The 144,179-nt window shown below is 39.9% G+C and overlaps 3 protein-coding genes across 3 annotated transcripts; 2 read left to right on the forward strand and 1 right to left on the reverse strand.

Moving 5' to 3' along the window:
* The first annotated feature begins 10,207 nt into the window (after positions 1–10,207).
* On the forward strand, positions 10,208–11,146 carry LOC127684130 (olfactory receptor 1J4-like). Its single transcript, XM_052181096.1, has one exon. It carries the CDS (start codon positions 10,208–10,210, stop codon positions 11,144–11,146), a length of 939 nt encoding a protein of 312 aa, XP_052037056.1.
* Positions 11,147–43,565: 32,419 nt separating this feature from the next.
* LOC127684133 (olfactory receptor 1J4-like) lies at positions 43,566–106,739 on the forward strand. Its single transcript, XM_052181098.1, has 2 exons — positions 43,566–44,062; positions 105,797–106,739. The coding sequence occupies exons 1-2, from the start codon at positions 43,566–43,568 to the stop codon at positions 106,737–106,739; spliced, it is 1,440 nt and encodes a 479-aa protein (XP_052037058.1).
* On the reverse strand, positions 72,110–73,057 carry LOC127684134 (olfactory receptor 50-like). Its single transcript, XM_052181099.1, has one exon. The coding sequence runs from the start codon at positions 73,055–73,057 to the stop codon at positions 72,110–72,112; it is 948 nt and encodes a 315-aa protein (XP_052037059.1).
* Positions 106,740–144,179: the final 37,440 nt, after the last annotated feature.

Here is a 144,179-nt window from a genome sequence, read left to right on the forward strand (position 1 = left end):
AGTGGTTGTACCAATTTGCAACCCCACCAGCAGTGGAGGAGTGTTCCTCTTTCTCCACATCCTAGCCAACATCTGCTGTCTCCTGAATTTTTAATCTTAGCCATTCTGACTGGTGTAAGGTGAAATCTCAGGGTTGTTTTGATTTGCATTTCCCTAATGACTAATGAAGTTGAGCATTTTTTAAGATGCTTCTCCACCATCCGAAGTTCTTCAGGTGAAAATTCTTTGTTTAACTCTGTACTCCATTTTTTCATAGGGTTATTTGGTTTTCTGGAGTCTAACTTCTTGAGTTCTTTATATACATTGAATATTAGCCCTCTATCTGATGTAGGGTTGGTGAAGATCTTTTCCCAATTTGTTGGTTGCCGATTTGCCCTTTTGATGGTGTCCTTTGCCTTACAGAAACTTTGTAATTTTACGAGGTCCCATTTGTCAATTCTTGATCTTAGAGCATAAGCTATTGGTGTTCTGTTCAGGAACTTTCCCCCTGTACCGATGTCCTCAAGGGTCTTCCCCAGTTTCTTTTCTATTAGCTTCAGAGTTTCTGGCTTTATGTGGAGGTCCTTGATCCATCTGGAGTAGAGCTTAGTACAAGGAGACAAGAATGGATCAATTGACATTCTTCTGCATGCTGACCTCCAGTTGAACCAACACCATTTGTTGCAAAGGCTATCTTTTTTCCATTGGATGTTTTCAGTCCCTTTGTTGAGGATCAAGTGGCCATAGGTGTGTGGGTTCATTTCTGGATCTTCAATCCTGTTCCATTGATCTGCCTGCCTGTCACTGTAACAATACCATGCACTTTTTAACACTATTGCTCTGTAGTATTGCTTGAGGTCAGGGATACTGATACCCCCAGAATTTCTTTTATTGTTGAGAATAGTTTTAGCTATCCTGGGTTTTTTGTTATTCCAGATGAATTTGAGGATTGCTCTTTCTAACTCTGTGAAGAATTGAGTTGGGATTTTGATGGGTATTGCGTTGAATTTGTATATTGCTTTTGGCAAAATGGCCATTTTAACTATATTGATTCTACCGATCCATGAGCATGGGAGCTTTTTCCATTTTTGAAGTCTTTTTCCATTTACTTCTTCATAGACTTGAAGTTCTTGTCATACAGATCTTTCACATGTTTGGTAAGAGTCACCCCAAGGTACTTTATACTGTTTGTGGCTATTGTGAAGGGTGTCATTTCCCTAATTTCTTTCTCAGCCTGCTTATCCTTTGAGTATAGAAAGGCTACTGATTTGCTTGAGTTGATTTTATAACCTGCCACTTTGCTGAAGTTGTTGTCTGTAGGCTTCTTGTATATTCATGGGCACCTGTTTCTTTAGGTTAGGGAAGTTTTCTTCTATAATTTTGTTGAAGACATTTACTGGCCCTTTAAGTTGGAAATCTTCACTTTCTTCTCTATGTATAATCCTTAGGTTTGGTCTTCTCATTTTGTCCTGGATTTCCTGAATGTTTTGTGTCAGGAGGTTTTTGCATTCTTCATTTTCTTTGACTGTTGTATTAATGCTTTCTATGGTATCTTCTGCATTTGAGATTCTCTTTTCTATCTCTTGTATTCCATTGTTGATGCTTGGATCCATGACTCCTAACTTCTTTCCTAGGTTTTCTATGTCCTGAGTTGTTTCCCTTTGTGATTTTATTATTGTTTTCCCCTCCATCTTTAGATCCTTGCTGGCTTTGTTCAATTCCTTCACCTGTTTTGTTGTGTTTTCTTTTAGTTCTTCAAGGGCTTCTCCCTGTTTACTTGTGTTCTCCTCTATTTCTTTTAGGGAGTTATTTATGTTCTTCTTGAAAGCCTCCATGAAGCATCATGACCTGTGATTTGAAATCCAAATCTAGCTTTCCTGGTGTGTTGGGGTATCCAGCACTGTTGTGGGAGAATTGGATTTGGATGGTGCCATATTGATTTGATTTCTGTTAGCAACTGTAGTGGCTATTCCTGGTTGTCAACTTGACTATATCTGGAGTGAACTACAGTCTAGAATTGGAAGGCTCACCTATGATCCTAATTTGGAGGCTCAGAGATATAAGTTTCTGACCTGGATCTTGGCATGGAGACCTTGAAGCATAGTGACTAAGACAAGGAGATCTCCGAGTTCAAGATCATTTGGGATTAAAGGCATGGATGCACACACCTTGAATCTGGGCCACACCCTCTGCTGGAGACCTATAGCCTTTAATCTGGGCTACACCCTCTGCTGGAGATATATAAGGGCATTGAAAGAGGGAAGATTCACTCTCACTCTTCCATGCCTGCTTGCCTTGTGGGACTGAGAAACTGCTAGATCCTTGGATCCTTGGACTTCCATCCACAGCTGCTACTGATCATTGTTGGGGAGTTGGACTATAGACTGTAAGTCATTGACAAATTCCCTAACTATATAAAGACTATCCATACGTTCTGTGACTCTAGAGAACCAAAACTAATACAGCAACGTTCTGTTTGCCTTTTGCCATCTCATTATCTCTGGTGTTAGTTGTTCATGCTGTCACTGGCTGGTGCTCGCCCCTCCTGTTTGCCTGCCAGCCGATCTCAGCAACCCTGGGTGACCTGCTTTTCCCTGACACAGATTCCTCTGGTGCTGCTGAGCTCCTGGGTGCAGGCAGAGTCCTGGCAGGGGTGTGTCCCAAGCGATCTTCTACTCTGGTGATCCCTGCCTAACATTCTGCCCCTCTACACTGTCACAGGAGCAAAGATGGTGGCACCTCACCTTCATGTGGGAGACTCCAACTGCCTCCCGGCAGAACAGACCACCTCCTGGCAGGGTAGGTGCCCAGTTGGCTGCCTGTGGATCTGCCGAGCTCCTGGCTGGGAGCAGGGGTGTTCTGGCAAGGCATATCCCAAGCAATCCTTCACTCTGGTGATTCCTGCCTACCAGTCTGCCCCTCCATACAGTCATAGGAGCAAAGATGGTGGCACCCCACCTCTAAGCGAGGGAGGATAGGTACTCAGACAACTATGAGGCTGCCCAGCTCCTAGGTGCAGGTGGAGTCCTGGTAGGCTGTGTCCTGAGTGATCTTTCACTCTGGTGTTCCCTGCGTACCTGTCTGACCTGTCTGCTTGGTCACAGGAACAAAGATGGTGGCAGCCTCACCTCTGAAAGCAGGACTCCCTCTAACCACGGGACTCCCTGCAGGTCATATGCTTCCTGGCAGGATAGGTACCCAGACAGCTGTGGGGCTGCCCAGCTCCCAGGTGCAGGTGGAGTCCTGGAAGTCTGTGTTCTGAGGGATCTTTCTCTTTGGTATTCCCTGCATACCTGGCTGACCTGTCTACTTGATCACAGGAGCAAAGATGGTCATGAATTTTTTTTTTTTTAAATGTGAACACTTATAGGTATAAACTTTCCTCTTAGTATTGTTTTATCTGTATCCTAGATGATCTAGCTAGTAGTCATGCAGGCATTTTTCATTTGTTTCTAGACATTAGATTCTATATTTGATTGAGATCTAGCTAAGACCCTTAGCTGGGTCTCACTCAAAGATTCATTTCAAAGGCTTGGTCCCAGGGTGGTAGTGCTGTAAGGTGAGGGAAACTTTAACAAGTGCAGCCTATAGCAAGGGTTTTTTGTGGCTTCCTGTTAATGATACAATTAGGCCTTTCTCTCTCATGCACTCCCACCACGTTGTGCTTCTTCATCACAGGTGGGAAACAGTGGAGACAACTGCTCACGGGCTAAAGCTCTAAAACTGGATAAAATAGTCTTGGACTTAACACGTTTATTGCATCAGGTATTTTGTGATAATGGTGAATTAATTACTAATATATTTTCTTTGATATGGAGGACACACATGATTAGGTGACTTTTGGGCAAGGAGTTCAGTGCCTGCTCAGCTACTTGTCCTCTGGCCAAGCTCCCTCCCCCTTGAAGGAGTGGCAAGAATCAAAGCTAATTATTCTGTATTGGAGCTAATTATTCTGTTTGGTGCTTTCCCTAGCTGGAGCTCTGGGACTCTGACCAATTTACTTTTTGTATCCTCCCACTTATTTATCTAGAATCTAAGGATAGATAGAGAAAGTCCAGAAGATTATTATTTTTTTCTTGATGGTCTTAATGAAATCCAAAGGCTCAGAGACGTGGGTTAGTTATCCAGTACCTGAATAAACCAAATGCTGATAGAGGTCAGAGGGAACTGGGAGTTTTTGGTGCTCAAGGTGTGTCTTTGTATCTATATATCTTTGCATATGGATTTTGTGTATATTTTCTCTTTCTGTATATATCTCTATATCTGTTTGTCTGTCTGTCTGTCTGCCTGCCTTTCTGTCTGTCTGTCTATCTGTCTGTCCTTACATATCTATATTTTATTGCTTGCAAAATGTGACATTTTATTGCTTGTAAAATGTTAATATATTTACTGTGTGAGATCTGCCCATGGTGTGTGTGTGTGTGTGTGTGTTATGTGACTGACTAGTTTTTCCATTTCTAGATTCATAACACACAAATCTGAATTCTTTCCATGAGTATTTGTCATTCATATGTGTTTTGGAGTCTCCAAATCAGTCCATTTGATCTAAATATTTGCCATTCTCTCATTTTCTTAACTCCTTCTTTTTTCTATGGACAGACACAGTCAAGTAGAGGATAGTGAAAGTCCTGAACAAAATATGTACTCAGCAGCCTGAAACTGTTTTCTGTATTTGCTTGTTTTTACACATGTCGGTATGTGTGCTTGCATTTTATCTGAATCATATATGGCATATAGTTGTATGTCATTGAGAGGTATGTGTGTGTGTGTGTTTCCATTTGGATTATTCAGATGTAATGTTTATGTGATATGCCTGTGAGTGAAAGTGGCTCAAAGAGTCACTGACTGAACACCTTCATGCATGTTAGGCACAGGCTAGTGGGGACCTGAATTGTGTGTATGTGTGTCTATATTCAGAGTATGATCTTATCCCTCTGAGATGTAATTGTTATGTATTATTGAATGTGTTGTGCTGCTTTTAAAGTGTCTACATGTCAGATTGAGGGTTAGTAATATGTTTTATGTTAAATATTACTTATTAGTTATAAATTTCTTGTTATGACTTTGTGAATGCCATCCCATGTTTAGGACAGCTGTAGCTGTTAAGAAGTCACAAATCAACAACTCAAGTGTTTGCATGTACATGTGCATGTACATTAAATGTCATTGTGTATTACATTTCATTGGTGTGATTTGAGGCTCTGATTGATCCCTGAAAAGTCAATTATCTCCTTGGTAGTCTTTCAACGGTTGTAATTCTGCATTGGGCAGACAGCTCATATTTATTTCATTGCCATGCAGCTGTTATCTAATGATAAGAGATCAGCATCAGTAAACCATAATTGTGTCTAATCACCAATGTGGATCCTGTACATTTTTATGGTAGTAGTTAGTTCTGTTTAGAAGTAAATCCCTCATCACTCAAGGACAGTGACTAGCCCAACATTACAGACGTATGTTGAAGAATAAATGAGCCAGCGTATAAAATAAATAATTCAATGCAATGCTTTCTGTCTGGCAGTCAGTAAAAAGAAATTAGTATTTCTTTCCCCAAATCTAATGTTTAGCTGGTGGAGACTCATTAGTTCACTATTATCTAGGGAAAGAACATATAGAAACCAGGGAATACTCGCCTTTCAGATTTGCTCTTGTACTTCACACTTTACAGTCATAGGCTGACTCCTTCCTGCAAGATCTTACCTACAGTAGCCTTTCAGGGTTTGTGAGTGCTTTCTTTTGGCTTCCGGAGGTCATACAGAATCTGTTAGTAAGCAGTCACTGCATTAGCATCTGATTTTCATTTTTATTGGGAGCCATGTCCTGTAACAACCTGTGTCCTAGTGAAGGTGCAAGTTCCTAGAGGATGACTCTCTGCATGCCCATCCAAGATATGTAACCTCACATAATATCTCTTTCCAAGGTCAAATTCAATTTATGTCTTCATTTGTGTTTCTTACCCAGGAACCCAATCTCTGTATGTGTGTGAATGCAGCCATGTCATAGAGTGGGTATGCACGTCAGGGGGCAACTTGAAGTTGGTTCTCTCATTCTACCACATTGTTCCAGGGATCAAAATCAGGCTATTATGTTTGGTGACAAATGGTTTTACCCACCAAACTACTGTACCCAATCTTCCTAATGCTGCAAGCCTTTAATACAGTGCCATATGTTGTAGTAATCCCTAATTACAAAACTATATATTTTTTGCTACTTTATAACTTTGCTTCTCTTATGATTCATAACGTGAATTTTTCGAGATAACAGTGTGCCAAAGTGGTTTTGACCCACAGGTTGAGAAAGAATATACCTTTTTTTCAGCACCTCATGGTACCTTCTCCAAAATCGACCATATAATTGGTCACAAGACAGACCTCAACAAATATAAAAAGATAGAACTAATCCCATGCCTCCTATCTGATCACTATGGAATAAAAGTGGTCTTCAATAGCAACAGAAACAACAGAAAACCCACAAACACGTGGAGATTGAACAATACTCTACTCAATGACACCTTGGTCAAGGAAGAAATAAAGAAAGAAATTAAAGACTTTTTAGAACACAATGAAAATGAAAACACAACATACCCAAATCTATGGGACACAATGAAAGCAGTGCTAAGAGGAAAACTCATAGCCCTGAGTGCCTCCAAAAAGAAAATGGAGAGAGCATACATTACCAACTTAATGACACACCTGAAAGCCCTAGAACAAAAAGAAGCTACTTCACCCAGGAGGAGTAGAAGGCAGGAAATCATCAAACTCAGGGCCGAAATCAATCAAGTAGAAACAAAGAGAACCATACAAAAAATCAACAAAACTAGGAGCTGGTTCTTTGAGAAAATCAACAAGATAGATAAACCCTTAGCCAGACTGACCAAAGGGCACAGAGAAAGTATCCAAATTAACAAACTTAGAAATGAAAAGGGAGACATAACAACGGAAACTGAGGAAATCCAAAAAATCATCAGATCCTACTACAAGAGCCTGTACTCAACACAACTGGAGAATCTGGAGGAAATGGACAATTTCCTTGACAGATACCAAATACCAAAATTAAATCAGGACCAACTAGACCATCTAAACAGTCCCATAAAGCCTAAAGAAATAGAAGGAGTCATAGAAAGTCTTCCAACCAAAAAAAGCACAGGACCAGATGGTTTCAGTACAGAATTCTACCAGACCTTCAAAGAAGAGTTAACACCAATACTCTTCAAACTATTCCACAAAATAGAAACAGAAGGAACATTGCAACCATCTTGCAGGTCTCAAATACATATTTATTGCTTTGAAAGAAATTAAAACTTTGAAATCTCTCATGAACTGCATGATGTATAAAATATGAGTGGCACCATTTGTAGGGCTTTTGAAAAAATGTCATGGGCATTGTATAGCACCTTTGGATCCTTCATTGAGTGAGGAATATGATTTTTGTTAGGATTGTCTAAGAGCAAAGCAGTCAAGCAGACATTGTGATTTGACTTGGTACACTTTCTTTTTTTTCTTTTCTTTCTTTCTTTTTTTTTTTTTTTTGGTTTTTTGAGACAGGGTTTCTCTGTGTAGCCCTGGCTGTCCTGGAACTCACTCTGTAGACCAGGCTGGCCTCGAACTGAGAAATCTGCCTGCCTCTGCCTCCCAGAGTGCTGGGATTACAGGCGTGCACCACCGCCCGGCTTGGTACACTTTCTTGCAGATGACTTAGATGCCATAACTTTATTTATTCACTGTTAAATGAATATATAATATTCATTTAACACATGACTGCTAGGACCATGGTGAGAATTGAATTGGAAAATGTAAATCACTGAGATCAGCATTTCATGCTAATTTATTCTTGTCTTGGAGAGAAGACCTGCACACTTTTGGTAAAATGTAATTTGGAAGGACTCAGAACAGTTGAGACTTTAATAAATTGTTTTTGGACCCAAAGTATTTTACATTATTAAAAAGTAATTAATAATTACCACATAATTCTTTTTTTAAACATTTTTCTTCATTTTTATTAGATATATTATTTATTTATATTTCAGGTGTGGTCCCCTTTCCTGGTTCCCACTCCACGGAAATCCCATCATCCATCTCCCTGCCCCCTGTTCTCCAATCAACCCTCTCCTGCTTCCCTGTCCTGGTATTTCCCTACACTGTGGCATTGAGCCTTCCCAGGACCAAGGGCCTCTTCTCCCTTTGATATCCAACAAGGCCATCCTCTTGCCTATGTGTCTGGAGCCATGGGTAACTCCATGTGTACTCTTTTGTTGATGGTTTTATCCCTGAGAGCTCTGGAAGTACTGGGTGGCTCATTTCATTGTTCCTCCTATGGCGCTGCAAACCCTTTCAGCTCCTTGGGTCCTTTCTCTAGATCCTCCAATGGGTACCCTGTGCTCAGTTCAATGGCTGGTTGAGAGTGTCCCCCTCTGTATTTGTCATGTACTAGCAGAACCTCCCAGGTGACAGCTATATCCAGATCCAGTCAGCATTTTTGGGCATCGATAATAGTGTCTGGGTTTTGTAACTGTATGTGGGATGTATCACTAGGTGGGGTACTCTCTGCATGGTCTTTCCCTCAGACTCTGCTCCATACTTTATCTCTGTATCTCCTTCTGTGGGTATTTTGTTCCCCCTTCTAAGAAGGTCGAGAGTATCCATACTTTGTTCTTCCTTCTTCTTGGGCATCATTTGATAGGTGAATTGTTTTGGGTATTCCAAGCTTCTGGGCTAATATCCACTTATCAGTGACTGCATACCATGTGTGTTCTTTTGTGATTGGGTTACCTCACTCAGGATGATATTTTCCAGTTCTATTCATTTGCCTAAGAATTTCATGAGTTCATTTTTTAATAGCTGAGTAGTATTCCATTTTGTAAATATACCAATTCTTTATAGTTGATTATATTAAAATTGCACATATGGGATTTTATAGTACTTTCTTATATTTTCCCAAGAAGAGCTAGGTTGTGTTGCAGAAAAGACAGTAAGTAATTCTTAATTCTTTGAATTATTGTCATAATTTTTCCTTTATTTTTTGTTGTTTTTAAATTTGTTTACATTTCAAATGTTATCCCCTTTTCATATTCCCCTCCACAACCCTCCTACATCCTCCACCCCGACTCTATGAGGGTGTTCCCCTACCTACTCACCCACTCCCACCTCAGTACTCTAGCATTCCCTTAGGCTGGGTCAATATCTTGGAAAAACAAACAAACAAGCAAACAAACAAACATCCCTATGTAAATGATGGATGCCTATTTCTTACTGTACATTTCCTATTTCAGAGTAAAATACTGAGACTCTCTTGATATAAAGACACAATTTCCTGCACGGAGACCTGGCTGTTTGTTCCATGTTATTGTTCATGTCCTTAAACATGAGTATGTGATGGGGTCCATACTCTAAGTAAATATGAGTTAAAACTAGTTCTGCTAATCTTAGTTTCTTTAGAAAGATGTTTCTTTAATGTAAAGGTGAGATGTACCATTGAAGTTAGAATAGGAAATGTTTATTTATTATTCATGCACTAAAAAAAATCAAGAGAAGCATTGCTGATATTAAGAATGGCTTTATGAAATCCAGCAGTAATATTTGCCAATAAGTACTTAGAAAAACAGGAATAAATTTCGGTTTCAAAACAAGCAAAAATACCCCCGAATGAATCATGGTATGCACTCACTAATAAGTGGATATTAACCTAGAAAACTGGAATACCAAAAACATAATCCACACATCAAATGAAGTACAAGAAGAACGGAGGAGTGACCCCTTGTTCTGGAAAGACTCAGTGATGCAGTATAGGGCAAAACCAGAACAGGGAAGTGGGAAGGGTTGGGTGGGAAAACAGGGGGAGGGAAGGGGGCTTATGGGACTTTCGGGGAGTGGGGCACTAGAAAAGGGGAAATCATTTGAAATGTAAATAAAAATATATCGAATAAAAATTTTAATTATAAAAAAATGAGCTATGATATGCTGTATAGACTATGAATGCCAGGATTCTTATTATTATAGTACAGTTAAGGAATTAACATTTGATATCAATTGTGAATTATGGAAAGAAGCTCCTTTTAAGTAGAAAGTAAATAGAAACTAAATTGTGAAAAATCCTTCAGTCTTCTATGCAGACTAATTACTTGCATCTAAATCAAAGAAGAATCATACAGAAAAGATGGTTGCAATAATGTCATAGTTATTTTCCTTGGTGTTTCATCATTTTTCTAATTCCCAGCAGAGACAAGAGAATCATGAGAATGGAGAACCAGAGCACTGTTTCCAACTTCCTCCTCCTGGGGCTTCCCATCAGACCAGAGCAGCAGAATGTGTTCTTCACCCTGTTCCTGGCCATGTACCTGACAACTGTGCTGGGGAACCTGCTCATCATCCTGCTCATCAGGCTGGACTCTCGCCTCCACACCCCCATGTACTTCTTCCTCAGCTACTTGGCCCTCACAGACATCTCTTTCTCATCAGTCACAGCTCCAAAGATGCTCATGAATATGCTAATGCACAGTCAGTCCATCTCATATACTGGGTGCATTTACCAGGCTTATTTTTTCCTATTTTTTGGGAGCACTGACTGCTTTCTTCTGACCTCCATGGCCTATGACAGGTATGTGGCCATCTGTCATCCACTGTACTATATCACGGTCATGAGTGAGAAGGTCTGTGTCTGCCTAGTCGCTGGGTCCTGGTTCATTGGTTGTATTCATGCTCTGCTTCACACCCTCCTCTTGATCCAACTGTCTTTCTGTGCCAGGAACTCTGTCCCCAACTTCTTCTGTGACCTCACTGCCCTCCTGAAGCTGAGCTGCTCAGACATCTCCCTCAATAAACTAGTCATCTTCACTGAGGGAGGATTGCTATTCATCCTGTCTCTGAGTATCATCATGGGCTCTTATATTCTCATAGGAAGCACTGCCCTGAAGTCCCCCTCCACAAAGAGACTGATTAAAACCTTTTCTACCTGTGGCTCCCATCTCCTTGTGGTGTCTTTGTACTTTGGGACACTTGCAGGTGAATACTTTTTCTCTTCATTCCAAAACTCCAGTGACAAAGACATAGTTGCTTCTGTAATTTACACAGTAGTCACACCCTTGCTGAACCCTTTCATCTACAGCCTGAGGAATAGAGATATAAAACAGGCTCTAGAAGTAGTTTTCACTCGGATCAACCGTTTTAAGTGAAAGACATTCACCCTACTTTTTATGAACACTTTTCTGGACATTTCCTAAAATTATGTAGTTGATATTTCTATTTGTTTAAGATCATAAAATATATTGTGTTGTGCAGGTTTTTCTGTATTTACTTGGCTGTTCGATGTGGTTCTGGGGTTGGCCTTAGGGACTCACTGATGGTAGGCTCTATCTTAAGTCCTGTACAGTGTTCTTTTTTTTTTATTCAATATATTTTTATTTACATTTCAAATGATTTCCCCTCTTCTGGCCCCCCCACTCTCCGAAAGTCCCATAAGCCCTCTTCCTTCCCACTGTTCTCCCATCCAACCCTTCCCACTTCCCTGTTCTGGTATTGCCCTATACTGCTACACTGAGTCTTTCCAGAACCAGGGGCCACTCCCCTGTTCTTTTTGTACATCATTTGATGTGTGGATTATGTTTTGGGTATTCCAGTTTTCCAGGCTAATATCCACTTATTAGTGAGTGCATACCATGATTGGTCTTTTGAGACTGAGTTACCTCACTTTAGTATGATGTTCTCCAGCTCCATCCATTTGCCTAAGAATTTCATGAATTCATTGTTTCTAATGGCTGAATAGCACTCCATTGTGTATATATACAACATTTTTTGCATCAGTTCTTCTGTTGAGGGATACCTGGGTTCTTTCCAGCTTCTGGCTATTATAAATAGGGCTGCTATGAACATAGTGGAGCATATATCCTTATTACATGCTGGGGAATCCTCTGGGTATATGCCCAGGAGTGGTATAGCAGGATCTTTCAGAAATGACATGCCCAGTTTTCTGAGGAACAGCCAGACTGATTTCCAGAGTGGTTGTACTAATTTGCAACCCCACCAGCAGTGGAGGAGTGTTCCTCTTTCTCCACATCCTCGCCAACACCTGCTGTCTCCCGAGTTTTTAATCTTAGCCATTCTGTCTGGTGTAAGGTGAAATCTCAGGGTTGTTTTGATTGGCATTTCCCTGATGACTAGTGAAGTTGAGCATTTTTTAAGATGTTTCTCCACCATCTGAAGTTCTTCAGGTGAGAATTCTTTGTTTAACTCTGTACCCCATTTTTTCATAGGGTTATTTGGTTTTCTGGGGTCTAACTTCTTGAGTTCTTTGTATATATTGGATATTAGCCCTCTATCTGATGTAGGGTTGGTGAAGATCTTTTCCCAATTTTCTGGTTGCCAATTTGTCCTTTTGATGGTGTCCTTTGCTTTACAGAAACTTTGTAATTTTATGAGGTCCAATTTCTCAATTCTTAATCTTAGAGCATAAGCTATTGGTGTTCTGTTCAGAAACTTTCTCCCTGTACCGACGTCCTCAAGGGTCTTCCCCAGTTTCTTTTCTATTAGCTTCAGAGTGTCTTGCTTTATGTGGAGGTCCTTGACCCATTTGGATTTGAGCTTAGTACAGGAGACAAGGATGGATCAATTCGCATTCTTCTGCATGCTGACCTCCAGTTGAACCAGCACCATTTGTTGAAAAGGCTATCTTTTTTCCATTGGATGTTTTCAGCCCCTTTGTCAAGGATCATGTGGCCATAGGTGTGTGGGTTTATTTCTGTATCTTCAATCCTGTTCCATTGATCTGCCTGCCTGTCACTGTACCAATACCATGGAGTTTTAAACACTATTTCTCGGTAATATTGCTTGAGGTCAGGGATACTGATTCCCCCAGAACCTCTTTTGTTGTTGAGAATAGTTTTTAGCTATCCTGGGTTTTTTGTTATTCCTGATGAATTTGGAATTGCTCTTTCTAACTCTATGAAGAATTGAGTTGAGATTTTGATGGGTATTGCATTGAATTTGTATATTGCTTTTGGCAAAATGGCCATTTTAACTATATTAATCCTGCCAATCCATGAGCATGGAAGATTTTTCCATTTTTTGAGGTCTTCCTCTATTTCCTTCTTCACAGTCTTGAAGTTCTTGTCATACAGATCTTTCACATGTTTGGTAAGAGTCACACCAAGGTACTTTATATTGTTTGTGGCTATTGTGAAGGGTGTCATTTCCCTAATTTCTTTCTCAGCCTGCTTATCCTTTGAGTATAGGAAGGCTACTGATTTGCTTGAGTTGATTTTGTAACCAGCCACTTTGGTGAAGTTGTTTATCACCTGTAGGAGTTCTCTGGTGGAGTTTTTTGGGTCACTTAGGTAGACTATCATATTATCTGCAAATAATGATAGTTTGACTTCTTCCTTTCCAATTTGTATTCCTTTGACCTCCTTATGTTGTCTAATTGCCCGAGCTAGTACCTCAAATACAATATTGAAAAGATAAGGAGAAAGGCGGCAGCCCTGTCTAGTCCCTGATTTTAGTGGGATTGCTTCAAGTTTCTCTCCATTTAGTTTGATGCTGGCTTCTGGTTTGCTGTATATTGCTTTTACTATGTTTAGGTATGGGCCTTGAATTCCTGTTCTTTCTAAGACTTTAAGCATGAAAGGATGCTGAATTTTGTCAAATGTTTTTTCAGCATCCAATGAAATGACCATGTGGTTTTTTTTCTTTGAGTTTGTTTATGTAGTGGATTGCATTGATGGATTTCCATATATTGAACCAACCCTGCATTCCTGGAATAAAGCCTACTTGATCATGGTGGATGATCATTTTTATGTGTTTTTGGATTTGGTTGGCAAGAATTTTTTTTTTATTCATTTATTTTTTGGTTGGCAAGAATTTTATTGAGTATTTTTGCATCGATGTTCATAAGGGAAATTGGTCTGAAGCTCTCTTTCTTTGTTGGATCTTTGTGTGGTTTTGGTATCAGCGGAATTGTGGCTTCATAGAAGGAACTGGGTAGTGTTCCTTCTGTTTCTATTTTGTGGAATAGTTTCAAGAGTATTGGTGTTAGGTCTTCTTTGAAGGTCTGATAGAATTCTGCACTGAAACCATCTGGTCCCGTCCTTTTTTTTTGGTTGGAAGGCTTTCTATGATCCCTTCTATTTCTTTAGGGGTTATGGGACTCTTTAGACGATCTATTTGGTCCTGGTTTAATTTTGGTATTTGATATTTATCTAGAAAATTGTCCATTTCCTCCAGATTTTCCAGTTGTGTTGAGTATAGGCTTTTTTGTAGGATTTGATGATTTTTTGAATTTCCTCAATTTCTGTTGTTATATCCCCCTTTTCATTGCTAATTTTGTTAATTTGGATACTTTCTCTGTGCCCTTTGGTCAGTCTGGCTAAAGGTTTATCTGTCTTGTTGATTTTCTCAAAGAACCAAGTCCTGGGTTTGTTGATTATTTGTATGGTTTTCTTTGTTTCCACTTGATTGATTTCAGTCCCAAGTTTGATGATTTGCTGTCTTCTTTTTCTCCTGGGTTAATTAGCTTCTTTTTGTTCCAGAGCTTTCACGTGTGCCATTAAGCTGCTAGTGTATGCTCTCTCCAGTTTCTTTTTGGAGGCACTCAGGGCTATGAGTTTTCTTCTTAGCACTGCTTTCATTGTGTCCCAAAGATTTGGGTATGTTGTGTCTTCGTTTTCATTAAATTCTAAAAAGTCTCTGATTTCTTTCTTTATTTCTTCTTTGGCCAAGGTGTCATTGAGTAGATTATTGTTCAGCCTCCATGTGTATGTGGGCATCCTGTTGTTGTTTTTTATTTTTACTTATTTATTTATTTATTTTTGCTATTGAAGACCACTCTTACTCCATAGTGATCTGATCGGAGGTCAATTTTTGAGAAGGAACCATGAGGTGCTGACAGAAAGGTATACTCTTTTGCTTTAGGGTGAAATGTTCTATAAATATCAGTTAAATCCACTTGGTCCAAAGTTTCAATTAGTTTTACTGTGTCCCTGTTTAGTTTCTGTTTTCCTGATTGGTCCATTGAGTAGAGTGGAGTGTTGAAGTCACCCACAATTATTGTGTTAGGTTCAGTGTGTGCTTTGAGCTTTAGTAAAGTTTCTTTTATAGGATGATGGTGCCCTTGCATTTGGCACATAGGTGTTCATAATTGAGAGTTCTTCTTGGTGGATTTTTCCTTTGACCAGCAAGAAGTGTCCTTCCATGTCTCTTTTGATGACTTTAGATTGAAAGTCAATTTTATCTGATATTAGAATGGCTACTCTGGCTTGTTTCCCGAGATCATTGGCTTGTAAAATTGTCTTTCAGCCTTTTACTCTAAGGTAGTTTTTGTCTTTGACACTGAGGTGTGTTTCCTGTATGCAGCAAAATGTAGGATCCTGTTTCCTTATCCAGTCTGTAGTCTATGTTTTTTTATTGGGGGAATTGAATCCATTGATGTTAAGAGAAACTAAGGAATAGTGATTGTTACTTCCTGTCATTTTTGATGTTATTTTTATATTTGAGTGGTTGTCTTCTTTTGGGTTTGATGAAAGAAGGTTGGTATCTTGCTTTTTCCAGGGTGTAGTTTCCCTCTTTGTATTGGAGTTTTCCTCCTATTATTCATTTTAGGGCTGGGTTTTGGAAAGATATTGTGTACATTTTGCTTTGTCATGGAATATCTTTGTTTCTCCATCTATGGTGATTGAAAGTTTTGCTGGGTTAATAGTCTTGGCTGATACTTGTGTTCTCTTAGAGTCTGCATGAAATCTGCCCATGATCTTCTAGCTTTCATGGTCTCTGGTGAGAAGTCTGGTGTAATTCTGGTAGGTCTTCTTTCATATGGTACTTGGCCTTTTTCTCTTATTGCCTTCCTTTTTTATTTATTTTTATTGATATATTTTTTATTTAAATTTCAAATGATTTCCCCTTTTCTGGGTCCCCACACCCTGCAAGTCCCATAAGCCCTCTTCCCTCTCCCTGTTCCTCCATCTACCCCTTCCCACTTCCCTGTTCTGGAATTCCCCTATACTCTTGCACTGAGTCTTTCCAGAACCAGGGGCCACTCCTCCATTCTTTTTGGACATCATTTAATTTGTGGATTATGTGTTGGGTATTCAAAGTTTCTAGGCTAATATCCACTTATCAGTGAGTGCATACCATGATTCATCTTTTGAGACTGGGTTACCTTACTTAGTATGATGTTCTCCAGCTCCATCCATTTGTCTAAGAATTTCATGAATTCATTGTTTCTAATGGCTGAATGGTACTCCATTGTGTAAATATACCACAGTTTTTGTATCCATTCCTCTGTTGAACGACACCTAGGTTCTTTCCAGCTTCTGGCTACTACAAATACGGCTGCTATGAACATAGTGGAGCAAGTGTCCTTATTGCATGCTGAAGAATCCTCTGGATATATGCCCAGGAGTGGTATAAAAGGGTCCTCAGGAAGTGTCATGCCCAGTTTTCTGAGGAACCACCAGACTGATTTCCAAAGTGGTTGCACCATCTTGCAATCCCTCCAGCAGTGGAGGAGTGTTCCTCTTTCTCCACATCCTTGCCAACACCTACTGTCTCCTGAGTTTTTGACCTTAGCCATTCTGACTGTTGTGAGGTGAAATCTCAGGGTTGTTTTGATTTGCATTTCCCTAATGATTAATGATATTGAACATTTCTTAAGGTGTTTCTCAGCTCTTCGAAGTTCTTCATGTTAAAATTCTTTGTTTAGCTCCGTACCCCACTTTTTAATGGGGTTATTTGGTTCTCTGGGTTATACTTTCTTGAGTTCTTTGTATATATTAGATATTAGCCCTCTGTCGGATTTAGGGTTGGTGAAGATCCTTTCCCAATCTGTTGGTTGACGTTTTGTCCTTTTGACAGTGTCCTTTGCCTTACAGAAACTTTGTAGTTTTATGAGGTCCCATTTGTCAATTCAAGATCTTGATCTTGATCTTGAAGCTCAGAGCATAAGCTATTGGTGTTCTATTCAGGAACTTTTCCCCTGTGCCCATGTCCTTAAGGATCTTACCCAGTTTCTTTTCTATTAGTTTCAGTGTGTCAGGTTTTATGTGGAAGTCCTTGATCCATTTGGAGTTGAGCTTAGTACAAGGAGTTAAGAATGGATTGCTTTGCATTCTTCTGCATGCTGACCTCCAATTGAACCAGCACCATTTGTTGAAAAGACTATCTTTTTTCCACTGGATAGTTTCAGCTCCTTTGTCGAAGATGAAGTGACCGACCATAGGTGTGTGAGTTCATTTCTGGGTCTTCAATCCTATTCCATTGATCCGCTTACCTGATGTTGTACCAGTACCACACAGTTTTTATCACTATTGCTCTGTAGTAAAGTTTAAAGTCTGGGATAATGAATCCCCCTGAAGTTCTTTTACTGTTGAGAATAGTTTTAGCTATCCTGTGTTTTTTGTTATTCCAGATGAATTTGAGGATTGCTCTTTCTAGCTCTATGAAGAACTGAGTTGGGATTTTTATGGGGATAGCATTGAATCTGTAGATTGCCTTTGGCAAGATGGCCATTTTAGTTATATTAATTCTGCCAATCCACGAGCATGGAAGATTTTTCCATTTTCTGAGATCTTCTTTGATTTCTTTCTTCAGAGATCTGAAGTTCTTGTCATATAGGTCTTTCACTTGTTTGATTAGAGTCATCCCAAGATACTTTATGCTGTTTGTAGCTATTGTGAAGGGAGTCATTTCCCTAATTTCTTTCTCAGTCTGCTTATCCTTCGAATATATAAAGGCTACTGATTTGCTTGAGTTGATTTTGTAGCCAGCCACATTGCTGAAGTTGTTTATCAGCTGTAGGAGTTCTCTACTAGTGTTTTTTGGGTCACTTAAGTATACGATCATATCATCTGCAAATAGTGATAGTTTGACTTCTTCCTTTCCAATTTGTATCTCTTTGACTTCCTTATGTTGCCTAATTGCTCTAGCTAGGACTTCAAGAACTATATTGAAAAGATATGAAGAGAGGGGGCAGCCTTGTCTAGTCCCTGATTTTAGTGGGATTGCTTCAAGTTTCTCTCCATTTAGTTTGATGTTGGCTACTGGTTTGCTGTATATTGCTTTTACTATGTTTAGATATGGGCCTTGAATTCCTGTCCTTTCCAAGACTTTTAGCATGAAAGGATGCTGAATTTTGTCAAATGCTTTTTCAGCATCTAATGAAGTGATCATGTGGTTTCTTTCTTTGAGTTTGTTTATGTAGTGGATAGCATTTATGGATTTCCTTATATTGAACCATTCCTGTATCCCTGGGATGAAGCCTACTTGATCATGGTGGATGATCATTTTTATGTTGTCTTAGATTCGGTGGGCAATAATTTTATTTAGTATTTTTGCATTGATATTCATAAGGGAAATTGGCCTGAAATTCTCTTTCTTTGTTGGATCTTTGTGTGGTTTTGGTATCAGCATAATAGTGGCTTCGAAGAAGGAGTTGGGTAGTGTTCCTTCAGTTTCTATTTGGTGGAAAAGTTTGAAGAGTATTGGTGTTAAGTCTTCTTTGAAGGTCTGATAGAATTCTGCACTGAAACCATCTGGTCCTGTGATTTTTTTTTGGTTGGAAGCCTATCTATGACCCCTTCTATTTCTTTAGGGGTTATGGGTCTGTTTAGATGGTCTATTTGATCCTGGTTTAATTTTGGTAATTGGTATCTGTCTAAGAAAATGTCCATTTCCTCCAGATTCTCCAGTTGTGTTGAGTACAGGTTTTTGTAGTAGGATCTGATGTTTTTTCGAATTTCCTCGGTTTCTGTTGTAATATCTCCCTTTTCATTTCTAATTTTGTTAATTTGGATACTTTCTCTGTGCCCTTTGGTTAGTCTGGCTAAGGGTTTATCTATCTTGTTGATTTTTTCAAAGAACCAGTTTTTGGTTTTGTTGATTCTTTGTATGGTTCTCTTGGTTTCTACTTGATTGATTTCAACCCTGAGTTTGATGATTTCCTGCCTTCTTCTCCTACTGGGTGAATTAGCTTCTTCTTGTTCCAGGGCTTTAAGTTGTTCCATTAATCTTCTAGTGTATGCTCTCTTGAATTTCTTTTTGGAGGCTCTCAAAGCTATGAGTTTTCCTCTTAGCACTGCTTTCATTGTGTCCCATAGATTTGTGTATGTTGTGCCTTCATTTTCATTAAATTCTAAGAAATCTTTGATTTCTTTCTTTATTTCTTCCTTGACCAAAGTATCATTGAGTAGAGTATTGTTCAGTTTCCATGTGTATGTGGGCTTTCTGTTGTTTTTACTGTTATTAAAGACCAGTTTTACTCCATAGTGATCTGATAGGAGGCATGGGATTATTTCAATCTTCTTATATTTGTTGAGGTCTGTCTTGTGACCAACTATATGATCGATTTTGGAGAAGCTACCATGAGCTGCTGAGAAAAAGGTATAATCTTTTCTTTGGGATGAAAAGTTCTCTCTCTCTATATGTTAAATCCAATTGGTCCAAAGCTTCAATTAGTTTCACTGTCTCCCTGTTTAGTTTCTGTTTTCCTGATTGGTCCATTGAGGAGAGTGGGGTGTTGAAGTCACCCACAATTATTGTGTTAGGTGCAATGTGTGCTTTGAGCTTTAGTAAAGTTTCTTTTATGAATGAGGGCATCCTTGCATTTGGAGCATAGATGTTCAGGATTGAGAGTTCTTCTTGTTGGATTTTTCCTTTGACCAGCAAGAAGTGACCTTCCATGTCTCTTTTGATGACATTAGGTTGAAAGTCAATTTTATCTGAAATTAGAATGGCAACTCTGGCTTGTTTCCTGGGACCGTTTCCTTGTAGAATTGTCTTCCAGCCTTTTACTCTATGGTTGTTTTTGTCTTTGACACTGAGGTGTGTTTCCTGTATGCAGCAAAATGTACAGTCCTGTTTATGTAACCAGTCTGTTAAGTTTATGTCTTTTTATTGGGGAATTGAGTCTATTAATGTTAAGAGATATCAAGGAGTAGTGGCTATTGCTTCCTATCATTTTTGATTTTAATTTTATACTTGTGTGGTTATCTTCTTTGGGTTTGATGAAAGAAGCTTAATATCATGCTTTTTCCAGGGTATAGTTTCCCCCGTTGTAATGGTGTTTTCCCCCTATTATCCTTTGTAGGGCTGGGTTTGTAGAAAGATATTGTGTAAATTTGGTTTTGTCATGGAATATCTTGGTTTCTCCATCTATAGTAATTGAGAGTTTCGCTGGGTTTAGTAGTCTCAGCTGGCATTTGTGTTCTCTTAGAGTCTGCATGAGCTCTGCCCAGGATCTTCTACCTTTCATGGTCTCTGGTGAGAAATCTGGTGTCATTCTGATAGGTCTTCCTTTATATGTCACTTGGCCTTTTTCTCTTACTGCCCTAAGTATTCTTTCTTTGTTTACTACATTTGGGGTTTTGATTATTATGTGATGGGAGGTAGTTCTGTTCTGGTCCAGTCTGTTTGGAGTTCTGTAGGCTTCTTGTATATTCATGGGCATCTCTCTCTTTAGGTTAGGGAAGTTTTCTTCCATAATTTTGTTGAAGATATTTGCTGGCCCTTTAAGTTGTAAATCTTCACTCTCATCAATGCCTATAATCCTTAGATTTGGCTTTCTCATTGTGTCCTGGATTTCCTGGATGTTTTGGGTTACAAGCTTTTTGAATTTTGCATTTTCTTTAACTGTTGAGTCCATGGTTCCTATGGTACCTTCGGCATCTGAGATTCTTTCTTCTATCTCTTGTATTCTGTTGTTGATACTTGCGTCTATGGTTCCTGATTTCTTCCCAAGGTTTTCTATCTCCAAAGTTGTCTCCCTTTGTGCTTTCTTAGTTGTTTCTATTTCTGTTTTTAGATCCTGGAAGTTTTTGCTCAGTTCTGTCACTTGCTTGTTTGTGTTTTCCTCTAATTCTTTAAGAGATTTTTGTGTTTCCTCTTTCATGAATTCTGCCTATTGATCAAAGTTCTCCTGTATTTCTTTAAGTGATTTTTGCGTTTCCTCCTTATTGGCTTTTGCATTCTCCTGAATTTCTTTCAATGATTTTTGTGTTTCCCTTGTAAGGGCTTCTAAGTTTTGATCCATTTTCTCCTGAATTTCTTTAAGTATGTCCTTCATGTGTTCCTGTACCAGCATCATGACCAGTGATTTTTAAATCCAAATCTTGTTTTTCTGGTGTGTTGGGGTATCCAGGACTTGCTTTGTTGGAGAATTGGGTTCAGATGCTGCCATAGTGCCTTGGTTTCTCTTTGTAACATTTCTACATTTGCCTTTAGCCATCTAGTTCTCCCAGGTGTTAGATGGTCTTATTGTCACTGGCTGGTGCTTCAACCTGCTGTGGATCTTTAAGGTTATCTCTGCAACACTGGATGACTGGGTTTCCTCTGGCACAGATTACTGATATATTGCCTTCCTCTTTTGTGCCTTTGGAGCCCTTCTCAGTCTTGCCTCAAGCAATGTTATACTTAGGTTGTCAAGGTCAACCAGGTGTTCTCTGTCTGCTCTATTATGGAGCGAAGATGTTGTGGTGGGGTCACTCCCTTTGTTGATCCTCACATAGGACACAGGTCCCGCGATGGACTGGCTTGCAGATGAACCGCCTATGTGCTTAGTTCCTGAGTGCAGGCAGACCCCTGGCGGTTTGTACCACCAGAAATCTAAAGCTTAGGGTTATACAGTAAGTAGTGACCCTTTTCTGTCACAGCAGCCAGCGAGTATGGCTGCGGGGCTTCTCTCCTTTCCGCAGCTCCCTGGGCAGGACAAGGGCCCTGAGTCCAGCGGGCTAGCAGACACACCGCCTATGTGCTCAGTTCCTGAGTGCAGGCAGAACCCTGGTGGTTTGCACCACCAGAGATCTAAAGCTCAGGGTGATACAGTACCTAGTGATCCTTTTCTGTCCTGGCAGGCAGCAAATATGGCCGCGGGGCTTCTCTCATCCCGCAGCTCCCTGGGCAGGACAGGGCCCCCGAGCCCGGTGGGCTGGCAGACAAACCACCTATGTGCTCATTTCCTGAGTGCAGGCAGACCCCTGGAGGTTTGCACCACCAGAGATCTAAAACTCAGGATGATACAGTACCTAGTGGCCCTTTTCTGTCCCGGCAGGCAGCAAGTATGGCCGTGGGGCTTCTCTCCTTCCTCAGCTCTCTGGGCAGGACCCTCTTATTGCCTTTCATATTGTTTCTTTGTTTAGTACATTTGTGGTTTTGATTAATATGTGACAGGTGGTATTTCTGTTCTGGTCCAGTCTGTTTGGAGTTCTACAGGCTTCTTGTATATTCATGGGCATCTCTCTCTTTAGGTTAGGAAACTTTTCTTCCATAATTTTGTTAAAGATATTTGCTGGCCTTTTCAGTTGTAAATCTTCACTCTCATCTATACCTATAATCCTTAAGTTTGGTCTTCTTATTGTGTCCTGGATTTCCTGGATGATATGGGATGCAAGCTTTTTGCATTTTGCATTTTCTTTGACTGTTGAATCAATGGTTTCTATGGTATCTTTGGCATCTGAGATTCTTTCTTCCATCTCTTCTATTCTGCTGTTGATATTTGCATCTATGGCCCCTGATTTCTTCCCAAGGTTTTCTATCTCCAAAGTTGTCTCCCTTTGTGATTTCTTAGTTGTTTCTACTTCTGTTTTTAGATCCAGGATGGTTTTGCTCAGATCCTTCATTTGTTTGTTTGTGTTTTCCTTTAATTCTTTAAGAGATTTTTGTGTTTCTTCTTTCATTACTTCTGCCATTTGATTCACTTTCTCCTGCATTTCTTTAAGGGTTTTTTTTTTTTGTGTGTTTCATTTTTATTGGCTTCTTTCTCTTGAGCCTTATCCTCCTGAATTTCTTTAAGTAATTTTTGTTTTTCCATTATGTGGGTTTCTAGCTTATTCATGTTCCCCTGTATTTCTTTAAGAGATTCATTTATGTCCTTTTTGTGCTCCTCTAGCAGCATCATGATCAGTGATTTTAAATCTAAATCTTGTTTTTTTTTGCAGTGTTGGTTATCCAGGACTTGCTGTTGGAGATTTTGGTTCAGATGCTGCCATATTGCCTAGATTTCTGTTAGTAGCATTCCTACATTTGCCTTTTGCCATCTTGTTGTCTCTGGCATTAGTTGTTCTTGTCTCTGGCTGGTGTTTGAGCCTCCTGTGAGGCTGTAAGGCTATTTCAGCACCTATGGATGACTGGGTTTCCCCTGGCACAGATTGCTGATGTGATGCTCCCCTCTTGGGTGCCCTTGGAGCCCTGGTGTGCCTTGCCACAGATTGTCTCTGTGAACCAGGTGATGCCCATTTGCTCCTTCAGGGATTGCAGATGGTGGATGCTGCGGGGATCTTTTCCAAGTGCTGATCACTCTGCCAGGCAGCCGATCCCCCAACCAGGTTGGTGCACACATGGCTAGCCTAGCTGCTCAGGCCTTGAGTCCAGGCAAAAGCCTGACAGGCTTAGGCCCGAGCATTGTTTGCCTCTGGCTATGTCTGCTAACTGGTTCTGTCAGGTAGCCAAGATGGCAGCACACATGGCCCCCTGCAAGTGCTGGGACAGAATGCCAGGCTAACAACCTCCTGGCCAGGTTGGCACACAGATGTCCCCACTGGACAGCCAAGGGCCTGGGTGCAGTCCAAAACCTGTTGGGCTTAGACCCCCACTATGTTAGCCTTGGGCTATGACTGTCAGCTGGCTTTGCCTGCCTAGAGCTCTCTGGCATCCCATAGCCAAAATGGCAGCACGTGCACCCCTTGCAAGTGCCACGACAGACTGCTTGGCAAACAACCTCCTGGCCGGGTTGGCATACAGGTGGCCCACTGAACAGCGCAGGGACTGGGTGCAGGCCAACACTTGTCGGGCTTAGACCCCCACGATAGCCTCAGACTATGTCTGCATACCTATGGCTGTCAGATCTCTCTGGTGTCCGAGAGCCAAGATGGCGGAGAGCCTCTTGTAACTGACTGGTGGGAGGCAGAGTTCTAATGTGGCTTCAGTGGTGAAAAGTGCTGTAACTTCACCACCTCTTGCAGCCCGCAGTGTCCAGTGGTAATGGGCGCAGGGCCTGCATGGACCCTGTGGCCTTGGTTCCACTAGTGGTGGCCCTTCTGCTGGATGAGCTGCTGCTGCCAGTGCCCCTGTACAGTGTTCTTAATATGTCAACTTGATCAAAATTAATCTTGAGTTGCTTCATGTCTGCCATTAGTCTTTGCTTTTTCATTATCCTACACAATTCAGCATTATGATCTATGCCTGGTGGGCTGAGTGGTGGTGACATGCCAGGAATCATCCTCACTTAGATCTCAATGCCAAGAGCTCTCCATACCAGGAGCCATCCCCACCTAGATCTCGATGCCAGGAGATCTCAGTACCAGGAGTCATTCTCACTTAGATCTTCATGCCAGGAGCCATTCTTATGTAGATCTCAAAACCCCCTCCTTTTGAAGTTCATCTGTGGATAGGTTACTATACCAACTCCTTTCTACTTCACCTCCTCATGACCCCCTTTTTATCATGCCAAAATTCCAGCAGCAATAACTAGCTTTCACCAGAAACTCTGATAAACTGTTTCTTAGAAATGATGCCAACCCCCTGAGATTGTTCCCCCGTTACTCCTTCCAAACCTTGTGAGCTTCCCTTTATATTGGCTTGTATAAAAAATGAAATTTGATAGCTTGATTGGAATACAGACTTACTGTCTGTCTCTCATGTCTCTTGTCTCTTGCCTTTCTGTAGGTAGTTCTGGGGACCCTGTTGACTGTCCTGTGGGTCGGGACACTCTGGCTCCCAACAGTGAGGCCCCTGTGGAACAATCAAGGGGAAGGAGGCGAGGCGGTAGGAAACAAGGAAGGGCCTTGCGCATGCAGCTCCTGGAGCGGATTAGTTTGAGGCATGGTTGACCCACTGGTGCTTGGCCAGGGGAAAATCTCCACGGCAACAAGGTCTGGGAAGGTGAGACCCCATGGGATAAGAATTTATTCAGCTTGTTTTAAGGCTCAAGGGATCTTTCAAGATGCAAGGGGCTGGGTTAATAAAAAGAGGTCTTAGGTACTTTTTTGAGAAGTACTTAGGGTCTTAAGTATTATGTCAGACAAATTTGTTCCCAGAGGAAGGAACCATAGATAAGAAAGCATGGGCTAGAGTAAGTAATTGTTTTAGAGATTATTATGCAACTTTTGGTCCAGGAAAAAAAGTTCCAGTTACGGTTACTGCCTTTAACTACTGGTCTCTGATTAATGACATTATTCAGAATTCCTCCTGCTTCCAGGATCTAGTACTCTGAAAAAGCGCTTGTCCAGACACTGTCTCTGTGCTCTCTTATCCCTCCTGCCTCTGATAGATATGGAGGAGGGACATTTAAAAAGATCTCTGTCTATGTCTGCTCTTTTCCCTAATTTCTCAAAAAGACCAAAGTTATCTTTCTCTACAAACTCTGAAATCTAGTCATAATTCAGGTGCTGACACTCTATCTCCCGGGGAGGAAGACAACTTCGAGGAGAAAGCTGCCAGCAGAAGAGTCACTGAAAAAATTTCTTCTCTCCATTAAATGATAACCACAAGGAGCAAGTAGCCCTCTTAAAGGTGCTATGAGATTTAGAGGGGCAGATGACTTTAACTTCAGGATTTATTTCAAAGACAAATACCTAGAAAAAGCCAGAACCAAAACAAGCCCCTTGACTTTAAAATTTTAGAAAAATTAAAGTCCACAGTCACAGCCTATGGGCAGACTGCTCCCTTCATTTTGGCACTTAGAATCTTCCACCGAGGGCTGGCTCACACCTGAGGAATTTATCCAGCTTGCCCAAGCTGAGCTCTCTGTGGAAGAATTTGTTCTTTGGAAGTCAGAGGCAGCTGAAGTGGCTGGAGAAATCGAAAGTAAAAACCGGTCATGGGCAGAATGTAAGTGCTGGACTGCAAAGAAACTCCTGGGCTCCCCTCCCCTCCCACCTCTCTCCACATGTTCATGGCCAGTCTCTACTTATCTACACACACACACTCTCTCTCTGCCTTTCTCTGTCTCCACTACCCCATTAACTTTCATCCTTCATCCTGAATAAACTCTATTCTATACCGTGTCTGTGTGTGTGTGTTCACCTAGGCAACCCCCTTCCCCATAGCACCATATATCACATTCTCTAAAACTTTTTCTCTGTTTCTGAATCCAAAAGATGTTAAAAAAGCAGGGCGCTGGGGAGTAACTATCAGTGGTTGCCACTGTGCCTCCCCTCTCTTCTCTGGCAGAATTCCCAGAAGAAAAAAGAAGATGAGTTAAATCTTAAACAAGAGAGCAAAAAAGCAGGTTTCAGAAAAGCAGTTTTTCCACGTGCAGGATGTGGTATCATAAAAAAAAGGTTAAAAGCTATTTCAAAACTCTCCTGGGGAGGAGAGGAAAGTGAGAGATGTCCTTTTTCCTCTCTGAATCCTACTGGAGATATCCTTAGTTCTGGTTAAGATATTTGGATCTCTTTGGGACATCAAATTCCCTCTCTGTCTGTTGTCTGTCTTTGGTGCACCAAAACCTGTCCATATGTGTGTCAATTTATGTGTTTCTGTTGTTTTGATTGGCTGAATGATTGTTCTTTTTATGTTTTCTGTTGAAAAGAAAAAAAAAAGGTAAAAAAATGTTATCTGCTGGCAGTCCTGCCAGTCGCAGTTTACACAGCAGAGGCTGATTTAAGGTGCCTCACATTCTTAACTAAGAGTCAAAGACAGCTAGAGAAAAAACTGCTTCTTAAAGGGCCAGCAGTTTGGGGGTAAATGGACTAACAGATATTTCTCCTAAAGTTTTTTTCTACAATAGTGAAGATTGGGTTCAAAATGCTTTTTTCTCTTGTAAAAAAATGTATTTGGTTTAAATTTATGAGAATCATGTAATCACTTCATTTTTACTTCTAATTGGTCTTAAAGGTATAAATGTTTTACATGCCCTGACTATAGAGTATTGGCTCATAAGTTATTGGACATGATTTAGAAAGTATAATGATGGCAACAAAAGGTAAGTTTAAAACTGATAATTCGATAGGCAGTTCATCTGCCAGACCTCCAGGCATGGGGCCTGTGTCCTGCCTGGAGACCAGCACGGGGAGAGAATCCCTGCGGCCATATTTGCTGCCAGCCAGGGCAGAAGAGCTTCACTAGGTACTGTATCACCCGAGCTTTAGATCTCTGGGGGTGCAAACCACCAGTGGTCTGCCTGGGCTCAGGAACTGAGCACATAGGAGGTTCATCTGCCAGACTTCCTGGTGTGGGGTCTGTGTCCTGCCTGGTGACCAGCACAGGGAGAGAATCCCCCAGCCATATTCGTTGCCTGCCAGAGCAGAAGAGCTTCATTAGGTACTGTATCACCCTGAGCTTTAGATATCTGGGGGTGCAAGCCACCAGGGGTCTGCCTGCACTCAGGAACTGAGCACATAGGTGGTTCATCTGCCAGTCCTCCGGGCATGGGGCCTGTGTCCTGCCTGGAGACCAGCAGAGGGAGAGAATCCCTGGAGGCCATATTCTCTGCCTGCTGGAGCAGAAGAGAGTCACTAGGTACTGTATCACCCCGAGCTTTAAATCTCTGGGGGTGCAAGCAGCCAGAGGTCTGCCTGTGCCCAGGACCTGAGCACACAGGTGGTTCATCTCCCAGCTGATAGGTCGTGGGGCCTGTATCCTTTGCAGAGAACAGCAGAGGGAGCTACTCCCTCTGAGAACATAGGCGGATTATCTGCATGCTGGTCGGTTGTGGGGCCTGTATCCTACATGAGAATCAACAGAGGGAGTGACTCCCCACTCACCATCTTTGCTCCATAACAGAGCAGTCTGAGAACACCTGGTTCACCTTGACAACCCAAGTATAACATTTCCTGAGGCAAGACTGAGCAGGGCTCCAAAGGCACAAAAGAGGAAGGCAGCATATCAGTAATCTGTGCCAGAGGAAACCCGGTTATCCAGTGTCTCGTAAATAGCCCTAAACGTCCACAATAGGTTGTGGCACCAGCCAGTGACAATAAGACCATCTAATACCAGTGAGAACTAGATGTCTAAAGGCAAGCGTAGGAACGTTGCTAACAGAAACCAAGGCATTATGGCAACATCTGAACCCAATTCTCCAACAATAGCAAGTCCAGGATACCTGACACACCAGAAAAACAAGAGTTGAATTTAAAAGCACTGGTAAGGATGCTGTTAGAGGAACACATGAAGGACATAAATAAATCTCTTAAAGAAATTCAGGAGAAAAAAGATCAAAAGCTAGAAGCCCTTACAAGGGAAACACAAAAATCACTTAAAGAAATTCAGGACAATATGGGTCAGAAGTTTGTGGCCAATAAGGAGGAAATGCAAGATTCACTTAAAAAAATATAGGAGAAGTTTGATCAGCAGGCAGAAGTCATGAAAGAGGAAACACAAAAATCTCTCAAAGTATTAGAGGAAAGCACAAACAAGCAAATGATGGAACAGAGCAAAAACTTCCAGGATCTGAAAACAGAAGAAGAAACAACTAAGAAAGCACAAAGGGAGACATCTTTGGAGATAGAAAACCTTGGGAAGAAATCAGGGACCATAGCTGCAAATATCAACAACAGAATACAAGAGATGGAAGAAAGAATCTCAGATGCCGAAGATACCATAGGAACCAACAGTCAAAGAAAATCCAAATGCAAAAAGCTTGTAACCCAAAACATCCAGGAAATCCAGGACACAATGAGAAAGCCAAATCTAAGGATTATAGGCATAGATGAGAGTGAAGATTTACAACTTAAAGGGCCAGCAAATATCTTCAACAAAATTATGGAAGAAAACTTCCCTAACCTAAAGAGAGAGATGCCCATGAATATACAAGAAGCCTACAGAACTCCAAACAGACTGGACCAGAACAGAACTACCTCCCATCACATAATAATCAAAACCCCAAATGTACTAAACAAAAAGAATACTTAGGGCAGTAAGAGAAAAAGGGCAAGTAACATATAAAGGAAGACCTTTCAGAATTACACCAGATTTTTCACCAGAGACCATGAAAGGTAGAAGATACTGGGCAGAGCTCATGCAGACTCTAAGAGAACACAAATGCCAGCCAAGACTACTATACCCAGCAAAACTCTCAATCACTGTAGATGGGGAAACCAAGATATTTCATGACAAAACCAAATTTACACAATATCTTTCCACAAACCCAGCCCTACAAAGGATAATAGGGGGAAAACACCATTACAACGAGGGAAACTATACCCTGGAAAAAGCAGGATATTAAGCTTCTTTCATCAAACCCAAAAGAAGATAACCACACAAGTGTAAAATTAACATCAGAAATGATGGGAAGCAATAAACACTACTCCTTAATATCTCTTAACATCAATGGACTCAATGCCCCAATAAAGAGACATAGAATAACAGACTGGTTACGTAAACAGGACCCTACATTTTGCTGCATACAGGAAACACACCTCAGTGTCAAAGAAAAAAACTACTTTAGAGTAAAAGGCTGGAAGACAATTCTACAAGCAAATGGTCTCAGGAAACAAGCCGGAGTTGCCATTCTAATTTCAGATAAGGAGGTCAAAGGGATACAAATTGGAAAGGAAGAAGTCAAACTATCATTATTTGCAGATGACATGATAGTCTACCTAAGTGACCCAAAAAACTACACTAGAGAACTCCTACAGCTGATAAACAACTTCAGCAAAGTGGCAGGTTATAAAATCAACTCAAGCAAATCAGTGGCCTTCCTATACTCAAAGGATAAGCAGGCTGAGAATAAAAAGACAAAGACTAACAGATGGGAAAATGACCTCCTTCACAATAGCCACAAACAGTATAAAGTATCTTAGGGTGACTCTTACCAAACATGTGAAAGATCTGTATGACAAGAACTTCAAGACTCTGAAGAAGGAAATGGAAGAAGACCTCAAAAAATGGGAAAACATCTCATGCTCATGGATCGGTAGAATCAATATAGTTAAAATGGCCATTTTGCCAAAAGCAATATACAGATTCAATGGAATACCCATCAAAATCCCAACTCAATTCTTCACAGAGTTAGAAAGAGCAATTATCAAATTCATCTGGAACAACAAAAAACCCAGGATAGCTAAAACTATTCTCAGCAACAAAAGAAAGTCTGGGAGAATCAGTATCCCTGACCTCAAGCAATACTACAGAGCAATAGTGTTAAAAACTGCATGGTATTGGTACAGTGACAGGCAGGAGGATCAATGGAACAGGATTGAAGATCCAGAAATGAACCCACACACCTATGGCCACTTGATCCTCGACAAAGAGTCTGTGGGTCTTTTTTGATGACTTTTGGTTGAAAGTCTATTTTATTGGCTATTAGAATGGCTACTCCAGCTTGTTTCTTGGGACCATTTGCTTGGAAAACTGTTTTTCAGCCTTTGACTCTTAGGTAGGTTTTGTCTTTGACACTGAGATGTGTTTCCTATATGCAGCAAAATGTTGAATCTTGTTTACACATCCCATCTGTTAGTCTATGTCTTTTTATTGGGGAATTGAGTCCATTGATGTTAAGAGATATTAAGGAATAGCGATTGTTGCTTCCTGCTATTTTTGATATAATTTTTATGTTTGCATGGTTATCTTCTTTTGGGTTTGTTGAAAGAAGATTAATTTCTTGCTTTTTCTAGTGTGTAGTTTCCCTCCTTTTGTTGGTGTTTTCCATTCATTATCCTTTGAAGGGCTGGACTTGTGGAAAGATACTGTGTAAATTTGTTTTTGTAATGAAATAACTCGGTTTTTCATCTATGGTAATTGAGAGATTTGCTGGATATAGCAGTCTCGGTTGGAATTTGTGTTCCCTTAGGGTCTGTATGATATCTGCCTAGGCTCTTCTGGCTTTCATAGTCTGTGTTGAGAAGTCCGGTGTAATTGTAATAGGTCTAACTTTATATGTTACTTGACCTTTTCCCTTACTGCTTTTAATATTTTTTTCTTTGTTTAGTAAGTTTGGTATTTTATTTATTATGTGATGAGAGGAATTTCTTTTCTGGTCCAATCTCTTTGGAGTTCTGTAAGCTTCTTGTATGTTCATGAGCATCTCTTTTTTTAGGTTAAGGAAATTTTCTTCTATAATTTTGTTGAAGACATTTACTGGCCCTTTAAGTTGGAAATCTTCACTCTCTTATATACGTATAATCCTAAGGTTTGGTCTTCTCATTTTGTCCTGGATTTCCTGTATGTTTTGGGTCAGGAGCTTTTTGCATTTTGCATTTTTTTGACTGTCATGTCAACCCTTTCTATGGTATCTTCCGCATCTGAGATTCTCTCTTCTATCTCTTGTATTCTGTTGATGGTGCTTCAATCAATGACTCCTGACTTCTTTTCTAGGTTTTCTATGTCCTGAGTTGTCTCCCTTTGCCATTTCATTATTGTTTCTCCCTCAATCTTTAGATCCTGGATGGCATTGTTTAATTCCTTCACCTGCTTTATTGTGTTTTCCTTTAGTTCTTTAAAGGCTAAACAAGTAAACACAAGTTGTTTACTTGTGTTCTCCTGTATTTCTTTAAGGGATTTATTTATGTCCTTCTCTAAGCCCTCTATCAGCATCATGAGATGTGATTTTTAAATCCAAATCTAGCTTTCCTGGTGTGTTGGGGTATCCAGGACTTGCTGTTGTGGGAGAATTGGGTTCAGATGGTGCCATATTGCCTTGATTTCTGTTAGCAGCATTCCTAGGTTTGCCTTTTGCTATCTGGTTATCTCTGTTGTTAGTTGTTCCTGCTGTCACTGGCTGGTGCTTGCCCCTTCTGTGTGCCTGCAGGCCTATCTCAGCACTCCTGGGTGACCTGCTTTCCCCTGGCACAGATTGATGTGGTGCTGCCAAGTTCCTGTGTGCATCTGTTGTCCTGGTAGGGTGTGTCCTAAATGATCCTTTACTCTGGTGATCCCTGCTTACCACTCTGCTATACAGTCACAGGTGCAAATATGGCAGCATCTTACCTTTGACCACGAGACTCCATCCAACTGCCTCTCTGCAGGGTACCCCGGTAGAGTAGGTGCCCAGTTCACTCTCTATGGCACTACAGGCCCTCCAATATTTCTTAGTCTAGCATCTTTGAGCCTTTGGAAGAAAGTGTGACATATAGATTACTCATTTCTTTTTTTTTTTTTGTGTGTGTGTGTGTGATTGGTTTTTTTTTAATTTTTTTATTCGATATAATTTATTTACATTTCAAATGATTTCCACTTTTCTAGCCCCCCCACTCCCCGAAAGTCCCGTAAGCCCCCTTCTCTTCCCCTGTCCTCCCACCCACCCCTTCCCACTTCCCCTTTCTGGTTTTGCTGAATACTGTTTCACTGAGTCTTTCCAGAACCAGGGGCCACTCCTCCTTTCTTCTTGTACCTCATTTGATGTGTGGATTATGTTTTGGGTATTCCAGTTTTCTAGGTTAATATCCACTTATTAGTGAGTGCATACCATGATTCACCTTTTGAGTCTGGGTTACCTCACTGAGTATGATATTCTCTAGCTCCATCCATTTGCCTAAGAATTTCATGAATTCGTTGTTTCTAATGGCTGAATAGTACTCCATTGTGTAGATATACCACATTTTTTTGCATCCACTCTTCTGTTGAGGGATACCTGGGTTCTTTCCAGCATCTGGCAATTATAAATAGGGCTGCTATGAACATAGTAGAACATGTATCCTTATTACATGGTGGGGAGTCTTCTGGGTATATGCTCAGGAGTGGTATAGCAGGATCTTCTGGAAGTGAGGTGCCCAGTTTTCGGAGGAACCGCCAGACTGATTTCCAGAGTGGTTGTACCAATTTGCAACCCCACCAGCAGTGGAGGAGTGTTCCTCTTTCTCCACACCCTCTCCAACACCTGCTGTCTCCTGAATTTTTAATCTTAGCCATTCTGACTGGTGTAAGATGAAATCTTAGGGTTGTTTTGATTTGCATTTCCCTAATGACTAATGAAGTTGAGCATTTTTTAAGATGCTTCTCCGCCATCCGAAGTTCTTCAGGTGAGAATTCTTTGTTTAACTCTGTACCCCATTTTTTAATAGGGTTGTTTGGTTTTCTGGAGTCTAACTTCTTGAGTTCTTTATATATATTGGATATTAGCCCTCTATCTGATGTAGGATTGGTGAAGATCTTTTCCCAATTTGTTGGTTGCCGATTTGTCCTCTTGATGGTGTCCTTTGCCTTACAGAAACTTTGTAATTTTATGAGGTCCCATTTGTCAATTCTTGCTCTTAGAGCATACGCTATTGGTGTTCTGTTCAGAAACTTTCTCCCTGTACCGATGTCCTCAAGGGTCTTCCCCAGTTTCTTTTCTATTAGCTTCAGAGTGTCTGGCTTCATGTGGAGGTCCTTGATCCATTTGGATTTGAGCTTAGTACAAGGAGACAAGGATGGATCAATTCGCATTCTTCTGCATGCTGACCTCCAGTTGAACCAGCACCATTTGTTGAAAAGGCTATCTTTTTTCCATTGGATGTTTTCAGCCTCTTTGTCGAGGATCAAGTGGCCATAGGTGTGTGGGTTCATTTCTGGATCTTCAATCCTGTTCCATTGATCCTCCCGTCTGTCACTGTACCAATACCATGCAGTTTTTAACACTATTGCTCTGTAGTATTGCTTGAGGTCAGGGATACTGATTACCCCAGATTTTCTTTTGTTGCTGAGAAGAGTTTTAGCTATCCTGGGTTTTTTGTTGTTCCAGATGAATTTGATAATTGCTCTTTCTAACTCTGTGAAGAATTGAGTTGGGATTTTGATGGGTATTGCATTGAATCTGTATAGTGCTTTAGGCAAAATGGCCATTTTAACTATATTGATTCTACCGATCCATGAGCATGGGAGGTTTTCCCATTTTTTGAGGTCTTCTTCCATTTCCTTCTTCAGAGTCTTGAAGTTCTTGTCATACAGATCTTTCACATGTTTGGTAAGAGTCACCCCAAGATACTTTATACTGTTTGAGGCTATTGTGAAGGGGGTCATTTCCCTAATTTCTTTCTCAGCCTGCTTATCCTTTGAGTATAGGAAGGCCACTGATTTGCTTGAGTTGATTTTATAACCTGCCACTTTGCTGAAGTTGTTTATCAGCTGTAGGAGCTCTCTAGTGGAGTTCTTTGGGTCACTTAGGTAGACGATCATGTCGTCTGCAAATAATGATAGTTTGACTTCTTCCTTTCCAATTTGTATCCCTTTGACCTCCTTATGTTGTCGAATTGCCCGAGCTAGTACCTCAAGCACAATATTGAAAAGATAAGGAGAAAGGGGGCAGCCTTGTCTGGTCCCTGATTTCAGTGGGATTGCTTCAAGTTTCTCTCCATTTAGTTTGATGCTGGCTACCGGTTTGCTGTATATTGCTTTTACTATGTTTAGGTATGGGCCTTGAATTCCTATTCTCTCCAAGACTTTAAGCATGAAGGGATGCTGAATTTTGTCAAATGCTTTTTCAGCATCCAATGAAATGACAATGTGGTTTTGTTCTTTGAGTTTGTTTATGTAGTGGATTGTATTGATGGATTTCCGTATATTGAACCAACCCTGCATTCCCGGGATAAAGCCTACTTGATCATGGTGGATGATCGTTTTGATGTGTTCTTGGATTCGGTTGGCAAGAATTTTATTGAGTATTTTTGCATCTATGTTCATAAGGGAAATTGGTCTGAAGTTCTCTTTCTTTGTTGGATCTTTTTGTGGCTTTGGTATCAGTGTAATTGTGGCTTCATAGAAGGAATTGGGTAGTGTTCCTTCTGTTTCTATTTTGTGGAATAGTTTGAAGAGTATTGGTGTTAACTCTTCTTTAAAGATCTGGTAGAATTCTGCACTGAAGCCATCTGGTCCTGTGCTTTTTTTGGTTGGAAGACTTTCTATGACTCCTTCTATTTCTTTAGGCATTATGGGACTGTTTAGATGGTCTAGTTGGTCCTGATTTAATTTTGGTATCTGGTATCTGTCAAGGAAATTGTCCATTTCCTCCAGATTCTCCAGTTGTGTTGAGTACAGGCTCTTGTAGTAGGATCTGATGATTTTTTGGATTTCCTCAGTTTCTGTTGTTATATCTCCCTTTTCATTTCTAAGTTTGTTAATTTGGATACTTTCTCTGTGCCCTTTGGTCATTTTGGCTAAGGGTTTATCTATCTTGTTGATTTTCTCAAAGAACCAGCTCCTGGTTTTGTTGATTTTTTGTATGGTTCTCTTTGTTTCTACTTGATTGATTTCGGCCCTGAGTTTGATGATTTCCTGCCTTCTACTCCTCCTGGGCGAAGTAGCTTCTTTTTGTTCTAGGGCTTTCAGGTGTGTCATTAAGCTGGTAATGTATGCTCTCTCCATTTTCTTTTTGGAGGCACTCAGGGCTATGAGTTTTCCTCTTAGCACTGCTTTCATTGTGTCCCATAGATTTGGGTATGTTGTGTTTTCATTTTCATTGTGTTCTAAAAAGTCTTTAATTTCTTTCTTTATTTCTTCCTTGACCAAGGTATCATTGAGTAGAGTATTGTTAAGTTTCCACGTGTATGTGGGTTTTCTGTTGTTTCTGTTGCTATTGAAGACCACTTTTACTCCATAGTGATCAGATAGGAGGCATGGGATTAGTTCTATCTTCTTATATTTGTTGAGGTCTGTCTTGTGACCAATTATATGGTCGATTTTGGAGAAGGTACCATGAGGTGCTGAGAAAAAGGTATATTCTTTTGTTTTAGGATAGAATGTTCTATATATATCTGTTAAATCTAATTGGTCCAAAGCTTCAATTAGTTTCATTGTGTCCCTGTTTAGTTTCTGTTTTCCTGATCGGTCCATTGAGGAAAGTGCAGTGTTGAAGTCACCCACAATTATTGTGTTAGGTGCAATGTGTGCTTTTAGTTTTAATAAAGTTTCTTTTATGAAAGAGGGTGCCCTTGCATTTGGGGCATAGATGTTCAGGATTGACAGTCCTTCTTTTTGTATTTTTCCTTTGACCAGCAAGAAGTGTCCCTCAGGGTCTCTTTTGATGACTTTGGGTTGAAAGTCAATTTTATCTGATATTAAAATGGCTACTCCAGCTTGTTTCCTGAGACCATTTGCTTGTAAAATTGGCTTCCAGCCTTTTACTCTAAGATAGTGTTTGTCTTTGACCCTGAGGTGTGTTTCCTGTAAGCAGCAAAATGTAGGGTCCTGTTTACGTATCCAGTCAGTTAGTCTGTGTCTTTTTATTGGGGCATTAAGTCCATTGATGTTAAGAGATATTAAGGAATAGTGATTGTTACTTCCTATCATTTTTGACGTTATTTTTTAAATTTGAATGCTTAACTTCTTTTGGGTTTGATGAAAGGTTACTATCTTGCTTTTTCCAGGGTGAAGTTTCCCTCCTTGTATTGGTGTTGTCCTCCTATTATCCTTTTTAGGGCCGGGTTTGTGGATAGATATTGGGTAATCTTGGTTTTGTCATGAAATATCTTAGTTTCTCCATCTATGGTGATTGAGAGTTTTGCTGGATATAGTAGTTTTGGTTGGCATTTGTGTTCTCTTAGAGTCTGCATGAGATCTGCCCAGGACCTTCTAGCCTTCATAGTCTCAGGTGAAAAGTCTGCTGTGATTCTGATAGGTCTTCCTTTATATGTTACTTGGCCTTTTTCTCTTACTGCCTTTAGTATTCTTTCTTTGTTTAGAACATTTGGTGTTTTGATTATTATGTGACGGGAAGTATTTCTGTTCTGGTCCAGTCTGTTTGGAGTTCTGTAGGCTTCTTGTATATTCATGGGCATCTCTCTCTTTAGGTTAGGGAAGTTTTCTTCCATAATTTTATTGAAGATATTTGCTGGCCCTTTAAGTTGTAAATCTTCACTCTCATCTATGCCTATAATCCTTAGGTTTGGTCTTCTCATTGTGTCCTGGATTTCCTGGATATTTTGGGTTACAAGCTTTTTGCATTTTGCATTTTCTTTAACTGTTGAGTCCATGGTTTCTATGGAATCTTCAGCATCTGAGATTCTTTCTTCTATCTCTTGTATTCTGTTGTTGATATTTGTATCTCTGTCCCCTGATTTCTTCCCAAGGCTTTCTATCTCCAAAGTTGTCTCCCTTTGAGTTTTCTTAGTTGTTTCTACTTCTGATTTTAGATCCTGGATGGTTTTGCTTAGCTCCTTCACTTGCATGTTTGTGTTTTCCTGTAATTCTTTAAGAGATTTTTGTGTTTCCTGTTTCATGAGTTCAGCCTGTTGACCAACGTTCTCCTGTATTTCTTTAAGAGATTTTTGTGTTTTGTCTTTTATGACCTCAGCCTGTTGAGCAACGTTCTCCTGTATTTCTTTAAGTGTTTTTTGCATTTCCTCCTTGTTGGCTTTTGTATTCTCTTGGATTTCTTTCAATGATTTTTGTGTTTCCCTTGCAAGGGCTTCTAACTTTTGATCCATTTTCTCCTGAATTTCTTTAAGTGTGTCCTTCATGTGTTCCTGTACCAGCATCATGACCAGTGATTTTAAATCCAAATCTTGTTTTACTTGTGTGTTGGGGTATCCAGGACATGTTGGTAGAGGAGAATTGGGTTCAGATGTTGCCATATTGCCTTGATTTCTGTTAGTGACGTTCCTGCGTTTGCCTTTTGCCATCTAGTTCTCACTGGTGTGTAGCTGCCAGCAGCCACATGTAAACCGGGTTACCTCCTGCGCTGCTTGTAGACAGGGTGCTGCTGCCCAGGCTGTTCAGATCCCAAAGCAGGCACCCGAAGGCTCCCACTGGGGCCCGCTGGATTCACTGGAGCACACTGAGATTACTCATTTCTATTTTTCATTCTGAAGTCTTTTATTTCCTGAATGCTGACCAATTATGGGTCTGCAAAAAAGAAGTGTCTCCAATGAGAATTGAGAGACATAGGGCTGGAGAGATGACTCAGCCATTAAAGACTAGGCTCACAGCCATAAAATATAAGAGAATTGAGAGATACATTTCCCCATCAATATAAATGTAAGTACCTAGTGGCAATTCAGTACTATGTTCATTTAGCAGAATAAGAGTAGTAGGGTCTCATCTCAGTATTATGAACTTCCTACTAGCAAGTTCTTATCCTTGTTAACATTGACTGTGATGTGGAAATTTTATCTTGTTGGAGTGGGTCTCAAATTCAAGCAGCAAGTGGTTAGTTACTCCCATATGTGTGCCACTATTGCACCTAGATGCCCTAAAAATAACTGAGCAACAAACCTCTGCCAGTTTCATTTTGTTTTTGAAAAAGTTTATTGTGTAATAAAATTACTCTTGTTTTCATTATTTGAGAGTTTCATGCATTCATGTAGTCTGGGCATATCTTGCCAGGTCAGTGATCATTGTAGTTTGCAGGGCTCATAGCTTGGTAAGACTGATGTTTTCCCCCCCATCTTTGGTAGTTTTCATAATGCCTTCAAATACTATGAAAGCTAGCCTGTAGGGATGTTTTTTTCCAACTGATTAGCAGCCGGATTTCTACATATTCTATGACTTTAAGTGTGTGGCATCTTCAGCAATAGGGTCTCATGGTTACTCTCCAGAACTTGATAGTGATGCCCTAATATTAGTAGTATTGGAACAAATATATAATTTAAAATGTGGCTGTGTCCATATCCTGACATTTTTTGTTGGATTATCCATGTATTGTTTGTTTAATTTCTATTTTATTAATTACTATTTTGATGAGTACTGTTTCTTGTTATATACTTAGCTTTAGTTTAGCTTTTTATTTTATGAGAGCATTGGTGTATATCATTATATATATTTTTTGGAATCTGTCTGAATTAAAACAATAACAATATTTTATTTAAGGAGTGTTTTGTCTGTGTGTATGCCTGTGCACTACTTATGTGCCTACTTGCCACAGAGTTCAGAAGAATGTATTGGATCCCCTGGAACCAAAGTTATAATGGTTTGTCAGCTTTTATGCAGAAGCTGAGATTTAAACCTAGATCGTTTGCATAAGCAGCAAGTGCTCTTAACCCACTGAGCCATCGCTCCAGCAAAATCTTTTAAATTATCTTTATCTCATTTATTCTGTCTCTGTCTGTCTGTCTGTCTGTCTGTCTGTCTGTCTGTCTGTCTGTCTCTGTATGTAGAGTAGGTTGGAGGATGATTTTGAGGAGTTAGTTATTTCTTTCTACCATGTAAGTTTAGAGATTTAGTTCAAGTCACCCCTGAGCCATCTCACTGGGCACTGTGATTTTTTTTTTTTAAATGTGAACACTTATAGGTATAAACTTTCCTGTTAGTACCGTCTTATCTGTATCTTAGATGATCTGTGCAGTCATGCTAGCACTTTTCATTTGTTTCTAGACATTGGATTCTATATTTGATTGAGATCTAGCTAAGACCCTTAACTTGGTCTCATTCAGAGTTTTATGTCAAAGGCTTGGTCCCAGGGTGGCAGTGTTGTAAGGTGAGGGAAACGTTAAGAAGTGGGGTCTACACTCCTGGGCATATACCCAGAGGATTCCCTAGCATGTAATAAGGATACATGCTCTACTATGTTCATAGCAGCCCTATTTATAATAGCCAGAAGCTGGAAAGAACCCAAGTATCCCTCAACAGAAGAATGGATGCAAAAAATGTGGTATATATACACAGTGGAGTACTATTCAGCCATTAGAAACAATGAATTCATGAAATTCCTAGGCAAATGGATGGAGCTGGAGAACATCATACTAAGTGAGGTAACCCAGTCTTAAAAGATCAATCATGGTATGCATTCACTAATAAGTGGATATTAGCCTAGAAAACTGGAATACCCAAAACATAATCCACACATCAAATGAGGTACAAGAAGAATGGAGGAGTATCCCCTTGTTCTGGAAAGACTCAGTGTAGCAGTATTCAGCAAAACCAGAACAGAGAAGTGGGAAGGGATGGGTGGGAGAACATGGGGAGGGAAGGGGGCTTATGGGACTTTCGGGGAGTGGGGGCCCCGAAAAGGGGAAATCATTTGAAATGTATATAAAAAATTTATCGGATAAAAAATAGAAGTGGGTTTTATATAGCAATGGTATTTTTGGGCCTCGTGTTAATGACACAATTAGGCCTTTCTCTCCCATGCACTCCCACCATGTTGTGCTTCTTCATCACAGGTGGGAAACAATGGAGACACCTGCTCATGGGCTAAAAGTTCTAAAACAGGATAAAATAGTCTTGGACTTAACAAGTGTATTGCATCAGGTATTTTGTGATTGTGGTGAGTTCATGACTAACTCATATCTTTGATATGGAGGACACACATAATTAGGTGACTCTTGGGTGAGGAGTTTAGTGCCTGCTTAGCTACTTGTCCTCTGGGTAAGCTCCCTCCCACATGAAGGACTGGCAAGAATTGAAGCTAGTTATTCTTTATTGAAGCTAATTATTCTGTATTGAAGCTATTCTGTTTAATTCTTTTTCCTCTCTGGAGCTCTGGGACTCTTGCCATGTCGTTTTGTATCCTACTACTTTTTTATCTAGAACTCAAGGATAGACAGAGAAAGGGCAGGAGATTTTTTCTTGATGGTCTTAATGAAATTCAAAGCCTCAGAGATATGGGTTAGTTATCGAGTGCCTCATTAAACCGAGTGCTGACAGAGTCAGAGGGAGCTGGGAGCTCTTGGTGCGCAAGATGTGTCTTTGTATCTATATGTCTTTGAATATGGACACTGTATATATTTTTCTTTCTCTATATATATCTATATCTATCTGTCTGCCTGTCTATCTATCATCTATCTATCTATCTATCTATCTATCTATCTATCTATCTATCTATCTATCTATCCATCCATCTACCCATATATACATATCCATATTTTATTGCTTGTAAAGTGTGGCATTTCATTGTGTGTTAAATGTTAATGTATTTACTATGTGAAATTTGCCCATGGTATGTGTGTGTGTGTGTGTGTGTGTGTGTGTGTGTGTGTTATGTTATGTTATGTGACTGACTACTTTCCCCCTTTCTCTATGCAGAACATACAAATCTGAATTAGGCGTATCAGTTTTTTTTTTCATTTATATGTGTTTTGGAGTCTTTAAATCAGTCCATTTGAACTAAAGTATTTTCCATGCTTTCATTTGGTTAACTCCTTCAGTTTAATCTATGGGCAGACACAGTCATGTAGAAGATAGTGAACGTTCTGAACACAATATGTATTCAGCAGTCTGAAAATGTTTTCTGTATTTGCTTGTTTTTATGCTTGCATTTTATCTGAATTATATATGGTATATAACTGCATGACATTGAGTGATGTATGTGAATGTGTGTGTGTGTATGTGTGTGTTGCCATTTGGATAATTCAGAGGTAATGCTTATGTGATATGCCGATGAGTGAAAGTAGCTCAAAGATTCATTGTATGAATCATGAATATACAGGATATTCATGTATGATACATGATTCATAATATACATGAATGAAATATACATTCATGTATATTAGGCACAGATTAGTGGGGATCTGAATTGTTTTTCTGAGTAGGGATGCATGCATGCACCGTGTATATTTTTTGTTTCCTGAGGATATGAGTCATGCATATGTAATTGGTATATTTTTTTTGTGTTTCTTCTATGACTTATTTGACTTTGCATTTTGGTTGTCTTGTGTGTGTGAATATGTGTTTGTATTCCTGTGTGTCTATGTATGTATGTGTATCTATATTCATAGTATAATCTCATCCTTCAGAGACATAATGGCTATGTATTGTTGAATGTGTTGTGATGTTTTTAAAGTGTCTGCATGTGAGTTTGAGATTTATTAATGTGTTTATGTAAAATATTACATATTAGCTATGGATTTCTTGGTATGACTCTGTAAATCCCTTGTTTAGGACAACTCTAGCTGTGAAGAAATCACAAATCAACAACTCAAGTGTTTGCATGTATGTGAGTATGTACATTAAATGTCTATTTCAGTGGTGTGTTTTGAGGCTCTGATTGGTCCCTGAAAAGTCAATTATCTTCTTGGTAGTCTTTCAACAGTTGTGATTTTGCAGTGGGCAGACAGGCTCCATTATTTATTTCATTACCATGCAGCTCTTATCTAATGAGAAGAGATCAGCATCAGTGAACCATAATTGTGTCCAATCTCCAGTATGGATCCTGTACATTATTTTTGTGTCAATAGTTAGTTCTGTTTAGAAGTAAATCCCTCAATACTTAAGGACAGTGGCCAACCCAATGTTACAGACATATGCTGAGGAATAAATGAGCCAGTGTATAAAATAAATTATTTAATGCAATGCTTTCCATATCATAGTCAGTAAAAAGAAATTAATATTGTCTTCCCCCCAATCCAATGTTTGGCTGTTGGAGGCTCATTAGTTCACTGTTATCTAGGGAAAGAACACATAGAAACAGGGAAAACTTGTCTTTCAGATTTGCTGTCACACTTCACAGTCATTGGCTGACTCCTTCCTGCAAGACCTTACCTACAGTAGCCTTTCAGGGTTTGTGAGTGTTTTCTTTTGGCTTCCTGTGGTGATACAGAATCTGTTAGCGAGGAGCCATTGCACTGGCATCTGATCTTCATTTTAGTTTCTTTGGAAAGGCATTTCTTTAATGTAAAGGTGAGATGTACCAGTGAAGTTTGAATAGGAGATATTTATTTATTATCCATACACTAAAAATCAAGGGAAGCATTGCTGAAGTTAATAAGAGTGCAGGAAAGCAGTCTGGCGGTTCCTCCGAAAACTGGGCACCTCACTTCCAGAAGATCCTGCTATACCACTCCTGGGCATATACCCAGAGGATTCCCCACCATGTAATAAGGATACATGCTCTATTATGTTCATAGCAGCCCTATTTGTAATTGCCAGAGGCTGGAAAGAACCCAGGTATCCCTCAACAGAAGAGTGGATGCAAAAAATGTGGTATATCTACACAATGTACTATTCAGCCATGAGAAACAATGAATTCATGAAATTCTTAGGCAAATGGATGGAGCTAGAGAACATCATACAAAGTGAGGTAACCCAGACTCAAAAGATGAATCATGGTATGCACTCACTAATAAGTGGATATTAACCTAGAAAACTGGAATACCCAAAACATAATCCACACATCAAATGAGGTACAAGAAGAATGGAGGAGTGACCCCTTGTTCTGGAAAGACTCAGTGAAGCAGTATTGAACAAAATCAGAACATGGAAGTGGGAAGGGTTGGGTGGGAAAACAGGGGGAGGGAAGGGGACTGATGGGACTTTCGGGGAGTGGGGGTCCAGAAAAGGGGAAATCATTTGAAACGTAAATAAATATATCAATAAATTTAAAAAGAAAAAAGAAAAATGCTACAAAAAAAAGAGTGCAGGATTGACTAATTGGTGGGTGTGCATGAATATGAAGCTGAACACAACACATGACATACTTAATAAAATATCTTTATGAAATCCATCATCAGTAATAGTTGCCAATAAGCATTTAGAAAAACAGGATTAAATTTCTGTTTCAAAACAAGCAAAATTCCCTCCAAAATATAAATTTAAAATGAGCTATGATATGCTGTGTAGACTATGAATGCCAGGATTCTTATTATTGTAGTATGGTTAAGGAATTAGCATTTAATATAATTTGCAAATTACTGAAAGAAGCTCCTTTTATGTAGAAAGCAAATAGAAAGTAATTGTGAAAAATTGTGAAAAGTCCTCACATGCAGATTAGTTAATTACTTGCATCTAAAGCAAAGACGAATCATACAAAAAGATGGGTACAATAGTGTATTAGCCATTTTTCTTGGTGTTTCATCTTTTTTTCTAATCCCCAGCAGAGACAAGAGAATCATGAGGAAGGAGAACCAGAGCACTGTGTTTGAGTTCCTCCTCCTGGGGCTTCCCATCAGACCAGAGCAGCAGATCGTCTTCTTCACCCTGTTCCTGGCCATGTACCTGATCACAGTGCTGGGGAACCTGCTCATCACCCTGCTCATCAGGCTGGACTCTCACCTCCACACCCCCATGTACTTCTTCCTCAGCCACTTGGCCCTCACAGACATCTCTTTCTCATCAGTCACAGCTCCAAAGATGCTTGTGAATATGCTGACACATAGTCAGTCCATCTCATATACTGGGTGCATTTCCCAGGTGTATTTTTTCACAGTTTTTGGAAACATTGATAGTTTTCTTCTGACCTCCATGGCCTATGACAGGTATGTAGCCATCTGTCATCCACTGCATTATATCACAGTCATGAGGGAGGAGTTCTGTGTCTGCCTAGTTGCTGGGTCCTGGCTTGTTTCTTGTGTCCATGCCCTGCTGCACACCCTCCTCTTGACCCAACGGTCTTTCTGTGCTAGGAACACTGTCCCCAACTTCTTCTGTGACCTCACTGCCCTCCTGAAGCTGAGCTGCTCAGACATCTCCCTCAATAAACTAGTTATCTTCACTGAGGGAGGATTGCTTTTCTTCCTGCCTCTGAGTATCATCATGGGCTCTTATATTCTCATAGGAAGCACTGCCCTGAAGGCCCCCTCCACAAAGAGATTGATTAAAACCTTTTCTACCTGTGGCTCCCATCTCCTTGTGGTCTTTTTGTTCTATGGGACAGTTGCAGTTGAATACTTTTTCTCTTCATTCCAGAATTCCAGCGACAAAGATATAGCTGCTTCTATAATGTATGCAGTAGTCACACCCTTGCTGAACCCTTTCATCTACAGCCTGAGGAACAGAGATATAAAACAGGCTCTAGAAGTATTTTTCAGTAGGATCAATTGTTTTAAATAAGAGATATTTCTCCCACTTATTATGAACACTTAGCTGGATATTTCCTGAGATTATCATATAGTTGATATTTCTGTGTGTTTAGTATAATAAAATATATTATATTGTTATGTGCAGGATTTTGTTTTTGTTTGGTTGTTTGATGTGGTTGTGGGATTGGCCTAAGGGTATCACTAATGGTAGGCTCTATCTTAAGTCCTGTACATTGTTTTTAGTATGTGAACTGGATCAATATTAATTCTTGAGTTGCTTCTTGTTTATCATCAGTCTTTTCTTGCCCATTATCCTACACAATTCAGTGTTATGGTCTATGCCTTGTAGACAGTGTCACATACTGTGTTGTGCTGAAATAAGCTTATACTGATTATTTGCTCTTTGTATATATTTTTTTCCAAGTGGGCAGTTATAATAGCACATTAGTAGCTTGAAATAAGACATCATGGGAATGATTACAATATGGAAATTGACCAGTTCTGCAAATATGTGTTTTTTAGACAGCACACATAATAGCATGTATAATTGGATGAGAATTCATTTAGTCTTCATTGCCATCTTCTGCCTTGTCAACTCTATTTCTCACAGTAGCATAAGAATTCCATCCTTTTTCTTTTTTGTTTGTTTTTCTTTCTTTCTTTGTTTTTGTTTTTGTTTTTATCATTTTCTTTATTCTTTGTTTACATTGCAAATAATTTTCCCTTTCCAGATCCCCCCTCTCTCTATGTCCCACAAGCCCTCTTCCTTCTGCCAGTTCCCCAATCAACCCCTTCCCCCTTCTCTGTCCTGGCAATCCTCTACAATGCTGCATCAAGCCTTTTCAGGACCAGGTATCCTTCCTTCTTCTTGGGAATCATTTGTTACGTGAGTTGTGTCTTAGGTATTCAGAGCTTCTGGGCTAATATCCACTTATCAGTGACTGAATTCCATATGTGTTCTTTCGTGAATGAGTTACCTCACTTAGTATGATATTTTCCATTTCCAACCATTTGCCTAAGAATTTCATGAATTAATTGTTTTTTTAATTTTTTAATTTTTTATTTTCTATATTCTTTGTTTTACATTGTGAATGCTTTCCCCTTTCCCAATCCCCCCCCCCCCCCCATCGGTCTCATAAGCCCTCTTCCATCTGCCCATTTCCCAATCACCCCTCTCATTTCCCTGTCCTGGTATTCCCCTACAATGCTGGATCAACTCTTTTCAAAACCAGGGCCCCCTCTTTCCCTCTTCTTGGGTATCATTTGATATGCTAACTGTGTCTTGAGAATTCAGAGCTTCTGGGCTCATTGATATCCACTTATCAGTGATTGCATTCCATGTGTATTCTTTTATTGGATTATCTCACTTATGATGATATTTTCCAGTTCCAACCATTTGCCTAAGAATTTCATGAATTCATTGTTTTTAATTGCTGAGTAGTATTCCATTTTGTAAATATACCACATTTTCTGTATCTATTCCTCCGTTGAGGGACATCTGGGTTCTTTCCAGCTTCTGGCTATTATAAATAAGGCTGCTATGAACATAGTGGAGCATGTGTCCTTATTGCATGTCAGGGAATCCTCTGGGTATATACACAGGAGAGGTATAGCAGGGTCCTCTGGAAGTGCCATGTCCAAATTTCTGAGGAACCACCAGACTGATTTCCAGAGTAGTTGTACCATCTTGCAATCCTACCAGCAGTGGTGGAGTGTTCCTCTTTCTCCACATCCTTGTCAACACCTGTTGTCTCCGGAGTTTTTAATCTTAATCATTCTGACTGATGTGAGGTGAAATCTCAGGGTTGTTTGATTTGCATTTCCCTAATGACTAATGATATTGAATATTTCTCAAGGTGCTTCTCAGCCATCTGAATTTCTTCAGGTGAAAATTCTTTGTTTAGCCCTGTACCCCATTTTTTATAGGGTTATTTGGTTTCTGGGGTTTAACTTCTTGAGTTCTTTGTATATATTAGATTTTAGCCCTCTGTTAGATGTAGGGTTGGTGAAGATCTTTTCACAATTTCTTGGTTGCCATTTTGTCCTTTTGATGGTGTCCGTTGCCTTACAGAGACTTCGTGATTCTATGAGGTCCCATTTGTCTATTCTTGATCTCAGAGCATAAGCTATTGGTGTTCTGTTCAGGAACTTTGCCCCTGTGGCCATTTCCTCAAGGCTCTTCCCCAGTTTCTATTAGTTTCAGTGTGTCTGGTTTTATGTGGAGGTCCTTGATCCACTTGGAGTTGAGCTTAGTACAAGGAGATAAGAATGGATCAATTTGCATTCTTCTGCATGCTGACCTCCACCATTTGAGCAAGCACCATTTGTTGAAAAGGCTATCTTTTTTCCACTGGATTGTTTCAGCTCCTTTGTCAAAGATCAAGTGACCATAGGTGTGTGGGTTCAATCCTATTCCATTGATCTACCTGCCTGTCACTCTACCAACACCATGCAGTTTTTAGCACTATTGCTCTGTAGTGCTGTTTGAGGTCCGGGATACTGATTACCCTGGAGGTTCTTTTACTGTTGATAATAGTTTTAGCTATCCTGGGTTTTTTTGTTATTCCATATGAATTAGAGAATTGCTATTTCTAACTCTATGAAGAACTGAGTTGGGATTTTGCTGGGGATTGCATTGAATCTGTATATTGCTTTTGGCAAGGTGGTCATTTTTACTATATTAATCCTGCCAATCCACGAGCATGGAAGATTTTTCCATTTTTCTGAGGTCTTCTTTGACTTCCTTCTTCAGAGACCTGAAGTTCTTCTCATACAGATCTTTCACTTGTTTGGTTAGAGTCACCCCAAGAAATCAACAATATAAATAAACCATTAGCCAGACTAACCAAAGGGCATAGAGACAGTATCCAAATTAACAAAATTAGAAATAAAAAGGAGATATAACAACAGAAACTGAGGAAATTCAAAAAAAATCATCAGATCCTACTACAAAATCCTCTACTCAACACAACTGGAAAATCTGGAGGAAATGGACAATTTCCTAGATTAAACGAGGATCAAATAGATCATCTAAACAGTCCCATAATCTCTAAAGAAATAGAAGGGGTTGGGCAGCCGAGGCGGTAGCAGCTCGTCCAGTGGAAGGGCTACCACCAGTGGAACCACGGAGACAGGGTCCAGGCAAGCCCTGTGCCCGCTACCACTGACCATCGCTGGCCAGCCGGGCTGCAAGAGGGGGCAGAGTTACAGTGCTTTTTACCGCACTGAAGCCACTTTAGATCTCTGCCCCCACCCCCACCCCCACCCCCACCCCCCCACCCCCCCCACCCCCGCAAGTCAGTTACGAGAAGCTCTCTGACACCAGAGAGATCTGACAGCCCCAGGTATGCAGACATAGCCCGAGGCCAACATTGTGGGGGGTCTAAGCCTAACAGGCATTGGCCTTCACCCAGGCCCTGGGCTGTTCGGTGGGCCATCTGTGTGCCAACCAGGTCAGGAGGTTGTTTGCCTGGCCGTCTGTCTCAGCACTTGCAGGGGATGGGCATGTTGCCATTTTGGCTACAGGATGCCAGAGAGCTCTAGCAGGCAAAGCCAGCTAACAGTCACAACCTGAGGCTAACATCACAGTGGTCTAAACCCGACAGGCATTGGACTCCACCCAGGCCCTTGGCTGTCCGGTGGACCATCTGTATGCCAAGCTGGCCAGGAGGTTGTTAGCCTGGCAGACTGTCCTGGCACTTGCAGGGGGCACATGCGCCTCCATCTTGGCTACCTGACAGAACTAGTTAGAAGACATAGCCCGAGGCAAACATTGCTCGGGCCTAAGCCTGTCAGGCTTTTGCCTGGGCTCAGGGCCTGAGAAGCTAAGCTAGCCATGTGTTCACCAACCCTGTTGGGGAATTGGCTGCATGACAGAGTGATGAGCACTCAGAAAAGGTCCCTGCAGCATACCCCATCAGCATTCCCTAAAGGAGCAAACAGGCATCACCTGGTTCACAGAGATAATCTGGGGCAAGGCACACTAGGGCTCCAAGGGCACCCAAGAGGAGGGCAGCACTTCAGCAATCTGCAACAGGGGAAACTCAGCCATCCAGTGTTGCGGAAATAGCCTTACAGCCTCACAGGAGGCTCAAAACCACCCAGAGACAAGACCAACTAATGCCAGAGATAACAAGATGGCAAAAGGAAAATGTAGGAATGCTACTAACAGAAATCTAGGCAATATGGCAGCATCTGAACCCAACTTTCCAACAACAGCAAGTCCTGGATATCCCAACACACCAGAGAAACAAGATTTGGATTTAAAATCACTGGTCATGGTGCTGCTAGAGGAACACAAAAAGGACATAAATGAATCTCTTAAAGAAATACAGGGGAACATGAATAAGTTAGAAACCCATATAATAGAAACACAAAAATTACTTAAAGAAATTCAGGAGGATAAGAGAAAGAAGCCAATAAAGAAGAAACGCAACCTCCCCCCCCCCCCCCCAAAAAAAAAACAACTTAAAGAAATGCAGGAGAAAGTGAGTCAAATGGCAGAAGTCATGAAAGAGGAAACACAAAAATCTCTTAGAGAATTAAGTGAAAACACAAACAAACAAATGAAGGAACTGAGCAAAACCATCCTGGATCTAAAAACAGAAATAGAAACAACTAAGAAATCACAAAGGGAGACAACTTTGGAGATAGAAAACCTTGGGAAGAAATCAGGGGCCATAGATGCAAATATCAGCAACAGAATACAAGAGATGGAAGAAAGAATCTCAGATGCCAAAGATACCATAGAAACCATTGACTCAACAGTCAAAGAAAATGCAAAATGCAAAAAGCTTGCATCCCAGAACATCCAGGAAATCCAGGACACAATGAGAAGACCAAACTTAAGGTTTATTGGTATGGATGAGAGTGAAGATTTACAACCGAAAGGGCCAGCAAATATCTTCAACAAAATTATGGAAGAAAACTTCCCTAACCTAAAGAGAGAGAGGTGCCCATGAATATACAAGAAGCCTACAGAACTCCAAGCAGACTGGACCTGAGCAGAAATACCTCCCACATATAATAATCAAAACCCCAAATGTACTAAACAAAGAAAGAATATTAAAGGCAGTAAGAGAAAAAAGGCCAAGTAACATATAAACGAAGACCTATCAGAATCACACCAGACTTCTTACCAGAGACCTTGAAAGCTAGAAGATCCTGGGCAGATCTCATGCAGACTCTAAGAGAACACAAATGTCAGACAAGACTACTATACCCAGGAAACTCTCAATCACCATAGATGGAGAAACCAAAATATTCCATGACAAAACCAAATTTACACAATATCTTTCCACAAACCCAGCCTTACAAATAATAATAGGAGGAAAACTCCAATACAAGGAGGGAAACTACACCCTCGAAAAAGCAAGATAGTAACCTTCTTTCATCAAACCCAAAAGAAGATAACCCCTCAAATATAAATATGACATCAAAAATGACAGGAAGTAATAATCACTATTCCTTAATATCTCTTAACATCAATGGACTCAATTCCCTAATAAAAAGACATAGACTAACAGACTGGATAAGGAAACAGGACCCTACATTTTGCTGCATCAGGAAACACACCTCAGTGTCAAAAACAAGAACTACCTTAGAGTAAAAGGCTGGAAGACAATTTTATAAGCCAATGGTCTCAGGTAAGGAGCCGGAATAACCAATCTAATATCAGATAGAATTGACTTTCAAACTAAAGTCATCAAAAGAGACATGGAAGGATACTTCCTGCTGGTCAAAGGAAAAATACACCAAAAAGAACTTTTAATTCTGAACATCTATGCTCCAATTGCAAGGGCACCATCATTCGTAAAAGAAACTTTACTAAAGCTCAAAGCATGCATTGCACCTAACACAATAATTGTGGGTGACTTCAACACTCCACTCTACTCAATGGACCAATCAGAAAAACAGAAACTAAACAGGGACACAGTAAAGCTAATTGAAGCTTTGGACCAATTGGATTTAACTGATATTTATAGATCATTTCACTCTAAAGCAAAAGAATATATCTTTTTCTCAGCACCTCATTGGTGACAAAACAGACCTCAACAAATATAAGCATATCGAAGTAATCCCATGCCTCCTATCAGATCACTATGGAGTAAGAGTCATCGTCAATAGCAACAAAAACAGAAATCCCACATACACATGGAGGCTGAACAATACTCAATGACACCTTGACCAAAGAAGAAATAAAGAAAGAAATCAGAGACTTTTTAGAATTTAATGAAAATGAAGGCACTACATACCCATATCTTTGGGACACAATGAAAGCAGTGCTAAGAGGAAAACTCATAGCCCTGAGTGCCTCCAAAAAGAAACGGGAGAGAGCATACACAAGTAGCTTAATGGCACACATGAAAGCTCTGGAACAAAAAGAAGCTAATTCACACAAGAAGAGAAGAAGACAGGAAATAATCAAACTCAGGGCTGAAATCAATCAAGTGGAAACAAAGAGAACCATATAAAGAATCAACAAATCCAGGAGCTGGTTCTTTGAGAAAATCAACAAGATAGATAAACCCTTAGCCAGACTGACCAAAGGGCACAGAGAAAGTATCCAAATTAACAAAATTATAAATGAAAAGGGGGATATAACAACAGAAACTAAGGAAATTTAAAAAATCATCAGATCCTACTACAAAAGCCTATACTCAACACCAGTGGAGAATCTGGAGGAAATGGACAATTTCCTAGACAGATACCAAATACCAAAATTAAATCAGGACCAAATAGATCATCTAAACAGTCACATAACCCCTAAAGAAATAGAAGGGGTCATAGAAAGTCTTCCAACCAGAAACAGCACAGGACCAGATGGTTTCAGTGCAGAATTCTATCAGACCTTCAAAGAAGACTCTAACACCAATACTCTCCAAGCTATTCCACAAAATTGAAACAGGAGGAACACTACATAATTCATTCTATGAAGCCATAATTATGCTGATAGCAATACCACACAAAGATCCAACAAAGAAAGAGGACTTTAGACCAATTTCCCTTATAAACATCGATGCAAAAATACTCAATAAAACTCTTGCCAACCAAATCCAAGAACACATCAAAAACGATAATCCACCATGGTCAAGTAGGCTTTATCCCAGGGATGCAGGGATCGTTCAATATACAGAAATCCATCAATGCGATCCACTATATAAAAAATTCAAAGAAAAAAACTACATGTTCATTTTATTGGATGCTGAAAAAGCATTTGACAAAATTCAGCATCCTTTCATGCTTAAAGTCTTGGAAAGAACAGGAATTCAAGGCCCATACCTAAACATAGTAAAAGCAATATACAGCAAACCGGTAGCCAACATCAAACTAAATGGAGAGAAACTTAAAGCAATCCCACTAAAATCAGGGACCAGACAAGGCTGCCCCCTTTCTCCTTATCTTTTCAATATTGTACTTGAGGTACTAGCTAGGGCAATTAGACAACAAACGGAGGTCAAAGGGATACAAATTGGAACGGAAGAAGTCAAACTATCACTATTTGCAGATGATATGATAGTCTACCTAAGTGACCCCAAAACTCCACCAGAGAACTCCTACAGGTGATAAACAACTTCAGCAACGTGGCAGGTTATAAAATCAACTCAAGCAAATCTGTAGCCTTTCTATACTCAAAGCATAAGCAGGCTGAGAAAGAAATTAGGGAAATCACACCCTTCACAACAGCCACAAACAATATAAAGTACCTTGGTGTGACTCTGACCAAATAGTGAAAGATCTGTATGACAAGAACTTCAGGTCTCTGAAGGAGGAAATGGAAGAAGACCTCAGAAAATGGAAAACCTCCCATGCTCATGGATTGGCAGAATCAATATAGTTAAAATGGCTATTTTGCCAAAATCCCAACTCAGTTCTTCATATAGTTAGAAAGAGCAATTCTCAAATTCATCTGGAATAACAAAAAACCCAGGATAGCTAAAATTATTCTCAACAACAAAAGAAATTCTGGGGAAATCAGTATCCCAGACCTCAAGCCATACTACAGAGCAATAGTGTTAAAAACTGCATGGTATTGGTACAGTGACAGGCAGGCGGATCAATGGAGTAGGATTCAAGATCCAGAAATTAACCCACACACCTCTGGCCACTTGATCCTCGACAACGGGGCTGAAAACATCCTGTGGAAAAAAGATAGCCTTTGCAACAAACGGTGCTTGCCCAAAAGGTGGAGTTCAGCATGCAGAAGAATGTAAATTGATCCATCCTTATCTCCTTGTACTAAGTTCAACTCCAAATGGATCAAGGACCTCCACATAAAGCCAGACACTCTGAAGCTAATAGAAAAGAAACTGGGGAAGACCACTGAGGACTTCAGTACAGAGGGAAAGTTCCTGAACCCATATCATATGCTCTAAGATCAAGACTTGACAAATGGGACCTCATAAATTACAAAGTTTCTGTAAGGCAAAGGACACCATCAAAAGGACAAATCGGCATCCAACAAATTGGGAAAAGATCTTCACCAACCCTACATCAGATAGAGGGCTAATATCCAATATATACAAAGAACCCAAGAAGTTAGACCCCCAGAAAACCAAATAATCCTATTAAAAAATGGGATACAGAGCTAAACAAAGAATTTTCACCAGAAGAACTTCGGATGGCTGAGAAGCATCTTAAAAAATGCACAACTTCATTAGTCATTAGGGAAATGCAAATCAAAACAACTCTGAGATTTCACCTTACACCAGTCAGAATGGCTAAGATTGAAAATTCAGGAGACAGCAGGTTTTGGTGATGATGTGGACAAAGAGGAACACTCCTCCACTGTTGGTAGGGTTGTAAATTTGTCCAACCACTTTGGAAATCAGTCTGGCAGTTCCTCAGAAAATTGGTCACATCATTTCCTGAGGATCCTGCTATACCAATCCTGGACATATACCCAGAGGATTCCCCAGCAGGTAATAAGGATACGTGCTCCACTATGTTCATAGCAGCCCTATTTATAATAGCCAGAAGCTGGAAAGAACCCAGGTATCCCTCAACAGAAGAATGGATGTAAAAAATGTGGTATATTTACACATTAGAAACAATGAATTCACGAAATTATTAGACAAATGGATAGAGCTGGAGAACATCATACTAAGTGAGGTAATCCAGTCTCAAAAGATCAATCATGGTATGCACTCACTAATAAGTGGATATTAGCCTAGAAAATTGGAATACCCAAAACATAATCCATACATCAAGTGATATCCAAGAAGAAAGGAGGAGTGTCCCCTGGTTCTCGAAAGACTCAGTGTAGCAGTATAGGGCAACACCAGAACAGGGAAGTGGGAAGGGGTGGATGGTAGAACAGGGGGAGGGAAGAGGGCTTATGGGACTTTTGGGGAGTGGGGGGCCCGAAAGGGGAAATCATTTGAAATGTAAATAAGAAATATATCTAATTAAAAAAAAAGGATTTAACTGGCAGCAAAAATAAACATGAACCCTTAATCCTTAGTCAGTAACATTTTCTTAGAGACCCAGTACCGTGTTATATAGTATTTCTTAAATTTATGGGTAGAAGGTAGCAAGTAGAAAAATTGAGGAAATTTTGGTGTGGCTTTGTTGAGTAGGTATGTCACTGCACACCTACTAAGACCCTCATCATAGCTGCTCAAAACCAGTTTATTGTTCACTGTCTAATACAGTAGGTTAAAAAATTTAATATTTATAAAAGAAAACTGTCATGAAATTTTTTTCTGATTTTTTTCTGATTGTGTACACCCTGAAATGTACACACAGAGAAATCTTGTGCTCTAGAGGAATCTTTAGATTCTCTCAGTGTCTCTTCTATATCTTCATATTTTTTCTGTTCCTTTGAAAAATTTTGTTAAATATTATTTGATTTTTAAAAAAATTTTCTTTGGTTTCAAGGGTATATATGCTTTGATGGATTACTTATAAAACATTTTATATAAAAGATCATGTATGCAAAAAAAAAAAAAGAAAGAAAGAAAGAAAGAGAGAAAGGAAGAAAGAAAGAAAGAAAGAAAGAAAGAAAGAAAGAAATAGAAGGGGTCATAGAAAGTCTTCCAACCAAAAAAGCACAGGACCAGATGGTTTTAGTGCAGAATTCTATCAGACCTTCAAAGAAGACCTTACACCAATACTCTTCAAAATATTCCACAGAATTGAAACAGAAGGAACACTACCCATCTCATTCTATGAAGCCACAATTATGCTGATACCAAACCACACAAAGTTCCAACAAAGAAAGAGAACTTCAGCCCAATTTCCCTTATGTTTTTTCTTTTTAATTAGATATTTTCTTCATTTATATTTCAAATGTTATCCCCTTTCCTGATTTCCACTCTGAAAACAACCTATCCCATCCTCCCTCCCCTGCTCAGAAATCCACCTGCTTCCCTGTGCTGGCATTGCCCTATACTGGGGCATCGAACATTCTCAGTAGCTGGCTGTGAGCATCCCACTCTGCTTGTTGGCATTTACAATAGTATCTGGGTTTGGTGATTGTATATCAGATGGATTCCCCAGGTGAGGCAGTCTCTGGATGGCCTTTCCTTTAGTCTCTGCTCCACAATTTGTCTCTGTGTCTCCTATCATGGGTATTTTGTTCCTCCTGTTTTTTTATGACAATCTTGATAACTTTTATTAATTGACAAGACTGCTCAGGGCATCTAAGCTTCCTCAGAAGATTCCAGACTCAGCACAGAATGTAGTATTTAATGTCATTTCCCTTCATCAAGGATTTCCAATCTGCTTATCTCCTAAACCCTTAGTTTTGGGTTGTATTATTGCTATGCTGCTGTCCTTAAAGGCTGAGATGCCACCTTTTTATGGAACCCAAGTAGTATTTTTTTTTTTTTTACTTTTTTTTATTCGATATATTTTTATTTACATTTCAAATGATTTCCCCTTTTCTAGTCCCCCACTCCCCGAAAGTCCCATAAGCCCCCTTCTCTCCCCCTGTCCTCCTACCCACCCCTTCCCACTTCCCCGTTCTGGTTTTGCAGAATACTGCTTCACTGAGTCTTTCCAGAACAGGGGGCCACTCTTCCTTTCTTCTTGTACCTCATTTGATGTGTGGATTATGTTTTGGGTATTCCAGTTTTCTAGGTTAATATCCACTTATTAGTGAGTGCATACCATGATTCACCTTTTGAGTCTGGGTTACCTCACTTAGTATGAAGGAAATGGAAGAAGACCTCAAAAAATGGGAAAACATCCCATGCTCATGGATCGGTAGAATCAATATAGTTAAAATGGCCATTTTGCCAAAGGCAATGTGCAGATTCAGTGCAATACCCATCAGAATCCCAACTCAATTCTTCACAGAGTTAGAAAGAGCAATTATCAAATTCATCTGGAATAACAAAAAACCCAGGATAGCTAAAACTATTCTCAACAACAAAAGAAATTCTGGGGGAATCAGTATCCCTGACCTCAAGCAATACTACAGAGCAATGGTGTTAAAAACTGCATGGTATTGGTACAGTGACAGGCAGGAGGATCAATGGAACAGGATTGAAGATCCAGAAATGAACCCACACACCTATGGCCACTTGATCCTCAACAAAGAGGCTGAAAACATCCAATGGAAGAAAGATGGCCTTTTCAACAAATGGTGCTGGTTCAACTGGAGGTCGGCATGCAGAAGAATGCGAATTGATCCATCCTTGTCTCCTTGTACTAAGCTCAAATCCAAATGGATCAAGGACCTCCACATAAAGCCAGACACTCTGAAGCTAATAGAAAGGAAACTGGGGAAGACCCTTGAGGACATCGGTACAGGGAGAAAGTTTCTGAACAGAACACCAATAGCGTGTGTCTAGGATCAAGAATTGACAAATGGGACCTCATAGAATTGCAAAGTTTCTGTAAGGCAAAGGACACCATCAAGAGGACAGATCGGCAACCAACGAGTTGGGAAAGGATCTTCACCAATCCTACATCAGATAGAGGGCTAATGTCCAATATATGTAAGGAACTCAAGAAGTTAGACTCCAGAAAACCAAACAACCCTATTAAAAAATGGGGTACAGAGTTAAACAAATAATTCTCACCTGAAGAACTTCGGATGGCTGAGAAGCATCTTAAAAAATGCTCAACTTCATTAGTCATTAGGGAAATGCAAATCAAAACAACCCTGAGATTTCACCTTACACCAGTCAGAATGGCTAAGATTAAAAATTCAGGAGACAGCAGGTGTTGGAGAGGGTGTGGAGAAAGAGGAACACTCCTCCATTGCTGGTGGGTTTGCAAATTGGTACAACCACTCTGGAAATCCGTCTGGAGGTTCCTGAGAAAACTGGGCACCTCACTTCCAGAAGATCCTGCTATACCACTCCTGGGCATATACCCAGAGGATTCCCCACCATGTAATGGGGATACATGCTCTACTATGTTCATGGCAGCCCTATTTATGATTTCCGGATGCTGGAAAGAACCCAGGTATCCCTCAACAGAAGAGTGGATGCAAAAAATGTGGTATATCTACACAATGGAGTACTATTCAGCCATTAGAAACAATGAATTCATGAAATTCTTAGGCAAATGGATGGAGCTAGAGAACACCATACTAAGTGAGGTAACCCTGACTCAAAAGGTGAATCATGGTATGCACTCACTAATAAGTGGATATTAACCTAGAAAACTGGAATACCCAAAACATAATCCACACATCAAATGAGGTACAAGAAGAAAGGAAGAGTGGCCCCCTGTTCTGGAAAGACTCAGTGAAGCAGTATTTGGCAAAACCAGAATGGGGAAGTAGGAAGGGGTGGGTGGGAGGACAGGGGGAGAGAAGGGGGCTTGGGGGACTTTTGGGGAGTGGGGGGCTAGAAAAGGGGAAATCATTTGAAATGTAAATAAAAAATATATCGAATAAAAAAAAGACCCAGAAAAATATCACTACAAAATAAATAAATTTAAGGTAAATTTAAATAATTATTTTTTAGATATTTGCTTTATTTGCACTTCAGATGTTATCCTCTTGTTTCCTTTCTAAGACCCCTTATCTCATTCCCCTTCCCCTCACCAAAACCCCTTCCTGCTTCCCTGTCCTGGCATTCCCCTACTCTGGGGCATTGTGCCTCACAGAACCAATGGCCTCTCCTATTGTTGATGTCTGAAAAGTCCACCCTCTGTTATACATGCAGCTGGAGCCATGGGTCCCTCAATATGTATTCCCTGGGAGCTCTGGGGCTACTGGTTGGTACATATTGTTCTTCCTATGGGGATGCAAACCTCTTCAGTTCCTTCAGTCCTATCTCTAGCTCCTCCATTGAGGACCCTGTGCAGTCCATTAGTTGGTTTTGAGCCATAGGTATTTTTATCCCCCTTCTAAGAAGAACCAAAGTTTTCCTTCTTGACACTTTGGTCTTCCTTCTTGAGTCTCATGTGCTCTGTTGCCACATCAACCCCAGTGGATTCTGTTTGGCAAACTCCACAGAGGCATTTTTACTCCAAGGGGAGGAAGTCTCCTGGGAAGGCTGTGGAACTCTCTAATTGGAGAATAATTCTGAGCTGTAGTTCTCAAAGCAGTTTGTTTACTCTCAATTTCCTCTTTTCCTCTTTCACAAGGTGATCCTAATAGCTCAGGCAGATAATCCATTCTTTGAAGTAGACTCACTGGCTGCAAACTCTTTTTTTTTTTTTTTTTTTTAAGAACTACAATGCTTTGCCTCATAGTTATTTACATAATCACAAACCCCCCTCCCCCCCCAACAACAAGCAGGTTCGTGTGGCTATGCGTATGTAGATGAGGGTGGCTCTGACACTGTGGTATGGAAAGCATTGATTAAGTCCAGAAGTTTTTACAAGTTAAAAGCTTAATCTTAGATAAGAATTACTCACAGAAACTCATTAAGACACTTAATGATATAAGAAACTTCAAACTCTCTTTGAAGGTTTACTGTTAACTACAAGTGACTCTGTATTCTAATCAGAAAGATTGATGTTATCTGTAATTTGATCCTGTAAATCTGTTAAATGGGAAACATCATACCTAATTTATTTTGCATTTCCTTGTGCCAAATGGTTATGATAATTGTGCCTGCCTCACTGGCTACATCTTTTGAAATGGTAATACCAACTCTTTGTGTATAAAAGTCCTTACCTTAGAGCTCCTATACATTCAGATTCAAGCTGCCTCTGTGGTTGTTTCTGTTCCTCAGTTGCTGAACCTGTATCTCTCCTGAAATCCAAGTGCCCTCTTGGTCTGAATCCCCTACCCCCCCACCCCCCAGCTAGGACCATCTGTAGCAGTCTGTGAATTTTATCTTGGGTATTCTAAGCTTTTGGGCTAATTATTTATTTTATTAGATTTTTGCTTTATTTACATTTCAAATGTTATCCCTTTTCCTGGTTTCCCCTCTGAAAACAGCCTATCCCATCCTCCCTCCCCCTGCTCATCAACCCACCTACTCCCAGTTCTCTGTCCTGACATTCCCATATAGAAGGGCATAGAACCTTCTCAGGGCCAAGGGCCTCTCCTTCCTTTGATGTCCAACAAGGTCATCCTCTGCTACATATAAAGCTGGAGCCATAGGTCCCTCCATGGCTGGTAGTTTAGGCCCTAAGAGCTCTAGGAGTACTGATTGGTTGGATCAACTGAGTTTTATTTTTCAAAGAAGGTTCTTTTCTGATTATAAACAATGTCTTCTACACCGAAGTTGTCAGTCACAAGTTGTGTGTGTGTAATTTATATGTTAACATCTCCAATGAAAAGAAAACTGTGACAATGTCACAAATTATATTGCCACATGTTGTAGGTTACTTTTATAATAGTAACTTCTTAGTACAGGGGGACATATCTAGTAATGAAACATCTATAGCAAGTTTCAGGTATTTAAGCACCCCCAATTAGAGTTTGGTGGTGCATGCCTTTAATACAGTACTCTGGAGGAGAAAAGAAGGAGATTTCTATAAGTTCAATCTGCATGATAAGTTCTATATCAGCTTGGTTTACATAGTGAGATGCTTCTGCTAAAGTATTCTACTCTATCTCTTCGCATTTTTCCTGATGTCACATTCGTTCCCCATTATCTAGAAAAGAGAATGACAGGACAGTTGAAAGATTCAAGGTAATTTTCTAGAAATATCATGTTAGAATCATGAACAGTGGTTCCAGTGACTGTGTAGACAGGTATGCAGGGATCATCCGAGTAGAAGATCACTTGGGATATGCCCTGCCATGGCTCCCCCTCACCCAAGAGCTAGCTAGCACCATATCCTTCTGGGCACCTAACCTGCCAGGGGACATCTGCCCTACAGGGTGTCAAGCAGTTAGAAGGAGTCCCTCGTTTAGAGGTGAGGCACTGCCATCTTTGCTCCCATGACTGTGTAGACAGGTTTAGATAGGTACACAGGGATCACCCGAATATAAGAGTGTTTGAGACATGGCCAGTCAGGGCCCTACCTGTACCCAGGACCTGGTCAGTGCCACCACAGCCATCTGTGCACCTAGTCTGCTAGGGGATATCTGCTCTGCATTAAGTCCTGTGATTAGAGGTGAGGCCAACATCTCTCCTGTGACTGAGCAGGCTGTTGCAGCCAGAAATGGAGCTGCAAATGACAACTCAGACTGTTATATCCAGCAAATCTTTCAATTACCACAGATGGAGAAACCAAGATATTCCATGACAAAAACAAATTTACACAGCATCTTTCCATAAACCCAGCCCTTCAAAAGATAATGAATCTAAAACACCAACAAAAGGAGGGAAACTACACACTAGAAAAAGCAAGAAATTAATCTTCTTTCAACAAGCCTAAAAGAAGACAACGACACAAACATAAAATTACTTAAAAATAGCAGGAAGCAACAATCACTATTTCTTAATATCTCTTAACATCAATGGACTCAATTCCCCAATAAAAAGACATAGACTAACAGACTGGATATGTAAACAGGACCCAACATTTTGCTGCTACAGGAAACACATCTCAGTGTCAAAGACAAATGCTACCTCAGAATAAAAAGCTGGAAAACAGTTTTCCAAGCAAATGGTCCCAGGAAACAAGCTGGAGTAGCCATTCTAATATCCAATTAAATAGACTTTCAACCAAAAGTCATCAAAAAAGACACAAAAGGACACTTTACTCATCAAAGAGAAAATCTACCAAGAAGAACTCTCAATTCTGAACATCTATATTCCAAATGCAAGGGCAACCTCATTCATGAAAAAACTTTACTAGAGTTTAAAGCACACATTGCACCCCACACAATAATTGTGGGTGACTTCAACATGCCATTCTCCTCAATGGACAGATCATGGAAAGAGAAACCATACTTAAACATAATTAAAGTTATATACAGCAGACCAGTAGCCAACATCAAACTAAATGGAGAGAAACTTGAAGCAATCCCACTAAAACCAGGGACTAGACAAGTCTGCTGTCTCTCTCCATATTCAATATAGTACTGAAATTCTAACTAGAACAATTAGATAACAAAAGGAGGTCAAAGGGATAGAAATTGGAAAGGAAGAAGTCAAATTATCACTATTTGCACATGATATGATTATATAGTTAAATGATCCAAAAAACTCCACCAGAGAACTCCTACAGCTGATAAACAACTTCAGCAAAGTGGCCGGATATAAAATTAACTGAAACAAATCAGTAGCCTTCCTATACTCAAAGGATAAACAGTCTGAGAAAGAAATCAGGGAAATGATACCCTTCACCATAGCCACAAACAATATAAAGTATCTTGGTGTGACTCTAACCAAACAAGTGAAAGATCTGTATGAAAGGAACTTTAAGTTTCTGAAGAAAGAAATCAAAGACCTCAGAAGATGGAAAAATCTTCCGTAGTCATGGATTTGCAGGATTAATATACTGAAAGTGGTCTTCATCTATAGATTCAATGCAATCCCAATCAAAATCCCAACTCAATTATTCATAGAGCTAGAAAGAGCAATTCTCAAATTCAGCTGGAATAACAAAAAAACCCAGGATAGCTAAAACTGAAAGAATGGAAATTACAACCTAACTCCTCAGTGCCTAACTCAAATGACCCCAAGAAGTCAGAAGCTTAAAAATGCTATCTCACTCCAAAGGAGCCCTAAATCCAGTCTTCTAAGTAGCCCTAAATACCTCAAATTCCAGACCCTGCTCTTTGTTACAAAATAGGTGAAAAGTCACATTCCTTGAGCCACCTTTCTGTATGAAAATATGTGAAAAGGCATAAGACAAGCCCTTGAATGAGTGATCCTGGCCCTGAAAGGTAAATGGAAATGAGCTAACTAACTGCTTATCTAGCTTCTGTAAACTGCTTGCACCATCAGCTCCCTCCCCCACCCAGGAACCCTTGCAGTTGAGGACCTCCAAGACTATAGGAGACTGATTGGTCCACAAAGTGTGGGCTTAGATAATTTAAACTGATTGGACTAGAAACCATGGAGTGGTACAAATCGATTGGCTCGCACTGCGTGGGCTCTCAATGCTAAGGAATGATTGGTTTTTGATGAGTGGGCTTTGTTGTAAACCTATAAAAGCTGTCCCAATTCTGCACTCAGGGTTCACAGTCCTCTACCCCTGTGTGGTGTGTGACTGTGAACCCCAGCACGCTTGGAATAAAAATCCTCTTGCTGTTTGCATAAAGACCATTTCTCATGAGTGATTTGGGTGTTGCCTCCCCCGTGGTGGGCCCTAGTTTTTAGGGTCTTTCAAAACTATTCTCCACAGTAAAAGAACTTCTGGAGGAATCAGTATCCCTGACCTCTAGCAGTACTATAGAACAATATTATTAAAAAGTGCATGGTATTGGTACAGTGACAGGCATGTATATCAATGGAATAGAACTAAAGACTCAGAAATGAATCCATACAACTATGGTCACTTGATCTTTGACAAAGGAGCTATAACCATCCAGTGGAAAAAAGGTAGCCTTTTCAACAAATAGTGCTGGCTCAACTGGAGGTCAGCAGTAGAAGAATGTAAATCATCCATTCTTATCTTCTTGTACTAAGCTCAAATCCAAGTGGTTCAAGGACCTGTGTTGTTGCTTGCGGCTACAGCAAACTCTGTCCCTGGAAGAGAAGCTGGGGATAGATGGGGGTGGCAGCTATAAAGAAATGACATCAGGACAACTGTTGCTGTTCGAGATATAAATTTTATATGGCGATTTGACAACATATGGGCTATGGAGTGAATCTCTTGAGACTGGCTCAGCGTGTGTTGGCTCCACCACTCCACATTTATCAGTGAGTGGCCTGCTTGATTCAGGAAGCTGTAGGTATGGGAGATCAAAGGATTTCAACATTCCAACCCAGGCTAGCTCCAGGTGCTGGCTAGCCATGGTTCCCAGTTGATAAACAGGAAGCTGTGTTGTTCCATGAAGAACAAAGGGTCAGGAACTTCAAGGGCTGAGAAATAGTAACTAGTGAGGCCGAGGTTCAAAAACCCAGCTCAAACACTGGGGGAAGATACAGACCTCCACATAAAACCAGACACACTGAAACTAATACAAAACAAACTGGGGAAGAGCCTTGAGCACATGGACAGGGGAAAATTTCCTCAACAGAACACCAATCGTTTATGCTCTAAGATCAAGAATTAACAAATGGGACCTCATAAAATTACAAAGTTTCTGTAAGGCAAAGGACACTGTCAAGAGGACAAAACAGCAACCAACAAATTAGGAAAAGATCTTTGCCAACTCTGACCCGTCCAGCAGGTCCAGTTATTCAGGGTTCCCATGGGGTACTACCTGAGGGTCAAAGGGGGGAGAGAAAAGGGAGACCAGGCAAGGAGGGGTTCAATTGTCGAGGTCTCGTTTAATTTTCCAGGGTACACAAGTTTTAAGCTTTCAGAGGAAGAGCTCGCCTCCAGGCAAGAACAAAGGAGGGAGGGGCATTCTTGGCAGTTTCAGCAAGAAGAGATAAGGTCCTCCGAGGAGACATCTGATGTTTGCACAGTCTGGAGCTTCTCGTGGTTATCTCAGAACTTCCCTTCAACCAGCAGTTCATGGGGAGAGGCTCTTCTTTGTTTTATTCAGAACCTTTGCCCTCCCAGCCCTCCGGGCTGTTAGTGAGGGTCCATTATGGCTTCCCACACAACCCTACATCTGATAGAGGGCTAATATCTATGATATACAAAGAACTCAAGAAGGTAGACTTCATAGAGCCAAATAACCCTATTAAAATGGGGAGCAGAGTTAAACAAAGAATTTTCACCTGAGTAATATCAAGTGGCTGAGAAGTATGTAAAGAAACGTTCAACATCCTTAGTCATCAGGGAAATGCAAATCAAAACAACTTTGAGATTTCACCTCACACCAGTCAGAATGAGTAAGATCAAAAACTCAGGAGAAAACAGGTGCTTGCCAGGATGTGAAGAAGGAAGAACCCTCCTCCACTGCTGGTGGGATTACAAGCTGGTACAACCACTCTGGAAATAAATCTGGCAGTTCCTCAGAAAACTGGGCATGATACTACCAGAGGACCCCATAATATTACTCCTGAGCATATACCCAGAGGATTCCCCAGCATGTAATAGGGACACATGCTCCATTATGTTCATAGCAGCCTTATTCATAATAGCCAGAATTTGGAAAGAACCCAGATGTCCCTCAGTGGAGGAATGGATACAGAAAATGTGGTATATTTACACAATGGAATATTACTCAGCTATTAAAAACAATGAATTCATGAAATCCTTAGGCAAATGGGTGGAATTAGAAAATATCATGCTGAGTGAGGTAACTCAATCACAAAAGAACTCACATGTTATGTACTCACTGATAAGCGGATATTAGCCCAGAAGCTCAGAATACCCAAGACACAATTCATATATGAAATGATGCCCAAGAAGAAGGAAGGAGAGGCCCCTGGTCCTGGAAAGGCTTAATGCAGCAGTGTAGGGGAATACTAGGACAATGAAGTGGGAAGGGGTTGATTGGGGAAAAGGGAGAGGAAAGAGGGACTTATGGGACTTTTAGGGAGGGGATCCATGAAAGGGGAAATCATTTGAAATGTAAATGAAGAATATATCTAATAAAAATGTAAGCAAGAAAAAAGGAATCATGAACAATAATAATAAATAAGTGTATTGACAATTTAAGCTTACAAAAATTAAGCTTAAATTAGACTTGTAACTTAAACTTAGGTATTGATAGTATCAAAATAAATCTTCAACTAATGAAACTGCTTTCTGTATATTAAATAAACTATGCAATTCTTTAGATTTTTGTAAAAATTATGTACAATAGAGTAAATGAAAGACAAAAGCAATTTTTATTTATGTGTGTAAAGAATAGGTAATAATAATACATTCTAAAACATTGCCTACCCTCTTCCAGGAGCTCTACCAACTTCCCTCCTGAGGACACCTGCTGGGTCCAGGAACATCCAGGAAATACCTAGAATAGACCCTGCCTCACTTATCCCCTGCCTGTCAGGCCTGGGGAACACCCATCAGAAGCAAACTGCATGCTGCTCCTTCCCCCTTCCCCCTTCCCCCAAGCTCCAAAGCCTTCTTTCCCAAAGAGCTTTGTGAGCTGGAGAAAAATCCAGGCCTGTGGGGTCCCAGGAACACCCATGTCAGACTGTGCTCCAACTATTCCCTGTCAGTTGGGACCACCTGGGACATACCCAGCAGAGTTTAGCTTCTCTCTGTCTCCACGCCTTTATCATCAGGCCCATAACTCCTTTGCCTAGGAGGTCTGCAGGACACCAGGAACATTCAGTTCCATTTGGGGAACAGACAGAAGAAGTGATGTGTGCGTGGCTTCATGAAATTTATTGTTAGGCTCCTTCTCTGCCTGCCTCCCCAAGAGGTTATGTTGGCTTGAGGAATATCAATACCATAGACAAACAGATGGCTAAAAGCCAGGGAAGGAACACAATCAAGAAAATCCAGGGCAATATGGTACCATTGAAATCCAGATATCCTACTATAGGGAGTCCTTGATATCCTAACACAGTTGGACCACAAGAAATTGACCTTAGATTCAATCTTATAAGGATGATAAAGACCTTTAAAGAGGAGATAAATAAATGCGTTAAAGACAGAAAGAAAAATGTAATCAAACAGGTGAAGGAAATGAATAAAACAGTTCAAGATCTGAAAATGCCAATTGAAACAAGAAAGAAAACACAAACTAAGTGAATCCCGGAGATGCAAAACCTAGGGAAAAGAATAAGAACTACAGACTCAAGCATCAATAACAGAATAAAAGAGATGGAAGAATGAATCTCAGGCATAGAAGATATGATTGCAGAAATCAATACATCAGGGAAAATAAATGTTAAGTCTAAGAATTTTCTGATACAAAATATACAGGAAATCTGGGACACCGTGAAAAGACCAAACCTAAGAATAATAGGTATACAACAGGAAGACCTTATAGCTCTATGGTCCAGAAAATATTTTCAGCAAAATCAGAAGAAAATTTTCACAACCCACAACCTAAGGAAAGAAATGCCTATAAACATACAAAAAGGTTATAGAACACAAAATACATTGAAACAGAAAACAAAATTCTTCTGCCACATAGACTAAATGTGCAGAACAAAGAAAAAACTTTAAAAGCTGTACTGGAAAAGGGCAAGTAACATAAGAAGGTAGACTTATCAGAATTACACCCCATTTTTCTTTTTTCTTTTTTGTTTTTTTTTTTTTATGTTTTTATTGGATATTTTCTTTATTTACATTTCAAATGTTATCCCCTTTCCCAGTTTGCCTCCACCTGGAAACCCCCTATCCTATCTTCCCTCCCACTACTTCTATGAGGATGTTCCTCCATGCACCCAATTCCCACCTCCCCACTCTCAATTCCCCTACTCTGGGGTGTCTATCAAGCTTTCATACCACCAAGGACCTCTCCTCCCATCGATGTCTCATATGGCAATCCTCTGCTACATATGCAGCTGGAGCTATGTGTGCTCCTTGGTTGATGGCTTACTCCCTGTGATCTCTGGGGGGATTTGGTTAGTTGATATTGTTGTTCTTCCTATGAGGTTGCAAACCCCTTCATCTCTTTCAGTCCTTTCTCTAACTCCTTGATTGGGGACTCCATGCTCAGTCTAATGATTAGCAGTGAGAATTCATCTTTATATTTGCCAGGCTCTGGCAGGGCCTCTCATGACATAGCCATATCAGGCTCCATTCAGCAAGCATTTCTTGGCATCCACAAGAGTGTCAGAGTTTTGTGACTATATATAGCATGAATGCCCAGGTAGGACAGTCTCTGGATGAGATGATCTTTCCTTCAGTCTCTGCTTTAAACTTTATCTCCATATTTATGCCTGTGAGTATTTTGTTCACCTTCTCAGAAAACTGAGGCATCCACACTTTAGTTTTCCTTCTTCTTGAGCTTCATGTGGTCTGCGAATTGTATCTTGGGTATTCCGAGATTTGGTGCCAATATCCACTTATCAGTGAGTGTATAACATTACACCTGACTTTTCAACAGAAACTCTAACAGCCAGCAGAGACAGGGCAGATATCTTGGAGATCCCAATAGACCAGATGTCAGCCAAGAGGACTATATACCCTTCAAGACTTTCAATCACTGTAGGTGGAGAAAAAAGATATTTCAAGACAAACCTGAATTTAAGCAATAATCTATCCACAAATCCAGCCATATACAAGATACTAGAAAGAAAACTCCAACCTGATGGGGTTGACTATACTCAAGCAAATACAAGGAATAAATAATTAAAAACCACTAGACAAGAAGCTCTCTCTCTCTCTCTCTCTCTCTCTCTCTCTCTCTCTCTCTCTCTCTCTCTCCTCCCTCCCTCCCTTCCTCCCTCCCTCCCTTCATTTCTCCCTCCCTCCATCTCCCACCACTAATATTAAAAGAACAAGAATTAGCAATCACTGATCATTAATATCTCTTAAAATCACTGGATTCAATTCTCCAATAAAAAGGTATAGGCTAATGGAATGTATGTGAAAATAATTTGTTATTCAGCTACATACAAGAAACACACCGCAGCAACAAAGATAGACATTACTTCAGAGAAGGGCTAGAGAAATATTTTCTAAACAACTGGACCCAATAAGCAAGCTGAAGTTGCCATTCTAATATCTATTAAAATAGACTTCCAACCAAAATTCCAACCAACTCAAAAGAGATGGGGGAAGGACACTTTAACAACAACAAAAACAACAGAAAGCCTACAAACTTAAGGAAACTGAACAACTCTTTACTCAAAGACAACTGGGTCAAGGAAGAAATAATGAAATTAAAGTCTTCCTAGAAATCAATAACAATGAAGGGACAAAAATATATGTAAGCTTATGGGACACAGTGAAAAGTTCTAAGAGAAAAGTTCATAGCACAACTTGCCTTTATAAAGAAATCGGAGAGATCGCGTACTAGGAATTTTAATAGCATACCTAAAAGCTCTAGAATAAAAAATAAGAAAATACACTCAAGAGGAGTAGACCTCAAGAAATAAACAAACTCAGGGCTGAAATCAATACAAAGAATAAATGAAGCCAAGAGGTGGTTCTTTGAGAAAATCAACAAGGATATAGTTAGCCAAACTATCTAAAATGGAGAGCAACAGTATTTAAATTAATGGGATCATAAATGAAAAAGAGGACCTACCTAACAACAGACATTGAGGAAATCCAAACAATTATTAGGTCTTATTTCAAAAGCCTATAATCCACAAAATTGGAAAATCTAAACAAAATGCACGATTTTCTTATGAAAATGAAATTCCAATTTAAAAATTGGATACAGAGGTAAACAGAGAATTTTCAACAAAGGAATTACTATTAACTGAGAAAGGCTTTGAAAAATGTTCATTGTCTTTAGTCCTCAGAGAAATCCAAATCAAAATGACTCTGAGATTCTATTTCAAACCACTCAGAATTTCTAAGATCTAGAACTTGAATGAAAGCACATGCTAGCAAAGATGTGGAGGAAGAACACTCCTCTGCTGGTGGGTGTGCAGATGTGTATAATCTCTTTGGAAATATATTTGGCAGTTTCTCAGATAATTGGGAATAGTTCTCTCATAAGACCCAGCTATACCACTCCTGGGCATATACCCAAAAGATTCCCCATTCCACCACAAGAGCTGTTGCTCTATTTTGTTCATTGTAGATTTTTTGTAATAGTCAGAACCTGGAAACAACCTAGATGTTCCTCAACTGAAGAGTAGACAAGAAAATTTGGCACATTTGCACAATGGAATACTACTTAGCTATTAAAAAGAAGGACATCATGAAATTTGTGGGCAAATAGATGGAACTAGAAAATATCGTCCTAAGTGAAGTAACTCTAATCCAGAAAGACATGAATGATATGTACGCACTTATCAGTAGATATTAACCATAAATATCTACTGGATAACCATGCTACAATCCACAGACACAAAGAAGCTAAGTAACAAGGAATACCCAAGAGAGAATGTAGGAATATCACCCAGAAAGGGAAATAAAATAGACATTGGTACTGGATGGAGGGAGGAAACTGTTTGGGAGAGGAGATAGGGAGGAGAAGAGGAGTGGGAGTAATGGGGGTTGGGTGATAGAAGAGAAAGCAGTGGGAACACATCGCTGCGACAAGCTGGAGACTTGGCATGGGATAGGCTCCTTGAAAAATATAGACATAAGCCTTGATGAGACCCATAGCAGCTGAGAATATGGAGCCTGAACAACCACCTCCTGTCATCAGGCAGGACTTCCAGTTGAGGGAGGGAACATCAACCTCGCCACAAAACCTTCAACCCCAAATTTTCCCTGCTTACAAGATATGTGTAGATAAAGATGGAGCAGAGTTTGAGAGAATTACCAACCAATGACTGGTCAACTTGAGACCTACTCCATGGGACAGAGCTAACCACTGACACTATTAATTTCTACGTTTGTAGACACAAGCCTAGCATATTGTGAGGGAACTGAGAAAAAAGACAACAGCATTACAAAAGGCCATGGCCATGTATGTCATAGAAATAGATTCTATAGCAAGAAGTGTTGTAATGGTGTGGCTACTCAAGGCTATGTATATCCTCACTATGGCATTCATTACATTTTAATTCAGGGGTCTGGAATAACTTTCTCCAAAGAAGTACATAATTTAATCCTATCCATAGAAAAGATCAATGTTTCCTTGAAGTTGTGATAATAATCAGGCATGGTTGCACAATCCTACAATCCCAGTACTTGGGAGACTGAGGCAGGAGGATTGTCACAAGCTCAAGGCCAGTCTTAGTTACAGAGTAAGAAACAGGTTTTCCATGGTTATACAGCATAGCCCTGGCTCTGAAAACATAAAATAAACAAAATACTTCTTAGGAAATAACATCCACTTTTTACCGGGTCGTAACACTTAGATAACGGTCTATTGCTAGAAGATATTGCAGGTGCATCCTGAGGCCATCTGCCATCATTCCATGTGGGGTGAGAGCCAGCTATCACTAACAGTGAGGGAATTGGAATTCAGAGAATTTGACTCACTAGCTATGTACCAGGAAGAAATAAACACGGGCTAAAATGTTTTCTTTTATTAATTAGCAGGAAAATTTAAAGTAAAATCACAATGAGATACAATTGTGGTTCATTTCACTTGCAAATACTTAAGTTCTCTTATTATCAAGTTCTGTGTAATAGACAGAATAATAAACATGAGTATATATTGACAAGGTTAAATTAGAATGCTATTATCTCATCAAAAGTTATAAACTGTGTTTTTTAGATCAGTTTTTAGATTAATTGAAAATGTTGAGCAGAAAGTATGCATACGTGCTTCTCTTTCCACCCATGGCCAGCATTAAGTTTTGTTAGCTTTTGCTCACTCAGGTCTAGTGATTGTTACATGAATATACTACTCAATTACGGCGTTTAAAGTGTAGTCACCCATCACAAATATAAATGTACAAATAGTGGGACAATCTGTTATCATCTGTAAGTATATACCCTTTGCTGTATGTATTATGTGTATTATTTTCTTTCTAGGTTATTTTTTATAAATTTTAAAGTAAAAGTTTGGTAAAATGAATAACAGGGCAGATTTGAAAATATTCATAAACTGGGATTTAACTTCATATCCTCAGTGGTTTAAATTCCACTCCTGCCACACATTGCTAGCATAGTAGGATGGAGCTAGTTAGAAATGTCTCAGTTTTAACGTCTTGAACTATAGAAGCTTCTATAGCTAGATAAAATAATAGATATGGGGCAGACTGTTTCTGAACTTTCTAACAGCAGTGAATTTGAGAAATGTTTTTCTTCCCTAGAGATCTTTTCTAAAAAATTTGAGACTTTTTTTTAATCATTTTTGATGGAAAGAAGCAACTAATTATGGTGGTTAAGCACAAAAGTATATTTACTTTACTGCATAATAAGATATAGTGGGACTAAACCATACCCAATTCCTGCTCAAATTCTTTCCAGGTTGTCTAGGTTCCTGCGTCCTGCTTAGCCTTATTCAGTGTCTGCACTTGGAAGCTTACCTTTTTTTTTTTTTCTTACCAATTTCTTTGAGACCAGGATAATTAAATTTGAGGAAGAGGAAATTGTACCTTTCCATCATCTTTAGACTATAGTGAAAGATTTAGTATAGACATTGCAAATATGCATGAGATAATGTTTTCTTGGAATGAGCAAAACAATTTGAATAACTTGGGAGAACATAAGACATAGGAATAGAAAAATGTTGGTCAAAGGATACTAGTCATAGAGAGAAAAGTTTCCTATGTTATACTGTCTAATAGTGTGATAGAGAGTGATAACACTATATATCATTTTTTTTAAATATTTTTATTTTCTATATTCTTTGTTTACATTCCAAATGATTTCCCCTTTCCAGGATCCCCCCTCCCCATAAGTCCTGTAAACCTTCTTTTCTCCGTCCATTCTCCAATCACCTCCCTCCTTTTTTTTTAATCTTAAAAGAACAGGAAAGATTTTGGATATTTTCACCTCAAAGTAATGATAGCATTTGAGGAACTACACTGTCCCTGGAGTGGTTGTACTTATACAAATATCATGTGGGACCCTGCAAATGGATACTGTTGTTTTATGTGTTAATAGAAATGAAAAGTAAATATTGAAAAGAACAGTGGAATTAAAAAGCAATCAAGCAAGCTAGCAAGCAAGCAAACAAATAAAAATGGAGCTAGAGATATGGCTCAGCAGTTAAGAGCAATGGCTGTTCTTCCAGAGAACCCAAGTTCAATTTCCAGCACCCAGATAGTGGCTGACAACCATTTGGAACACCAATTCTAGGGAATCCAGTGCTTCTCCTGACTAGTTATGTATGTATATACATGCATACAGGCAGACAAAGCATTCATAAACAAAATAAAATAAATAAATCTACAAAACAATAAAAATAATACTAAATCTTCATTTTTAAGTTTACTATAAAAGTAAATAAAAAATACAAATGTAAACGTCTCAGAATACACTTTGTTTTTTTCTTTATTAATTTATTTTCAACTCCCAACTCCTCCTCCCCCTATTCATGAAAAATGAACAAATGTCAGGATCACATGGAGATTTTAAATGTCTGTAAAACATGAGTATTAGGCAAAGGAAAAAAAGATGTACATTTACAAAAATTTACTCCAAGACTTTAAAAACTGACAAAAATTATATAGGTAGAATACTATTCTGGAAAACACAGACTCCAAAAAGAAAACCTCATCTAAAAGCTCTACATGAGTAGGTGTGAGAGGACTTATGTCAGTCAATAAGAAGTCACTGTGAACTTGATCTCCTGTTGAGCATATTTCTCAGTGCTCCTTTTATATCTCTGTTCCTTAGACTGTAGATAAAGGGATTCAGCATGTGTGTGACCACAGTGTACATCACAGCCACAATTACATCCTTGTCATTACTGTTATCAGTTGAAGGAAAAAAGTATAGTCCAATAATGGCTCCATAGTACAAGGAAACCACAGAGAGGTGAGAGACACATGTTGACAAGGCTTTGTAGAATCCCTTGGTGGAGGGAGTTCTTAGGATGGTGGTTCCAATGTAGCCATAAGAAACCAGAATGCATATCAATGGCACAGTTATAATTACCACTCCTACAGTGAAGATAACCAGTTCATTGATGCTGGTGTCTGAGCTAGACAGCTTAAGCAGAGCAGCAAGGTCACAGAAGAAGTGGGGCAGAGTGTTTCCCCCACAAAAAGAGAGATGTGCAAGAAGAAGGGTATGTAAACTGGCACTGGCAAAGGACAAGACCCAGGATACAGTTAACAGTAGGACACAGAGAGTCTGACTCATGATGGTTTTGTAGTGTAGAGGGTGGCAGATGGCCACATACCTGTCATAGGCCATGGAGGTCAGAAGAAAGCTGTCAAGATCTGCAAAAAATAGGAAAAAATACACCTGGGAAATGCACCCAGTATATGAGATGGATTGACTGTTCATCAACATATTCATGAGCATCTTCGGAACTGTGACTGATGAGAAAGAGATGTCTGTGAAGGCCAAGTGACTGAGGAAGAAGTACATGGGGGTGTGGAGGTGAGAGTCCAGCCTGATGAGAAGGATGATGAGCAGGTTCCCCAGCACAGTTGTCAGGTACATGGCCAGGAAGAGGGCAGAGTACAGGCCTTGGTCCTCTGCCTGAATGGGGAGTCCAAGGAGGATGAACTCAGATGTGATACTATGATTATTCCTTCTGATACAGCTCATTTTCTCCTTTTCTGGAAATGAATGAAATAGAAACATAAAAAAGAAGTACCCGTGGCTCTTATGTAACACCCCCCTCATTTTGAAATCAGTCTGTCTGTTCATTTATGCCCCAGCTCAGCAGTGTTTGGCAATACTAACAAGGTAGTGATCATCTTGTCAAGGCACATCAACTCATAGCTTTTGGAAAAACTAGGAAGTACTGTTTTGTGAGTTCAGATAGAAACCTAGATTAGGTAATTAGGATGTAAGGTCATGAGAATTACTAGTGTCTGGTGACAGTGGGATTAGAGCATGTGAAGAACAGGCAGTTTGAGCCCAGGTTCAGCCTGGAAATGTATAAGGTTGAAGGATTCCTGAGAAGCTAGGTTATGAAAGCCTTTCCAGTTTAGAACATTTCTAGTTCTAGTCTCAGGGTAGTAGAAAGTATTGGTGCACAAAAAAAAGTTCAACAAAAGCAATAACCACATTTCTAAATAGCTTGCTGTCTGCTGTTGTGGAGAGCAAATTGTAGAGCAGTGTTGTCCATAAGAACCTCTAGTTGCGTCGGCCTCCCACCAGTCAGGAGAGAAGCATCCATCTTGGATCCGTACTCCAGGAATCGGACAGACTGAGGTACACAAACATAATCCGAGGCCAACACCGCGGTGGTCTGAGCCCGACGGGCGTTGGCCTGCACCCAGGCCCTGGGCGGGTCGGGGGGCCATCGGGGTGCCAACCCAACCAGGAGGTTTTTTGCCCAGGCCTGCGAGTGCGCCGCCGCCATTTTGCCTGCAGGACGACAGAGAGCTCAGGCGGGCAGACCTGTAACAGGCATAGCCTAAGGCTAACAAAGCGGGGGTCCAGGCCCCAAAAGGCACAGGACTGACCCCAAGAACTGGGCGGCTTGGTGGGCCATCTGTGAGTCAACCCGCCCAGGTGATTGTTAGCAAAGCAGACTCTCCCGGCGCTTTCAGGGAGCGCGGGCGCGCACGCCCGCCATCCTAGTCACCTGGCAAACCCAATTATCAGTCATAGCCCCAGGGGAACTTTGCTCGGACCTTGGCCTCCCAGGCTTTTGCCTGGACTCAGGGACTGGGCGGCCAGGCTAACCTTGTGTGCGACAGCCCGGTTGGCAGATCGGCTGCCCAGCTGAGTGAGCGGAACACAGGGGAGGTCACAGTAGCATACACGGTCGGCACTCCCTGGGAGTGCACACGGGCTCCATCTGCTCCACAGACACAATCTGGGGCAAGGCCTCAGGCAGAAGCCCCTAGCTCTACTCTCTCCGCTTCCGGATCCAGATCAGTCTGGGCGGCAGCATTACATCTCCAAGTCCTGCAAGTGGCTAGCTGGGCTTCCGGGCGGCCAGCTGGGAGAAGTCAGTGTGCTCCAGTGAATCCAGCGGGCCCCAGCGGGAGCCTTCGGGTGCCTGCTTTGGGATCGGAACAGCCTGGGCAGCAGCACACTGTCTACAAGCAGTGCAGGAGGTAAGCTGTGCACCAGAGGCCAACTGGGAAGGGGCAGCTTGCACTGGTGAGTCCAGCACTGACAAGATAAACTAACACCAGTGAGATCTAGATGGCAAAAGGCAAACGCAGGAACGTCACTAACAGAAATCAAGGCAATATGGCAACATCTGAACCCAATTCTCCTCTACCAACATGTCCTGGATACCCCATCACACCAGTAAAACTGGAATACCCAAAACATAATCCACACATCAAATGAGGTACAAGAAGAAAGGAGGAGTGACCCCTGGTTCTGGAAAGACTCAGTGAAACAGTATTCAGCAAAACCAGAACGGGGAAGTGGGAAGGGGTGGGTGGGAGGACAGGGGAAGAGAAGGGGGCTTGCGGGACTTTCGGGGAGTGGGGGGGGGGCTAGAAGAGGGGAAATCATTTGAAATGTAAATAAATTATATCGAATAATAATAATAAAAAAAAATAATACACTTATGGTTCTTAAAAAAAAAAAAAAAGAACCTCTAGTTGCTTCAATAATTTAGACATAACTCCCATGCTTATGGTTGGATTGTGTCCGCAAAAAATAAATAAAAACAAATACAATTGAAGGTATATGCAGTAAATTTGGAAAAAATCCCACCAACCAGTACTGAGAAATAAAGGTAAGCAAAATGTGATATTTTCTACTCTTTTCTCAGGAAATAAGTATGACTCATTTTCAATAAAATTGTTATATGTACATTTCTTTTTATGGTATCATCTCAAAATTTAATAGTCAGTTCAAGACAAATATCCAACTGAGGTTACTGGCATACTATACTAAACATAGAAGTAACAGTTAATAACACACTGTGGATATACACTGAAACACACAGATACTTTGATTGTTATTCAACATACATCTCTATACCTGCTTCTATGTGATCTCTTAGGTGATGAGAATAGATACTTCCATCAAAAAATACATTAATGATAAAATTCTTCCATTTATTTCAAGATGACATAGAGATTGTTAAAATGGACAGAATCTCTAAGGATGTACATTACACTTCTGCAGGCAAAAGAATTATAAACTAATACTCAAGTTATATAATTATATCAATATACTTTTGGTCAAAACTGCTGAAAAATTGGCATCAGTTATAAGCTTTTAAACTTCCAAGAGCCAAGAGGTCTTATGTCCATACCCAGCTCAAATTAGAGTGAGTGAAATATAATAGCTTCATTCCTTGGAGCCCTTCTGGGAATGGAGCTACTTGTTGCAGCAGACATTAAGGATAAATCCTTAGAGAATGCATGCTGCTAATAACAAAATAACCAGTAGGAACTTGGTGACTCACAAAGGTTTTTAATTTTCTGGTCCCCTTGAGGAAAATGTGATTCAGAATCCATAATGAACCACACTGAATGTTAAGAGTGATAAGAAAGATTTCTTGTTTCTGAACTCTCTGACATTTTTTGGGAGTATACGTGTGATTGATTGAGTGTGTGTGTGTGTATGTGTGTGTGTGTGTGCGTGTGCATGTGCGTGTGCGTGTGCATGTGTTTACATATGAGTGTAAGTAGGTGCACATGATATACACATATGTATATGAGGGTCCTCAGCTATTTTACCACCTTTTTCATTTTTTTTTAATTATTCAGTTTAAATCCTACTCACTGACTCCCTCCAGGTTGTTACCTCCCACAGTCCTTTCCCCATCTCCCAACCCTTTCTGCTCTGAGCATGTGGGTTCCCTGAATGTACCTCCACCCTGGTACTTCAAGTCTCTGTTAGGAGAGGCTCTTTCTCTCTCACTGAGGCCAGACAAGGCAGTCCAGTTGGAAGAACATATCTCACATACAAGGTCTCTGCTTGAAATTGCAGATCCTTGAATTGGCTAGATTCACTTGTCTCCTAGCCCAAAAGATACTTTTCCCCACCTTGCCCATACTGAGATATTATGTAAGCCATACCATGATCAATAGTTTTTTAAAAAATATATTAATTCTTTGAGACTTTCATATATGGTACCTTCAGTTATCTTTCCATTTCATCTCAGTTCCACACTTCCCATTATATACTCATACAACTTGTGTCCCAAATCTTTTTTGCTCATTCATTAATTTATTTACTTTACATCCCAATCCCACGGTCCCTTCCATCTTATCCTCCCTTTCCTTCTCTCTTATATCTGCTTCCCTCATCTTCCCATGCCTTTCTCCTCAGATTACAGGAGGCCTCCCATACATATCAACTGCCCTTGGCATATTAATCTATAGTAGGTGTAGGTATAACCTCTATTGAGATTAGACAAGGTAGCCCGTTAGGGGAAAGGGATCCAAAGACAGAAAACCCAGTTAGAGACAGCCCTTTCTCCTGCTGCTAGTTGCCCAACATGAAGATCAAGCTACACATGTGTTCAATATGTGTACAGGGCCTAGGTTTGTCCCATGCATGCGCTCTGGCTGGTGGTTCAGTCTCACTAAGTCCCTATGTGTCCAGGTTACTTGATTCTTTATGTTTTCTTGGAGGTGTCCTTGACATTTATGGTTCCTTCCATCCTTTCTCCCTTTCTTCCAGAAGATTCCGCAAGCTCTGCCTAATGTTTGACTGTGGTTCTTTGCATCTTTTCCATCAGCTGATGGGTGATGTCTCTCAGATGATAGTTATGCTATGCTCCTGTCTTCAAGTATTGCAGAATATTACTAATAGTGAGGTGGGCTCTCACTTATGGCATGGATCTCAAGGAGGACCAGTCATTGGTTGGCCATTTCCTTAATTTCTGTCCCATCTTCATTCATGCATATAATTTTCCATTTATTTATTTATTTATTTATTTATTTACATCTTTTTTTTCTTTTTTTTTTATTTTTATTTTTTTATTATTCGATATAATTTATTTACATTTCAAATGATTTCCCCTTTTCTAGCCCCCCCACTCCCCGAAAGTCCCGCAAGCCCCCTTCCCTTCCCCTGTCCTCCCACCCACCCCTTCCCACTTCCCCGTTCTGGTTTTGCTGAATACTGTTTCACTGAGTCTTTCCAGAACCTGGGGCCACTCTTCCTTTCTTCTTGTACCTCATTTGATGTGTGGATTATGTTTTGGGTATTCCAGTTTTCTAGGTTAATATCCACTTATTAGTGAGTGCATACCATGATTCACCTTTTGAGTCTGGGTTACCTCACTTAGTATGATATTCTCTAGCTCCATCCATTTGCCTAAGAATTTCATGAATTCATTGTTTCTAATGGCTGAATAGTACTCCATTGTGTAGATATACCACATTTTTTGCATCCACTCTTCTGTTGAGGGATACCTGGGTTCTTTCCAGCATCTGGCAATTACAAATAGGGCTGCTATGAACATAGTAGAACATGTATCCTTATTACATGGTGGGGAGTCTTCTGGGTATATGCCCAGGAGTGGTATAGCAGGATCTTCTGGAAGTAAGGTGCCCAGTTTTCGGAGGAACCACCAGACTGATTTCCAGAGTGGTTGTACCAATTTGCAACCCCACCAGCAGTGGAGGAGTGTTCCTCTTTCTCCACACCCTCTCCAACACCTGCTGTCTCCTGAATTTTTAATCTTAGCCATTCTGACTGGTGTAAGATGAAATCTTAGGGTTGTTTTGATTTGCATTTCCCTAATGACTAATGAAGTTGAGCATTTTTTAAGATGCTTCTCCGCCATCCGAAGTTCTTCAGGTGAGAATTCTTTGTTTAACTCTGTACCCCATTTTTTAATAGGGTTGTTTGGTTTTCTGGAGTCTAACTTCTTGAGTTCTTTATATATATTGGATATTAGCCCTCTATTTGATGTAGGATATTTATTTACATCTTAATTAAAGCCACCCTTTCCTCCTTGTCCCCCCTCACATAGCCCTTCTTTTATCTCTCCTCCCTTTTTCCTCTGACAATGGGGAGACTCCCTTTGGTATCACCTACCCTGGCACATCAAGTCACTGCAGCACTAGGTACATCCTCTCCCATTGTAGATAGACAAGGGGGCCTAGTTAGCGGAGCAGGATCCACAGTCAGGCAACAGAGTCAAGGACAGCCCTGGTCCAGTTGTTTGTGAACTCACATAATGACCAAGCTGTACATCTCAGGGGGGTGGGTGGAGAATGGCTAAGTCTAGCCCATTTAGTTGATGACTGAGTCTTTGGGGGAGCCTCCAAGTGTCCAGGTTATTTGTCTCTGTTGCTCTTCCTGTGAGGTTCCTATCTCCTCTGGGTCACTCAATATTTTCTCAAACTCTTTCACAAGACTCCCAAACTCTGGCTAATGTTTGGCTGTGGGTCCCTGCATCTGTCTTTGTTAGTTACTAGATGGAGGACTTAAAAAACACGTATGCTAGGTTCCTGACTGCAAGCATAACAGAGTATTATCTATAGTGTCAGGGGTTGGTTCTTGCCCATGGGGAGGATCTCAAGTTGTGTCAGCCATTGGAGTGCTTCATCTTTGTCCCTGCACTTCTTGTAGGTAGGGCAAATTTTGGGTTGAAAATTTTGTGGTTGTGTTGTGTTCCCCATCCTTCCATTGAAAAGTTTTGCCTGGTTGTAGGAGGTGGCCTTTTCAGTTCCATATTCTCTATTTTAGGAGTTTTAAGTGCGTTTATTCTCACAGACTCCTGGAATCTGTCCTATGTTTCTAGCTCATCCCAGAGATGCCCCCGAACTGATTCCAGTTCTCTCTCCCTCAGTTCCCTCAACACTTGGTCCCTCCTGTTACCTCCTGATTCCCCCCCCCCCCCCGCCACTGACTCATTTTTCTCTCTTGTCCACCTCTAATGTCTATTTTATTTCCCCTTATCAGTTAGAATCAAGCATCCTCCCTTGGTCCTTCCTTATTACTTAGCTTCTTTGGGTGTGTGGATTGCAGCCTGGTTATCCTGTACTTCATGGCTACTCTCTACTTACAAATGAGTACAAATGATGGTTGTCTTTCTGTGTCTGGGTTACCTCACTCAGGATTTACTTTTAATAGTTCCTTCCATTTGCTGAAAATTTCACGATGTCTGTTTTTAATAGCTGAGTAATATTCTATTGTGTACTTTTTCTTTATCCATTCTTCAGCTGAGGGACATCAATATTATTTCTGCTTTCTAGCTTTTACAATTAAAGCTGCTATGAACATAATTGAGCAAGTATCTTTATGGTATTTTTCAACATAACTTGGGTATATGCCCAGGAGTAGTATACCAGAGTCTTGAGTTAAAACTATTCTCAATTTTTTGAGAAAGTATGATTCTCCCTTTTCCTTGGGGGATGTTGGCCAATGGGAGCAGAGTCAAAGGTTCTGACAACTTGTGAGTACAATTGAATGACAAATTACAGGAATCAGTTTCAATGAGGCAGCTCAAATTTCTTCCGGGGTGAGGGGAACATATGGGCAGAGGGCAGCAGCTAGGTGCTGTTAGATGCTGATAGGTGAACACCTGATAAATATTCACAGTAAACTTCATTTGCATTAGGCAGCACCTTCCTATCATCTATGTGGTAGCCAAATACCCCATTATTATATGGGCAGCCTGAGGAATGCTCTCGCAGGGAACTACATTGAAGGTCATGCTTAAGAAAGCCCTGCAACAATGCCTAGGGACATCTACCAAATAAGGTCAGACAGAGAGTAAGAAGCCCCACTGGAAGAAAGGAATCCTACATTTTATGCTGAACTCAGACAGCTGTCCACACTTGGTGGACTGCAACCTTCAGCAGTAGGGCCCTCCAACAAGAAACCATCAAATTGTTTTTCAAAATGGCTATTTAAGTTTGCACTCTTACCACCAACAGAGGAGTGTTCCCCTTGCTCCACATTTTCGCCAGTTGTTTGAGATTTTGATCTTATTCATTCTGATATGGGTGAAAGATGGAATCTCAGGGTAATTTTGCTTTGCATTTTCCAGATGACTAAGGAAATTTAACATTTCTTTAAGTGCTTCCCAGACATGAAAGAGTCCTCTGTCAAGAACTTTCTGTTTATCTTTGTATCCCATTTATTAACTGGATTGTTTGATTTATTGATGTTTAATATCTTGAGTTTATTGATGTTTATATATTTTAGATATCAGCTCAGTAATGCATGTAGGGTTGGTGAAGATCAAATAAACAATTTATATAGACCCATAACCCCCAAAGAAATAGAAGTAGTCATTAAAATCTCTCAATTAAAAAAATAAAGCTCACCCAGTTGGGCGGCGGCGGCGGCGGCAGCAGTAGCTGGTCCAGCTGAAGGGCCATCAGCGGTGGAACCAAGGCGACACAGGGTCCAGTTAGGCCCTGCACCCACGACCACTGACCTTCGCTGACCAGCTGGGCGGCAAGCAGCTGCGGTTCTGCGGAGCCTTTCACTGCACAGAAGCCACTTCAGAACTCGGCTTCCCGCCAGTCAGGAGAGACTCACCTCCATCTTGATTCCGGGCTCCAGAGATCGGACAGACTGAAGTACACAAACATAATCCTAGGCCCAACACCGCAGGGGTCTGAGCCTGACGGGCGTTGGCCTGCACCCAGGCCCTGGGCTGTTCGAGTGGCCATCGGGGCGCCAACCCAGCCAGGAGTTTTTTTTGCCCTGGCCGGCGCACGCGCCGCCATTTTGCCTACAGGACCCAGAGTGCTCGGGAGGGCAGAGACGGCTAACAAGCGTAGCCTGAGGCTAACAAAACGGGGGTCTAGGCCCCAAAAGGCACAGGACTGACCCCAAGAACTGGGCGGCTTGGTGGGCCATCTGTGTGTCAACCTGCCCAGGAGGTTATTAGCACAACAGACTCTCCCGGTGCTTTCGGGGAGCGCGGACGCGCACGCCCGCCATCCGGGTCACCTGGCAGACCCAATTAACAGTCATAGCCCCAGGGGAACTTTGCTCGGACCTTGGCCTCCCAGGCTTTTGCCTGGACTCAGGGCCTGGGCGACAAGGCTAACCTAGTGTGCGCCGGCACGGTTGGGGAAATCAGCTGCCCAGCGGAGTGAGCGGAACACAGGGGAGGTCACAGCAGCATACACCTTCGGAGCTCCCTGGGGGTGCACACGGGTTCCATCTGGTCCACAGACACAATCTGGGGCAAGGCCTCAGGCAGAAGCCCTCAGGTCAACTCTCTCTGCTTCAGATCAGCCTGGGCGGCCGCACCACATCTCCAGGTCCCTCAAGAGGCTAGTGGGGGCTTCTGGGCGGCCAGCTGGGAGAAGTCGGTGTGCTCCAATAAATCCTGCGGGCCCCAGCGGGAGCCTTCAGGTGCCTGCTTCAGGATCTGAACAGCCTGGACAGCAGCACCCTGTCTACAGGCAGTGCAGGGTGTAAGCTGTGCACCAGAGGCCAACGGGGAAGGGGCAGCTTGCACTGGTGAGTCCAGCACTGACAAGACCAAGTAACACCAGTGAGAGCTAGATGGCAAAAGGCAAACGCAGGAACGTCACTAACAGAAATCAAGGCAATATGGCAACATCTGAACCCAATTCTCCTCTACCAGCATGTCCTGGATACCCCATCACACCAGTAAAACAAGATTTGGATCTAAAATCACTGGTCATGATGCTGGTACAGGAACACATGAAGGACATACTTAAAGAAATTCAGGAGAAAATGGATCAAAAGTTAGAAGCCCTTGCAAGGGAAACACAAAAATCATTGAAAGAAATCCAGGAGAATACAAAAGCCAACAAGGAGGAAATGCAAAAAACACTTAAAGAAATACAGGAGAACTTTGGTCAACAGGTTGAGGTCATGAAAGACGAAACACAAAAATCTCTTAAAGAAATACAGGAGAACTTTGGTCAACAGGCTGAGGTCATGAAAGAAAAAACACAAAAATCTCTTAAAGAATTACAGGAAAGCACAAACAAGCAAGTGAAGGAGCTAAGCAAAACCATCCAGGATCTAAAATCAGAAGTAGAAACAACTAAGAAAACTCAAAAGGAGACAACTTTGGAGATAGAAAGCCTTGGGAAGAAATCAGGGGACAGAGATGCAAATATCAACAACAGAATACAAGAAATAGAAGAAAGAATCTCAGATGCTGAAGATTCCATAGAAACCATGGACTCAACAGTTAAAGAAAATGCAAAATGCAAAAAGCTTGTAACCCAAAATATCCAGGAAATCCAGGACACAATGAGAAGACCAAACCTAAGGATTATAGGCATAGATGAGAGTGAAGATTTACAACTTAAAGGGCCAGCAAATATCTTCAATAAAATTATGGAAGAAAACTTCCCTAACCTAAAGAGAGAGATGCCCATGAATATACAAGAAGCCTACAGAACTCCAAACAGACTGGACCAGAACAGAAATACTTCCCATCACATAATAATCAAAACACCAAATGTTCTAAACAAAGAAAGAATATTAAAGGCAGTAAGAGAAAAAGGCCAAGTAACATATAAAGGAAGACCTATTAGAATCACAGCAGACTTCTCACCTGAGACTATGAAGGCTAGAAGGTCCTGGGCAGATCTCATGCAGACTCTAAGAGAACACAAATGCCAACCAAAACTACTATATCCAGCAAAACTCTCAATCACCATAGATGGAGAAACTAAGATATTTCACGACAAAACCAAGTTTACCCAATATCTATCCACAAACCCAGCCCTAAAAAGGATAATAGGAGGACAACACCAATACAAGGAGGGAAACTTCACCCTGGAAAAAGCAAGATAGTAACCTTTCATCAAACCCAAAAGAAGTTAAGCAATCAAATTTAAAAAATAACGCCAAAAATGATAGGAAGTAACAATCACTGTTCCTTAATATCTCTTAACATCAATGGACTCAATGCCCCAATAAAAAGACACAGACTAACTGACTGGATACGTAAACAGGACCCTACATTTTGCTGCTTACAGGAAACACACCTCAGGGTCAAAGACAAACACTACCTTAGAGTAAAAGGCTGGAAGACAATTTTACAAGCAAATGGTCTCAGGAAACAAGCTGGAGTAGCCATTTTAATATCAGATAAAATTGACTTTCAACCCAAAGTCATCAAAAGAGACTCTGAGGGACACTTCTTGCTGGTCAAAGGAAAAATACAACAAGAAGAACTCTCAATCCTGAACATCTATGCTCCAAATGCAAGGGCACCCTCTTTCATAAAAGAAACTTTATTAAAACTCAAAGCACACATTGCACCTAACACAATAATTGTGGGTGACTTCAACACTGCACTTTCCTCAATGGACCGATCAGGAAAACAGAAACTAAACAAGGACACAATGAAACTAATTGAAGCTTTGGACCAATTAGATTTAACTGATATATATAGAATATTCTATCCTAAAACAAAAGAATATACCTTTTTCTCAGCACCTCATGGTACCTTCTCCAAAATCGACCATATAATTGGTCACAAGACAGACCTCAACAAATATAAGAAGATTGAACTAATCCCATGCCTCCTATCTGATCACTATGGAATAAAAGTGGTCTTCAATAGCAACAGAAACAATAGAAAACCCACATACACGTGGAAATTGAACAATACTCTACTCAATGATACCTTGGTCAAGGAAGAAATAAAGAAAGAAATTAAAGACTTTTTAGAACACAATGAAAATGAAAACACAACATACCCAAATCTATGGGACACAATGAAAGCAGTGCTAAGAGGAAAACTCATAGCCCTGAGTGCCTCCAAAAAGAAAATGGAGAGAGCATACATTACCAACTTAATGACACACCTGAAAGCCCTAGAATAAAAAGAAGCTATTTCACCCAGGAGGAGTAGAAGGCAGGAAATCATCAAACTCAGGGCCGAAATCAATTAAGTAGAAACAAAGAGAACCATACAAAAAATCAACAAAACCAGGAGCTGGTTCTTTGAGAAAATCAACAAGATAGATAAACCCTTAGCCAGACTGACCAAAGGGCACAGAGAAAGTATCCAAATTAATAAACTTAGAAATGAAAAGGGAGACATAACAACGGAAACTGAGGAAATCCAAAAAATCATCAGATCCTACTACAAGAGCCTGTACTCAACACAACTGGAGAATCTGGAGGAAATGGACAATTTCCTTGACAGATACCAAATACCAAAATTAAATCTGGACCAACTAGACCATCTGAACAGTCCCATAAAGCCTAAAGAAATAGAAGGAGTCATAGAAAGTCTTCCAACCAAAAAAAGCACAGGACCAGATGGTTTCAGTGCAGAATTCTACCAGACCTTCAAAGAAGAGTTAACAACAATACTCTTCAAACTATTCCACAAAATGGAAACAGAAGGAACACTACCCAATTCCTTCTACGAAGCCACAATTACGCTGATACCAAAGCCACACAAAGATCCAACAAAGAAAGAGAACTTCAGACCAATTTCCCTTATGAACATCGATGCAAAAATACTCAATAAAATTCTTGCCAACCGAATCCAAGAACACATCAAAACGATCATCCACCATGATCAAGTAGGCTTTATCCCGGAATGCAGGGTTGGTTCAATATCCGGAAATCCATCAATACAATCCACTACATAAACAAACTCAAAGAACAAAACCACATGGTCATTTCATTGGATGCTGAAAAAACGTTTGACAAAATTCAGCATCCTTTCATGCTTAAAGTCTTGGAGAGAACAGGAATTCAAGGCCCGTACCTAAACATAGTAAAAGCAATATACAGCAAACCGGTAGCCAGAATCAAACTAAATGGAGAGAAACTTGAAGCAATCCCACTGAAATCAGGGACCAGACAAGGCTGCCCCCTTTCTCCTTATCTTTTCAATATTGTACTTGAGGTACTAGCTCGGGCAATTCGACAACATAAGGAGGTCAAAGGGATACAAATTGGAAAGGAGGAAGTCAAACTATCATTATTTGCAGACGACATGATAGTCTACCTAAGTGACCCAAAAAACTCCACTAGAGAGCTCCTACAGCTGATAAACAACTTCAGCAAAGTGGCAGGTTATAAAATCAACTCAAGCAAATCAGTGGCCTTCCTATACTCAAAGGATAAGCAGGCTGAGAAAGAAATTAGGGAAATGACCCCCTTCACAATAGCCACAAACAGTATAAAGTATCTTGGGGTGACTCTTACCAAACATGTGAAAGATCTGTATGACAAGAACTTCAAGACTCTGAAGAAGGAAATGGAAGAAGACCTCAAAAAATGGGAAAACCTCCCATGCTCATGGATCGGTAGAATCAATATAGTTAAAATGGCCATTTTGCCTAAAGCACTATACAGATTCAATGCAATACCCATCAAAATCCCAACTCAATTCTTCACAGAGTTAGAAAGAGCAATTATCAAATTCATCTGGAACAACAAAAAACCCAGGATAGCTAAAACTATTCTCAGCAACAAAAGAAAATCAGGGGGAATCAGTATCCCTGACCTCAAGCAATACTACAGAGCAATAGTGTTAAAAACTGCATGGTATTGGTACAGTGACAGGCAGGAGGATCAATGGAACAGGATTGAAGATCCAGAAATGAACCCACACACCTATGGCCACTTGATCCTCGACAAAGAGGCTGAAAACATCCAATGGAAAAAAGATAGCCTTTTCAACAAATGGTGCTGGTTCAACTGGAGGTCAGCATGCAGAAGAATGGGAATTGATCCATCCTTGTCTCCTTGTACTAAGCTCAAATCCAAATGGATCAAGGACCTCCACATAAAGCCAGACACTCTGAAGCTAATAGAAAAGAAACTGGGGAAGACCCTTGAGGACATCGGTACAGGGAGAAAGTTTCTGAACAGAACACCAATAGCGTATGCTCTAAGAGCAAGAATTGACAAATGGGACCTCATAAGGTTACAGAGTGTCTGTAAGGCAAAGGACACCATCAAGAGGACAGATCGGCAACCAACAAATTGGGAAAAGATCTTCACCAATCCTACATCAGATAGAGGGCTAATATCCAATATATATAAAGAACTCAAGAAGTTAGACTCCAGAAAACCGAACAACCCTATTAAAAAATGGGGTACAGAGTTAAACAAAGAATTCTCACCTGAAGAACTTCGGATGGCGGAGAAGCATCTTAAAAAATGCTCAACTTCATTAGTCATTAGGGAAATGCAAATCAAAACAACCCTAAGATTTCATCTTACACCAGTCAGAATGGCTAAGATTAAAAATTCAGGAGACAGCAGGTGTTGGATAGGGTGCGGAGAAAGAGGAACACTCCTCCACTGCTGGTGGGGTTACAAATTGGTACAACCACTCTGGAAAGCAGTCTGGCGGTTCCTCCGAAAACTGGGCACCTCACTTCCAGAAGATCCTGCTATACCACTCCTGGGCATATACCCAGAGGATTCCCCACCATGTAATAAGGATACATGCTCTACTATGTTCATAGCAGCCCTATTTATAATTGCCAGATGCTGGAAAGAACCCAGGTATCCCTCAACAGAAGAGTGGATGCAAAAAATGTGGTATATCTACACAATGGAGTACTATTCAGCCATTAGAAACAATGAATTCATGAAATTCTTAGGCAAATGGATGGAGCTAGAGAATATCATACTAAGTGAGGTAACCCAGACTCAAAAGGTGAATCATGGTATGCACTCACTAATAAGTGGTTATTAACCTAGAAACCTGGAATACCCAAAACATAATCCACACATCAAATGAGATACAAGAAGAAAGCAGGAGTGTTCCCTGGTTCTGGAAAGACTCAGTGAAACAGTATTTGGCAAATCCAGAACGGGGAACTGGGAAGGGGTGGGAGGGAGGACAGGGGAAGAGAAGGGGGCTTACGGGACTTTCGGGGAGTGGGGGGGGGCTAGAAAAGGGGAAATCATTTGAAATGTAAATAAATTATATCGAATAAAAAAATAACAATAAAAAAAATAAAGCTCAGGATCAGATCGTTTTAGTGTAGAATTCAACAATATTTTTAAAGAATAGCTAATACCAACATTCCTCAAACTATTCCACAAAATAAAAACAGAAAGAACAATGCTAAACTTATTCTAGAGGCCTCAGTCACTTTGATACCTAAACCATACAAAGACTCAACAGTGAAAGACAATTTCAATGTTTGTATTTTTAAAAACACATCAAATTTTGCTGCTGTTTATATACCCTTAGGTTTTTTTTTTTTTTTTTTTTTTTTTTTTTTTTTTTTTACCATTCACTGGCATATGTTGTATCTATCCATGAAGAAAAGAAACCTCTTCCTCTTTTACAAATGACCTCTTATTGTGGCTCTAATTCAGATTTTGTGTGTTCTGGATCTAGAAAGGGAAAAACTAGTTAGTTATATAACATACACAGATACACGTACACAGGGACAGAGAGAAAATGAAGACCATATGCAAAAACACATAGACAAAGTGAGTGACACACCTTGTCCCCAAGAGGTCACAGCTCACTCTGACCTCTACCAGTCTTTAGTTTGCCTGATGATCCACCTTGGATTCCATTAAGGCCATGAAGACCAAGAAAATAATAGCAACTATACATCTTATGTTATCCCAGGACCTCCTGATCTTTTTCTCTATCCATAAAAATGGATCATTGAGATCAATAAAAATAAGTGGGAAGATATAATAAAACTCAGGGAGAGTCCCAGAGATCCTGGTTAGAAAAAGAATCAAGCAGAATACTTAGCTTCAATTCTTGTCAGTTCTTGGGGAGGAGCTTGCTCAGGGGAGCACATAGCTGAGCAGGCATTAAACTCCTCAACCTAGAGTCACCTAACTATGCATCCTGATGTCAAAAAAATACTATATTAGTCATGGGCCTGCCACTATCACAAAATATCTGAGGTAATAAACTTGTAGAATCCAAGACTATTTTATCCAGTTTGGGAGTTTTATCCAGTTTCTGCCTGTGAACACTTGTCTCCATCTGTGCCTGCCTGTAAAGAAGAAGCATGTGATCTTGGGAGTGCATGGGAGAGAAAGGCATGATTGTGTCATTAACAGGAAGCAACAGGGACCCCAACAGACATCCTTGCTATAGAATCCATTTCTTAACATTTCCCTCACTTTACAGCATTGCCACCCTGGGACCAAGCCTTTGACATAAACCTTTGAGTGAGACCCAGCTAATGGTCTTAGCTAGGTTGCAATCAAACATAGAATATAATGTCTAAAAACAAATGAAAAATGCTAGCATGACTACACAGACATTTAGAATACAGATAAGACAGGACTAAGAGGAAAGTTTATAGCTATAAGTGTTCACATTTTTAAAAAAAGTATAGAGAGGCCAGTGAGATGACCCAGATATTGCATCCCACCTATCCTGGTGACATAACTCAATCTCTGAACCTAAATTGTGGAAGGAAATAACTTACTCCTGAAAGTTTTCCTCTGCCTTATGCCAACACACACAGAGAGAGGAAGGGGAAGGAAGAAGAAAAAAGAGATAGATGAAGGAGAGAGAGAGAGAGAGAGAGAGAGAGAGAGAGAGAGAGAGAGAGAGAGAGAGAGAGAGAGAATGAGAATACATTTAAAAATAAACAAAATTTTCTGGAGAAATGGCTCAGTGGGCTAAGAGCATTGGATGCTTTTCCAAAAAAGTTTTCAACACCTAGATGACAGCTCACAAGCCTTTATAACTCCAGATCCGGAGGATCCAATGGTTTCTTTTGAACTCCAATGATCAGTAGGCCCATAAGTGATACACAGGCATATACAAAGACAAAACACTCATTGCATAAAATAATCTTTTTAAAATGTAATAATTCAGACAGACTTCAAGCAAATAATATAATGATATTCCTCAAGGCTCTTGCAAAATAAAAAGCTAAGCTAAAGACAAGTATAAATCAAAAATAGTAAATATTAAAGTATAAATTAGAGCCTTCTGTCTTCTGTCTGCCGCTGGAGACCATCCTCTGACACAGGGCTACATTCCCAGATGGCACAGGGAGATACCTAACCTCCCAGGAGTGTGGACAGGCTTGGCAGCTCAGGTGGGACCAACCCTCCTGCTCAGAGTAGCCTGTCAGGAACCCTCACGACACAGGAACCCACCCGGAACCCTCAGGCTGGAGCCTTCCAGTTTCTGTCTGCTACTAGAGATCATCTTCTGCCACAGGGCTCCATACCCATGTGGCACAAGGAGATAGCTAGTCTTCCAGGAGTGCTAACAGGCCTGAGAGTATAGGTGGGACCACCCCTATTGCTCAGAGGAACTCTCCTAAAACCCTGAGGTCACAAGAACCCAGGGGCAACCTGGAAAAGGAGACTTCTGATTTCTGTGTGTGTGCCCAGAGCTGATCCTGGGCTACAGAGCTTCATACCCAAATCCACCACAGGAGAGCTGGACTCCTAGGAGTGCCTACACAGCTGCAAGCCCAGGTAAGACCACCACTTCTTTTCAAATCCCTGGCCCAAGTGGAACCTGCTCAGAACCATCAGGACACAGGACCCAAAGATCAACTGGGGACAGGATACTTCTAGTTTCTGTCTGCACACCTGAGATGACCCTTTACCATAGCTCTCCATACCTAAATTCCTCCCAGAGAGAACTGGTCTCCCATTAATACTGATACACAGGCTTGCAGGATGGATAAGCCACATTCAGAGACAGCAAGAACAGCTAACACCAGAGATAATGAGATGGCGCAAGGCAAAGCCAAGAATAATACCAAGAGAAACCAAGGTGACATGGCATCATCCAAACCCAGTTCTTCCACAAAGCCATACCTGGTTACCCCAACACACTGGAAAAGCAAGATTCAGATTTAAAAATCATATCTCATGATGCTAATAGAGGACTTCAAGAGAGACATAAAAAATACAGGAGAACACAGGTAAACACAACCAAGTGAAGGAACTGAACAAAACCATCCAGGATCTAAAAATAGAAGTAGAATCAATAAAGAAATCACAAAAAGCAAAAACTCTGGAGGTTGAAAACCTAGGAAAGAAATCAGGAGTCATAGATGAAAGCATCAACAACAGAATACAAGAGAAAGAAGAGAGAATTTCAAGTGCAGAAGATATAGAAAACATTGACTGAACAGTCAAACAAATGCAAAATGCCAAAAACTTATAACCTAAAACATCCAGGAAATCCAGGACACAAAAAGAAGACCAAAATTAAGGATTATAGGTATAGAAGAGAACAAAGATTTTCAACTTAAAGAGCCAGTAAATATCTTCAGCAAAATTATAGAAGAATACTTCGCTAACCTAAAGAAAGAGATGTCCACGAACATCCAAGAAGCCTATAGAACTCCAAATAGACTGGACTGGAACAGAAATTCCTCCCATAACATAATAATCAAAACACCAAATGTACTAAACAAAGAAACAATATTAAAATCAGCAAGGGAAAAATGTCACGTAATATATAAAGGTAGACCTATAAGAATTACACCAGACATCTCACCAGAGACCATGAAAGCTAGAAGGTCCTGGGCAGATGTCATACAGACCCTAAGAGATCACAAATACCAAGCCAGACTACTATATACAGCAAAACTTTCAAAAACCTTAGATGAACAAACCAAGATATTCCATAATAAAACCAAATTTTCACAATATCTTTCCACAAATCCAGCCCTACAAAGGTTAATAGATGGAAAAACTCTAACCCAAGAAGGGAAACTACACCCTAGACAAAGCAAGAAAGTAATCTTTCAACAAACCCAAAGGAAGGTAACTATACAAACATAACTCTGCCTCTAATAACAAAAATAACAGGAAGCAACAATCACTTTTCCTTAATATCTCTTAATATCAATGGACTCAATTTCCAAAGAAAAAGACATAGACTCACAGACTGGATATGTAAACAGTACCCAAGATTTTGCTGCATTCAGGAAACTCACCTCAGTGTCAAAGACAAACACTACCTCAGAGTAAAAGGCTGGAAAACAATTTTCCAAGCAAATGGTCCCAGGAATCAAGCTGGAATAGCCATTCTAATATTAGATAAAATTGTCTTTCAACCAATAGTCATCAAAAAAAGACATGGAAGAACACTTAATATGCATCAAAGAAAAAAATCTACCAAGAAGAACTCTCAATTCTAAACATCTATGCTACAAATACAAGGGCACCCTCATTTGTAAAATAAACTTTACTAAAGCTTAAAGCACACATTGCACCTCACACAATAATTGTGGGTGACTTCAACACCCGACTCTCCTTAATGTACAGATGAGGGAAGCACAAACTAAACAGAGACACAATGAAACTAACAGAAGTTTTGGAACAAATGTACTTAATAGATATCTATAGAACAGTCCATCCTAAATCAAAAGAATATACCTACTTCTCAGCACCTCATGGTACCTATTGCAAAACTGACCATATAATTTGTCACAAAACAGACCTCAAGAGATATAAGAAGATCGATCTAATCCCATGCCTCCTATTAGATCGTTATGGAGTAAGGGTGATCTTCAATCATAACAAAAACAACAGAAAGCTCACATACACATGGAAGCTGAACAATGTTCTATTCAATGATACCTTGGTCAAGGAAGAAATAAGGAAACAAATCAAAGACTGTTTAGAATTTAATGAAAATGAAGGCACAACATACCCAAATTTATGGGACACAATGAAAGCAGTGCTAAGAGGAAAACCTATAGCTCTGAGTGCTCCCAAAAAGAAACTGGAGATAGCATACACTAGCAGTTTAACAGCACACCTGTCAGCTCCAGAAGAAAAAGAAGCTAATACAGCCAAGAGGAGTAGCTGCCAGGAAATAATCAAACTCAGGGCTGAAAATAACCAAGTAGAAACAAAAAGTACTATACAACGAATCAACAAAACCAGTAGTTGGTTCTTTGAGAAAATCAACAAGATAGATTATCCCTTAGCCAGTCTAACCAGAAGGCACAGAAAGAATACCCAAATTAACAAAATCAGAAATGAAAAGGGAGATATAACAATAGAAACTGAGAAAATTCAAAAAACCATAAGATCCTACTACAAAAGCCTATTTCAACATAGCTGGAAAATCTGGATGAAATGGGCAATTTTCTAGATAGATAGATACTGAATAAAAAAGTTAAATCAGGATCAGATAGACCATCTAAACAGTCCCATAGCCCCTAAAGAAATAGAAGTGGTCATTGAAAGTCTCCCAACCAAAAACAAGCACAGGACCAAATGGTTTTATTGTAGAATTCTGTTAGACATTTAAGGAAGACTTAATACCAATACTTTTCAAACTATTAAATAAAATAGAAACAGAAGGCACACTATCCAACTTGTACTATAAGACACATTTATGCTGACACCAAAACCACAAAAAGACCAAACAAAGAAATAGAACTTCAGACCAATTTCTCTTATGAATATCGATGCAAAAATACTCAAAAATTCTTCCCAAGTGAATTCAAGAACACATCAAAATGATCATTCACCATGGTCAACTAGGCTTCATCCCAGGGATGTAGGGTTGGTTCAATATATGGAAATCCATCAATGTAATCCACTACATAAGCAAACTAAAAAAAACCCATATAGTTAATGCATTAGATTCTGAAAAAGCATTTGAGAAATTCAGAATCCTTTCACGTTAAAAGTCTTGGAAAGATCAGACATTCAAGGCCCACACCTAAACATAGTAAAAGCAATATACAGCAAGCCAGTAGCCAACATGAAACTAAATGGAGAGAAACTTGAAGTAATCCCACTAAAATTAGGGACTAGACAAGGTTTCCCCCTCTCTCCATATCTATTCAATATAGTACTTGAAGTTCCAGCTAGAGCAATTAGAAAACAAAAGGAGGTCAAAGGGATACAAATTGTAAAAGAAGAAGTCAAAATATCACTATTTGCAGATGGTATGATAGTATACTTAAGAGACCCCAAAAAGTCCACCAGAGGACTCCTACAGCTGATAAATAACTTCAGCAAGATGGCTGGATATAATATTAACCCAAGCAAATCAGTAGTAGCCTTCCTATATTCAAAGGATAAGCAGGTTGAGATAGAAATTAGGGAAATGACACCCTTCACAATAGTCACAAACAATATAAAGTATCTTGTCTTGGCTCTAACCAAACAAGTTATAGATCTGTATAATCAGAGCTTCAAGTCTCTGAAGAAAATCGAAGAAGCCCTCAGAAGATGGAAAGATCTCCCATGTTCGTGCATTGGCAGGATTAACATAGTAAAAATGTCCATCTTGCCAAAAGCAATCTACAGATTCAATGCAATCTCCATTAAAATTCCTACTCAATTCTTCATAGAGTTAGAAAGAGCAATTCTCAAATTTATCTGGAATTATGAAAACCCCCGGTTAACTAAATCTATTCTTAACAATGAAAGAACTTCTGGTACAATCAGCGACCCAGACCTCAAGCAGTACTCCAATATCTATTTTATTTTCTCTTCTGAGAAAGACTGAACCACCCTCTCTTCGGCTCTCCTTGTTATTTGGCTTCTTTGGATCTTTTGATTATAATGTGATTATTCTGTACATTATGGCTAATATTCCCTTATAAATGAATACATTCCATGCCTGTCCTTTGGGTCTCTGTTACTTCACTCAGAACATTTTTCAATTCTATTTGGCTGTAACTTTCATGATGTCCTTGTTTACTAACAACAAGGTGAGTAGTAAGTATTTTACTGTGTAAACGAACTGCATCTTCTGTATACATTTTTCAGGTGAGAGACACTTGACTGTTTCCAGTTTCTGGTAATTACAAGTAAAGCTGCTACAAACATATTTAAGCAAATGTCCTTATGAGATTGTGGAGCATTTTTGGGTATATGCCCAGGAGTGGTATAGTTGGATCTTGAGGTACTACTATTCCTGTTTTTTTTTTTTTTGAGAAACCACCTAATTGATTAATAGAGTGATTGTATACATTACAGTTCTACCAGCAACGGAGGAATGTTCTCCTTGTTCCACAACCGTGCCAACATGTGCTGTACACAAGTTTTTGACCTTAGGCATTCTGATGTGTGTAAGGTGGAATTTCTGAGTTATTTTTATTTTCATTTAAGTTATGAGCAAAAATGGTGAACATTTCTTGGCCATGCAACAGTCCTCTGTTGAGAATTTTCTCTTTAGCTTTGTACTCAAGTTTTTAATGGCTCATTTAGATTGTCAGTGCCTAACTTCATAAGTTCTTCATAAATTTTTGGTATTAGCCCCATGCCAGATGAGGTGGTGTTGAAGATCCTTTACCAATTTGTAGGCTGTGCATTTGTCTTATTGGCAGTGTCCTTTGGATTATAGAAACCTTGTAGTTTCATGAAGTCTCATTTAGAGTCTGAGCCCTTGGTATTCTGTTCAGGAAAACATCTCTTGTAACAATGCATTTAAGAGTATTTCCAACTATTTCTTCTATGAAATTTAGTGTATCTGGTTTTATGTTGAGATACTTCATCCACTTGGACTTGGAGTTTTGTACAGGGTGATAAATATAAATCTATTTTTATCATTCTATATATGGATATCTCGTTAGGCCAGCACCATTTGTTGAAGATGCTTCCTTTTTCCCATTGTGTGGTTTTGTCTTCTTTATTAAAAACTAAGTATCCATAGGTGTGTGATTTATCTCTGGATCTTCGATTTGATTTCATTGATCAACATATCTTTTTCTGTACCATTACTGTGCAGTTTTTTTTTTCCAGTTTTGAAGTTTTTTTTTATTCGATATAATTTATTTACATTTCAAATGATTTCCCCTTTTCTAGCCCCCCCCCCACTCCCCGAAAGTCCCATAAGCCCCCTTCTCTTCCCCTGTCCTCCCATCCACCCCTTCCCACTTCCCCGTTCTGGTTTTGCTGAATACTGTTTCACTGAGTCTTTCCAGAACCAGGGGCCACTCCTCCTTTCTTCTTGTACCTCATTTGATGTGTGGATTATGTTTTGGGTATTCCAGTTTTCTAGGTTAATATCCACTTATTAGTGAGTGCATACCATGATTCACCTTTTGAGTCTGGGTTACCTCACTTAGTATGATATTCTCTAGCTCCATCCATTTGCCTAAGAATTTCATGAATTCATTGTTTCTAATGGCTGAATAGTACTCCATTGTGTAGATATACCACATTTTTTGCATCCACTCTTCTGTTGAGGGATACCTGGGTTCTTTCCAGCATCTGGCAATTATAAATAGGGCTGCTATGAACATAGTAGAACATGTATCCTTATTACATGGTGGGGAGTCTTCTGGGTATATGCCCAGGAGTGGTATAGCAGGATCTTCTGGAAGTGAGGTGCCCAGTTTTCGGAGGAACCGCCAGACTGCTTTCCAGAGTGGTTGTACCAATTTGCAACCCCACCAGCAGTGGAGGAGTGTTCCTGTTTCTCCACACCCTCTCCAACACCTGCTGTCTCCTGAATTTTTAATCTTAGCCATTCTGACTGGTGTAAGATGAAATCTTAGGGTTGTTTTGATTTGCATTTCCCTAATGACTAATGAAGTTGAGCATTTTTTAAGATGCTTCTCCGCCATCCGAAGTTCTTCAGGTGAGAATTCTTTGTTTAACTCTGTACCCCATTTTTTAATAGGGTTGTTTGGTTTTCTGGAGTCTAACTTCTTGAGTTCTTTATATATATTGGATATTAGCCCTCTATCTGATGTAGGATTGGTGAAGATCTTTTCCCAATTTGTTGGTTGCCGATTTGTCCTCTTGATGGTGTCCTTTGCCTTACAGAAACTTTGTAATTTTATGAGGTCCCATTTGTCAATTCTTCCTCTTAAAGCATACGCTATTGGTGTTCTGTTCAGAAACTTTCTCCCTGTACCGATGTCCTCAAGGGTCTTCCCCAGTTTCTTTTCTATTAGCTTCAGAGTGTCTGGCTTTATGTGGAGGTCCTTGATCCATTTGGATTTGAGCTTAGTACAAGGAGACAAGGATGGATCAATTCGCATTCTTCTGCATGCTGACCTCCAGTTGAACCAGCGCCATTTGTTGAAAAGGCTATCTTTTTTCCATTGGATGTTTTCAGCCTCTTTGTCGAGGATCAAGTGGCCATAGGTATCTATAGAACAGCTTGAAGTCAGGGATGGTTATTCTTCCCAAAGTTCTTTTTTTGTTTTGCCTATTCTGAGTTGTTTGGTTTTCCATATGAAGTTGAGAATTGTTCTTACAAGGTCTATTATAATTGCATTGGAATTTGAGTATAGAACTAAACAGAATTTCCAACATAGGAGTCTCGAATGGGTAAAGATATCCATGAACTGGTGGTCCTGAGTTTTACAAGAAAGCAGGCTGATCAGCCCATGAGAACAATCCAGAATCCAGTAAGCAGCACTCCTTCCTGTCTTTTGATTCAGCTCCTGCCTTCATATTCAAATCCTGTTTGAGTTGCTGTCCTGGCTTTTTTTTTTTTTTTTTTTTTTTTTTTTTGAGTGGTCAACAGTGCTGTGGAATTACAATCCAATTAAACCCTTTCCTCCCCAAATTCTTCTTATTCTTCCTCCTCCTCCTCTTGTTCCTTTTCCTCTTCCTTACCCTCCTCCTTTTCTTCTTCTTCTTCTTCTTCTTCTTCTTCTTCTTCTTCTTCTTCTTCTTCTTCTTCTTCTTCTTCTTCTTCTTCTTCTTCTTCTTCTAATTCTAATTCTTCTTCTTCTTCTTCTTCTTCTTCTTCTTCTTCTTCTTCTTCTTCTTCTTCTTCTTCTTCTTCTTCTTCTTCTTCTTCTTCTTCTTCTTCTTCTTCTTCTTCTTCTTCTTCTTCTTCTTCTAATTCTTCTTCTTCTTCTTCTTCTTCTTCTTCTTCTTCTTCTTCTAATTCTTCTTCTTCTTCTTCTTCTTCTTCTTCTTCTTCTTCTTCTTCTTCTTCTTCTTCTTCTTCTTCTTCTTCTTCTTCTTCTTCTTCTTCTTCTTCTTCTTCTAATTCTTCTTCTTCTTCTTCTTCTTCTTCTTCTTCTTCTTCTTCTTCTTCTTCTTCTTCTTCTTCTTCTTCTTCTTCTTCTTCTTCTTCTTCTTCTTCTAATTCTTCTTCTTCTTCTTCTTCTTCTTCTTCTTCTTCTTCTTCTAATTCTTCTAATTCTTCTTCTTCTTCTTCTAATTCTTCTAATTCTTCTTCTTCTTCTTCTTCTTCTTCTTCTTCTTCTTCTTCTTCTTCTTCTTCTTCTTCTTCTTCTTCTTCTTCTTCTTCTTCTAATTCTTCTTCTTCTTCTAATTCTTCTTCTTCTTCTTCTTCTAATTCTTCTTCTTCTTCTAATTCTTCTTCTTCTTCTAATTCTTCTTCTTCTAATTCTTCTTCTTCTTCTTCTTCTTCTTCTTCTTCTTCTTCTTCTTCTTCTTCTTCTTCTTCTTCTTCTTCTTCTTCTTCTCCTTTTCTCCTTCTCCTTCTCCTCCTCCTCCTCCTCTCCTCCTCTCCTCTCCTCCTCCTCCTGTTTTCCTCCTCCTCCTTTTTCTCCTTCCCCTTTCCCCTCACTACACCTACCCTACCTCTCCCTTTACTACTACTCCTTGCCTTCCTTTTTCCTTCTTCTCCTTCTTTATCCTTCATCTTTATTCTCCTCATTTTTTCTTCTCCATGAAGTTCATTTAGCAGTGTCAGCTTGTGCATGTATATAGAGGCCACTTACTGGATCACGGATAGTTTTTTTTTTTTTTTTGTCTTTTTTTTTATTCGATATATTTTTTATTTACATTTCAAATGATTTCCCCTTTTCTAGCCCCCCACTCCCCGAAAGTCCCATAAGCCCCCTTTTATCCCCCTGTCCTCCCACCCACCCCTTCCCACTTCCCCGTTCTGGTTTTGCCCTATACTTCTTCACTGAGTCTTTCTAGAACAAGGGGCCACTCCTCCTTTCTTCTTGTACCTCATTTGATGTGTGGATTATGTTTTGGGTATTCCAGGTTTCTAGGTTAATATCCACTTATTAGTGAGTGCATACCATGATTCACCTTTTGAGTCTGGGTTACCTCACTTAGTATGATGTTCTCTAGCTCCATCCATTTGTCTAAGAATTTCATGAATTCATTGTTTCTAATGGCTGAATAGTACTCCATTGTGTAGATATACCACATTTTTTGCATCCACTCTTCTATTGAGGGATACCTGGGTTCTTTCCAGCATCTGGCAATTATAAATAGGGCTGCTATGAACATAGTAGAGCATGTATCCTTATTACATGGTGGGGAATCCTCTGGGTATATGCCCAGGAGCTTTTAAGACATGAAATTGTTGACGAAAGCTCCTGTTTCTCCCCAACTCCTTAAAGCCATCACTGCCAATAAGTCTTCTTCTAGGCATTAGAATTCATGCTAACTTTCCTCATCTATGCTAGGATTTTTCTGGATTGATCTTGCCAATTCTTGTAAATGCTGTCTTTACTGCTGTGGGTTCATATATGAACATGCCATGTTGTGCCTGGAAAACATTTTTTTCCTGTAGTCTTCTGCCACCTGTGGTTCTCAAAATCTTTCCATTATTTCTTACTCTAGGATCTTTGAGCCTTTGGAAGAAAGGGTGATATGTGGATGTCTCCTTTAGATTTTTCACTCCGAAGTCTCTTATTCTCTGAATGCTGACCAATTGTGGGCCTACAAAAAAGAAGTAAGTCCAATGAGAATTGAGAGACACATTTCCCCATCACTATAAATGTAAGAACTTAGTGGCAATAGGCTACTATGTCCATTTAGTGGAATAATAGTATTAGGGTCTACTCTCAATATTATGAACTTCCTACCCACAAGTTCTTATCTTTGTTAGCATTGATTGATGTGGAAATTTTATGTTGTTGGGGGTGGTTTTCAAATTCAAGCAGAAAATAATTGGCTACCCCTATAATATGTATGCCCCTATTGCATCTATATTTCCTAAAAATAACTGAGTAACAAACCTCAGGCAGTTTCATTTTTAATTTGAAAAAGTTTACTGTGTAATAAAATGACTCTTGTTTCATTATTTGAGAGTTTCATGCATTCATGTAATCTGGCCACATCTTGCCAGGTCAGTTATTATTGTAGTTTGCAGGGCTCATAGGTGGGGTAAGATTTTTTTCCCCATCTTCAGTAATTTTCATAACACCTTCAAATACTTCGAAAGCTAGCCAGTAGGGATGTTTCTTCCAACTGATTAGCAGCTGGATTTCTACATATTCTGTGACTTTCAGTGTGGGGCATCTTCAGCAATAGGGTCTCATGGTTACTCTCCAGAACCTGAGAGTGAGACCCTAAAATTACTATTACTGGAACGAATATATAGTTTAAAATATGGCTATGTCCATATTGTTATAACTATTTGATGAATTTTTCATGATTTGTTCATTTAATTTCTATTTTATTAATTTATTATACTTTGATGATTACTGTTTCTTTTTATATACTTAGCTTTAGTTTAGTTTTTTATTTTATTAGAGCCTTGACACACATCATTATATTATTTGTTTGGAATCTGTCTGAATCAAAATAATAAAGAAATTACTTTATTTAATGAGTGTTTTGTCTATGTGTGTACGCCTGTGCACCACTTATGTAACTATTGGCCACAGAGTTCAGAAGAAGGCATTGGATCCCCTGGAACCAAAGTTATAATGGTTTGTAAGCTGTTGTGTAGATGCTGAGTTTTGAACCTATATATTTTGTATAAGCAGCCAGTGCTCTTATCCCACTGAGCCATCTTTATAACAATCTTTAAATTATTTTTAATTATTTATTCTCTCTCTCTCTCTCTCTCTCTCTCTCTCTCTCTCTCTCTCTCTCTCTCTCTCTCTCTCTCTCTCTCTCTCTCTCTCTCTCTCATATAAAGTAGGTCATAGGATGACTTTGAGGAATAAGTTATTTCTTTTCCACCATGTATGTTCAGAGATTGAGTTCATGTCACCCCAGAGCTAACTCACTGGGCCCTCTGTGAATTTTTTTTTAAACATGTGAACACTTACAGCTATAAACTTTTCTCTTATGCCTGCCTTATCTGTATCCTAGATGATCTGTGCAGTCATGATAGCATTTTTTGTTTGTATCTAGACATTGGATTCTATATTTGATTGAGATCTAGCTAAGACCCTTAGCTGGGTCTCACTCAGAAGCTTATGTCAAAGGCTTGGTCCCAGGGAGGCAGCGCTGTAAGGTGAGGGAAACTTTCAGAAGTGAGTTCTATAGCTAGGGTTTTTTTTTTTTTTTTTTTTTTTTTTTTTTTTTTTTTTTTTTTTTTTTGGGCTTCCTGTTAATGACAGTGTTTTAGGCAGGGTTTCAATTCCTGCACAAACATCATGACTAAGAAGCAAGTTGGGGAGGAAAGGGTTTATTGTGCTTACACTTTCACACTGCTGTTCATCACTAAAGGAAGTCAGGACTGGAACTCAAGCAGATCAGGAAGCAGGAGCTGATGCAGAGGCCACGGAGGGATGTTTCTTACTGGCTTGCTTCCCCACTTTCTCAGTCTGCTCTCTTATAGAATCTAAGACTATCAGTCCAGAGATGGTACCACCCACAAGGGGCCCTCCCCCTTGATCACTAATTGAGAAAATGCCCTACAGCTGCATCTCATGGAGGCACTTCTCTAACTGAATCACCTTTCTCTGTGATAACTCCAGCCTGTGTCAAGTTGACACACAAAACCAGCCAGTACAGACACAATTAGGCTTCTCTCTCCCATGCACTCCCATCATGATGTGTTTAGTCACCACAGGTGGGAGACAATAGAGACACCTGCTCATGGGCTAACAGCTCTAAAACAGGATAAAACATTCTTGGACTTAACAAGTTTATTGCATCAGGTATTTTGTGATCATGGTGAGTTCATGACAAATACGGCATCTTTGATATGGAGGACACACATAATTAGGTGACTCTTGGGTGAGGAGTTCAGTGCCTGCTCATCTACTTGCCCTCTGAGCAAGCTCCCTCCCCCATGAAAGACTAGCAAGAATTGAAGCTAATTATTCTGTATTGGAGATAATTATTCTGTTTGATTCTTTTCCTAGCAGGAGCTCTGGGACTCTGCCCAAGTCTTTTTGTATACTCCCAGTTATTTACGTATAAATCAAGGATAGACAGAAAAAGGCCAGGAGACTATTTTTTTCTTGATGGTTTTAATGAAATCCAAAGCCTCAGAGATGTGGGCTAGTTATCTAGTCCCTGAGTAATCTAAGGACTGATAGAGGTCAGAGGGAACTGGGAGCTCTTGGTGGGCAAGGTGTGTCTTTGTATCTATATGTCTTTGCATATGAACTCTGTGTATATTTTCTCTCTTTCTGTATATATCTCTAATCTATCTATGTAAAATATTATATATTAGCTATAAATTTCTTGTTATGACTCCGTGAATGCCATCCCTTGTTTAGGACAGCTATAGCTGGTAATAAATCATAAATCAACAACTCAAGTGTTTGCATGTATGTATGCATGTATATTAAATTTCTATTTTATTGGTGTGTTTTGAGATTCTGATTGGTCCTTGAAAAGTCAATTATCTCCTTCATAGTCTTTCAATAGTTGTAATTCTGCATTGGGCAGACAGGATCCATATTTATTTCATTGCCATTCAGCTCTTACCTAATGATAAGAGATCAGCATCAGTAAACCATAATTGTTTCAAATCTCCAGTATGGATCCTGTATATTTTTTTGTGGTAGTAGCTAGTTCTGTTGAGAAGATTCCTCATTTCTAAAGGACAGCGACTAGCCCAATGTTACAGACATATGTGGAGGAATAACTGAGCCAGTGTATGAAATAAATTATTCAATGTAATTCTTGGTATGTGGTAGTCAGTAAAATGAAATTATTATTGTCTTTTCCCAAATCCAATGTTTGGCTGGTGGAGGCTCATTAGGTCACTATTATATAGGGAAAGAACACATATAAACCAGGGAAAACTTGAATTTCAGACTTGCTCTCACACTTCACAGTCATAGACTGACTCCTTCCTGGAAGATCTTACCTACAGTAGCCTTTCAGGTTTGTGAGTGCTTTCCTTTGGCTTCCTGTGGTGATACAGAATCTGTTAGTGAGCAGCCATTGTGCTGGCATCTGATCTTCATTTTTATTGGGAGCCATGCCTGGTAATAACATGTGTCCTGGTAAAGGTGTAAGTTCCTATAGTATGATTCTCTGCAATGCCCATCCAAGTTATGTAACCTCTCATAAAATCTCTGCCCAAGGTCAAGTTCAATTTAGTTGTTCATTTGTGTTTCTCTCCTAGCAACCCAATCTCTGCATGTGTGTGAATGCAGCCATGTCACAGAGTTGGTACGCAGGTCAGAGGACAACTTGAAGTTGGTTCTCTCCTTCACCATATTGTTCTTGGGATCAAAATCAGGTCACTATGTTTGGTGACAAGTGGCTTTACCCACCCAACCACTGTACCCAGTCTTCCCCATGCTGCAATCCTTTAATATGGTGCCACATGTTCTGGTAATCCCCAACTAGAAAACTATTTTCTTTGCTATTTCATAACTTTGCTACACTTATGATCCATAACATAAATTTTTGGAGATAGCAGTCTTCCAAAGAGGTCGTGACTCACAGGTTGAGAAAGATTGCAATCATCTTGCTGGTCTCAAATACTTATTTATTGCTTTGAAAGAAATTAAAACCTTGAAATCTCTCATGAAGTGCATGATGTATAAAACATGAGTGGCACCATTTGTAGGGCTTTTGAAAAATATTGTGGGCATTGTAGAGCACCTTTGGATACTTCACTGAGTGAGGAATATGATTTCATTTAGGAATGACTAAGAGCAGAGCAGTCAAGCAGACATTGTGATTTGACCTGGTACACTTGCTTGCACTTAGATGCCCTAACTTTACTTATTCACTGTTAAAATGGATATAATAATACAGGTCTGCTAGGACCATAGTGAGGATTGAATTGGAAAATGTAAATCAGTGAGATCAGCATTTGATGCTAATTTATTGTTGTCTTGGAAAGAAGACCTGCACACTTTTGATAAAAGGTAATTTGGAAGGACTCAGAACAGTTGAGACTTTAATAATTGTTTTTTTTTTTGACCTAAAGTGTTTTACATCATTAAAAAGTAATTAAGAATTACCACATCATTATTTTTTTTAGCATTCCTTTTTATTTTTCTATTAGATATATTCTTTATTCTTCCCTTTCCTGGTCCCCCCCCCCCCAAATCCCATCACCCATCTTCCTGCCCCCTGTTCCTCAATCAACCCTTTCCCACTTCCCTGTTCTGGTATTCCCCTATACTGTGGCATCAAGCCTTTCCAGGACCAAGGGCCTTTCCTCTCTTTGATGTGCAAAAAGGCCATCCTCTGCTACCTATGTGTCTGGAGCCATGGGTCCCTCCATGTGTACTCTTCGGTTGATGGTTTTGGTTTTGTCCCTGGGAGCTCTGGGAGTACTGGGTGGCTCATGTCGCTGTTTTTCCTATGGCACTGCAAAACCCTTCAGCTCCTTTGGTCCTTTCTCTAGGTCTTCATTGGGGACCCTGTGCTCAGTTCAATGGCTGACTGAAAGTGTCCCCCTATGTATTTGTCTTGCACTAGCAGAGCCTCCTAGGTGACAACTATATCCGGCTCCAGTCATCAAGCACTTTTGGGCATAAAAGTGTCTGGGTTTTGTAACTGTATATGGGATGGATCCCTAGCTGGGGTAATGTCTGGATGGTCTTTCCCTCATACTCTGCTCCATACTTTGTCTCTGTATCTTCTTCTATGGGTATTTTCTTCCCCCTTCTAAGAAGGACCAGAGTATCCATACTTTTTCTTCCTTTTTCTTGAGCATCATTTTATATGTGAATTTTGTCTTGGGTACTCCAAGCTTCTGGGCTAATATCCACTTATCAGTGAGTGTATAACATGTGTGTTCTTTTGTGATTGGTTTACCTCACGTAGGATGATATTATCCAGTTCCACCCATTTGCCTAAGAATTTCATGAATTCTTTTTTAATAGCTGAGTAGTATTCCATTTTGTAAATATACCAATTCTTTATAGTTGATTATATTAAAATTGCAAATATGAGATTATATAGTACTTTCTTCTTATGTTTTCCCAAGAAGAATTAGGTTGTTTTGCAGAAAAGAAAGTAAATAATTCTTAATTCTTGGAAATATTATAATTTTTTCTTTTATTTTGTATTTTTTTAATTTGTTTACATTTCAAATGTTATCTCCCCTTCCAAGTTCCCTTCTACAACCTCCTACCTCTTCTCCCCCCTGCCTCTATAAAGGTGCTCCCCCACCCACCCACCCACCCACTCCCACCTCAGTGCCCTAACATTCCCCTATCCTGGTTCAATAGCTTGAAAAAACAAACAAACAAACAAACAAACAAACAAACATACATCCCCATGTAAATGATGGATGACTATTTCTTTCTGTACATTTCCCATTTCAGGATAAAGTACTGAGAATCTCTTGATATAAAGACACACTTTCCTACCCAGAGACCTGACTGACTGTTCACTGTTATTGTTCATATCCTTAAACATGAGTATGTGATGGGGTCAAGACTCTACGTAAATATGGGTTAAGTCTAGTGCTGCAAGCCTTGGTTTCTTTGGAAAGAAATTTCTTTAATATAAAGGTGAGATATACCATTGAAGTTAGAATAGGAGATGTTTATTTATTATTCATGCACTAAAAAAATTAAAAAAATTAAAAAAATTAAGAAGCCATTGTTGATATTAAGAATGGCTTTGCAAAACCCATTGGTAATATTTACCAATAAGCATTTAGAAAAACAGGAATAAATTTGTTTTAAAACAAGCAATATTCCTCCAAAATATAAATTAAAAATGAGCTATCATAGCTGGGCGGTGGTGGCACATGCCTGTAATCCCAGCACTTGGGAGGCAGAGGCAGGCAGATTTCTGAGTTCAAGGCCAGCCTGGTCTACAGAGTGAGTTCTAGGACAGCCAGGGATATACAGAGAAAAACCCTGTCTCAAGAAAACCAAATCCAAAAACAAACAAACAAAAATGAACTATCATATGAATATATAGGTTATGTCAGAATATCAGAATTTTTGTTATTGTAGTACAGTTAATGAATTAGCATTTAATATCAATTGTGAATTACTGAAGGAAGTTCCTTTTAAGTAGAAAGTAAATAGAAACTAAATTGTGAAATATCCTTCAGCCTTATGTGCAGACTAATTACTTGTATCTAAATCAAAGAAGAATTGTACAGAAAAGATGGTTGCAATAATGTCATAGTTATTTTCCTTGGTGTCTTAACTGTACTATAATAATTTTAATTATAAAAAAAAGAAATGAGCTATGATATGCTGTATAGACTATGAATGCCAGGATTCTTATTATTATAGTACAGTTAAGGAATTAACATTTGATATCAATTGTGAATTATGGAAAGAAGCTCCTTTTAAGTAGAAAGTAAATAGAAACTAAATTGCGAAAAATCCTTCAGTCTTCTATGCAGACTAATTACTTGCATCTAAATCAAAGAAGAATCATACAGAAAAGATGGTTTCAAGAATGTCATAGCCATTTTCCTTGGTGCTTCATCATTTTTCTAATTCCCAGCAGAGACAAGAGAATCATGAGGATGGAGAACCAGAGCACTGTTTCCAACTTCCTCCTCCTGGGGCTTCCCATCAGACCTGAACAGCAGAACGTCTTCTTCACCCTGTTCCTGGCCATGTACCTGACAACTGTGCTGGGGAACCTGCTCATCATCCTGCTCATCAGGCTGGACTCTCGCCTCCACACCCCCATGTACTTCTTCCTCAGCTATTTGGCCCTCACAGACATCTCTTTCTCATCAGTCACAGCTCCAAATATGCTTGTGAACATGCTGACACACAGTCAGTCCATCTCATATACTGGATGCATTTCCCAGGTGTATTTTTTCACAGTTTTTGGAAGCATTGATAGCTTTCTTCTGACCTCCATGGCCTATGACAGGTATGTGGCCATCTGTCATCCACTTCACTACATCACGGTCATGAGTGAGAAGGTCTGTGTCTGCCTTGTTGCTGGCTCCTGGTTTGTTGGGTGTATTCATGCCCTGCTGTATACCCTCCTCTTGATTCAACTGTCTTTCTGTGCCAGGAACACTGTCCCCAACTTCTTCTGTGATCTCACTGCCCTCCTGAAGCTGAGCTGCTCAGACATCTCCCTCAATAAACTAGTCATCTTCATTGAGGGAGGATTGCTTTTCGTCCTGTCTCTGAGTATCATCATGGGCTCTTATATTCTCATAGGAAGCACTGCCCTGAAGGCCCCATCCACAAAGAGACTGATTAAAACCTTTTCCACCTGTGGCTCCCACCTCCTTGTGGTGTCTTTGTACTATGGGACACTTGCGGGTGAATACTTTTTCTCTTCATTCCAGAACTCCAGTGACAAAGACATAATTGCTTCTGTAATTTACACAGTAGTCACACCCTTGCTGAACCCTTTCATCTACAGCCTGAGGAACAGAGATATAAAACAGGCTCTAGAAGTAGTTTTTACTAGAATCAACTGTTTTAAGTAAAAGACATTCACCCTACCTTTTATGAACACTTAGCTGGACATTTCCCACAATTATGTAGTTGATATTTCTGTGTCTTTAATATAGTAAAATATATTATATTGTGCTTTGCAGTTTTTTTCTGATTTTGCTTTGTTGTTAGATGTGATTGTGGGGTTGACCTAAGGCTATCACTAATGGTAGGCTCTATCTTAAGTCCTGTACAATGTTCTTAGTATTTCAACTGGATCAAGATTAATTCTTGAGTTGCTTCATGTCTATCTTTAGCCTTTTCTTGCTCATTATCCTACACAATTCAGCATTATGATCTATGCCTGGTGGTCTGAATCACACATTGTGGTGTGTGGAAGCAGGTTTAACCTGATTTTATGTGCTTTGTATACATTTCTTCCCAAGTGGACAGTTATAATATAACATTACTAGCTTGAAATCAGATATCATCAGAATAATTAAGGAATTGAAATTTACTAGTTCTGCAAATATGTATTATTCAGGCAGCACACATAATAGCACATATAATTGGATGAGAATTCATTTATTATTACTAGCCTTTACCTTGTCATCTCTACTTCTTATAGTCCCATAAGAATGCTATATTTTTTCTTGTTTTTTGTTATTTTTCTTTTTAGTTAGATATTTTTTATTTATATTTCAAATATTATCTCATTTCTTTATTTGCCCCCTGAAAACAATATATCCCATCCCTTCTCCCCCTGCTCACTCCCCCTTGCTTTTCAGATCTGGCATTCCCCTACTCTTGGGCATCGAGCTTTCACAGGACCAATTGCCTCTCCTCTCATTGATGTCTGAAAAGGTCATCCTGTGCTGCATAAGTAGCTGGAGCCATGGGTCCCTCCATGTGTACTTTTTGGTTGGTGGTTTAGTCCCTGGGAGCTCTCAGGGTACTGCTTGGCACATATTATTGTTCCTCTTATGGGGCTATAAACTTCTTCAGCTCCTTGGTTTCTTTCTCTAGCTCCTCCACTGGGGACCCTATGCAGTCCATTGGTTGGCTGTGAGCCATAGGCAATTTGATCCCCTTTCGAGAAGGACCAAAGTATCCACACTTTGTTCTTCCTTCTTCAGCTTCATGTGGTCTGTGAATTGTATCTTGGTTATTCTGAGCTTTTGGGCTAATATCCACTTATCGGTGAGTGCATTATCATGCACGTTCTTTTGTGATTAGGTTATCTCACTCAGGATTATATGTTCTAGTTCCATCCATTTCCCTAAGAATTTCATCAATTCATTGGTTTTTTGAAACTAAAAACAGAAAAATTAGTCCATTTATTCACAAAGTCATGTGCATAATCATTTTAATTTTAAAGTAATATAAAATATAGTACTTTCTTTTAGTTTGTTTATGTAGTGAATTACATTAACAGATTTCTGTATATTGAACCATCCCTGCATCCCTGACATGAAGCCTACCTGATCCTGGTAAATTATGGTTTTGACACATTCTTGGATTCGGTTGGGCAGGATTTTGTTCAGTATTTTTGCATCAATGTTCATGAGGAAGATTGGTCTGAAGTTCTCCTTCCTTGTTTGGTCTTTGTTTGGTTTAGGTATAAGCATGATTGTAGCTTCATAGAATGGGTTGGGTAGTGTTCCTTGAGTTTCTATTTCATGGAAAAGTTTGAGAGTATCGGTAATAACTCTTCTTTGAAGATCTGATAGAATTCCCCACTAAACCCATCTGGTCCTGGGCTTTTTTGAAGGGAGACTATTAATGACTGCTTCTATTTCCTCAGGGCTTATGGGACTATTTAGATGTTTTATCTGATCCTGTTTTAACATTGGCACCTGGTATGTATCTAGACCATTTCATCCAGGTTTTCAAACTTTGTTGAGTGTAAATTCTTGTAGTAGGGTCTGATGATTTTTTGAATTTCCACAGTTTCTGTTATGTCTCCCTTTTCATTTCTAATTTTATTAATTTGGATATTGTCTCTGTGCCCCCTGGTTAGTCTGGATAAGGGTTTATCTATCTTGTTGATTTTTTTCAAAGAACCAGCTCCTTGTTTTATTGATTCTTTGTATAGCTCTTTTTGTTTCTTCTTGGTTGATTTCCGCTCTAAGTTTGATTATTTCCTACCACCCACTCTCTCCCTATCTATTTAATATAGTACTTGAAGTCCTAGCCAGAACAATCAGGCAGCAAAAGAGGTCAAAGGTATACAAATTGGAAAGGAAGAAGTCAAACTATCACTATTTGCAGATGATATGGTAGTATACTTAAGTGACCCCAAGACTTCCACCAGAGAATTCCTAAAGCTGATAAACAACTTCAGCAAAGTGGCTGGATATAAAATTAACTCAAGTAAATCAGTAGTCTTCCTCTACTCAAAGGATAAACAAGATGAGAAAGAAATTAGGGAAATGACACCCTTCACAATAGTCACAAATAAAATTTCATACCTAGGTGTGACCCTGACAAAGCAAGTGAAGGGTCAATATGACAAGAACTTTAAGTGTATGAAGAAAGAAATCGAAGAAACTCTCAGAAGATGGAAAGATCTCCCATGTTCATGGATTGGCAGGATCAATAGAGTAAAAATGGACATCTTGTTGAAAGCAATCAGATTCAATGCAATCCCCATGAAAATTCCAAATCAATTCTTCATAAATCTAGAAAGAGCAATTCTCAAATTTATCTGGAACAACAAAAAACCAAGGATAGCAAAAACTATTCTCCACAACAAAAGATCTTCAGGGGGAATCACCATCCCTGATCTCATGATCTACTACAGAATGATAGTGATAAAAACTGTTTGGTATTGGTATGCAGACAGGCAGGAAGATCAATGGAATAGAATTGAAGACCCAGAAAAAAACCCACACACGTAAGGTCACTTGATATTTGACAAAGGAGCTAAAAACATCCAGTCGAAAAAAGACAGCATTTTTAACAAATGGTGCTGGATCAACTGGAGGTCTGCATGCAGAAAAATGCAAATTGACCCATTCTTATCTCCTTGTACAAAGCTCTAGTCCAAGTGGATCAAAGATCTACACAGCTGATAAACAACTTCAGAAAAGTGGCAGGTTATAAAGTCAACTCAAGCAAATCAGTGGCCTTCCTATACTCAAAGGATAAGCAGGCTGAGAAAGAAATTAGGGAAATGACCCCCTTCACAATAGCCACAAACAGTATAAAGTATCTTGGGGTGACTCTTACCAAACATGTGAAAGATCTGTATGACAAGAACTTCAAGACCCTGAAGAAGGAAATGGAAGAAGACCTCAAAAAATGGGAAAACCTCCCATGCTCATGGATCGGCAGGATCAATATAGTTAAAATGGCCATTTTGCCAAAAGCAATATACAGATTCAATGCAATACCCATCAAAATCCCAACTCAATTCTTCACAGAGTTAGAAAGAGCAATTATCAAATTCATCTGGAATAACAAAAAATCCAGGATAGCTAAACCTATTCTCAGCAACAAAAGAAAGTCTGGGAGAATCAGTATCCCTGACCTCAAGCAATACTACAGAGCAATAGTGTTAAAAACTGCATGGTATTGGTACAGTGACAGGCAGGAGGATCAATGGAACAGGATTGAAGATCCAGAAATGAACCCACACATCTATGGCCACTTGATCCTCGACAAAGAGGCTGAAAACATCCAATGGAAAAAAGATAGCCTTTTCAACAAATGGTGCTGGTTCAACTGGAGGTCAGCATGCAGAAGAATGCGAATTGATCCATCCTTGTCTCCTTGTACTAAGCTCAAATCCAAATGGATCAAGGACCTCCACATAAAGCCAGATACTCTGAAGCTAATAGAAAAGAAACCAGGGAAGACCCTTGAGGACATCGGTACAGGGAGAAAGTTTCTGAACAGAACACCAATAGCATATGCTCTAAGATCAAGAATTGACAAATGGGACCTCATAAAATTACAAAGTTTCTGTAAGGCAAAGGACACCATCAAGAGGACAAATCGGCAACCAACAAATTGGGAAAAGATCTTCACCAATCCTACATCAGATAGAGGGCTAATATCCAATATATATAAAGAACTCAAGAAGTTAGACTCCAGAAAACCAAACAACCCTATTAAAAAATGGGATACAGAGTTAAACAAAGAATTCTCACCTGAAGAACTTCGGATGGCAGAGAAGCATCTTAAAAAATGCTCAACTTCATTAGTCATTAGGGAAATGCAAATCAAAACAACCCTGAGATTTCACCTTATACCAGTCAGAATGGCTAAGATTGAAAATTCAGGAGACAGCAGGTGTTGGCGAGGTTGTGGAGAAAGAGGAACACTCCTCCACTGCTGGTGGGGTTGCAAATTGTTACAACCACTCTGGAAATAAGTCTGGCGGTTCCTGAGAAAACTGGGCACCTCACTTCCAGAAGATCCTGCTATACCACTCCTGGGCATATACCCAAAAGATTCCCCACCATGTAATAAGGATACATGTTCTACTATGTTCATAGCAGCCCTATTTATAATTGCCAGAATTTGGAAAGAACCCAGGTATCCCTCAGCAGAAGAGTGGATGCAAAAAAATGTGGTATATATACACAATGGAATACTATTCAGCCATTAAAAACAATGAGTTCATGAAATTCTTAGGCAAATGGATGGAGCTGGAGAACATCATACTAAGTGAGGTAACCCAGACTCAAAAGATGAATCATGGTATGCACTCACTAATAAGTGGATATTAACCTAGAAAACTGGAATACCCAAAACATAATCCACACATCAAATGAGGTATAAGAAGAACGGAGGAGTGGCCCCTTGTTCTGGAATGACTCAGTGAAGCAGTATAGAACAAAATCAGAACAGGGAAGTGGGAAGGGTTGAGTGGGAAAACAGGGGGAGGGAAGGGGACTGATGGGACTTTCGGGGAGTGGGTGTCCAGAAAAGGGGAAATCATTTGAAATGTAAATAAATATATCAATAAATTAAAAAAAAAGAACAAACAAACAACCAAAAAAGATCTACACATAAAACCCGACACACTGAAGCTTATAGAGGAGAAAGTGGAGACAAACCTTGAACACATGGGCACAGGAGAAAAGTTTCTGAACAGAACACCAATGGCTTATGCTCTAAGAACAAGAATCGACAAATGGGACCTAATAAAACTGCAAAGCTTCTGTAAGGCAAAGAAGACCAAAGTAATCCCATGCCTCCTATCAGATCATTATGGAATAAGAGTGGTCTTCAATAGCAACAAAAATAACAGAAGGCCCACATACACATGGAAACTGAACAATACTCTACTCAATGATACCTTGGTAAAGGAAGAAATAAAGAAATCAAAGACATTTTAGAATTTAATGACAATGAAGGCACAACATATCCAAATCTATGGGACACAATGAAAGCAATGCTAAGAGGAAAACTCATAGTCCTTAGTGCCTCCAAAAAGAAAATGGAGAGAGCATACACTAGAAGCTTAATGGCACAACTGAAATCCCTGGAACAAAAAGAAGCTAATTCACCCAGGAGGAGAAGAACACAGGAAATCATCAAACTCAGGGCTGAAATCAATCTAGTAGAAACAAAGAGAACCATACAAAGAATCAACAAAATCAGGAGGTGGTTCTTCGAAAAAAATCAACAAGATAGATATTCCCTTGGCCAGACTAACCAAAGGGCACAGAGACAGTATCCACATTAACAACATTAGAAATGAAAAGGGAGATATACCAACAGAAACTGAGGAAATTCAGAAAATTATCAGATCCTACTACAAACCCTATACTCAACACAACTGGAGAATCTGGAGGAAATGGACAATTTCTTAGACAGATATCAAACACCAAAATTAAATCATGTTCAAATAGATAATCTAAACAGTCCCATAACCCCTAAAGAAATAAAAGGGGTCATAGAAAGCTTTCCAACCAAAAAAAGCATAGGACCGGATGGTTTTAGTGCAGAATTCTATCAGACCTTCAAAGAAGACTTAACATCAATACTCTTCAAACTATTCCACAAAATATAAACAGAAGGAACACTACCCAACTCTTTCTACGAACCCACAATTATGCTGATAACAAAACCACACAAAGATCCAACAAAGAAAGAGAACTTTAGGTCAATTTCCCTTATGAATATCGAAGCAAATATACTCAATAAAATTCTTGCCCACCGAATTCAAGAACACATCAAAACGATCATTTAGCATGATCAAGTAGACTTCATCCCAGGCATGCAGGGATGTTTTAATATATGGAAATCCATCAATTCTGTCCACTACATAAACAAACTCAAAGAAAAAACCACATGGTCATTTCATTAGATGCTGAAAAAACTTTTGACAAAATTCAGCATCCTTTCATGCTAAAAGTCCTGGAAAGAATAGGAATCCAAGGCCAATATCTAAACATATTTAAAGCTATATACAGCAAACCGGTAGCTAACATCAAACTAAATGGAGAGAAACTTGAAGTAATCCCACTAAAATCAGGGACTAGGCAAGAGTGCCCTCTCTGTTGATATCTTTTCAATATAGTTCTTGAAGTCCTAGCTAAAGCAATTAGACAACATAAGGAGGTCAAAGGGATAGAAACTGGTAAGGAAGAAGTCAACCTATCACTTTTGCAGATGATATGATAGTATACTTAAGTGACCCAAAAAACTCTACCAGAGAATTCCTACAGCTGATAATCAACTTCAGCAAAGTGGCTGGTTACAAAATCACCTCAAGTAAATCAGTAGCCTTCCTATACTCAAAAGATAAGCAGATCAAGAAAGAAATTAGGAAAATGACACCATTCACAATACCCACAAACAACCTAAAGTATCTTGGTGTGACGCTAACCAAACAAGTGAAAGATCTATACAACAATAACTTCAGGTCTCTGAAGAAGGAAATCGAAGAAGACCTGAGAAAATGGAAAAATGTTCCATGCTCATGTATTGGCAGGATTAATATAGTTAAAAGGGCCATCTTGCCAAAAGCAATATACAGATTCAACGCAATCCCCATCAAAACCCCAACTCAGTTCTTCATAGAGTTAGAAAGAGCAATTCTCAAATTCATCTGGAACAACAAAAACCCAGGATAGCTAAAACTACTCTCAACAGTAAAAGAACGTCTGGGGGAATCAGGATCCCCGACCTCAAACAATACTACAGAGCAATAGTGATAAAAACTGTATGGTGTTGGTACAATGACAGGCAAGCGGATCAATGGAATAGGATTGAAGACCCAGAAATGAACCCACACACCTATGGTCACTTGATCTTCGACAAAGGAGCTGAAAACATCCAGTGGAAAAAAGATAGCCTTTTCAACAAATGGTGCTGGTTCAATTGGAGGACAGCATGCAGAAGAATGCAAATTGATCCATCCTTATCTCCTTGTACTAAGCTCAACTCCAAGTGGATCAAGGGCCTCCACATAAAATGAGACACACTGAAACTAATAGAAAAGAAACTGGGGATGACCCTTGAGGACATGGTCACAGGGGAAAAGTCCCTGAACAGAACATCAATAGCTTATGCTCTAAGATCAAGAATTGACAAATGGGACCTCATACAATTACAAAGTTTCTGTAAGGCAAAGGACACTGTCAAAAGGACAAAACAGCAACCAACAGACTGGGAAAGGATCTTCATCAACCCTAAATCTGACAGAGGACTAATATCCAATATATACAAAGAACTCAAGAAGTTAGACCCCAGAGAACCAAATAACCCTATTAAAAATTGAGTACAGAGCTTAAACAAAAAATTTTCACCTGAAGAATTTCAAATAGCTGAGAAGCACCTTAAGAAATGTTCAACATCATTAATCATTAGGGAAATGCAAATCAAAACAATCCTGAGATTTCATCTCATACTAGTCAGAATGGCTAAGGTTAAAAACTCAGGAGACAGCAGTTGTTGGTGAGGATGTGGAGAAAGAGGAACACTCCTCCACTGCTGGTGGGATTGCAAGGTGGTACAATCATTTTGGAAATCAGTCTGGCTGTTCCTCAGAAAACTGGAGATGACACTTCCAGAGGACCCTGCTATACCTCTCCTGGGCATATACCCAGAGGATTTCCTGGTTTGCAATAAGGACACATGCTCTACCATGTTCATAGCAGCCTTATTTATAATAGCCAGAAGCTGGAACGAACTCAGATGTCCCTCAATGGAGGAATGGTTTCAGAAAATGTGGTGTATTTACACAATGGAATACTACTCAGCAATTAAAAACAATGAATTCATGAAATTTTTAGGCAAATGGTTAGAACTGGAAGATATCATCCTAAGTGAGGTAACCCAATCACAAATAGAATACACATGGAATGCAATCACTGATAATTGTATATTAATTAGCCCAGACACTTTTAATTCTCAAGACACAATTAGCATAGCAAATTCAAGAAGAGGGAAACAGAGGTCCCTGTTTCTGAAAAGACTTGATCCAGCATTGTAGGGGAGTACTAGGACAGAGAAATGGGAAGGGGGTGATTGGGAAATGGGCAGAGGGAAGAGGGATTGTGAGACTGAGGGGCAAGGGGGAACCGGGAAAGGGGAAAGCATTCGGAATGTAAACAAATGCAATAAGTATATGACAAGAACTTCAAGTCTCTGAAGAAAAAAAGCAAAGAAGACGTCAGAGGATGGGAAGATCTCCCATGCTCATGGATTGGCAGGATGAATATAGTAAAAATGGACATCTTACCAAAAGCAATATACAAATTCAATGCAATCCCCATCAAAATTCCAATTCAATTCTTCATAGTGTTAGTATTGGTGTTAGGTCTTCTTTGAAGGTCTGATAGAATGCTGCACTGAAGCCATCTGGTCCTGTGCTTTTTTTGGTTGGGAGACTTTCTATGACCCCTTTTATTTCTTTAGGGGTTACGGGACTGTTTAGATGATCTATTTGATCCTGATTTAATTTTGGTGTTTGGTATCTGTCTAGGAAATTGTCCATTTCTTTCAGATTCTACAATTGTGTTAAGTATAGGCTTTTGTAGTAGGATCTGCTGATTTTTTAAATTTCCTCAGTTTCTGTTGTTATATCTCCCTTTTCATTTCTAATTTTGTTAATTTGAATACTGTCTCTGTGACCTCTGGTCAGTCTGGCTAAGAGTTTATCTTGTTGATTTTCTCAAAGAAGCAGCTTCTGGTTTTGTTGATTCTTTGTATGCTCTCTTTTTTCTACTAGATTGATTTCAGCCCTGAGTTTGATGATTTCCTGTCTTCTTCTCCTCCTGGGTGAATTAGTTTCTTTTTGTTCCAGGGCTTTCAGGTGTGTCATTAAGCTGCTAGTGTATGCTCTCTCCATTTTCTTTTTGGAGGCACTCAGGGCTATGAGTTTTCCTCTTAGCACTGCTTTCATTGTGTCCCATAGATTTGGGTATGTTGTGCCTTCATTTTCATTAAATTCTAAAAAGTCTTTGATTTCTTTATTTCTTCCTTTATCAAGGTATCATTGAGTAGAGTATTGTTCAGTTTCTATGTGTATGTGGGCTTTCTGTTGTTTTTATTGTTATTAAATGCCACTTTTACTCCATAGTGATCCTATGGGAGGCATGGAATTAGTTCGATCTTCTTATATTTGTTGAGGTCTGTCTTGTGACCAGTTATATGATCAATTTTGGGGAAGGTACCATGAGGTGCTGAGAAAAAGGTATATTCTTTTGCTCTAGGATGAAATGTTCAATATATATCCGTTAAATCTAATTGGTCCAAAGCTTCAATTAGTTTCACTGTGTCCCTGTTTAGTTTTTGTTTTCCTGATCGGTCCATTGAGGAGAGTAGAGTGTTGAAGTCCCCTACAATTATTGTGTTAGGTGCAATGTGTGCTTTGAACTTTAGTAAAGTTTCTTTTATGAATGAGGGTGCTCTTGAATTTGGAGCATAGATGTTCAGGATTGACAGTTCTTCTTGGTGTATTTTTCCTTTGACCAGCAAGAAATGTTCCTCAGTGTCTCTTTTGATGACTTTAGGTTGAAAGTCAATTTTATCTGATATTAGAGTGGCTACTCCAGCTTGTTTCCTGAGACCATTTGCTTGTAAAATTGTCTTCCACCCTTTTACTGCAAGGTAGTGTTTGTCTTTGACATTGAGGTGTGTTTCCTGTAGGCCGCAAAATTTAGGGTCCTGTTTACATATTCGGTCTGTTTGTCTATGTCTTTTTATTGGGGCATTGAGTCCATTGATGTTAAGAGATATTAGGAAATAGTGATTATTACTTCCTGACATTTTTGAAGTTATTTTTTATATTTGATTGGTTATCTTCTTTTCGGTTTATTGAAAGAAGGTTACTATCTTGCTTTTTCCACGGTGAAGTTTCCCTCCTTGTATTGGTGTTTTCCTCCTATTATTCTCTGTAGGGCTGGGTTTTTGGAAAGATATTGGGTAAACTTGGTTTTGTGATGGAATATCTTGGTTTCTCCATCTATGAGAGTTTGAGAATTTTGCTGGGTATAGTAGTTTTGTCTGACATTTGTGCTTTCTTAGATTCTGCATGAGATCTGCCCATGATCTTCTGGATTTCATGGTCTCTGGTGAGAAGTCTGGTGTGATTCTGATAGGTCTTCCTTTATATGTTTCTTGACCTTTTTCTCTTACTGCCTTTAATATTCTTTCTTTGTTTAGTAATTTGGGCTTTTGATTATTATGTGACAGGAGGTATTTCTGTTCTGGTCCAGTCTGTTTGGAGTTCTGTAGGCTTCGTGTATATTCATGGACATCTCTCTTTTTAGGTTATGGAAGTTTTCTTCCATAATTTTGTTGAAGATATTTGCTGGCCCTTTAAGTTGTAAATCTTCACTCTCATCTGTGCCTATAATCCATTGTGTCCTGGATTTCCTGGATGTTTTGGGTTACAAGCTTTTTACATTTTGCATTTTCTTTGACTGTTGAGTCCATGGTTTCTATGGTATCTTCGGCATCTGAGATTCTTTCTTCTCTCTCTTGTATTCTGTTGTTGATATTTGCATCTATGGCCCCTGATTTCTTCCCAAGGTTTTCTGTCTCCAAAGTTGTCTCTCTTTGTGATTTCTTATTTGTTTTTACTTCTGTTTTTAGATCCTGGATGTTTTTGCTCAGTTCCTTCACTTGCTTGTTTGTTTTTTTTCCTGTAATTCTTTAAGAGATTTATGGGATTTTTGTTTTTCTTCTTTCATGACATCTGCCTGTTGACCCAAGTTCTCCTGTATTTCTTTAAGTGATTTTTGCATTTCCTTCTCACTGGCTTCTATCTTTTGACTCATATTCTCCTGGTTTTCTTTAAATGATTTTTGTGTTACCCTTACAAGGGCTTCCAACTTTTCATCCATTTTCTCCTATATTTCTTTAAGAGATTTATTTATATCCTTGTTGTGTTCCTCTAACAGCATCATGACCAGTGATTTTTTTAAATCCAAATCTTGTTTTTCTGGTGTGTTGGGGTATCCTGGTCTTGCTGTTTTTGGATAACTGGGTTTAGATGCTGTCATATTGTCTTGATTTCTGTTTGTAAGGTTCCTACATTTGCCTTTTGCCATCTGGTGTTAGTTTGTCCTGTTGTCACTGGCTGGTGCTTGAACCTCCTGTGAGCCCATACGGCTATTTCTGCACCACTGGATGACTGGGCTTCCCCTGGCACAGATTGCTGATGTGCTACCCTCCACTTGGGTGCTGTTGGAGCCCTGGTGTGTCCTGCTCCAAGCAATGTTATCCTTGGTTTGTCTCTGTAGACCGAACCTGGTGCTGCCTGTCTGCTCTGTCAGGGAGTGAAGATTGCAGCAGAGATCCTGCAGGGCACAGGACCCATGCCTGGCTGGCACACAGACAAGCCGCCATTCTGCCCAGGTCCTGGGCACAAGCAGCAGCTCGCAGCTCGGAGGTCTGCATCCCCAGAGGTCGTAGACTCGGGATATCTCAGTACCTGGGGTTGCCTGTCCCATCCTACTGGTAGCTAGGATGGTGGCTGCCTACTTCTCTGCTGGGCACAGGACCCGTGCCTGGCTGGCACACAGATGAACCGCTGCTCTGCTCAGGTCCTGGACGCTGGTGGCAGCCCGTAGCATGGTGGTCTGCATCCCCAGAGGTCTTAGACTCAGCATATCTCCGTACCTGGAGTCGCCTGTCCCGTCCTACTGGTAGCTAGAATGGCACTTCTCCGCAGGGCACAGGACCTGATGACCAGTGATTTTAAATCCAAATCTTGTTTTTCTGGTGTGTTGGGATATCCAGGACTTACTGTTGTTGGAGAATTGAGTTCAGATGCTGCCATATTGCCTTGATTTCTGTTAGTAACGTTCCTGCGTTTGCCTTTTGCCATCTGGTTATCTCTGGCCTTAGTCCTGTTGTCACTGGCTGCTGCTTCTACCTCCTGTGGGCCTGGTTGAGCTGCCTGTGCCAAGATGGAGGCTGGTGACCTCGGATCACGGGGTCTCCATCTAACCGTGGGACTTCTCGCAGGTCAGGCACTTGCTTCCCTGGCTGGGTTGGTTGAGCTGCCTGTGCCAGGATGGTGGCTGGCGACCTTGGACCACAGGGGTCCATCTAACTGCGGGACTCCCTGCAGGTCAAGCAGTTCCCTGGCTGAGCTGGTTGAGCTGCCTGTGCCAGGATAGTGGCTGGCGACTTCGGACTGTGGGGCTCAGTCTAACGAAGGGACTTCTTGCCAGTCAGGCACTTCCCCGGCTGAGCTGGTTGAGCTGCCTATGTCAGGATGGTGGCTGGTGACCTCGGACAACGGGGCTCCGTCTAACCACAGGACTCCCTGCCAGTCAGCTCTCGGAGCCAAGATGGTGGCTCGAAAACATTTCTGATAAAATAGAGGACATATATAGAAAGACATATTAAAATTGAAGATTATCATGGAAAATAATGCAGATAAAATGGTAGACATAAAAAATTAGTAAATTAATTAAAAGGGGAATTACAAACCTTTTCTGGTAAAATTGAATACTTACATGAGAAATATTTCATTAGTCTATGTCTTTTTATTGGAGAGTTGAGTCCATTGTTGTTAAGAGATATTAAGGAATAGTGATTATTGCTTCCTGCTGTTTTTGATGTTATTTTTATATTTTTGTGGGTATCTTCTTTTGGGTTTTTGGAAGACGAGTACTTTCTTGCTTTTTCTAGGGTGTAGTTTCCCTCCTTGTGTTAGCATTTTCAATCTCTTATCCTTTGTTGGCTGGATTTGTGGACAGATATTGTCTAAATTTGATTTTATCATGGAATATCTTGGTTTCTCCATCTATGATGATTGAGAGTTTTGCTGGGTATAGTATCCTGGGCTGGCATTTGTGTTCTCTTAGGGTTTGTGTATTATGTCTTCCCAGGATCTCCTAGCTTTCATTGTCCCTGGTGAGAAGTCTGGTGTGATTCTGATAGGTCTGCCGTTATAAGTTACTTACCCTTTTTCCCTTATTTCCTTGTTTAGTGAATTTTGTGTTTTGATTATATATATATGTATATATAATATATATAAGATTATATATAATATAATATATTATATATACATTTATATATATAATCTTATATATATAATATATAATATAATATATTATATTATATATAATATATAATAAGTGAGCCATGGAGAGGTGGAAAACCAATTTTTACACCAACTTTTTTTTTGTTGTTCTCTTTCTCTCTTATGTTTTTCTAGTACTTCTCTGATTTTTTTCATGCTATCTCTTACAACTCCTCTTTTACTTGTATAGAAACAGCATTCTTCTTTTAAAGCTGAACAAAGTCTGCCTTGTTGAAGGAACAGGAGATCAAGTCCTCACCTATTTTGGAGGACAACCTCCAAAGTTTGTCCGAGATGTACAGCTTGGTCTTCATGTGAGTTCACAAACAACTGGACCAGGGCTGTCCTTGATTCTGTTGCCTAACTGTGGATCCTGCTCCCCTAACTAGGCTCCCTCGTCTGTCTACAATGGGAGAGGGTGTACCTAGTGCTGCAGTGACTTGATGTGCCAGGGTAGGTGATACCAAAGGGAGCCTCCCCATTGTCAGAGGGGAAAGATAGGAGAATTAAAAGAATGGCTATGTGAGGGGGGACTGGGAGGAAAGGGGTGGCTTTAATTAAAATGTAAATAAATAAATAAATAAGTAAATAAATAAATAAATGGAAACATACATGCATGAATGAAGATGGGACAGAAATTAAGGAAATGGTCAACCAATGACTGGTCCTCCTTGAGATCCATGCCATAAGTGAGAGCCCACCTCACTATTAGTAATATTCTGCAATACTTGAAGACAGGAGCATAGCATAACTATCATCTGAGAGACATCACCCATCAGCTGATGGAAAAGATGCAAAGAACCACAGTCAAACATTAGGCAGAGCTTGGGGAATCTTCTGAAAGAAAGGGAGAAAGGATTGAAGCAGCCATAAGTGTCAAGGACACCCCAAGAAAACATAAAGAATCAAGTAACCTGGGCACATAGGGGCTTAGTGAGACTGAACCACCAACCAGAGCGCATGCATGGGACAAACCTAGGCCCTGTATACATATTGAACAAATGTGCAGCTTGATCTTCATGTTGGGCAACTAGCATCAGGAGAAAGGGCTGTCTCTAACTGGGTTTTCTGTCTTTGGATCCCTTTCCCCTAACGGGCTGCCTTGTCTAACCTCAATAGAAGGTGCACCTAGACCTACTATAAATTAATATGCCAAGGGCAGTTGATATATATGGGAGGCCTCCTGTAATCGGAGGAGAAAGGCATGGGAAGATGAGGGAAGCAGATATAAGAGAGAAGGAAAGGGAGGATAAGATGGAAGGGACCGTGGGATTGGGATGTAAACTAAATAAATTAATGAATAAACAAAAAACATTTGGGACACAAGTTGTATGAGTATATAATGGGAAGTGTAGAACTGGGATGAAATGGAGAGATAACTGAAGGTACCATATATGAAGTCTCAAAGAATTAATATATTTTTTTTGTCTTTTTTTTATTTGATATAATTTATTTACATTTCCAATGATTTCCCCTTTTCTAGCCCCCCCACTCCCCGAAAGTCCCGCAAGCCCCCTTCTCTTCCCCTGTCCTCCCACCCACCCCCTCCCACTTCCCCGTTCTGGTTTTGCCCTATACTGTTTCACTGAGTCTTTCCAGAAGCAGGGGCCACTCCTCCTTTCTTCTTGTACCTCATTTGATGTGTGGATTATGTTTTGGGTATTCCAGTTTTCTAGGTTAATATCCACTTATTAGTGAGTGCATACCATGATTCACCTTTTGAGTCTGGGTTACCTCTCTTAGTATGATATTCTCTAGCTCCATCCATTTGCCTAAGAATTTCATGAATTCATTGTTTCTAATGGCTGAATAGTACTCCATTGTGTAGATATACCACATTTTTTGCATCCACTCTTCTGTTGAGGGATACCTGAGCTCTTCTTAGCATCTGGCAATTAATATATTTTTTTAAAAAAACTATTGATCATGGTATGACTTGCATAATATCTCAGTATGGGGAAGGTGGGGAAAGAGTATCTTTTGAGCTAGGAGACAAGTGAATCTAGCCAATCAAGGATCTCCAATTTCAAGCAGAGATCTTGTATGTGGGATATGTTCTTCCAACTGGACTGCCTTGTCTGGCCTCAGTGAGAGAGAAAGAGCCTCTCCTAACAGAGACTTGAAGTACCAGGGTGGAGGTACATTCAGGGAACCCACATGCTCTGAGCAGAAAGGGTTGGGAGATGAGGAAAGGACTGTGGGAGGTAAAGACCTGGAGGGAGTTAGTGAGTAGGATTTAAACTGAATAATTTAAAAAAAAATTAAAAGGTAGGAAAATAGTTGAGGACTCTCATATTCATATGTGTATATCAAGTGTACCTACTTGCACTCATAAATAAACACATGTGGACACACACACACACACACACACACACACACACACACACACACACACACACACTAAGTCACATATATACTCCCAATAAATATCATAGAGTTCAGAAACAAGAGATCTTGCTTATCACTCTTAACATTCAGTTTGGTTCATTATGGATTCTGAATCACATTTTCCTCAAGGGGACCAGAAAAGTAAAAACCTTTGTGATTCACCAAATTCCTATTGGTTTATTTATTTTGTCACTAACAGCACGCATTCCCCAAGGATTTAACCTTAATGTCTGCTGCAACAAGAAGCTCCATTCCCAGAGGGGCTCCAAGGAATAAAGCAATTATATTTCACTCTCTCTAATTTGAGCTGGGTATGGGCACAAGGCCTCTTGGGCCCTCTTGGAAGTTTAAAAGCTTATAGCTCATGCTGGTTTTTCAGTAGTTTTGACAAAAGTATATTGACATATCTATACTGTTTGAGTATTAGTTTATAATTCTTTTGCCTGCAGAAGTGTAATGTGTACATCCTTAGAGAGTCTATACATTTTAACAAGCTCTATGCCATCTTGAAATAAATGGAAGAATTTTACCATTATTTTACTTTTTTATGAAGGTATCTATTCTCATCACCTAAGAGATCACATATAGAAGCAGGTATAGAGATGTATGTTGAATACCACTCAAAGTATCTGTGTGTTTCAATGTATATCCAGTGTGTTAACTGTGATTTCTATGTTTAATAGTGTGCCAGTAGCGTCAGTTGGAAATTTCTTTCGAACTCACTATCAAAATTTTGAGATGATACCATAAAAAGAAATGTACATATAATAATTTATTGAAAATGAGTCATACTTATTTCCTGAGAAAAGAGTATAAAATATCGCTTTTTGCTTACCTTTATTTCTCAGTACAAGTTGGTGGAATTTCTTCCAAATTTACTGCACATACCTTCAATTTTATTTGTTTTTATTTATTTTTGCTGACACAATCCAACCATAAGCATGGGAGTTATGTCTAAATTATTGAAGCAACTAGAGGCTCTTATGGACAACACTGCTCTACAATTTGCTCTCCACAACAGCAGACAGCAAGTTATTTAGAAATTTGGTTATTTCTTTTGTTGAACTTTTTTTTGTGTGTACCAATACTTTCTACTACCCTGAGACTAGAACTAGAAATGTTCTAAACTGGAAAGGCTTTCATAAACTAGCTTCTCAGGAATCCTTCAACCTTATACATTTCCAGGCTGAACCTGGGCTCAAACTGCCTGTTCTTCATGTGCTCTAATCCCACTGTCACCAGACACTATTAACTCTCATGACCTTACATCCTAATTACCTAATCTCAGGTTTCCATCTGAACTCACAAAACAGTACTTCCTAGTTTTTCCAAAAGCTATAGAGTTGATGTGCCTTGACGAGACAATCACTACCTTGTTAGTATTGCCAAACACTGCTGAGCTGGGAAAAAAATGAACAGGCAGACTGATTTCAAAATGAGGGGGTGCTACATAACAGCCACAGGCACTTCTTTTTCATGTTTCTATTTCATTCATTTCCAAATGGTTATGAGTCACCATCTGGGTGCTGGAAATTGAACTTGGGTTCTCTGGAAGAACAGCTATCGTTATTTTTTTTTTAATTTTTTTTATTCGATATAATTTATTTACATTTCAAATGATTTCCCTTTTCTAGCCCCCCCACTCCCTGAGAGTCCCGTAAGCCCCCTTCTCTTCCCCTGTCCTCCCACCCACCCCTTCCCACTTCCCCGTTCTGGTTTTGCCAAATACTGTTTCACTGAGTCTTTCCAGAACCAGGGGCCACTCCTCCTTTCTTCTTGTACCTCATTTGATGTGTGGATTATGTTTTGGGTATTCCAGTTTTCTAGGTTAATATCCACTTATTAGTGAGTGCATACCATGATTCACCTTTTGAGTCTGGGTTACCTCACTTAGTATGATATTCTCTAGCTCCATCCATTTGCCTAAGAATTTCATGAATTCATTGTTTCTAATGGCTGAATAGTGCTCCATTGTGTAGATATACCACATTTTTTGCATCCACTCTTCTGTTGAGGGATACCTGGGTTCTTTCCAGCATCTGGCAATTATAAATAGGGCTGCTATGAACATAGTAGAACATGCGTCCTTATTACATGGTGGGGAGTCTTCTGGGTATATGCCCAGAAGTGGTATAGCAGGATCTTCTGGAAGTGAGGTGCCCAGTTTTCGGAGGAACCGCCAGACTGCTTTCCAGAGTGGTTGTACCAATTTGCAACCCCACCAGCAGTGGAGGAGTGTTCCTGTTTCTCCACAACCTCTCCAACACCTGCTGTCTCCTGAATTTTTAATCTTAGCCATTCTGACTGGTGTAAGATGAAATCTTAGGGTTGTTTTGATTTGCATTTCCCTAATGACTAATGAAGTTGAGCATTTTGTAAGATGCTTCTCCGCCATCCGAAGTTCTTCAGGTGAGAATTCTTTGTTTAACTCTGTACCCCATTTTTTAATAGGGTTGTTTGGTTTTCTGGAGTCTAACTTCTTAAGTTCTTTATATATATTGGATATTAGCCCTCTATCTGATATAGGATTGGTGAAGATCTTTTCCCAATTTGTTGGTTGCCGATTTGTCCTCTTGATGGTGTCCTTTGCCTTACAGAAACTTTGTAATTTTATGAGGTCCCATTTGTCAATTCTTGCTCTTAGAGCATACGCTATTGGTGTTCTGTTCAGAAACTTTCTCCCTGTACCAATGTCCTCAAGGGTCTTCCCCAGTTTCTTTTCTATTAGCTTCAGAGTGTCTGGCTTTATGTGGAGGTCCTTGATCCATTTGGATTTGAGCTTAGTACAAGGAGACAAGGATGGATCAATTCGCATTCTTCTGCATGCTGATCTCCAGTTGAACCAGCACCATTTGTTGAAAAGGCTATCTTTTTTCCATTGGATGTTTTCAGCCTCTTTGTCGAGGATCAAGTGGCCATAGGTGTGTGGGTTCATTTCTGGATCTTCAATCCTGTTCCATTGATCCTCCTGCCTGTCACTGTACCAATACCATGCAGTTTTTAACACTATTGCTCTGTAGTATTGCTTGAGGTCAGGGATACTGATTCCTCCAGATTTTCTTTTGTTGCTGAGAATAGTTTTAGCTATCCTGGGTTTTTTGTTGTTCCAGATGAATTTGATAATTGCTCTTTCTAACTCTGTGAAGAATTGAGTTGGGATTTTGATGGGTATTGCATTGAATCTGTATATTGCTTTTGGCAAAATGGCCATTTTAACTATATTGATTCTAGCGATCCATGAGCATGGGAGGTTTTCCCATTTTTTGAGGTCTTCTTCCATTTCCTTCTTCAGAGTCTTGAAGTTCTTGTCATACAGATCTTTCACATGTTTGGTAAGAGTCACCCCAAGATACTTTATACTGTTTGAGGCTATTGTGAAGGGGGTCATTTCCCTAATTTCTTTCTCAGCCTGCTTATCCTTTGAGTATAGGAAGGCCACTGATTTGCTGGAGTTGATTTTATAACCTGCCACTTTGCTGAAGTTGTTTATCAGCTGTAGGAGCTCTCTAGTGGAGTTCTTTGGGTCACTTAGGTAGACGATCATGTCGTCTGCAAATAATGATAGTTTGACTTCTTCCTTTCCAATTTGTATCCCTTTGACCTCCTTATGTTGTCGAATTGCCCGAGCTAGTACCTCAAGTACAATATTGAAAAGATAAGGAGAAAGGGGGCAGCCTTGTCTGGTCCCTGATTTCAGTGGGATTGCTTCAAGTTTCTCTCCATTTAGTTTGATGCTGGCTACCGGTTTGCTGTATATTGCCTTTACTATGTTTAGGTATGGGCCTTGAATTCCTGTTCTCTCCAAGACTTTAAGCATGAAGGGATGCTGAATTTTGTCAAATGCTTTTTCAGCATCCAATGAAATGACCATGTGGTTTTGTTCTTTGAGTTTGTTTATGTAGTGGATTGCATTGATGGATTTCCGTATATTGAACCAACCCTGCATTCCCGGGATAAAGCCTACTTGATCATGGTGGATGATCGTTTTGATGTGTTCTTGGATTCGGTTGGCAAGAATTTTATTGAGTATTTTTGCATCTATGTTCATAAGGGAAATTGGTCTGAAGTTCTCTTTCTTTGTTGGATCTTTTTGTGGTTTTGGTATCAGCGTAATTGTGGCTTCGTAGAAGGAATTGGGTAGTGTTCCTTCTGTTTCTATTTTGTGGAATAGTTTGAAGAGTATTGGTGTTAACTCTTCTTTGAAGGTCTGGTAGAATTCTGCACTGAAGCCATCTGGTCCTGTGCTTTTTTTGGTTGGAAGACTTTCTATGACACCTTCTATTTCTTTAGGCATTATGGGACTGTTTAGATGGTCTAGTTGGTCCTGATTTAATTTTGGTATTTGGTATCTGTCAAGGAAATTGTCCATTTCCTCCAGATTCTCCAGTTGTGTTGAGTACAGGCTCTTGTAGTAGGATCTGATGATTTTTTGGATTTCCTCAGTTTCCGTTGTTATATCTCCCTTTTCATTTCTAAGTTTGTTAATTTGGATACTTTCTCTGTGCCCTTTGGTCAGTCTGGCTAAGGGTTTATCTATCTTGTTGATTTTCTCAAAGAACCAGCTCCTGGTTTTGTTGATTTTTTGTATGGTTCTCTTTGTTTCTACTTGATTGATTTCGGCCCTGAGTTTGATGATTTCCTGCCTTCTACTCCTCCTGGGCGAAATAGCTTCTTTTTGTTCTAGGGCTTTCAGGTGTGTCAATAAGCTGGTAATGTATGTTCTCTCCATTTTCTTTTTGGAGGCACTCAGGGCTATGAGTTTTCCTCTTAGCACTGCTTTCATTGTGTCCCATAGATTTGGGTATGTTGTGTTTTCATTTTCATTATGTTCTAAAAAGTCTTTAATTTCTTTCTTTATTTCTTCCTTGACCAAGGTATCATTGAGTAGAGTATTGTTCAGTTTCCACGTGTATGTGGGTTTTCTGTTGTTTCTGTTGCTATTGAAGACCACTTTTACTCCATAGTGATCAGATAGGAGGCATGGGATTAGTTCTATCTTCTTATATTTGTTGAGGTCTGTCTTATGACCAATTATATGGTCGATTTTGGAGAAGGTACCATGAGGTGTTGAGAAAAAGGTATATTCTTTTGTTTTAGGATAGAATGTTCTATATATATCTGTTAAATCTAATTGGTCCAAAGCTTCAATTAGTTTCATTGTGTCCCTGTTTAGTTTCTGTTTTCCTGATCGGTCCATTGAGGAAAGTGCAGTGTTGAAGTCACCTACAATTATTGTGTTAGGTGCAATGTGTGCTTTTAGTTTTAATAAAGTTTCTTTTACGAAAGAGGGTGCCCTTGCATTTGGAGCATAGATGTTCAGGATTGAGAGTTCTTCTTGTTGTATATTTCCTTTGACCAGCAAGAAGTGTCCCTCCGGGTCTCTTTTGATGACTTTGGGTTGAAAGTCAATTTTATCTGATATTAAAATGGCTACTCCAGCTTGTTTCCTGAGACCATTTGCTTGTAAAATTGTCTTCCAGCCTTTTACTCTAAGGTAGTGTTTGTCTTTGACCCTGAGGTGTGTTTCTTGTAAGCAGCAAAATGTAGGGTACTGTTTACGTATCCATTCAGTTAGTCTGTGTCTTTTTATTGGGGCATTAAGTCCATTGATGTTAAGAGATATTAAGGAATAGTGATTGTTACTTCCTATCATTTTTGACGTTATTTTTTAAGTTTGAATGCTTAACTTCTTTTGGGTTCGATGAAAGGTTACTATCTTGCTTTTTCCAGGGTGAAGTTTCCCTCCTTGTATTGGTGTTGTCCTCCTATTGTCCTTTTTAGGGCTGGGTTTGTGGATAGATATTGGGTAAACTTGGTTTTGTCATGAAATATCTTAGTTTCTCCATCTATGGTGATTGAGAGTTTTGCTGGATATAGTAGTTTTGGTTGGCATTTGTGTTCTCTTAGAGTCTGCATGAGATCTGCCCAGGACCTTCTAGCCTTCATAGTCTCAGGTGAAAAGTCTGCTGTGATTCTGATAGGTCTTCCTTTATATGTTACTTGGCCTTTTTCTCTTACTGCCTTTAGTATTCTTTCTTTGTTTAGAACATTTGGTGTTTTGATTATTATGTGACGGGAAGTATTTCTGTTCTGGTCCAATCTGTTTGGAGTTCTGTAGGCTTCTTGTATATTCATGGGCATCTCTCTCTTTAGGTTAGGGAAGTTTTCTTCCATAATTTTATTGAAGATATTTGCTGGCCCTTTAAGTTGTAAATCTTCACTCTCATCTATGCCTATAATCCTTAGGTTTGGTCTTCTCATTGTGTCCTGGATTTCCTGGATATTTTGGGTTACAAGCTTTTTGCATTTTGCATTTTCTTTAACTGTTGAGTCCATGGTTTCTATGGAATCTTCAGCATCTGAGATTCTTTCTTCTATCTCTTGTATTCTGTTGTTGATATTTGCATCTCTGTCCCCTGATTTCTTCCCAAGGCTTTCTATCTCCAAAGTTGTCTCCCTTTGAGTTTTCTTAGTTGTTTCTACTTCTGATTTTAGATCCTGGATGGTTTTGCTTAGCTCCTTCACTTGCATGTTTGTGTTTTCCTGTAATTCTTTAAGAGATTTTTGTGTTTCCTCTTTCATGAGCTCAGCCTGTTGACCAAAGTTCTGCTGTATTTCTTTAAGAGATTTTTGTGTTTCGTCTTTCATGACCTCAGCCTGTTGACCAAAGTTCTCCTGTATTTCTTTAAGTGTTTTTTGCATTTCCTCCTTGTTGGCTTTTGTATTCTCCTGGATTTCTTTCAATGATTTTTGTGTTTCCCTTGCAAGGGCTTCTAACTTTTGATCCATTTTCTCCTGAATTTCCTTCATGTGTTCCTGTACCAGCATCATGACCAGTGATTTTAAATCCAAATCTTGTTTTACTGCTGTGATGGGGTATCCAGGACATGTTGGTAGAGGAGAATTGGGTTCAGATGTTTCCATATTGCCTTGATTTCTGTTAGTGACGTTCCTGCGTTTGCCTTTTGCCATCTAGTTCTCACTGGTGTTAGTTTTTCTTGTCAGTGCTGGACTCACCAGTGCAAGCTGCCCCTTCCCAGTTGGCCTCTGGTGCACAGCTTACCTCCTGCACTGCTTGTAGACTGGGTGCTGCTGCCCAGGCTGTTCAGATCCCAAAGCAGGCACCCGAAGTCTCCCGCTGGGGCCCGCTGGATTCACTGGAGCACACTGATTTCTCCCAGCTGGCCGCCCGGAAACCCAGCTAGCCACTTGCAGGACTTGGAGATGTGGTGCTGCAGCCCAGGCTGATCTGGGCAGCAGAACTCCCAACCGGGTTGGTGCACACAAGGCTAGCCTAGCTGCTCAGGCCCTGAGTCTAGGCAAAAGCCTGGCAGGCCAATGTCGGTGCAAAGTTCCCCTCAGTTGTGGGTGTTAATTGGGTGTGTCAGGTGGCTAGGATGGTGGCGTGCCGAGTTCCCTGAGAGTGCTGGGAGAGTCTGCTGGGCTAACAACCTCCTGGCTGGGTCAGCACACAGATGGCCCAACGAGCAGCCCAGGGCCTGGGGGCAGTCCAGGGCCTGACCGTCTGAGACCCCTGCTATGTCCTCCTTGGGCTATGCCTGTTAGCTGGTTTGGTTTTGTCTGCTATTCTCTCTGGCTTTCCGTAGGCAAAATGGCGGCGGTGCGCGCCGGCCCAGGCAAACAAGCTCCTGGCTGGGTCGGCACACAGATGGCCCGCCGAGCAGCCCTGGACCTGGGGGCTGTCCGGGGCCTGACCGTCTGAGACCCCTGCTATGTCCGCCTAGGGCTATGTCTGTTAGCCGGTTTGGTTTTGCCTGCTAGGTCTCCCTGGCTTCCCTTAGGCAAAATGGTGGTGGTGCGCAAGCCGGCCCGGGAGGAAAAAAACCTCCTGGCCGGGTTTGCACCCCGGTGGACCCCCGATCAGCCCAGGGCCTGAGTGCAGGCCAATGCCCGTCGGGCTTAGACCCCCGCGATGTTGGTCTCGGGTTATATTTGCGTACCTCAGTCTGATTTCTCTGGCGACCGAGAACCAATATGGAGCCTGGTAACTGACTGGCGGGAGGCAGAGTTCTGATGTGGCTTCTGTGTGGTGAAAGGCACTGTAAATCCGCCGCTGCTTGCAGCCTGGCTGGCCAGCGATGGCCAGTGGTCGTGGGCGCCGGGTCTGCCTGGACCCTGTCCGCTTGGTTCTACTGCTGATGGCCCTTCCTCTGGACCAGCCGCTGCTGCTGCTGCTGCCGCCGCCGCTGCCTGACCTCTCGTTATTTTTTTTTTTAATATTTTTATTTTCTATATTCTTTGTTTACATTCCAAATGATTTCCCCTTTCCCGGATCCCCCCTCCCCATATGTCCCATAAACCTTCTTCTCTCCATCCCTTCTCTGATCACCTCCCTTCTTTTTCTCTGTCCTTATATTCCCTTCCAATGCTAGATCAATCCTTTCCAGGATCAGTACCCTCTCCATACTTCTTCCTGGGAGTCATTTGTTATGCGATTTGTGCCTTGGGTATTCAGGATTTCTGGGCTAATTAATATCCACTTATCAGAGATTGCATTCCATGTGTATTCTTTTGTGATTTGGGTTACCTCACTTAGGATGATATTTTCCAGATCAAAGCATTTGCCTAAAAATTTTGTGAATTCATTGTTTCTAATTGCTGAGTAGTATTCCATTGTGTAAATATACCACATTTTCTGTATCCATTCCTCCTTTGAGGGGCATCTAGGTTCTTTCCAGCTTCTGGCTATTATAAATAAGGCTGCTATGAACATAATGGAGCATGTGTCTTTATTGCATGCCGGGGAATCCTTTGGGTATATGCCCATGAGAGGTATAGCAGGGTCCTCTGGAAGTGTCATGTCCAGTTTTCTGAGGAACAGCCAGACTGATTTCCAAAGTGGTTGTACCATCTTACAGCCCAACCAGCAGTGGAGGAGTGTTCCTCTTTCTCCACAACCTAGCCAACACCTGCTGTCTCCTGAGTTTTTGACCTTAGCCATTCTGACTGGTGTAAGGTGAAATCTCAGGGTTGTTTTGATCTGCATTTCCCTAATGACTAATGATGTTGAGCACTTCTTAAGGTGCCTCTTGGCCATCCAAATTTCATCAGTTGAAAATTCTTTGTTTAGATCTGTATCCCATTTTTTAATAGGGTTATTTGGTTCCCTGGGGTCTAAATTCTTGAGTTCTTTGTATATATTGGATATTAGCCCTCTATCAGATGTAGGGTTGGTGAATATCCTTTCCCAATTTGATGGTTGCCGTTTTGTCCTTTTAACAGTGTCTTTTGCCTTACAGAAACTTTGTAATTTTATTAGGTCCCATTTATCAATTCTTGATCTTAGAGCTTAAGCTAATGGTGATCTGTTCAGGAGCTTTTCCCCTGTGCCCATGTCCTCAAGGGTCTTCCCCAGTTTCTTTTCTATTAGTTTCAGTGTGTCTGGTTTTACATGTAGGTCCTGGATCCACTAGGAGTGAAGTTTAGTACATGGAGATAAGAATGGATCAATTGCATTCTTCTGCATGCTGACCTCCAATTGAACCAGCACCATTTGTTGAAAAGGCTATCTTTTTTTCCACTGGATGTTTTTGGTTCCTTTGTCGAAGATCAAGTGACCATAGGTATGTGGATTCATTTCTGGATCTTCAATTCTATTCCATTGGTCCACTTGTCTGTCATTGTGCCAATACCATGCAGTTTTTAACACTAATGCTCTGTAGTATTGCTTGAAGTCAGGGATACTGATTCCCCCAGAATTTCTTTTGTTGTTGAGAATAGCTTTAGCTCTCCTGGGTTTTTTGTTATTCCAGATGAATTTGAGAATTGCTTTTTCTAACTCTGTGAAGAACTGAGTTGGGATTTTGATGGGGATTGCATTGAATCTGTATATTGCTTTTGGCAAAATGGCCATTTTAACTATATTGATTCTAGCGATCCATGAGCATGGGAGGTTTTCCCATTTTTTGAGGTCTTCTTCCATTTCCTTCTTCAGAGTCTTGAAGTTCTTGTCATACAGATCTTTCACATGTTTGGTAAGAGTCACACCAAGGTACTTTATACTGTTTGTGGCTATTGTGAAGGGTGTCATTTCCCTAATTTCTTTCTCAGCCTGCTTATCCTTTGAGTATAGGAAGGCCACTGATTTGCTTGAGTTGGTTGCTGATTTGTCCTTTTGATGGTGTCCTTTGCCTTACAGAAACTTTGTAATTTTTGAGGTCCCATTTGTCAATTCTTGATCTTAGAGCATATGCTATTGGTGTTCTGTTCAGAAACTTTCTCCCTATACCGATGTCCTCAAGGGTCTTCCCCAGTTTCTTTTCGAGTAGCTTCAGAGTGTCTGGCTTTATGTGGAGGTCCTTGATTCATTTGGAGTTGGGCTTAGTACAAGGAGACAAGGATGGATCAATTCTGCATTCTTCTGCATGCTGACCTCCAGTTGAACCAGCACCATTTGTTGAAAAGGCTATTTTTTCCATTGGATGTTTTCAGCTCCTTAGTCAAGGATCAAGTGGTCATAGGTGTGTGGGATCTTTTCTGGATCTTCAATCCTGTTCCATTGATCTACCTGCCTGTCACTGTACCAATACCATGCAGTTTTTTACACTATTGCTCTGTAGTATTGCTTGAGGTCAGGAATACTGATTCCCCTAGAATTTCTTTTGTTGTTGAGAATAGTTTTAGCTTTCCTGGGTTTTTTGTTATTCCAGATGAATTTGAGAATTGCTCTTTCTAGCTCTATAAAGAATTGAGTTGGGATTTTGATGGGTATTGCATTGAATCTGTATATTGCTTTTTGCAATATGGCCATTTTAATTATATTAATCCTACCGCTCCATGAGCATGGGAGAATTTTTCCATTTTTTGACATCTTCCATTTCCTTCTTCAGAGTCTTGAAGTTCTTGTCATACAGATCTTTCACATTTTTAGTAAGAGTCACCCCCAAGTACTTTATAGTGTTTGTGGCTATTGTGAAGGGTGTCATTTCCCTAATTTCTTTCTCAGCCTGCTTAACCTTTGAGTATAGGAAGGCTACTGATTTGCTTGAGTTGATTTTATAACCTGCCACTTTGCTGAAGCTGTTCATCAGCTGTAGGCATTCTCTAGTGGATTATTTTGGGTCACTTAGGTAGACTAACATATAATCTGCAAATAATGATAGTTTGACTTCTTCCTTTCCAATTTGTATCCCTTTGACCTCCTTATGTTGTCTAATTGCCTGAACTAGTACCTCAAGTACAGTATTGAGAAGATAAGGAGAAAGGGGGCAGCCCTGTCTAGTCCATGATTTTAGTGGTATCGTGCCAAGTTTCTCTCCATTTAATTTGATGCTGGCTACTGGTTTGCTATATATTGTTTTTACTATGTTTAGGTATAGGCCTTGAACTCCTGTTCTTTCCAAGACTTTAAGCATGAAAGTATGCTGAATTTTGTCGAATGCTTTTTCAGCATCCAATGAAATGACCATGTGGTTTTTTTTCTTTGAGTTTGTTTATGTAGTGGATTGCATTGATGGATTTCCATATATTGAACCAACCCTGCATCCCTGGAATAAAGCCTACTTGATCATGTTGGATGATCGTTTTGATCATTGGATTCGGTTGGCAGGAATTTTATTCAGTATATTTGCATCGATCTTCATAAGGGAAATTGGTCTGAAGTTCTCTTTCTTTGTTGGATCTTTGTGTGGTTTTGGTATCAGCGTAATTGTGGCTTCATAGAAGGAGTTGTGTAGTGTTCCTTCTGTTTCTATTTTGTGGAATAGTTTGAAAAGTATTGGTCTTAGGTCTTCTTTGAATTCTGCGCTGAAGCCATCTGTTCCTGTGCTTTTTTTGTTTGGAAGACTTTCTATGACCCCTTCTATTTCTTTAGGAGTTATGGGACTGTTTAGATGATCTATTTGATCCTGATTTAATTTTGGTATTTGGTATCTGTCTAGGAAATTGTCCATTTCCTCCAGATTCTCCAGTTGTGTTGAGTATAGGCTTTTGTAATAGGATCTGATGATTTTTTGAATTTCCTGTTTCTGTTGTTATATCCCCATTTTCATTTCTAATTTTGTTAATTTGGATACTTTCTCTGTGCCCTTTGTTCAGTCTAGGTAAGGGTTTATCTATCTTGTTGATTTTCTCAAAGTACCAGCTCCTGGATTCATTGATTCTTTGGTTCTCTTTGTTTCCACTTGATTGATTTCAGCCCTGAGTTTGATGATTTCCTGTCTTCTTCTCCTCCTGTGTGAAGTAGCTTTTTTTGTTCCAGAGCTTTTATGTGTGCCATTAAGCTGCTAGTGTATGCTCTCTCCCATTTCTTTTTGGAGGCACTCAGGGCTATGAGTTTTCCTCTTAGCACTGCTTTCATTGTGTCCCAAAGATTTGGGTATGTTGTGCCTTCATTTTCATTAAATTCTAAAAAGTCTCTGATTTCTTTATTTATTTCTTCTTTGGCCAAGGTGTCATTGAGTAGCCTCCATGTGTATGTGGGCTTTCTGTTGTTTTTGTTGCTATTGAAGACCACTCTTATTCCATAGTGATCTGATAGGAGGCATAGGATAAGTTCAATCTTCTTATATTTGTTGAGGTCAGTCTTGTGACCAATTATATGGTCGATTTTGGAGAAGGTACCATGAGGTGCTGAGAAAAAGGTATATTCTTTTGTTTTAGGGTGAAATGTTCTATAAATATCATTCAAGTCCAATTGATCCAAAGCTTCAAATAGTTTTATTGTGTCCCTGTTTGGTTTCTGTTTTCCTGATCAGTCCATTGAAGAGAGTGGAGTGTTGAAGTCCCCTACAATTATTGTCTTAGGTGAAATGTGTGCTTTGAGCTTTAGTAAAGCTTCTTTTATGAATGAGGGTGCCCTTGCATTTGGCACATAGATATTCATAATTGAAAGTTCTTCTTGGTGTATTTTTCCTTTGACCAGCAAGAAGTGTCCTTCCATGTCTCTTTTGATAACTTTAGGTTGAAAGTCAATTTTATCTGATATTAGAATGGCTACTCCACCTCGTTTCCTGAGACCATTGGATTGTAAAATTGTCTTTCAGCCTTTTACTCTAAGGTAGTTTTTGTATTTGACACTGAGGTGAGTTTCTTGTATGCAGCAAAATGTAGGGTCCTGTTTCCTTATCCAGTCTGTTAGTCTATGTCTTTTTATTGGAGAATTGAGTCCATTGATATTAAGAGATATTAAGGAATAGTGATTATTACTTCCTGTAATTTTTGATGTTATTTTTATATTTGAGTGGTTATCTTCTTTTGGGTTTGATGAAAGATGGTTACTGTCTTGCTTTTTCCATGGTATAGTTTCCCTCCTTGTATTGGAGTTTTCCTCCTAGTATTTTTTGTAGAGCTGGTTTTGTGGAAAGATACTGTATAAATTTGGTTTTGTCATGGAATATCTTGCTTTTTCCATCTATGGTGATTGAAAATTTTGCTGGGTATAGTAGTCTTGGCTGAAATTTGTGTTCTCTTAGAGTTTGCATGAGATCTGGCCAGGATCTTCTAACTTTCATGGTCTTTGGTGAGAAGTCTGGTGTGATTCTGATAGGTCTTCCTTTATAAGTTACTTGGCCTTTTTCTCTTACTGCCTTTAATATTCTTTCTTTGTTTAGTACATTTTGGATTTTGATTATTATGTGATGAGAGGTATTTCTGCTCAGGTCCAGTCTATTTGGAGTTCTGTAGGCTTCTTGTATATTCATGGGCATCTCTCTCTTTAAGTTAGGGAAGTTTTCTTCCATAATTTTGTTGAAGATATTTGCTGGCCATTTTAGTTGTAAATTTTCACTCTCATCTATACCTATAATCCTTAGGTTTGGTCTTCTTATTGTGTTCTGAATTTCCTGAATATTCTGGGATATAAGCATTTTGCATTTTGCATTTTCTTTCACTGTTGTGTCCATGGTTTCTATGGTATCTTTGGCATCTGAGATTCTTTCTTCTATCTCTTGCATTCTGTTGTTGATATTTGTATCTGTGGCCCCTGATTTCTTCCTAAGGTTTTCTATCATGAAAGTTGTCTCCTTTTGCGATTTCTTAGTTGTTTCTACTTCTGATTTTAGATCCTGGATGGTTTTGCTTAGCTCCTTCACTTGCTTGTTTGTGTTTTCCTGTAATTCTTTAAGAGATTTTTGTGTTTCCTCTTTCATGACTTCTGCCTGTTGACCCAAGTTCTCCTTTATTTCTTAAAGTGATTTTTGCATTTCCTCCTTATTGGCTTCTATATTTTGACCCATATTCTCCTGAATTTTTTTAAAATGATTTTTGTGTTTCCCTTGTAAGGCCTTCTAACTTTTGATCCATTTTCTCCTGTATTTCTTTAAGAGATTTATTTATGTCCTTCTTGTGTTCCTCTAACAGCAACAGAACCAGTGATTTTAAATCCAAATATCGTTTTTCTGATGTGTTAGGGTATCCAGGACTTGCTATTTGTTGTTGGAGAATTGGATTTGGATGCTGTCATATTGCCTTGATTTCTGTTAGTAACAATCCTATGTTTGCCTTTTGCCATCTGGTTATCTCTGGAATTAGTTGGTCCTGTTATCACTGTTTGTTGCTTGAACCTCTTGCAAGCCTGTAATGGTATTTCTGGTCCTCTGGATGACTGGATTTCCCCCGACACAGATTACTGATCGGCTTCCCTAATTTTGGGTGCCATTGGAGCCCTGGTGTGCCTTGCCCCAAGAAATGTTATATTTGGGGTTGTCTCTGTGTACATGGAGCTGCCTGTCCTGTCTGACTGGGAGCAAAGATGGTGGTGGGGAGCCCTTCCAAGTTCTGACCAGTCTGCAGGGTAAAGGACCTACGACAGGCTGGCACACAGACAAACCACAGAGCTGCCTAGGTCCTGGTCACAGGCAGAAGCCCAAGGGATTGCATCCCAAGTGATCTTAAACTCGGGATATCTCAGTACCTGGAACCACCTATCCCGTGACTGGGAGCAAACATGGTGGTGCAGAGCTCCTCCAAGTGCTGACCACTCTACAGGGCAAATGACCCATGACAGACTGGCACACAGATGAACTGCAGAGCTGTCCAGGTCTTGGGCACAGGCAGAAGCCCGGCTGTCTGTGTCCCAAGAGATGTTAAATTTGGGTTATCTCTGTACCTGTCCTGTTCAACTGGGATCAAAGATGATGCAGGGGAGCCCCTCCAAGTGCTGACCACTTCTCAGGGCAAAGGACCCATGGCAGGCTGGCACACAGATGATTCACAGAGCTGCCCAGGTCTTGGGCACGGGCAGAAGCCTGGCAGTCTGCATCCCAAGAGATCTTAAACTTGGGATATCTCAGTACCTGGAGCTGCCCGTCCTGTCCGACTGGGAGCAAACATGGCAATGTGGAGCTCCTCCAAGTGCTGACCACTCTGCAGGGCAAATGACCCACGACAGGCTGGCACACAGATGAACCTCAGAGCTATTCAGGTCTTGGGCTCAGGAAGAAGCTGAAGAAGGCATTCTTAAAGAAGATAATATACTATATTTTAACAAGCTCTTAATGTGGTTTTGATAACCTAGTCTACTGCCAAAGACTGTAAATACTTGTACCCACTAATCTTTTAAGTTTTATTCAATTCTTGAAATCATGGTAGATTAAATAAAACTGTGGTAATAGAGAAGAGGGCTTGTGAGAGTCCTCAGAAGGACACCAACATGAAAAACGTAGTGTCATGTTGAAAGTAAAGAAAGTTAATATAAATACACATGTTTATGGCTCAGAAGCCAGTGACTACATATGGAGAATCAACTCTGAATTATGAATATCTTTTCTGACTTACAGATGCTCTATACTCACAGAAAACAAGTTCAGTGTCTCTGAGTTTCTACAAGGACTATCAGGGTTTCCAGAACAACAGCAGCTACTCTATTGACACTTCCCTATGTACGTATCTTGTCACCTTAACTGGGAATGTACTCATCATCCTGGACATTGGTCCTGACCTACACCTTCACACTCCTATGTACTTCTTTTTGGTCAACTTGTCCTTTGCTGACATTGATTTAATATCATCTGCAGTGACCAAGATGTTGTTTAATGTTCAGACTCAGCACCATCTCATCTCATCTCCTATACTGGTTGACTCACACAGATGCACTTATTCTTGACATTTGGTAATCTGGACAGCTTCTTCCTGGCTGTGATGACCAATGACTGCTATGTAGTCATCTGTCTCCCTCTCCACTATTCCATAATCATAAGTGCCCAAGTCTGTTCCCTGATGCTTGCCTTTACTGGGTGCTCACCAGCATAATTGCCCTGACTCAAACTCTCCTCATGGCTCGACTGTCCTTCTGTGTTGTTGGGGAAATAGCTCATTTTTCTGTGACATTGCTTCTGTTATGAAGCTTTCCTGCTCAGACACTCATGTCAATGAGTGAGTCAAAAGCTTTTTGGCTTTGTAGGTACAGTACTCATGGTCTCATTCGTAAGCATTGTCATCTCCTATGTCCACATTGTATTTGCTGTCCTGGGGGGTACGGACTTCTGGCGGGAGTTCCAAGGCCCTTTATACCTGTAGTTTCCATCTCTGTGTGGTCTTTGTTTTCTATGGAATACTCTTCAGTGTCTATCTGTTCCCTTCCTCTGGAGAGACTACAGAGAAGGATGTTGCAGCTGCTGCAATGTATATAGTGGTGACTCCTATGTTGAACCCCTTCATCTATAGCTTAAGGAACAAGGACATGAAAAGCGCCCTAAAGATACTTCTCTGCAATAGGAGAAATTTATTTTCTTAGAATAACAACAATAATGTTTAATAAAAGGATAGGGGATGAATCACATAAGTAGTGTTCAGTTTGGGAATTATTATTGAGTAGACAAGAAATTATTGTCCTGTTAATCTTTAACTTTAATGTTTTCATACATAAAATTAAGACTACAAAATACAGAGATTCTTTATGAGTTGTACTTTTTGTTTTTGTTTTTGTTTTTGCTATGTAGCTCACATTAGTCTGAAACTCAGAATTTTCTGGCTTTTTAAGTTTTGAGATTACAGACATGTAGTACTCCAGCTAACTTAATATTTTCTATTTGTTTAGTTACAGGGTCAAGAAAACCACATTGTAAAAGGTATTTATTAATAATAGAGTTGAAAATAGGAAATAGTGGCTATTCAAAACCAATGATGTTGCTGTTGTCACTCCTAATGTCTCCCTCAATTCAGAAGTAATAATTTTGCTCAAATTTATTTATGCAGCAAGTATTTACAGAGTAGTTTCTATGTGCCTGGAGCTGAGCTCTGACTCTCAGATACAACTGAATAGGTAAAATACACACTTTCATGACATTTAATTTTAGGTTATCAGTTCATAGATTTATCAAAATTAAGAAGTACCTATTATGTCCATAGGAATGAGTGCAGGCTATAAGAGAAGTAAAGGATGTTAGTTATATTCTGGGAGATACAGAATAGGTGAAGGATTTCCCAATAAATGAAATTCACTAAGTTTTTATGCTGGTTGTCCAGCTTCCCATGACCTGCCAAGGATTCAGCAAGGATGATGTTGGAACTTTTGCACTGCTAAACAAAACTGTTCAGTTCTACAGCTTCCTTGAACCACTGGGTAAGAATACTCAGAGGACATTCCTGTGTTTGTTTAGGAATTTGTCTGTATATGTAGAGTGTATGCTAATGGTTTGAAATAATTTACAAACAGAAAAATATATGATATTGAAAGATATACAAAGCTGGTAGTTTTGCTTCTGATAATCTCATAAATACTAAGTTTTAATATATTTTCGTTGTTACATTTGGTGTGGCTACTATTTCCTATATTTCAATGCATTCCTTCCTATTGAGTATCTAAGTTCAAATTTGTATCTTCAACTGAAGAGCTTTGGCTCAGCAAATGCTAAATTGATTTAGTTACTGGTTGTTCTACATGGGAATATAATAGCAATACAGTGATACAAGATTTGGTTATCCCCTTTCAACACACTCTCCTGGGTTTTAATACAAGTCAGAAAATAAAAAATGACTGTTATTTAGCAATCCATTCTCTATAGACACTAAGGTAAATTTTCTTTTCATCTTTAGGAGTGTACTGAAAACAAAGAGTGCAAAACACTTCACTTAAATTAGGAGATTTATTTAAGGGCTTACTCTCTGACTAGGGTGTAAAATGTTACAGCAACTCTGATTTAGGTGTCCTTTGGGACATCAAGACAACCCAGGAATTTACCACCACCGCAGTTGATTTTGACTAGGATCATTTCAAAGAAAAGACAATGTCAGGATATCCCTTGTTGGAAATGATGATGAAAAGTCTCTGTATGTGTTATTACTTTGCTCAACACTGACAAACCTGTATTTACCTGCTGGCTTCCTAAATGAAAAGTGAAAAACAAATCTTAAACTTTAGCATTCTTAGAGAGTGTTCTTTATACTGAGTCTTGACATTTATATCCACAGAGTCTGAATCTGTGATGGAGTCCCAACTATTTGGATCTCCCAAAGTGCCCCAGGACCCCAAAGAATGCTAATGTGTCAAAACAGTGCTTTCTTTCTCCAAGGTGACGTTTGGCCCACCAATAGTGTAATATATATTTTAAATCATTTATGATAGAAGTTATTTCTCATAAACCCAAAACAAAGTAGGAGGGCTAAGAATGTTTGACGTTCATTCTTCCCAAATTTACTGTGGCAATAAGTGGCTGTGGCATTTCTAAACATATAGAGGACCACCAAGGGATGCTGCTGACCATCACTTGTCATCAATCTAACCCTTAAAATTCACCTCAATCAAAATAACTATCACTGAATTTGGAGATCTAATTTCTTCCTTTGATATTGTAGAAAAAGCCATCCTTCCCAAAGCAATCTACATATTCAGTGTTTTGTTATAAAAGGTTAAAGGGTAACAATGGAATATGAAGTCTTAAATGTGGTGGGGATAGGAAAGCAGGAGTAGAGGAGGGGATACACTGAGGGATAACTAACATTAAAATGGTTCAAAAATCGTATGAAAACCTGATGTTATGAAACTTACAAAACAGAAGCATATTCATGTATAAAAATAATTTAAATGGAGTTACTCTGTAACCAGGTAATTATACCTTCCTAGACTCTGCAGTATTACAGATAGATAGCTCAGTGCCAGGGATAGATTGCCTCTTTTGGTGTTGCTCAATGAGGTTTCATGGACCTATAAACATTATGGGCTATAACCAGTGCTTTTGTTTGATCTTTTGTTTTGTAGAACTTCTCAATAAGGTCTTATTGATAAAGGTAGTAAACACTCAAAGCCAAGAAAAAAAATCAAGATGGTGTTCACTTGGAAACTTCATATCTGCTGACTTACTTTCACAGTTCTGGGAGGTTCTGCGCATACTACCAGAGGACAAAAGTAATCATTAATGTTATATAGCTATAAACATGGTGAGCTACAACAATTAGTGACATGGCAAGACATGTCCATTGCTGCAACAGTGACAGGAAGTCATAGGAATAACCAATTACTTTTTAAAATTGTGTTTAAGTGCTGTTCCACAAGTTGAAATCTATTATGCCTGACACTATTATCATGGCCAAGTCTCTAGGGAAAACCTAATTATTATTAGTCTGTATAGTATTAAACTTACCCTAATTACTTAATGAGTTATTATTATACCCATAAATAATGCATCTCTAAGTCCTTGTCAGTGTATCTTATTTTCAAAGTAGTTGGTGATGAACACAGAGACCCACATTTGGTCAAGATACAAAAATAAGAAGATATAGAATACTTAGCCTAAACATGGAATGTATGGATCATTGCCATTCCCATGAGATCACTGTAGAAGATGTAGTGGAAATACTATAATAGCCAGGGAAAATTATCATATGAATGCATAGTGTTTGTGATGGAAAAGACTTTCTCAGGCTCAGTTCAGACTGAATCCCAGCGGTGAGGTGGGAGTTGAACATGATGTTCTACTCCTGGCTAAGGAGCTATTGGTATTGGTTGCTAGACTGAAAGAGCCAGTTTTCTTTCAAGATGTGGGGCATGAAAGGATACTCATGATCTAGTAGATAGTTTCATATCCATGTGGATATAGGCAGCAGAAAATGGACTCAGTAGGGTTAGGGGAAAATGAACACATGAAACTAGGAAAGAAATGTTTGGGGAAGATAAACAAGATGTTTCAAGGTATATAATAAAGTATAGATTTGTTTAAAACCCATTACCCAAATAAAATACTGCCCCGGCCCGTGGGGGTTTTCGACAGGGGACCCTAGAAGAGAAGGGCACAGAGACAGGAGATGCGAAGAATGAGGTCAAGACAAATTAACTGCTCAAGACCTCCTAAACTGTATTTTCTCAGGGAACTTATACAGGCAGGGGAAGAAGTGAGAAAGTAGAATTCTTCATGTAGCCAGGGCATTCAACCAAGGTGAATCTCTGGCAGCTGCAAGATGTGTTCTTCTTCTTTAAATTTTACAGATTTCAAGTGTAGACCAGGAAGAGGGTGGCCTACCTTTTGTTTTCTTTATGACCAGTATGATTTGTCATGTTCTACCAACTGGATAAAAGAGAATGTAGGATGTCCCTGGGGTTGCTGCAACATACATTTGCCCATTCCTTTGAAAAAAGAAAATATTATCAGCCAGTACTGTTATAATCGAGATAAGTTCTTTAAGTCATCCATAGGATATATTTTGGTTGTTTGGGACCCTTGGGATAGCTGCTGGACTTCTCCTGTAAAAAGAGTCATGTATATGAGCAGGAAAGAAAGTCTTCCTAGTAGCAAGATTTATATCTGGCGCTCTCTTGTTCAAGTACAATCTGCTGTCTATTCTCATATTTTAAATACAGAACAAGAGCTTAATAGCCAGCTTCCTGTCTCTCCTGCTACTCATCCATCTTCTTGAATTTCCTTCTTGAGGGAAGGGCTGATGTTGGCCAATGTTTCAGGATTGAGAAGCCTCTCCTCATGCTTTTTGTGTGCTATGTTGGGCTGTCCTCCCTTAGTAGCTGTTCCCTCTTCTTTTGCTTTAAATTCTACAACAGTAAAATCAATGAAGACTTCTCCTATCCCTGAGGTTGAACTCTATTGACCATTTTCCAAAATTCCTTTTTGTTATTCAGACTCTGGAAAAGGAAGATGCACTATTACTACGACTCCATCTTCTGATATTTTTGCCCCAAGAGGATATTTTATTTGGTGCAATGGCACCCTCACTAAATACTTGTCAAAAAATATAGGTCCTTCGATGATGTGCCTCCTTGTTACCTTGAATCCTCAACTAACTTTTTGTACCCCTGCAGAAATTTTTATGTTTCTGAACATAAAAAAGAAATTTTTATGTGTTCTGAACATTTCAGAAGAGAGAAACGTGCATTATTTTTGCCCTTTGTAGTCGGCCTTTCCCTGACTACCTCTGTGGTGGCCACTGGATTGGCAGGTGAATCATTGGGACATTCTATTATAGTCACCAGTACGTTAGCTGAACAATTTCAATTGGCTATAGAGGGTTCTGCTGAATCTCTGTCTTCCCCGCGAAGGCAAATAACCTCACTTGCCCAAGTTACTTTGCATAATTGCCGTGCCTTGGACCTTCTCACAGCTGAGAAGGGTGGAACCTGCCTTTTTCTTAACGAAGAATGTTGCTATTATGTTAATGAATCTGGCCTGATAGAATTACAGGTGCATAAACTCCATAAGCT

Source organism: Apodemus sylvaticus, chromosome 5, assembly GCF_947179515.1.
Source record: "Apodemus sylvaticus chromosome 5, mApoSyl1.1, whole genome shotgun sequence".
NCBI lineage: Eukaryota > Metazoa > Chordata > Mammalia > Rodentia > Muridae > Apodemus > Apodemus sylvaticus.

Coding starts and splice junctions, on each gene's coding strand:
- LOC127684130 (XM_052181096.1), top strand. CDS start 10,208: ATGAGAATGGAGAACCAGAGCACTGTTTCCAACTTCCTCCTCCTGGGG.
- LOC127684134 (XM_052181099.1), bottom strand. CDS start 73,057: ATGAGCTGTATCAGAAGGAATAATCATAGTATCACATCTGAGTTCATC.
- LOC127684133 (XM_052181098.1), top strand. CDS start 43,566: ATGAGGAAGGAGAACCAGAGCACTGTGTTTGAGTTCCTCCTCCTGGGG. Junction 44,063..105,796: donor ACCCTCCTCTTGACCCAACG/GTCTTTCTGTGC, acceptor CAGAGACAAGAG/AATCATGAGGATGGAGAACC.